The following is a 125,419-nucleotide window of genomic DNA, read 5'->3' on the forward strand; positions in this document are numbered from 1 at the left end:
TCTACCTTTCATTGACCCAAATTTCCCGACCCCTGTATGTATAAGATATTGGCTATTTTTTCTAAAAGTATACTGTCCCTGTAATAATCAAACCAGAAGTTGTATTTCAGTAAATATTATTAAATTTAATTGCCAAACAGTTAATAAACTTCAAAATACTTTGTTTAGTCAATAAAGAAATCTATCAGAATTAAACATAAAAACAGAAATTTAACACTAATGGTTGTATGTTTAAAAGTTGGTGGATATAAATTCACATTCCTATATTTAAGATATTTTTTATGTAGTGAATTGAGTTTGATTGATCTGAGTTAAAATTACTACATTGCACTAATTTTTTTTTGTAAGAAGTGTTAAAACACATTTTAAAAATTAAAGTAAGCTGATTAATATTTTAAAAGTATTTCTGAGTAAGCAAGTTTTTTGCTGTTAAAAATAGTTTCCTTTAAACTAATTAGAAATTTTTTTTTTTTAATTATCTTTTAATGCTCTTATTAAACAAAAGGTCTAAAAATCGCTGTAAGAAACATTTTTCTTTATACACCGACTTAAACTAAAAATAAAATACAAAAATATATAGATGTACATACTTAAAAAAAATCATAACATTTTGTGACCTTTTATAATTCAAAATTTAACTATTACTTAATCTTAACTTCTTTTATAAATGATTTTATTTCGCTTCAAATAAGGTAGAACTCAATGTATTAGTTTTATTAATTTAAATTTATTAATCTTTTATATCAAGATAGTTTAAAAAAAGTGGTAAAATATTATGTACTAAGGTCATTTTTAAATTGAAGCAATTATTAAATAACTATTAAACAATAAGTAATTGCTAGTATGAAATAGATTAATTTCATGATTTTTTTTCATCTATTTATGGGATTGAAAATTTTGTTAAGTTTTATATACTAAATATTTTTTAATAAACACAAATGTTTAAAGTATAGTACTGGTTTATGTTAGGTAAGCCAGTATCTTATTGTCAATAAAAGTATAAATAAATAAGATAACCACTTATTTTAAAAAGCTCTTCAAACATTTCAATTTAAATTTAAGGGAACGTTACGTCAAAATGTTTAAACTATAGTATTTGATGTAATTTATGTTGGTGACATTGAATATTTTTACATGAAAAAGACTTTTTAGATTGAAAATGTATAGAAAAATTCAATTTTTATTATGTATATCAGCTCCTTAAACTTACTCATTCAAAGAAAGCTATCGACTTTAAAACAATTATTTTAGGGAAAAACCTTCTAACTAGATATTAAACTAGATTATTAAAATGGTTTATGTTCAAATACAAACAATTCAAACTTTAAAGAATGAGATCTAATAAATTACCTATTTTATTAGTGTTATGCAGTTTATACAGTATTCTTCTTTTATTATACTGACATATGTTTCTGTGTGTTAAACGAGTCAACACACTTTAACTGAGCTCTGTAAAAAATAAATACTATAAGGAAAGAATAAAAGCTAGAGTAGGTATATAGGTTCTAGAACGTTGCTTCTACTCTTCGTATCAACAAACATCATAAAGAGAATCTCCAGGTATCATGACACATGTATGTATGTACCTACTCTAGCTTCTATTATTTCTTTACAGTATTTATTTTTTTACAGAGCTCAATTGAAGTGTGTTGACTCGTTTAACACACAGAAACATATGTCAGTGTAATAAAAGAAGGATACTGTATAATTTGTTATTATTATATATTCCAGTGAACTTGTTTCGCTAGGATCTTTTGTTATCAAACGATTAAATTTATAATTTGAATAGTTATTATGCAGTTTAGTGATTTGTATTTGTCATTAAAAAACAACTAAGTTTTATTGAAAGTGAAAAAGAATATTTCAAATAGTTAATTATGTTTCTTTAATGATGTTTCTTTTAAATTCATGACTTGCGTAATTTTTAAGTGACTCTCCATACTCCCCATATCTTCCGGTCATCTAAATTATTATTTTAATTTCATGAACTTTAGTTTAGCATAGTTCAATTTATTGTTACAAGCTATCTATTAAACTAAGTTTCGTTACTAATATACAGTTTTTAGGTTAGATAATTAGTACACATAATAAAACTTTTAGGTTTCTTATATTGTGGGAAGCGTATTGTATATTTACTACTATAAACTAACTTATAAAGTTCTAACAAGAAAATTGAGGAATTTTTAACATCAAAGACTTTTTTAGTTTTAACAAAAAGCAACAATAAAAAAAAATCTTTTGGCAACTTCTTAAAAAACAGCTACTTAAGTAACCCAAAAACCTTTTTTTCAAACTTGTGAGATATATATTGTCTGATAACCTTTTTAGATAGTTAAAAAACTAAAGTTTATTATTATTCTTTTATTTGGATTACACTCTTTTTCTTTTTCGGCAATAGTTTAAAAATTTGTATACATTAAGTTTCGTAATAAAATTACTTATAATATTTATATAAAGTTACTATTAAATTTGATTGTAATATATAAAAAGAACTTTATCAAAAGTTATTCTACGATATTAGTTTAAAAATTAAGAAACTTTAGTCTTTATCTTTTTACAACCTTATAACCACAAGTTAAACAAAAATTACTTTGAAACACCATTTGTCTGCTACCCTTTCGCACTGGTTCAGGTCGATAGAGGCAACAAGTAAACCTTCTTTAGTCCGGGAAAGTCCCTTGGTTCGACCTCCATTTGGTGCGGCCACATAAGAGGATCCGTAAAATTCTCCGAAATCTTTGTGCGCCGGTAATCCGTCAGCTGATGTGAATTCATTTTCAAATGATTCCTTTAATATAGTGAATAAGTTAATGTCTGTTTGGTTTTTGTCAAAAATAGTCTTTAAAGAAACAACTTTTACTGTGACTATAATAAAAAAACTAATAGATAAATTCAAATTTCATTTCAATTACATATCAATTACATATTTAGTTTTGTTTAAAGGAATTTTTACAATAGCCGAGAAGCATATATTTAGACTATGAAGAGGTGAGTTAAGACAAGGACAACATTTTTACAAGTCTAAAAGTTTCATTCTATCAGTTTTATTAACTGTTTTTATAAACAACAAACTTTGATTAATGTAAAACCCATTTTTTAATCGATTATGAGGTCATCTATTAGTTAAAATGAGTTATGTAAACAGTCTTATATACTTTGTACTGAAGTTAACAAACTGAAACTAACAAGTTTATTTTCAAACTACTGGAACATAGTTTGCATAAAATAAAAAAATATGATAAAAGAGTTACTTGATAGTCATTTGATTTATAAATTACAAACTACATTCTTGTAAAAACTATTTTAATTCAGAACAGCTTTTTATCAAAGATATTATTGTAACAAAAATTTTGTTACCTTTTGATAAACTAATGATCTATGTAAAACAATGAAATCTCAAAAAAAGTATTTAATTAGTACAGTTAAAAATACAACCAAAAAATCTAAAGTAGTCCAAACTAAGCCTTTATGTAAATAGAAAGTTTTTTATTTCTTATTTTTGTTAGGATCTAGTTAAATTCATAAAAAATCTGTATCGTTTGTTAAAATTAATGTAGTATAAGTTTTTAGACGGTTTGAAATAACAAATAAGTTCGAAACTAGTCTTTTGTATTTTCTACCATTGTTTAATTAATCAATTTAGATTTATCTAGTAGTTGAAGTTAGTTACTGACAGTTCCAACTCTATTTATGCTGCACGTGAAGTAATGGTTAGCAATTGCGGCGCATCTAGCTTCTATTCCCCACATTGGTTCAGACAAGCTTCCCACTGTAGCGGATGGATTGAAAACTATTTCTGCTCCGTTTAATCCATACATTAGCCTGTTTATATTTTGGAGTGTTTATCTAGTTTACTCAACGACATAAAAAAAAAACGCTCAAAATATTTAGTCTTAGGACCTGGTGCACGAAGAACCTTTTGGTTATCGAGTAGCACACCACGGATACTTTTTAACGTCTTGTCCAGGAAGAATAATCATATCTTAAATAAAAAATAAGTGTAAAAACTTAGCTATAAATAATTCGAGATATATTTAGATAACGTTCAGTAAGTTTGTTAACTATAAATACTTTTTTCCAACTAGAAAAGAGCTTTCTAAAAAATTTTTAGTTTTAAATATCATTTTTATAATTGACTAGTAAAAATGTTAATTAATTTAGTTATAAGTTCAAACGTTGAACTTGAAATATATACTAATTTAGTAATATTGGCAACCTTTTATACAACATACTTCCTTAAAAAATGTTAAAGAGTTTGGAACTGGAACTTTTTATTCTTTTAAAACAAATTTATCTTAAGATCCATATATGAAAACTATAAGTTTGATAATGAAAACTTGTTTCTACATAAACTGGTTTTAAGATAAGTAGATAACAGTTGTTTCCTAATTAAAAGAAAAAAGTGTGCCAAGGAAGAAATAGAGAAAAATTATGTGCTCACTAAACTATAAAAAGTATACGTTTTAGAGTATAAGTTTTTGCATTATAGTTAAATTGTGTTTAATCTATTGAGAAGAGTCAGAAAAATAGAGTTAAAATATATATAGAATAGTGTGTGAAAATACTTTAAAAACATTTTTCTTAGTTTTTAAAACTTCTGTGCTTCGTAATATAATTTCTACGCGTTTTCTGTGCAGTGCTCGTGCACATACTTAATATTACTATAAAACTCTGATCTAGAACTGGACCGGTTTTGCTAACTCGTTTTATATTACAAAATATTTCATTTTAGTGTTAAAAAGTCCTTTTAAAGAAGTGGTTTAGTAAAACAACTGACACGTATGAAACTATTCTGCAAAAAATAAAGATAAAATATCTAACACCAGTATATAGTTTATATTTTTTATCTTTCGACTAAAGTTTTTTTTGGTAAAAATCAGTTAGCTTAATTTGCGAAAAGAATAAATTAACTAATTTAAAAATCAGTTGTATTTACAAAGAAACATAAATGTGACAAAACTGTAAGAGTCATAAATTATACAAAAATACTTATTGTTTATGGTCCAACAATAAATTTGTAAAATATTCTATTGTAATATACGGTGTTAAGATTGCTTAATTTATAGAATCTCGATCCAATTTTGTAAGACTTAATGTGTCTAACGAAGTTCTTCTGTTAAACATATTTCTAAATATGTGTTCATATTTGGGCAATTGAGTATAAGTAAATTAAAATTTACATAAATGAAAAAGATATATTTATACTTTATGACTATTTATGATTTTTATTTGCATACCAGATGAAAATTTTTACGAAACCTGCAAAAGCTAGTAGAGAGAAAATCATACGTTTAAGGAATTAAGCTCAATGTATAAATCGAATAACGGCATAAAAACTAAATTCAGTTTTATATCCAGGAACTTGTTTCTTTTATATTAAAAAGTATAGTTTTACGAGTAAATTAAACTAACTATTTATTAATAGTTTTTATAAAAACGTTTTAAAAATATATCCAAAGTTAATCTACGGTCCGCGATGTAATTATCAGTTAAAAACATATCAAAGAAAATAAAAGTTTCAAAGATAAATATTTAAAATAGACTCTTAATATAAAAAAAATACTAGTTATTAGTGCTCAGTTTTTGGTTATTTTAATATATTTTGGTTTAAACTATTATTTTTATATTGATCGCTGTAAATATTATAAATAATTGAGGCCCGCGAGCAACTTTTTCAACGAATATTGACTTTTCAAAACTAAAAAATTATAGTAGTCGGGTTATACTAAACAGTTTTTAGATTTTTGAAAATAATTAAAACTAATTTTCTATGTGTTAAAATTAAGCGGTTTTGTAGAATACTACTATAAATACTTAAATAGTACAATAATTGTACATTTTACAATATAGAGTTCCATTTAAAATATATTGCCAAAAAAAATTATAAACGGGTCGACTTTTATTTTTTTAATTTGTAAAGTTGGAAATTAAATAGATGAGTACGGGAAAATTTGATCTAATCTTAAGATTTTAAATTATAAATCATGAAGTAAAAACCTTTAAAAACTGAAGTTTTCATGTATTTACTATCTCTCCTACAGCTTTTGGTTTAAATATCTTGACTTTATTTTACCTTTAAGAAAATTGATACTTTTTAATATAATTTAACAGCTTAAACATACCAGTTTAAAGGGTGATGCCTTCCATAACAAATGTTCACTCCTATTCTACCGAAAGCAGTTTGAAAAACTCTATGACCTGTGTTTCCTTCCATGTAGTATGTAGACTGTTAATTAAGAACAATATCAATGTATGATATACAAGTCAGTTGTAGAAATTAATGATGTTCAACTATCTGTTGAACTTGTTTTATTTTAATATTATTATTACAGACAAAGTTATAAAACAGATACTTTTATAATAATAAAATTTGAAATTTTGATTAATTTAGTGTTTCAAAGATACAATAAGAATGTTATTTTTGAAAACAAATACTTTAAAACAATCACACTTGTTAATTAATAATGATTAATAACTTGTTGTTTAAGTATAAATATTACAAGATGACTCAAGAAATAAATTCTTAGTCTTTTAAAATCATTGAGAAGGAATTATTACTTCATTAAAGTCGCCTATTCTCGGAATATGGTTCTTTCGCGATTTTCCAAGAACTTGCCCAGTGTTTGAAATTACAACTGCTGTGTTCCACAAAGTTCCACCGTGTTCCTCGTCTCGCTCCAAAATTGGAGAAACTATCACCATATTGTGTTTACGAGCTAACTGAAAAAAAAAGTTTAATGCGATTGTTCTATGTTAGTATTTATGAGTCTTTTTAATAAGTTCTAATTTGATAAGGTTACTGTTACTAATTTCAATTTACATTGATGCAAGCGTTTAAAAACTTGTTTATAACCGAGTAAATTAAATATTTGTTCAAAAATTCTAACCTTCTGACAAAACTTCGTTGTAATTCCATTTTCAGCAGATTCAGCGAAATCACACCATGGGTGTTTTTCTCTTGTACAAAATGCAAACGGCATAGCTTGTTTTTAGAAGATAGTTTTAAATTTTGGAAACATTTAAGAAACAAATGTACTTAACAATAAATTTAAAAAATTTTGATATAAAATTTAAGTTTTTTAAACTAAACTTAAAGTTATTAAGAAATTTCAGTAAACATACTTAAATACAAAAAAATAATGTTTTATACAGTTAATTACGCCTTAAACCAACTTAAATCGATATTAAAAAACAGCTTGTAAATTCATATTTTTAATGTCAATGTTAGTTTTTCTGGTAACTTAGTTTTTTTTATTTACAGTACTTAGTTATACTAGTTTATTACTTGTACAGCTTAAAATGGAATTTCACAGCATATCGTTAAACTAAAATATTTGTACAAAATAGATCTTCAAAAATTTTTTGAATAGAGAATTTTATTAGAAAAAACAGTTAAACAAATTTAGAATCGTGTACAAAATTAAAGTATTTTTTGTTATATAAAAATGTTTAGGTGGTCTGAAAAATAGTTTCTTAATATTTTAGTATGTACTCTATATAAATAAAGGTATTAAATGGTAACAAACACTTTTGTAAAGTTATATCACTATTATTTAATATAAATATAATTCAATTAACTCCATGCTTCTTGAAGACAAATAATGTTTACTCCAGACTCAGCAGCGGTATTAATTATAGTCTCGACTCTGGAGTGGATAGCATTGATCTGCAATATGATTAGTATCATCGTATAGCTAGTTTTTTACACTTTATTTTATTGTTTAACTTTAATATTAAACATAAGGTGAGAGAACGCAAGACTATAAAGATTTTGAGAAAAAAAAAATGTCTGAAAAAAAAAAACTTTTTTTGTACAGCATTTTCTTTTGAATTCACGTATTTCCCTAAACATAAAAATAGACAGTTTATTGAAAATAATTATAATCATATTGAAAAAATATAATTACTTTTATAAATAATAAGCTTTTAATAATATCAATGCTACTGAATAGTCCTACAACTAATTAAATATTATAGTATTAGATCTTTTTTTTTCTATTTTTTTTCATAGGTTACCATTTAATTAATTTAGTTTTTACTTTAAACAACTGATTTTAGTCAAACAGTTATATGCTGTTCTTATCTATAAGTATATTTTTATAAGTACTTAGTACAAGTTTTACACACTGTTTCTTTGCATGGTTATTTCTTACATAAGTTTTTTCACTACGTAGAACGTTTTAGACTTTATGGACAGCGAGACGCCGTTAGTCAGTAATTTGCGTATAAAACATTTACTGTGTGGTTATATATGCATAAGTCTTCTTCTAAAATACTTGTATATTTTTGAAATATCAATGAAATGAAACCTGATCATTAACAGGTGAGGTTGTCGGTAAAACAATTTTGTTTTGTATCAATCCAACTTTAACTCTTCTTTCGTTGTCCTCGCATCCTGGCATGCTCCATGCCTGAATTTCAAAGTTTTGTTGGCCTGAAACTTCTTTAGATTTTTCTGATATTTCAAGCTCCCTTTAAAAGTAATCATAGTACTTTATTTTTTTAGTAAGCATTTGTAAGAGGTGTTTAGTTTTAAAAAGTATAGTTCTAGATTAGAACAAACTAACTAAATAGACTCTCTTATTATAAAAAAAGTCGTTATAAATACCTTCTTATTACAATATTGCATTAAAAAATTGCTTTTACTACTTCAACAATATAAAAATTTATTCAACAGTTATTAGTTTTCATAAAAAAAGTATAGAAAAGTTTGAAAATCATCAGAACTTAAACCACAACAAACTATTTAGAACTTAAGAATTTTACTGAAAACAATTTTTGATCAAGTTTTTACAAGGTTGTTTAGCGTAAGCTTAAATTTTTTAATCATTTAAACATTAATAGTTTAATGCGTTTTTTATAAGTTTTTTAACACCCTATAGTTTACTAAAAGTTTGTACAAATAGTCTATTTAAACTCAGCTATGCTTGAACGTAATTTGTTAAAATTAAAACTGTAGCCTTTTCATATTAAATATCAAAAGTAAAATTAAAAAATTATGTCTAAAAATTTGATTACCGAATAAGCTTAACTGTTTTTGAGCATTTTAAAAGCCTTACTTTCGTGTATACAATCAAATTTTTCAAATTGTAACTATTAGTACGTTTTAATTAGTTTAAGGCACAAGTTGAAGTTTAAGCTATATTAAAAAATGCGTTTAATTTAAACTTTAGATTATCAAATTTAGTACTAGACTGCTTAGAAAAGCTGGGACAATTTTAATTTTTTAGTTATATTTGTATATCAGTTTGATAAATTAGTAGTTTAAAGTTTTATCATTTAAGTTTAGATTTTCTTTAGTATTTAATTTTTTTTTAATAAAAACTGATCAATAAACTTGTAAAAATCTCATGCCACAAAGATTAAGAAGATGTTGAATATTTAAAGTACTACATAAGTTTGTTTTCTACTTTTCTTTACTATTGCTACTACTTAAAACAAAAACTAAACATGTAATTATTACTTTCAGCAACTTTTAGATGTTTAAATAACAATTAGTTTTGAATAACTTTTTTTAAATATTTTTTTTCTGAGCAGATAGTCATCTAATCTTTTTTGTTTGAGCAGAGTTTTAACTTGAGCAAAATATTTAAAACGTAAAAGAGAATGAACCTGCTCTGCTTTCCATATAAAATTCGAAAAACTTCAGCCTTGTGAGGTTCTGGAACAAAATCGTTGATTGAATCTTCAACAGATGTGAACTGTGACGAACAACCTCCACTCATTATTTTTATTTAAATCTTTATCAATAATGAAAATAACGTGTTAAAAAATATTCGTAAACTTTCTTCATGTAAACAAATAAATAAAATTGTATAAAAAAAAAGTTTTAACTTTGATTCCTTGAAATATAGCGACAATTTTAAAATAACGGTTGCAATTTGCTGTATGAGCAATGTTTGCACAACAAAAATAACACCAAAGTTTTGACAGGTGCCATAAGGACTTTGCTGCAATTTGCAATTATAACGTTAAAAACAACAGTGATTTTAAATTTGGTTTAAGTATATTGAGGTTTGAAAAGAAGGGACTATAATTTATAACTTTCTGTATAGAAAATAATAAATAAATAAAAAAGTGACGAAAATTTTGAATTATTTTCACGGGATTAGAAAAACTACCTGAGTGAGAATTATAATTATCTACTTGAGTAGTAATGGTAAAATATATATAGAAGTTTTTAAATAGAGTAAACTGCCAACTAGGTAAGCATTTTTGACACAGTGCAAAAGTGCGTACCCAACCAGCTGTGCGTACCTAGGAAATTTTGGTTTTTAATTACCTACATTAAGCCTATTATGAATATTTTTTAAGCCTTAAAAATAAAAAATTAATATTTTAGCAAAATCTATAATGGAGTATGTAAATATTAACTGCACTGTTTATTGTTTTATTAATCTAGATTTTTTTTAATACTGTTTTTATATTTCTTTTTCAATTGCTTTTTTCATTATTTTAGTTTATCGAAATTTTGTATAGTTTTTAAGTATTTTTATTCCTATATTTCAAACATGGGATATGCAAATTTAGATTTCCCTGTTAGTTATTTTGTTTCGTTATTAAACTGGAATATGTTTGTTTTAAATGTTAACAATTATAAAGTTTATAACTTATTTTCTCTTTAATTTTACTTCAAATTTATATAAAACTAATACAAAATGATGTATTTTAAAATTCAATACTTTTGTATAACTACTTTTAGGGTTTGGTTTAAGTAAAAAAAAAAAAGAATTTTGAACGCAGCGTTTTCTGACTAAAATGTGCGTACAATTACCGGCAGTTCGTACCTAGGAAGTGCGTACCAAGTTCGCAGGTTAGCAGGTTCCGTCAACACTTTTTAGCTATCTATCTCACGCCCTAAGACCGTTGTAATGTAAATTATCTTAAATAAATTAACTGTTAAGGAAAATGAATAGGTCAATAAATGCTACTTTTATTTTATTAAGCATACTTTTTTGTTTAAAATACTAATAAAAGTAACTTTATCGTTTACATGAAATAACATTAAGCAGTCTTACATCAAAACGGTACGCATTAGCTGTTGTATTTTTTTATTATCATTAAAATAACTAAACAAACTAATAAAACATAAGATATATTTACTTATTGATTTAAAAACTATTAAGTAATTAAGTCTATAGTTACTTACTCTAAACTCTAAAGCAACCACACTTAATAAATGTTAAATAAAAAAAAATTCTCTACCTTAATTTATGATTATTTAATTTAATTTAAATAAAACTTTGTACCAATCTGTAACAACAAGTGGTTTTGCAGTTTATGATATTAAAACTTTTAACTATATGTTTAAAAGTTTTTTATCAAATTTTGTTTTCACTCAAAGAAACTTTTAGTTTTTCTTTTACGTTTCTATATCTATAATAATTTTTAATACTGTGTGCCTTTCTAATGTTTTATGGGTAGGAGTCAAATATGCACGAAGGGACACTTTTGCATGAAGGGTCATTTTTGCACGAAGACGCTTTTGCACGGATTGAATTTATTTTTACAAGTTTTTATTAATTTTTTTTTATTTAGTTTTTTATTAATTTAAAGAATTTTTATTTTTTATTTTTACTATCACTGTTACCCCTAACCCTTACCCTCGGTCAGTAATTTTTTTTATTATTTTTTGTTTTAACTAATTTTATTATTACTACTTTTTTTCTATTGTTTTATTGTTTTCATTATTAATTTACTAGTTATTGTTTGTTTTTTATTTTATAATTTTACTATCAATGTTACCCCTAACCCTTACCCTCGGTCGATAACTTTATTTTTCGTTTTTTTAATAACTTACTTTCATTTATTTATTTTTGTTATTTTTTAAATTAAAAATTTTTATCAGTTTTTTTTATCATTATTTTTACTATCACTGTTACCCCTAACCCTTAACCTCGGTCGGTAAATTATTCTTTAAAAAATTTTTTTCTTGTTTTTTTTCTATAATGCTTTTAAACTATTATTTTTTTTTTACTCTCGTGCAAAAATAACCCTTCGTGCGAAAATGTCTTCGTGCAAAAGTGACCCCTCGTGCATAAGTTACCCTTCGTGCATAAGTGTCTTTGTGCATATTTGACCCGTTTTCCTATTTTATAGTCTTTGGATTAAAACTAAAATAAACTTTTTGTTTATATTAGTAATAGTCTCAAAACTTAAATGTTTGATTTTGTTCTAGTTTAAAGAAAATTTCTTCACTCTTAAATATTCTAATTTTTTTATAGTGATTAAAAGTAAATACTCACAATTTTAATTTAGTAATAAGTATTTATGCTTTTTATAGTTCATAATGTGTTTTTTATTAACTAGTGTCCAGTTTTTCGTTATTTTTTAATCTAATTTATTATTTGTTTATATAATAAACCTTATAAACTTAAGTTTAGCCTTAATAAATTCCTTTATATTTAATTTATTATTCAGAAGTAATTTAAATGACGATCGCCGTAGAAAGAAATATTGCTTTGTTGAAATTTTTGATTGATTAAATTTGTATTATGCTCCTTAATAAAAGGTCAAGTTTTAAAAACTAATTGTTTTACTAAACATTGCTATTTCACAACTTTAATTTGATAGCTCTTAAAATTGCTATTTGTTTAGTTGTAAATATATTAAAGCAGTCGTTTTCACGATGTGTACTTGTGCACAGTAGGGTTACATGAAAATTCAAATTCCGACAACTCAAATTCTTAAAAAAAATTATGAGATCATATCTTATAAAGTAGCAACAAAGCACATAAAAAAAATACTGTAAGTACCGTTAAAAAAAAGCGGATGTAACTATAATAATTAAGATTATGATAGCAAATAAAAAACTTAAAAAACATAAATAAAAGAAAAATCTCATATTACTAAAATTTTATACCTTTAAACTTATATCAGCCATATCTCAAAAATTTTTTAAAACTCTTCAAAAAGATAAAAAACCTGTAGGTATCAATTAGACCTACATACGTATTTTATTTATTTAGAAAAATATTATTTAGCTATTAAGAACAAAAATTAAAAACTTGAGTTGTGGTGTACCCGCATAGTAGTGTGCAAAGAAATAATTTTACATAACTTAAATAACTTTTTAACTAGGTTTGTTTAGTCTTTTTGTTAAAATAAGTTGTATTGAAATAAATAAATAGTTTTTATTAGTAGTTATAAATATCTAATATTTATTTTAACAGTTTATTACTAACAAAACAATGTTTCTCTCCTATACTTGCATATAGGAGTGAAACATTGTTTTGTTAGTAATAAACTGTTAAGATAAGTATTAGATAAAAGTCTCCTTAAAGACATTTAAGTCGAGAACTTTAAATTGTTTAATTTAAAACAAGTTACAATATTATTTATAAATTTACTAAATTACTCAAAGCATAAAAACATAGTGTTTATTGTTTTCGTTAGGTTAGTGTGCGTGACCAGAACTTGTTATTCAGTAACTTAGTTTGTACAGTTTTTAAAAGGTTGAAGACCACTGAATATAAAAATTTATCAAAGTTATTAAGAGTTGTAAGTAATTCTTTTTTTTATTAAAGGTTAGCATATATTATTTTAGTTAAAAAACTACTTTAATAACAACATCAATAGTCACAAATCTGCTATCAGCTAAAATCGACTATGCCGTTAGGCTTAAAGTTTTATGATTTACAATATACATACTTTAAAATTATGAAACCTTATTGTATCTATTTTAATAAAGAATTGAAATTATGAATTGCTTTTATTCGTCAACAAATAAATAAGAAAGTTTAAAATCTTTAAATGTACTTTATTTTATCATGATTAATAGCCAACAAAATAAAGTACAAACTCAAAAAGTTCACTTTGTTAGATTTAATACCACAAAATTGTAAACTTCTTTAATTTGTTTTATAGGTATTTACCAAGATATTTTTGTAAATAAATTTGACAGTTAATATTAAATATTTTTTGATTTGTCATCATTGGAAAAGACATCAGACTTATAAAATAAGCATATACAACTACTATCAATTTAGAAAGTATTAATAAAAAATGTTTTAGTAGTTCTTTATTCTAGATGCCTACTGGATTACTAATAAGTTTTGCATTGTGCTAACTTCTAGTTTAAGTAAACTATTTGTAACAGCTTAAAATTGTAATTCCGTGCTTTTAGTGCAGTTGCTAGGATGAAATTGAGTTTAAAGTCTTAAGTTTTCCTTGGTGCAAGGTACAAAAAGCCTGATTATAGTTTATATTTTACTTGATTTAAACAAATTTTTATTATGATTATATAAAAAATATTTTACTAATTTAAAGTTTTGTGAAAATTAATCACCTTATTTAAAAAATAAGTATGATTTTCATTACGTAGCTTATACATAAACAAAATTATAGTTGCAATATTTTTTAAAGTTTAATATTTGTGTTTAACTTTAAAAACAATGGTGCAGTATTGAATAATGTCGGAAGAACATAAAAAAGGACACTTTGGCTAGTTGTATCAACTCAAGCATGCAAAGGTTGCTATAGAGTATTCAAACACTTGATATTTAAAAGTTTTAATATGCTTTTTAATTTAAATTGAACTAAGATGGACGAACGACATTGGTGGTTGGCGAATAAAATTCAAGAAACATTTAGAATAAACAATAATGAAAGGTATTTAATATTTTTTTGGTTCAGATTAAAATTATTATTAATTTGGTTGTTGAAAAGTATCACTTAAAAACAAGTTTTTAAGGTTTAGTACTTTTTAAGAAGTATTTTTTGAACAACCGCTTTTACAAATTAATTTATAAAAAAGATAATTTAAAGTTTAATGTTAAAATAATTTTAGCTTTCGTGTATTGGAAAAGTTGTTTTTGAGGAGTGAAACTTTAAACATTATCAATAACTTTATAACAAGCGAAGTTGAAGAAAAACTTTTTGTTTATGCACTAAAAGACAGTTCAAAGCCATCTTTTGAAATAAGCGATTTAGAAATTACAGAAAACTTACAAGACCTATGTGTAAGTAATTACACTCTTTTTAAGACATATATATTTTAACTACCAAAAATTGTTTTAAAAACACTAATAGACACTAAGTTATGTTTAGTTTACAAAACTTTATCATTTAGATCATTTAAAGTGTTTTTTAAATTCTTTAGTCTAGTTTTGTATGATTTTTTTTAATTATTGTTTTTTAAGTTTTTTGGTGTTAATATATGTATTATTATATTGCTGTTCAAATTTTTTAGGCTTAAGTCATATTATAAGCCTTTATTGTTATAATGTATTTACTACATTGTTTGAAGTTTATTATGTCATCATTTATTATATTTCAAAATTAGTTTACTTGAACTACCAAACAATAAAGTTTTAATTTATATAAATTTGTAAAGATAAAATTTTTAAAATAATATTTAACTTAAAATTTAATAACTTTCTGTTTTAGACCTTTTAATATAAAGGTTCATTGATAGAAGTGTGTTTTTACCAAAAAAAGGTTTTGTTACAACATGAAATTTATTAAACTTAATAGCTTAAACATTAATGCAAGTTCAATAGATTTAAAGCTGAAAATAAAAACCATTATCTTTTTTTACTAAAAATGTTTAACTACTTTAGGGGCTACAACCATTCTAATTTATTGATAACATAAAAACTTTTTAAAATATTTATTGGTTAATTAAATAAGCAGTTCAAAAAAATACTTTAGCGAATACTTACTAACAATTTTTATACTGTGTTCATATAAACTCCAAGAAAAAAACAACTTATATTTTTATTTTTGAAGAACTTTGATTTTGAAAAAATTGTATCTCGATGCTTTTGGCATAAGGAATTAAAAGTTAAAATTACCCAATTGAACATTCACAAGCATGTGTTCTCTAGTGAAATAAAAATCAAAGCTATACAACATTTAGCTGCCTTGTTTACAAATGTAAGTGGTAGTTATAGTATAGAGAGAATTTTTTATAAACTTTAATTTAATGTGCAGATAAATATAGCTACAATTAAATAGTAAACTTAATGTTTTAAGTAATGTCTAATCGGCTATAAACGTAAAATGCTAAGTATAATACTTTAAACACACAAAATACAACAAATTACTGAATACTAATTTACTTTCTTTTTTCTAGACAGTAGTCCCTAAGCTACGAAAAGAAACTGAAGTTTATGGTAGAGCTAAATGTCAAGACAAAAATAGATATCTTGAAAAAACTGGATTAGTTCTTGAAGAAATTTCTAACAATGAAAAAGTAGTAAAACGGGAAAAAGTAGATAGAATTCTTTTTGTTTTATATAGAAATATTTTTCAAAAATGTTGTTTTAAAATTGATGTTTAAAACATAATGTCTGAATAAAATACAACTTTTAAAATGAAATGGTATAAATTTTAGTTAAATGTATTTTAAATAATCTTAGTTTTTGATAATTTATTTAAAAACATAGATTTTAAAATCTCCAAGTGATAGAATATTTGAAGATTTAGAAACTGTTGATAGTCGAAGATCAAAAAATTTATCAACTGAACTTATTAAATACTGTGAAAATTTTGTTGAGGAATGGATACAGAAAATTAATATTAGTATCGAAAAAAGCAAACAAAGTTTGTTAGTAAAAGTTTATTTACTTCTAAAATTTTACATTTAATAAAAAAACTGTTTTTACAAACGAAAAGAAACTTTTTTTTGCGACATTTGTCATTTTTTCTTCAATTAAACTAAAATTAAAAGAAGGAAATAAAATATACCTTTATAAAGTTTAATAAATTTAAAGCTTTTAATGTTTTTTTAGCTAAAATTCATATGAAAACAGGTATAATCTGTGTGTATTTTTGTGAAAGTTTTGAAACTTAATAAAAATTTAAACATGTAGAAAATGCTTGAAAATTAAACCATTTATATGTAAGAATGTTTTATATAACTTTAGAGTAAAGTAATCAAGTATGTTACTACGAAGTAAATATTATAAAATAAAACAAAATATTACAGTCATTACATCAAACAAATATAATTTAGTAGCTTTGAATTTAAATTAATTATAACCCAAATTGATAAAGGTTAAACGATGGAACTTTTACATTTGAGGATGAAGTACAAAAAGTTAGAAAGATAATGTATGACATTGATTCAATCAATAAGCAAATTAATAGCATTAAGTACAAAACAGTCATTAATATTTTAGTAAAGGGTAGATCAAAAAGTTTAAAACAGTGGAAAAACTCCGAATCAAGGTTATTTTGTTTTGTTGGGTCTGATCATTTCGATATCTAAAATTAATTTATTTCATAAATAACCAAAGTATTATTGAAATTGACTTCAAAAAAAGTGCTCAACTTACACAATGTAAAGAGCTAAATATAATAAAACAAATGTTTAAGCACTGCTTTGGTTTATTACCGGTTTCGGTGAGCCTTGGCCGACCTTTTCAAATAATTTCAAAACAGTAAATAACATTTAGACATTGGCAGTAATGTGAATCTGAACTCATTGATGCGTAAAAAATAAATAAACATTAACTATTCAAATTTTAATGAAAAATGCATAATTAGGTGAACTAAATATTGGTATTAATTAATAAATAAAAATAAAAATAAAAGAAATTAAAAAACTAAATGCAGTAATATAAACGAAAACACAACAAATTCTTAACAAAATTCTGAAAAAACTAACGGATGATTAAAATGCTAAAAATATTTAAATTATTAGGTTTTAGACTCATTCCAATAGAATAATAAAAATTTGTTTCTGTGCCTGCAAGAGCTCATTACTTCTGATCTTTTATTAATACAGTTCTTATCTGCTTGTAGGATCTTTAATGCTTCTTTCAAGCACAACCTGCACGCTTCAACAATAGTTGAGCCACCTTCAATTGACACAAAGTGACAATGGCAGCATATGAAAAGCTGAATTTTAATTACTCAACTAAGAACATTCCTTTATGCAATAAGATAGAATACAAAATAAAGTTAATGGAAAAAATTAGAAGTTTCTGTAGACGAATTAGAATCAAACTTTACTTCTGCACCAATGATGAAGATAACACAGACATGATAGAAAATAAAGAGACATATGGTTTCAAATCAAAATTCACACCTAAGCAACCTGAAGAACTCAAGAATTTTGAAAATGAAATGTTCGATCTAATTAATCAAGTTAAATTTAGAAAATCTAAAGACAAATTCCAACAAGAGCTTCAAAAAGACTTAAGACAAATAGGCAAAACCAAAAGCCTAATAGTACCAGCCGACAAGACAAACAACTACTACAAGATTCCTAAATTAGAATACGACAGCCTATTACTAAAATCGATCCGAAAATCATATAAAAAAAGTGACAAAACAATTATGAATGAAATAAATAAAGAAGCCAAAGAAATAGTAACAAATCTAAAACTTGAAAAGAAATTAATAAACCACTTACCTAAGCAACAATGCTATATAACGCTAAAAGACCACAAAAAGGATTTCGCCAGCAATCCCAAAACAAGATTAATAAATCCTAGCTATTCAGACATAGGTCAAATTAGCAAATGTATAATTGACAGAATCAACAATGTATTAAGAAAATCAACCAAATACCTCCAGTGGCGAAGTTCCCAAGAAGTCTTAAACTGGTACAAAAAACTAAAAAAACACAAATACAAGTTCATGAAGTTTGACATTGTGGAGTTTTACCCATCTATATCAGAAAAACTATTAAGTAAAGCCTTAGCTTTTGCAAAAGAAAGTACAAAAGTAAGCGAACAAGAAATTAAGATCATCTTAAACGCATCTAAATCTGTATTACATAATAAAGAAGAAGTATGGGTAAAAAGGAAGAGTAACACAGAAGAGAATGAACTTTTCGACATCACCATGGGAGGTAAGCATGGAGCGGAAATATGCGAACTAGTAGGTCTCTATATACTACATAAACTCAGGAATGCGCTCCCAAACCTAACAACAGGATTGTACCGCGACGATGGCTTAATGGTCATAGAAAAAAACAAAAGTAATGTTGATATAGAGAAAATTAAAAAATCCATGCACAACATATCAAAAGAAATGGGAATAAAGTTAGATATTGAAAATCCTTCACGTAAAATTAACTATCTAGACTTAAGCTTCAATCTATACAACCACACATTCCAACCATATAGAAAAGAAAACAGCAAAATTATATATATTAATTCAAAGTCCAACCACCCTCCAGCAATACTGAAACAAATCCCAAAAATGATAGAAGAAAGACTTTCCAAAAATTCTAGCAATGAAAATCTATTCAATGAAATAAGTAAAGATTACAATGACGCAATAAAGTTAAGTGGCTATAATTACAAAATAAAGTTCAAAGATGAAGATGATGAAAAGAAACAGCCTAGAAAAAGAAAAAGAAAAATAATATGGTTTAATCCACCATACTGCAAATCAATAAAAACAAACATTGGCAAGAAATTTCTCCAAATAATAAACAAATACTTCGGAGTAGACAGTAAATTCAAAAAATACTTGAATAAGAACAACATCAAATTAAGTTACAGCTGTTTGCCAAACATTGAGACAATCATAAAGAATCATAACAAGAAGCTCACAAACTGCAACAAGAATGATGAAGATGAAACATGTAACTGTAGAAACAAAGAGAAATGTCCTTTGAAAGGCGGTAACTGTAGAGCAAAAAATGTCATATACCAGGCCACAGTAAAAACTGACAATGCAACTAAATCATGTATTGGTCTAAGCGCCAACCAATTTAAAAAAAGAGTGGCAACCCACAGAACGACAATAAATAGCAACCCAGAAGATAGAAATTATATTCAATACAAACAAGCAACTGAGCTATCAAAATACATCCACACATTGAAGAACGAAAATAAGAATTATGAATTGACTTGGACAATACTGGAAAAAGAATATGAATCAAGACCGAGAATCGAGACGTGCAGGTTGTGCTTGAAAGAAGCATTAAAGATCCTACAAGCAGATAAGAACTGTATTAATAAAAGATCAGAAGTAATGAGCTCTTGCAGGCACAGAAACAAATTTTTATTATTCTATTGGAATGAGTCTAAAACCTAATAATTTAAATATTTTTAGCATTTTAATCATCCGTTAGTTTTTTCAGAATTTTGTTAAGAACTTGTTGTGTTTTCGTTTATATTACTGCATTTAGTTTTTTAATTTCTTTTATTTTTATTTTTATTTATTAATTAATACCAATATTTAGTTCACCTAATTATGCATTTTTCATTAAAATTTGAATAGTTAATGTTTATTTATTTTTTACGCATCAATGAGTTCAGATTCACATTACTGCCAATGTCTAAATGTTATTTACTGTTTTGAAATTATTTGAAAAGGTCGGCCAAGGCTCACCGAAACCGGTAATAAACCAAAGCAGTGCTTAAACATTTGTTTTATTATAAATAACCAAAGTAGAAGTTTTAATTACGCTAAAATATACTTGTGTAGATTTGGGCTTCTTCTTTTAGAAGTTGTTTTGTTTTAATTCTGCTTTAAGTGTTTAAAAAGTTATTCGTGTTTAAAGGTGTTTCACATTTTCTGTCAAAAATTTGCTTGAAGTTCCCAATAACTTTTGTAAAAAAATGGCTTGTAAGTACTAAAAAAATCAGAGATACTTACATTTCGATATTTCTTTACCTGTTTTTTTTAATATGATATAGTTTTCATCGAAAAAAGTTAAATTAGTTTCTTGAAAATTTAAATTTCTAATTTGTGAACTTTTAACTTTATTTTATAAAAGCATAGAAAACCATTGAGAAATTGCTTTTAAAAACCTTGAAAAAATTTTTGATCCTATAACTTATAATTTATGAAAACAGCTTTAAAGCCTATCTATTATAACAGCTATTAGCAGAGAAAAAAATAGTAATTTTTTTTAAAGCCATTTTGAGTTATATGACCCCCAGAGTACGTTAAAAGTACCTATGAGCTTAAAAAAAACCTTAGAAACCCTAGAAATATTCTAATGTTTTGAGCTTTGAAATACTTATGTTAATTTTTTAATAAAAACTGATCATATAGGATAAATTAGATAAAAATAATAGACATATGTAAGTATTTCGCGTATTTTTGTTTAGTTGTTTCAAGCTTTAACTTTGACGTAAAATTAATAAGTATTTCGATTATTTTTTGAACAGAAGTTTAACAAAAATTAAACGTATATAAACTTATATAACTTCTGAAATACTTTAGCAGAAAAAAAAACAATACTAGTTTTGTAAAGAAAAAAACTCAGTTTTGTTTAACAATGTATAATTCTTAGTTTAATTTTTTAGTTACCAAAAATGCTAATTAACTTTATCAGTGTAGAGTATTACTATGTTTAAAAAATTAAAATAATAATTATATCGTTTTTATAATTAGCATCGTTGTTATGTCACGCAAAACAAAAGACAAGCTTAAATTTATTGAAAATTTGAGCATACCAGTGAAAAGTATTACTGAAGCGAAAAGTCCTGTTCAGTTAGTTAACAATATTTTACCAGAAATTTTCCTTGCTATTAGACGAACTGGATCTGTTTCAAAGTTTTATGCAAAAAATGGTTTTCTTGGTTTAATATGCACAAAGGTAAGATAAATTATTTATATTTATTACGGGAGCCGATCATTTCTTACCCGCGATAATTTCTAACCCGATGATTTCTACCTCGATCATTTCTAACCCGATCATTTCTAATCGATCACTTCTAACCCGATAATTTCTAACCGGATCACTTCTAACCCGATCATTTGTAATCTGATTATTTTTAACCAGATTATATCTAACCTGATTATTTCTAATCCGATCGTATCTAACCTGATCACTTTTAGCCTGATCATTTCTAACCCGATCACTTCTAACCCGATCACTTCTAACCCGATCATTTGTAATCTGATTATTTTTAACCAGATTATATCTAACCTGATCATTTCTAATCCGATCATATCTAACCTGATCAATTCTAACCCGATCATATCTAACCCAATTACTTCTAACCTGATCGTTTCTAACCCGCGATCATTTCTAATCCGATCATATCTAACCCAATCACTTCTAACCTGATCATTACTAACTCAATCTGTAAATGTTTGTTTATTTTTGCATTTTTTTAATCAGGACTAAAATTAAAAACAAACAAACCTTTACAAAATTGTCTTTTATTGAAATTTAAGTTTACTTTGTTTCTAACATAACAAAATCTTTATTTTGTTCTTCTTAAAATGTTCTTTTAATATCAATTTAATTTCAACTTGTTGTAGTTTCAAATGTTTTTTTTTTAATTTGACTTTTTTATTTATATCAATCTGCTGAAACCGAACTTTTGGTAAATTGTATAAGATTATATAAAATTATTGTTAACTTTTATTGCGTTACGCCGTTTCCTTACAGAGCAGTTCATCAGACGCTAAAAAAAGCTGAAAACAAAAGTATACAGAGCGATGAATTGGAAAATAAAAGTACATATAAAATAAAAATAAAGATTAAATTTAAATTTAAAATATGAATTATACTTAATATGTTGTTTACAAAAGTTAAATTAGTTTAAAATGAAATATAGGTAAGTTTAGTTTAATTAATCTATTAACTACAGATTTTATATATTTTAATAATCAATTTACTGAGCATTTTATATATTAAGGTTTAAAAAATGTAAATATTAAGATTTATAGGGGATTTTTAGAAAACAGAAATGGTCTTTTTACGAAAAGGTTGTAAGTCTAAAACAAAATATATACGCAATACAAACATAAATATAATGTAATAATTAAATTAAATAGAATAAAATAAACTAAGTTAATGCAATTAAAAATAAACTAAAAGTTTTCCTTAGGGTAATGAGGGCATTGCGTGACTAGTTCATTTCTCTTATTAAGAATTTTTCTTTGGTTAGCGTTTGCTATATACAGTCTTTCTAGGTTACATTATGAGCACATAAAATTTAATTTGAATCTGCTTTTGGTCTGTCTGAGAATTTTGCATTCAATAGTGTATTTTTCGCCTTTTTCATATAATTTCCACATGTAGTTGGCGAGTTGTGTACAGTTGGTGGGCTTCTTCTTGTTGGGTTTTGGAAATGAAGCTCTATGTTCTTTTAATCTGTAGTTAATAAATTATTTAAAATAAACTTACCTATATTTCATTTAAAACTAATATAACTTTAAAATTTAACTTTTGTAAACAACATATTAAGTATAAAACATATTTTATTTTTAAATTTAATTTTTCTTTTTCTTTTATGTGTACTTTTATTTTCCAATTCATCGCTGTATATAATTTTGTTTTCAGCTTTTTTAGCGTCTGATGCACTGCTATGCAGGGAAACGGCGTAACGCAATAAAAGTTTAACAATAATTTTATATAATCCATATCTCCCCACCAAGGATTGATAACTCTGTCTAGTTCTGCTTTTTACCAAAAAAGAATTATATAAGATTTACTAAACGGAAATCATTCTAGATTAAGGGGAAATTTAAGAATTTTTTTTGACTTAAAACATTAAACAAATAAATTTTCTTTCTTTTTAAAGTATACTTTTTACAGAATTCAATAGCTATATCATACAACTAAAAATTATTTTTATTTTTTTTAAATTCGGGTTTAATTAGTCGGTGCTAGAGCCCATAGAAAAATGGGACATTTAGTTTTTTTTTAGGCTGCATAGCTTGTCTCAAAAAAAAAGAACATTTTATTAACTTTTTGTTCAAAATTTATAGTCTAAATAGTTAGTGTCTTTGTTTTTTATATTAAGTTAATAATTTTTAGGTTGTTGTTCATTTTTGGTTTTTCCAGATTTGGTCTTTAATTAAGGTCTCCTTGCTTAGTTTTTTTAATCTAAATTCACTAACAAACAATTTTATTATTTTAAATCAATAAAAAGTTTTAATTTCTTTTTTTTTAAACATGCTACGCAAACTAATAACTACAAAAAGGGCTATAATTGTTTCTTAGTTTACGTAGCATTAAAAAAATATAAGCATTTAGTATTTTTAAATGTTTAATAAAAATCCATTTCATTCGTTAGTGAATTTAGACTTTCTTAATTTTTTTGACTTAGTAAGAAAACTGTAAATAAAAATAAATAACTGTAAAAACCAAAAATGACCAATACCTCATGAAATATTAAGCTTACATAAAAAAACAAAGACTTTGACTACTAATGTTAATTCACTAAAGCATATTAAAAAGAAAGTTAGTAAAAAAGTAAATTAATATTTTGAGATATGCGACACAGACTAAAAAATCAAAAATGTCCCACTATGGGCTCTAGCACCGTCAAGTCTAACAACGTCAAGTCCGAAGATGATAAAATCTAATCTAGTTAATCTACTTTAAAATTTTAAGTTAAGTTTATATAATGTACAACAATTTCTATCATTTTATTCACTTTTTTCCTTGTTTTAAGTACGACTACGTAACTTATATTGATATACTTTTATTGAAAAAAGTTAAAACAACGTAAGCACAATCAAAAAAAAAAAAGAATAAAAAAACATCTTATAGTTAAAATAAGTATAATTACGAGGAAATGCTTGTAAAATCTCTTAACCATTAGGTAAATTTTATTAGAAATTTATACATCAATTTAAGTACTAATTTAAGTTGTAACTAAAAAATTTTAAATATTATATAAACATAAATGAAAATTTTTAGAGAGATTAACTAAGCGATATTTAAAATCTTCGGATTTGTTATATTAACAAACAAGTCTGTTTAATTGGTATATCTAAAAGTTAAGACATTCCATAAATAAAACAAAAGTATTTAAGTTCGCTTAATGTTTGTTTAGATTTCATTATCTAAAAAAGTCTACAAACTTACAGCATAGCATCTAGAGTCTAGCTAGACTGTAAAATGAAGGTCTTTGTACCTAAATATTACATTTTTAGCAATTTAACTTTCAAAATTTACTTGGTTTAAAAATATATTCAACTTACGTAAATTAAGAAGAAAGTTTAACTTAAACAGTAATAATAGCTTAGTTTAAGAGTTCAACTAAGCATGTTATCGAATCAAAAATTTTTCCACTAACATTAATATTTAATTGCTCTCTAGAACTATCTAATGTTCCTAAACAATGGAAAACATCTTTTATTATTTCTGTGCACAAGAAAGGTAATATACACGATGCGTTAAATTACAGACCAATATCTCTAACAAGTGGCTTTTCAAGAATTTATGAACATATTGTTTCTTTAAAAATTCTCAATCACCCCTTTGATAACAAATTATTAACTAACGAACAGTTTGGTTTTGCCCCAAACCGCTCATCAACCATTCAATTGTTAACATGCTTACATTCTTGGTTAGTTCCTTATCTCAAAAATGAGTTTACTAAAGTAGTTTATACAGATATTCAAAAAGCTTTTGATTCAGTATCACACAAAAGATTATTAAAAATTTTAAATCAGTATGGGCTACATGAAAGCTTAATTGATTGGTTTGATAACTTTTTAAATAATAGATCACAAAGAGTACTCATCAATAATACGCTTTCTGACTCTTTAACAATCTAAAGTGGAGTACCACAAAGTGGTGTAGTTGGTCCTATTCTCTTTTTAATTTATATTAATGATATTTGTTCAAACATTGATATTAAAAGTGAGTTAAGCTTATTTGCAGATGATGCCAAAATCTTTAGTCAGTCAAATACTTCATTACAACTATCTTTAGATAATATTTACATATGGTTAAAAACAAGAAAACTAAACTTAAATCCTAGCAATGTAAAATTCTAACCATTAACAAAAAAAAATCTTCTCCAACTGACCTCTTAATCAATAACATCAAGTTACCAGAAATTAAAGTTTTTAAAGATTTGGGAATTTATATTTCCGAAGATTTAAAATGGAATGAGCATATCAACTATTTATATAAAATTGCAAAAACTACATGTTATCAAATATTAAAAAGTTTTAAAACTAATTCTGCTTTAATTCTGACAAAACTATTTAAAACATACGTTCGCCCTAAACTTGAGTTTAGTACCCAAATTTGGTCACCCCATTTAAAAAAGGATATTAATAAAATTGAATCTGTGCAAAGGAGTTTTACCCGTCATATTTGTAGTCGTTGCAACATATCTTACACATCATATAATGATAGAATGATTAAGTTTGGCTTGAAATTACTGGAATATAGAAGATGGGAATTTGATCTATTAACTCTTTACAAAATTATAAATGGCAAATATATAAGTTTTTTTAACCAGTTTTTTAAGTTTTCCCAAAATAAATATCAACTAAGAGGAAATAATTTGAAAATAAATGTAAACATGATTTTCAAAACAGTCAGTGGCAAGGCGCATTTTTTCACAGAGCAAAAGCTATGTGGAACAGACTACCTCAGGATATAGTATCTTGTGAGGGGGTAGAACAATTTCGTTTAAAGCTAAAAAGATTTGATTTAAATACAATAAATACCAGTAAAATTCACTAATTTTCCACTATAAACAAAAGAAAAAATTTTCGTTTCCCTACGCCTCCCCCCTACAAACTATTAGTTTACTTATTTATTTTGTAATTATAAATTTTGTTTTATAAGCGATGATTTTAGACAAACTTCTTTGTTGTGTGTACTAATTAATATATAAGTTTGAATTTTTTGAATTGAATATTTAATTTAGTTCATTTGTAAATCATATTGTGTTTAACTTTGTGTTTTCATTTAAATTATGTTTATTTTTAAATCAGTATGATATATATATATAATTTATCTTAAAGTTTTGAATATTAGTTTATTTTCTTTTTCTCTTTTTGTGTGTCCTGTTTAAGTGGCTCAGGTTTTGATGCCTGAGTCCAACATTGCACAATATACAATATAATAATAATAATAATAATAACAAAGCAGAGTTAAAAAAAATAACCAAACTGTAAAATCTTATTAAATCAAAAAATAAATTTTAATTTAAGCAGATTGACGTGAAAAAAAAGTCAATAAAAGGAAAGTAAATTGAAACTATAATAAATTAAAAAAAAAAAAAAAGATTATATAATGTTTATTTTAATCAAAACTATATAAACATTAAGTATTGGTTAGAACAAAGAAAACGAAAGAAAGAAATTTTCTAAAAGAAATTTAGAAGTTTTTATTTAATAACAATTTTCTTAAGATAAATTTTTTTTAAAATAAATATTGATACAAATAAACTTAAAAAAACAAATATTTACTGATCAGGTTAGAAAAGATTGGGTTAGAAATGATAGGGTTAGAAGTGATCGAGTTAGAATTGATCGGGTCAGAAGTGATCGGGTTAAACATGGTCGGGTTAGATATGATCGGGTTAGCAATGATCGGTTTAGATATGATTTGGTTAGAAGTGATCAGGTTAGAAATGATAGGGTTAGAAATGATCGGGTTAGAAGTGTTCGGATTAGAAATGTTCGCGGATTTCGAAATAGTAGTAAACCATTTATAACGCTATAACAACTATTTTTATAACATTACAATACATTACTATAATAGAATTATTAAAATGAATATTTAAGTAAGTTCTTTAACTGATTACTATGTTATAAAAGTAAGTATGATTTATACTCAGTGATTAAACTAGTCTTGGACAACTAAGCGGTTAGAAAAATATTCTTAACTGTTTAATGTTTTAGTATATAAAATAATATTTATTTTTGTTAAGTAATTCGCATTTATAGAAAGTATAACTGTTGTAAAATACTTTACAGCTATTAAGATTTTAAACAAGTATATGAATATTTTTTAGATAAGCAACGAACTTTCTATTTTTTGTTGTAAGTACGTAAAAGAATATATTGCTACTGAGGGTAAACAATTTTGGGATCTAATAAAAAACGAAGTGTTTTCATCTGAACCTAATCCTCCAACTCACAATTTCGTTAAAAAAGAATCAAAAAACAAAAAGCTTGTTTGTCATGAGTTAAACAATTTCACTAACAGGTACTTTAAACGTAGTTTCTTTATGATATGAGTGTAGATTACTTAGGTCTGTTCATTGAAAATTATTAACTATAAGTTTAATATACTTTTAACTATTTTTTTTCTAAATTTAGTTAGTTTTTATGTTTAATATTTTGATGTATAAGACAATTTTTTAATTTTATCCTTTTTTTTTATTTGAAAATATTAAAGTTAAACTTATTTGATGTTTACTTGTTGAACAGACTTAAAACTTGCATAATAGTCAAGGAAAGTTTCAATACATATCTGAACGAATTAAGCGAAAATTATTTCAACCAAAATCTTAATTCAAAAACTTCAATGAAATCTACAACAAGCTCATTAAACATCAAAGATGTTAATAATTTCAACGATTTAACTACATACAATCATGATCATAAACTAAAAAACGTAAAAAGTGGTTAGTAATTTCATAAATCTTTAAATAAAAAACAAAATACATATATTAAACTGATTTAAAACAAACTATTTTTAAAATTTACAGTTTTATAAACTGAAGAAAGATAAAGTTTTAATTAAAATGTTTGTATTTCTTTACAGATACCAGGGCTCGTGCGCGTCAGGCTAAATCAGGCTAAGTCAGGCTAAATCAGTTTTTTTGAAAAAAGTTGAAAAACGTCAGGCTAAATCAGTTTTTTTATTTAAAAATTTGATAATCTCAATTTTTCTCAGTTCAAATGCTTGAAATTTTTTTTTTTAATAGTTGAGAAATCTTTTTAAGATCAGGTTGAGATGTAAATTTATTTCTAAATAAATATTTAGTTATTTGTAAAAATAAATGCTTAACACCTTTTGTTGAATCTCTAAAAACAATTTAAGAATCTTCATTATTTTGTTTTGTGTAGATTATATACTCTTAATTATAAAAATTCATAAAAAAATACAGTTTAAACATTACAGTTTAGTTCAACAATTTAGCTGTTTGTTTGAATTTGTTTACATCAGCTATGTATTTCAGAGCTAAGTTGGTTGAACTGTTTTAATTTCTAGTTAAAGGCTTTATACCAAATACTTTTTAGATTAAAACTCTTAGCAGTTTATTCATATATTTTACTGTATGTTTAAAGTTATTAGAGATATTCACAACACTAAAACTTAGCTTAAATATATAAGTACTAAGTTTTGTGGGAGTACAAATTTTAGGTACAATTAATTTTTCTTTACAAGAACAAAATATTACAGGTTTTTTATTAATTTAAGTGTAAGCTTTTTAAATCTGATACGACATCAACAATCACTGTATTTATTTAGAGTTTAGGGTTTATAATTATACATCAATTTTAAGTATTAGTCAAAATACTACAATAAACATTTTTTACTTATTTTAATACTCGTGTAAGCGTTTCATTTTAAATTTTAATAAAATACAACAATGCACGTTGTTTTATTATTAATCTTCTGGTTGTAATGTTTTTACTTAGTGCTTAATTAAATTGAACAATTGTGTTTAGTAATATATATTAAATTTTTAAACTAGTAATAGATTAGATATAACACTTATTTTAAAACTTATCACTAAATTTGTTATCTTAAGGGCATAGGGGGGTCAATCACCTTTTTCACAATTTAGTCTTATTTTATTGAGTTGTAACTAAGCTATGAGTTGCTTTTTGCAGACTATTAAAGCTCAAAATATTTTTGAGATAAAGCTGGTTGAAGTCGGAGACTACAATAGTACTAATTAAGACCCCCCCAATACCAAAAATGACTTCTAAAGGGGATTTTCCTTACTTTGAAAAAATGTCAGGCTAAATTGGTCTCAGTCAGGCTAAATGAAAATGAATTTGCGCACGAACCCTGAGATACTCTAGAAACACCTTTATGTTTTATCTGTTTACTTACAATTAAAGAAATAAATTTAGATTATATATTGTTTCCTCTATTTGTTATGACTGTAAAAAACACAAAATATGAGGATTGTAGATTTTAAAAGTAAAGGCATTAAGCTTTATAGTCGGCGGAAAAGAACTTTTACCGTAGTTGTTAAAAAAGTCTTAGCAGGCCGCGCAAAAAAAAAATGTACTACTAAAAAAAAAAAAAAAAGACCTTTAATAAGCAAATTTTACTGAAGTAATCAATTTATAAACACTAAAGTACCTAAAACTTAATTAAGAGTTTATTTGAAAATAATCGTTTTAAAAAAATACAACCTCATTTGATCTGCACAAGTTGTTTTTGAGCCGAAAAAACGTCGCTGACAATAGATAACTGCTGGAAGGCTAGGTTTGGCTCAGGCCGTATGTTGCCAACTCATATTCTAGAATATGTCTATATGTTTTTTACTTGAACAGTTTATTCTAAAAATATTTTATTTAAAAGTTTAAACTTTCTTTTTACAGTTGAAATAACCGATGGTACAAGCTTATGTGATGATTTTGAAATAGTAAAAAGTTTAGCATTTGTTACTGAAAAGTTTTATCAACTAACAACAATAATATCTTCATTGCGAGAGTATCATTGTTTTGGTAAGAAATCTTACATAAAATACTTTTTTTTTTTACTTATTCTGTATTGAACAATTTTGATTAGCTTTTTAAGTAAAAAAATAAATATTTTGTATACTGTTTTGAAGTATTTTGTAGAGGAGTTTAACTCTATTTATATTAGTATAACATATTGTAAAGAACAAAATTAAAAAAAGTTTAAAATTATGAAAACTTTAAATGCTTTTAGCAAAAAAGTCATTGAGTTTGCCATGCTTATACAAAGATGCGATTCAATACACACCCAAAGAAAGTTTGAATAACTCTCAAAGTTTATCAAGCAGTAAGTTAAGTTTTAAACAGTTGATAATTTAATGAGTAATAAAAGTTTCAAAAACTTTTTAGTTTCGAATGTTTAATCAAAAATACTAAGATTTTTTTCACAAAACTGTAATCTTCAAAAAATAAGTTATACAAACATCATAATATATTTTACCAGTTATAATTAAAAATTATTTAAAAGACTTTTGTTGAAGTATAGAAATAAACCATTTATAAAATGTTGATGTTTTAGTAAGTTCATCGAGAAGTAGTAATGATGATTATGTGACAGATGATGAGTCTGAAAATTATTTCAATGAGGTAATTTTTAAAATTACTCAAAAATTAATACAAAACTTAATTGTTTTTCTTTCAATATTTTGATGTTTAAAATAATTCTTAAAATTTTTTGTGTACCAAGTAATGTTTTAAATTGGAATTAAGTACTTTAAATAATTTTATTTTATAAAACTCTAACTATATTTTTCCTAACAGTTGCAATTTGTTTAATATAAGTTTTTTTAAATTATTATATTTTTTACTAAAACTTTAATTAAACAAAACATAGGAAAAAATTGATTACGGAGATACTAAAACAAGTAAGGTTTTAAGCACTGAAGAAACTATCAACAATAAGACAATCGAGTTTGCCGCAATTTCAGAAGACTTAAGTAATTGTTTTATTTTAGTATTATAATTTAAAAAATACATAACACGTTCTTAAGTTATAAGATCAGTGTAAAGCGTACAATTGTTATTATATTTATTAGGTTTTAAAAAACTACAGAAAAAGTATAAAAAATATGTAGCAAAATGAATTAATTTATTTTTAATAGTTGTGTTAAAAATACGTCTTTTACTACAAACATAACATATTAATAAATCCGAAACTGATCATTTCCCATCAGTTCATTTCCAAACCGAGTCAATTCCTACTATATAATTTACAAACCGTTCTACTTTTAATTAAATCAGTTGTAATCCGGAATATTTTCTACGTAATCCATACAATTCATTTACCTATCAAGATTCATAAAAATTAAGAACAATAGTTAAAATTAGGCATGAAAACAATGCATACAAAATCTAGGTATTCTATATAAAACTAATATTATTAATTTTCTTTAATTTAATTCTTTATACTTCTACTTCCAAGATTTGGTCTTTCATTTTTTTATAATTAATTCGCTATTTTATAAAACATTTTTAACTAAGTAAATTAGTGCTTGTTAAAATATGGCTGGTTTTTTTATTTTTGAACCGTTTTGAAATTTTTGTCTTAGTGCGAGTTAGTAAAAACAACTGTTGTTTACAGCAGCACTTTTAAGATTTATTTTTATAGTTGCCCCTTTTATGAAAATAAAAAAACTATCGTCCTCAAAAATCATCCAAAAAAACCCAAAACATCTTATGTAAGTTTCAACCTTCTTAAAATTTATTTATCAAACTTTTTTTAGTAATTCATTTCAACCCCAAAAATATCTAGCGTAAGTTAGTTGTTGCAGTCTTAATAGTTATAATTTCCCGGTTTACAAATGTTTCCCAAAATGGGAGTGATATTACCTCCTTTGAGGATACACTAGTTTGCTGTATACTAGATGTAGATCAAAAGTTTCATTTAAAGTTTCATAAGAAAACAACGTTTTACAGTGGTATTAGACGAGCACATATACATAAACGATTTTTTTAAATATAAACTTAGAGACAAAACATTATGGTGTATCAAAAACTCACTATACATTTGCTATGTAAACTTATCAATCAACTTTAAAAGTTGGTATAAATCTAAATATACTGAACAAGTAATATTTTTTAAGACATTTGGTATAATACATCGTACTTAACAGAACTAATTTATTTAAAGTCTAACTTTTTATCGAAAGTTGTTTAAAACCGATATATAGTTGTCGGAATTTATTGTTTTGAGTTATAAAGAAATGATTTACCGTTAAAAAAAACAAAATTTTGTTCTTTAAAATATAGTAAAAAAAAAAATTTTTTGCTAATATGGATAACAAGTTCTTTATTTTTTATCTAGAAAGTCTAATCATATTAAATGAAGATGCTGTAACAACTGTCAATGAAATAGTGGAGCAAAACAACTGCGTTTTGTTTAATAAAGCAAAAGAAAACATTTCATTGAAACTTATGCTTGATAAAAGTCTGGATACTAAAAACGAGTTTGAGTTTCTATTTAAACTACAATAGTTTTAATAACTTTAGTTAAAAATAAATACAGAATGGTGATTAGATTACTACATGGATACAAAGCTTCAAAACTTAAAAAACTTTAAAAACACTAAGACTTATTTATTAAAATTAACTAGACTTTAAGTAAAAAAGTAATATTTGAATTAGAAACCATACTAAGATATATTTTGAATTAATACTATCGACTTATTTAATTTAGGTGGAAAGAAAATATAGAGAACCAAAACTGCCTAATAGATGATATGGATAGCAAAACTGTCGAATACTTAAATATTTTAATTAAAGAAAACAAATATCTCAACACCTCTCTAACATTATTAGAAAGGTTTTTGATTCATTTTTATTAAATTTTTAGTATTAAAAAAGAGTTTATAGTTAATCTTATAATTATGCCAGTTTATTATTTAAGTTAGTAAACTTTTAATGATTAAAAGTAAAAATTTGAAAAATATTGATACTTATTTTTTGAAAACCTTAAAAAAAACTAAACGTGCCTTAATTTCTAAAGTTTTGAACCAATTTCAAAACGACAAAAAATTAAAGAAGCGTTATCAAAAATACACTCTACGTTATATAGTCGATATTATGAAGAACTTCTAAAACTACAAAAAGTTAGTAAAATATCAATTAATATTTTTGCAAAATATAAATGCCTTAACAAAAAAAAAATTTTTTTTTATTTTTGTAAATAAAGTCTTTTATTGCACAAAAAAAAAACGTTTGTTCCTCCTCATCTTAAAATGAAATTTTTAGCTTATACATGCGATATTGTGTTTGAATAAAGCATTTTCAATTAGCAGCTTTTTTTTTGCGTAACAGGTGTATGAAGCAAATAAAACAAACACACCTTTATTGCGTGGTTCTTCACCGGTGTGTGGTGCAATAACATGGGCAAAAAACTTATCTCACCGTGTAGAATCACCTATGAAGGTAAATTTTAGATTAAATTAAAGCAATTTTTTAAACTAACTGTTTAAATGGAAACTCTAAGTTTTGGAAAACTTTAATTCAAAAGTCTATCAAAGTAAATTTTTTGGATTTTTAACACTTTTAATTTACTTTATTGATAAAACAATCATATCAGCAAAATTACTTATTTGAAAAAGTAAGACAAATCTTATAAGAAATAAACAGATTTGAGTTTAAAAGAAGTAGATTTAGATAAAAATATCAAAGCAGTTTCAATTTAAGTTAATATTCTAGTACCAAAACCAGTTATGAAATGACTAGTAAAAATTTTAAATCTATTTAATAATTCTAATTATTATCTTAAAAGAAAATTTGGTGGTTTTTTGAAGACAAAGCACTTTTTAAATTCAAAATTTTAGGTTTTCAGAAGTTTAAGCTATTTGCAACATCATAAAAGGCATGTTTCGACTGTAAAACTTTACAACAAACTTATTTCAACATTAATGACATATGAAACTCTAAATCATCAAAATTGGTTGAAGTCAAATGTAAACTCTTATAAACTTCTGAAAGTAAGGAAATTTATATAAAGTTAACAAGCTAAATTTTTTTTTTTTTTTGTATGTCTTAAATACTTTTAATTTTAGCTACCTGTACTAAAAATTGAAGATGGTCTGTTCAAAGTCAATTCGACGAAAAGCTTCCTATGCATACCTAAAGAAACAACTTTACTGATGAGTTTACAGCTTGACGTTTCACCTTCTCTACTACTGACTGCTAATAAAATTAATACTGTTAAAATTTATTACAAAAAGCTTGAAGAAGTGTTGCAAGATTTTTATAAGGTATGTCATAAAAAATTTCACTTCTAGGTCTTTACTTACAATTTTGTTTAACTTTAAAATTTTTTTCAATGTTTGGACCATATAAAAATTTGAAAAATATAAGTTGTTGTCGTTAAGGTGATAAAGTAGGAAAATAGCTAAGTAAATTAATTTTTTTTAAAGGTTTTATGTAAAAATCTATTTTTGTATACAAGTACTTTTTTAATTATTAATCAACTACATAAATACAAAACTTAACTATAACGTTTTACTAAATCAATTAAGAACTTTCTTAGGTATTGTTTAAATGTTTTGAAATTCTACAAAACGCTTAAATGTTTTGGTTTATTGTATAAGTAACCGTATAAAATAGAAATACTTGAATACCAATAGTTTTTAAAAGTACTTACTTAAAAGTAAAATAGATCAAAATTTTAGGTAAAATCCTCTATACCTACAATTCTTTTTAATTTATTTAAACCTCACATAAGAAAAGTGTCAGAAGATATAGAACCGGGTGTTACAACAGTTACATGGGAAAGCATAAACATTGATGCCTATTTACATAGAATTAGGTTAAAACTTTAAAAGATACATAAGAGTAAAAAATTACTTTGCTTTGCTTTCTTTAGTTTGTGTGCAATTTATACTTAAGTCAACATTTTATAATTAATCAACATTTTTATTAACATTTTTGTTAACATTTTTATTAGGTAATTATGCATATTTTGTTACAAATTTATTTATTCATGAATTACTTTTGAAGCACTGTTTCATTCAGTTAATCAATGATATTAAAGAGATCCTCAGTGTCAGTTTGTTAGCAAAAGCTTATAATCTTAGAAATGAGTGATAACTATTTCACTGAGCTTATACCAATATGACATAAATAGTTTTTTAATTGATAAAAGACTTAGTTTTTTACTTTAATACTTCATACATTTATTTTTCTAAAAGCATAGTAAAAGCTATTAAATAAACTAAAGTTTGAGTACTCTTACTTTAAATTTTAGATCATCAGTAGAACGTCTCCGAAATATTCTTGAAAACGTAAACAAGATACTAGAAGAAAAATACTTTACGGCAACTAAAAACATCAAAAATTACATTTTTATTAATACTAAGTTGTTAAAAGAGAAAAAGTGGACATTAGATAACTTCAAAAAGGTTATATGTGTGGTTTTATTATTTAAATTTAACTATCTTATAATTTTTTTTTTTGATGAAATGTGTTTTTGTTTAACAGTTAATAAAAGAAAAACAAATCAAAATTTTTTTTTTAGAAATATTCTAATTTTATTGAAAAAACAATCTTAGTTGAGAATAGTTTTTGTTAAATTATTAAATATCAACAAAAACACAAACAGGTAATAGATGAGTTTATTGAACAGCGTTCCGACTTTTCATTAGTCATTGTAAAACGTGTGTAAAAAATTTAGAAAATAAGATTATGGTAGTATAAAACCTAAACTTAAAAAAAAATTGATGCAAAGAAAACAAAAACAACTATTTTTAATTTCAACTAGGATAAAGACCTAAATTAAACAGCCAAGTATTAAAACAAGTATTCATATAAATTTTAACAACAAACTTGATAATTTTTTTTAATGGATAATCGGCTTTATAAGTTGTTTTTTATAACTAGATTTATATTGTTTAGACGAGATCGCTCCAGTTATGATGGTAACTAATTTTATTAAAAATTTTTACTTGATGTCATTAATTTTTATTTTTGTTTTGTTGCAAACACTACAGTTTCCAATTTAATAAGAAACAGCTGTTATTACCACTAAGATGTTCTTTTAATATTTTGTACTAAACGTTTTTTTAAAGCATTGAACTTACGGACTACGTAAGTTTAGTTTATGTAGTGTTATGTCTTTATTTGTAGTTATTTATTTATCTTTGTTGTTGTATTAATGAATTTATCGTCTAAAACAACTTCTGAGGTTTATCTTCTAAATTATTTTTAAATAATATTTAATCTTTTATTGAAAGTAGCTTTCAACTTGTTTTACTATTTAATTTTCCTTATTACTGTTGGATAATTTTGTTCTTTTTTCTTTTTTATATCACACCACTAATAAGTTTACCTGAATAGTTATTTATTAAAAACAATTCTTTCAGCTTTAATATTTTCTGAATATAAATAATGTTGTTCGATGAGACTATCTTTACTTTGTTTAAAGTTTTTACTAATAATTACCAAAATAGTTATATCGGGTCACATAATTTTTAAGGTTTGTTTTACAAAATTTATTAAGATTTTTTAGAAGCACAATTACAATGAAATAATTATTTTATAAACAATACTGTGTACTAAATACTAACTGAGAATCCATTTTAATACTATTTTTGATAAAAAATTCAGTTTGTTTTGCTAAAACTATTTGTTTTTAAGCTAAGTAATTAGACCAGAGGTTTCTATCGGTGTGCCAAATCCGACTCGAAGGACCCTAAACAAAAAGATTTTTATCTTTCCAAAATTTTAAATTAAAACTTTAAGTTGTGCTAGTTTTATGTTTTTGGAATACGTTGAAAAAACTTCGTAAGGTTAATGTCACTAGAACGTAGGTAATGTTTGAACGCATCTTTGGTGTTTTAGATATCTTCAAAAAACAAAAGAGAATATTTACGTGGTATCCAATTATTAATTTAACCTTTTTTTTTTTAATAAGTTTAAATTTTTTGATTTTATAATTGAAAGTTTAAGTCGCGCTAATTCCACGTTTTAAGAACATTATGACAAAACTTTGTAAGATTATTATTACCAAACATTTTATAGTATTGTAATGATATTAAAATTCCATATTCTTATTTTAAAGCGGATGTTGTAAACTGTTTTACGCATTTTTCGTGACGTTCTTCCAGTATTAAAAACAAACAATTTTTTATTTTAAGGAGTTAATTTCATTTCAGTGCGTATATATTTGCGTTTGTCTTTCAAATACGCGTTAGTTGCATAGTTATTCCGCGGTACGATCAAGTTACGAATAAGTTCAACGTCTTATTCAAGTTTCGAGAATAAAGAAAACGTCTACATCGCGGAGTTGATGTTAGTATTTATATAACTTTACGATTGTTGATACTTTTATAGATTTTATTTGTGTCGTGATTTAATAGTTTCTTTCTGCAGAACTAAGAATTTTTATTGAAAATAAATTAAATTTCATTTGTTCAAAGTGTGTTTTATTCATAATTTAGGAAATAGTTTTGTAACTTATACTGTTAGTATATTATTTACTTCTCGTAAGTATAGCAGTCAGCAGGTTACTGGAGACCACGTAGTTAAAACATCATTAAATAACCCATTTGGTTAAAGTATTATGACTTTAAGTAAACACTAAATTTAGTTATTGGAAATATAAAGAATATGAATCTCTATTAAACTTAGATGTAAAGTAAAAAATAATCAAATCAAATCAGAGATATCTTAAAATATTAAAAGTAAACACAGGATTTGTACCTTGGTTAAATAAGTTTACTAACATCTAAAGATTTATATTTATATATTTAAGTAGTATAAGTTTTGTATTATAGTGATACCAACACCATATTAAAAGTATGCACTGTTTTCATGTTTGTTAATTTTTTAAGCTGTTGTATATACTTTTAAGATATTTTTCTTATATAAGTCTAGTTTGTTGGTTTGTTTACACAAAGTAAATAAATTGATTTTCTTCTATATTTTCCAATGTCCATAACTTTAATATCCAGTATCTGCAACTTATCTCAGCTTTTTCTATATTGAACAGCTTTAAGATTTCTACATTTTTTTTCAGAACGAGTCCTGTTCCGTAAATGTCCCTCATAACGGGTAAAAAAATGCACAATTTAAAAGACAAATTTAGCAGAGAAACTATTAGCTTTAATATAAAAATTCTTTTATAAACTTTCTTTCTTACTACCTATTTTTTGTCAAGGTGAACTTTTACAGTGTTCGCCCCTAGAAAAAAATTCGCCAATAAACTTTCAGACAAATGAGCTTGCTCCTTTTTTTGTACAAAGTTTCATTATTCTAATAGAAAAACTCAGCATACATTTTCTCATTTTTATTTTCATTTATTGATCTTGAAACTAAACTACCTAATCACAAAACTTTTAGCTTTGTTCGCAAAACATGTCCAGACACTTGGGTCATCTCCGTCACTTCTATTCAACGATGGCTTCCTCTCCGTTTCGAAACTAAATAAATAATTATTTTAGTTATTCTTAAAATCCACATTAAAATATACTGCCTTTATTTTGCTAAATCGCATTGAGGTATGAGCTTATTTTTATAGTTGTATAACTTGATTAACCAAAGTTTATATTTAATTTTGACTATGATTACAGAAGAGTCGAAACTTCCTCCAATAAACTCACCTATTATATGTTTGTGTCGTCATTTCCTTCGTCTTTAAAAATTAGAAAAAGTCTCCCGTGTCCAAATTTTTATCTTTTTTCTTTTTTAAAAGACTATTTTTGTATATTTATTTTACAGACAACGTGCAATATGCTTAAAGAAGCAGTTTTTTACATAAATAGAGAGTTGCAAGCAACAGAGAGTGCGGTTTATGATGTTTTTGCCGTGTTAAGAAGCTCACGAATTAATAGTGCCGAACAACTAAGTGACTATTTTTGTTTAAAAAAATTAATATTCTAATGAATAGAATGAAACTGGTTTAAAAATATTATAACAATATTATTGTACGAAATATCATTTCAAATCAAAGCTTAGTAGCACTTTTTTGTTATAGCCATCGAAACAAACTAGTTTTTTTACAGAAAGCTATAAAATGTGTTTTAACAACATGAAAATTTTCTAAAATGAGTATATTAAAAGTTTTGATTACCGATAATAAAAGTGGTCAAAAATTAAAGGCTTACTTATTATCGTAAAGTGTTAATACAAACTAATTGCTTAGTGAAGAATATTTAATTCTTTAACTGCTATAAAATTTCAACCTAAGAAGATTTATTTTATATTTTTAAGTAATACATTAAAAAAATTTAAGTTTAAACATAAATTCAAATGTGATTTCTAGCATCGTCAGAAAAAGTTTACAGACAAGAGAAATTTCAAAATATTTCTTATCACACGAGTGAAGAATACAAAGTAATAGGTTTAATACTCGTTTAATTTCAAAAAAGAACATCTTGTTTTATGAACAATTAAGCATTAAAGAATACATTTAAAGTATTTTTGTTTAAGTTTTAGGTATTGATTTATTAGCATTGACATCCATAAAATAGAAACTTAATTTATAGTTTAATGTAAAAAGGAAACTTTTGTTACATAATTTTTGATAATGTAATTCTTTAAAAAGTGCAGTAAATTTTAACAAAACTTTACAGATTTCTACTGTGAAAAAACAATTGTCGAAATAAAAAGTTGTATTTCATCGAACATTCAGATATACAGACTATTACTTACATCTAAAAGCGAAGAAAATATAGATTTTTCAGTCAAATTAAGGTAAACAAAATTTTAGAAAAATCAAATACTTAAAAACTTCAACTTTTTAAAGTTATACATGCTTTTTAATTTAAAAACTAAACGTAAACAGTTTTTAGACCTTTTTTTTAAAAATAATTCCTATTTTTATTTTTGCATCATTTAAAGTTAAAAACTTTTATTACTTTTATTATTGAAAAACGAAAAGTTAAACTAAGTAAGTTAAGTTATATTTTTAATTAAAAGAGCATTAAGAAATCCATAGATTTATGTATAAAGTAGCAGAACTTTAAAAAAAATTTGTCTTAATACTTTGTACACTTTTATGTTAAACAACAAACTAAGTTTTTTAGCAAAATTTATAAGACGTATGTATACGTATCGTCTAATTGAGTCGTATATGATAGATTCTTTTATAAATCTTGTAACAATGATTCTTTGTAAAAGTATTGCAGAAACAAGTCAATTATTTTTAAATACATTTAGTAGTCTAAATTTTACAATTAGTCAAGTAAAAAGTTTAAAAAATGTAATTAAATAAATAGTAAAGTTTATGACTAAAATTAAATTTAAGTTATTGATAGTCAGTGATTGTTACAGAAATACTTTTGGCTTTGAACGGGCTAATAAAAAGATTTAAAGGTTCATTAACAACCTTGCTGTCCCTGACTAAATAAAATATGTTTATTTACCAAAGACTTAAGTTATAGTTACTTTAAAAACACTTTTCTTCAAAAAATAGTTACACAATATGGATTTTTCTTTTTATGGGTTTTAGATTCTTAAGAAAACTTAAATAAAACCGAATTATTTTCAAAACTTAATTTTAACTACTTGAATATCATAATTAGACTAAATAAAAAAAAATATTAACAAAATTAAAAATGAAATAAGAAAGCTTGTTAAAAGTTTACTACCAACTAAATAAAAAAAAAAAGACATTTATAATTTGATGAAGCCCGTAGGTTCCATCACCCCAAGTATGTATGGTTTGCCAAAAATACATAAGAAAGAAAAACTTTTGAGACTAATTTTGTCCATAGTTAGCTAGCTCTGCTTGGGTGCACGACTATTTAAATTCGGACAGTTCAAACTCTTAAAAAAAATTGAAAGGGTCACAACTAAAAAAGTTATGTATATTTGTCATATATAAAATACATATGTAGGTCCTATAAATATCTACAAGCCATTTTTTCTTTTTGCAAAACATTAAATATTTTTTGACATATGGCTTAAAAAAATTAAAAACATAGTTATTTTTAGTAACTTTATAAGATCTTAAAAAATATTTAAGATTTTGCGAAAAAAGAAAAAAATGACTTGTAGATATTTATAGGACCTACATATGTATTTTTTATATATGACAAATATACATAACATTTCTAGTTGTGACCCTTTCAATTTTTTTAAGAATTTGAATTGTCCGAACCTTTTAAAGTTAGTGGTGTACAGTTTACATTCAACTCACAAATGTATTTCTAACACGATGGAATAGCCATTAGTTCGCCAACTTTGTCTAATTTTTCACGGATTTTATTGAAAGAAAAGTATCTCTTAATACAAGCTGACTTATTTAATCTCTAAAGTTATTCTAAAGAACTAGTAAACAAAACTATTAATTTATACATTAAAAGTCTAAACAAAATAAAACCAACAGAACCTGCAAAATGAGCTGACACTTTGATATTATTTTATGTAATTAAAACTCGAGAATTGTAGAGAAAAAAATCAATCAATTTATTAGTTAATCTTATCACCGCTGATAAAACCTAGAGGCAAAGATTCGTAATCAAAAAAAAAAAAAAAGTATGGTAGTTTACCAATTTAACTACTTCTGTGAAGATAGTTATATCGGAATGACTTCTAGGCATTTTATTAAGAGGTTAAAGGAGCATATTCAATGGGGAATATTTTTGTAAAAAGCGTAATAAAGAAGTTAAATCTAAAAGAATATTGAACGCTATACAACGATCTGCTTTTGCAAAACACCTAGTTAAGAACCTAAATTTTTCTAGTAATTATAAGTTGAAAAGATTAAAAGCTATTGATAAGTGTTATAACATTTTTGATTTAATTAAAATTAAGGCTATATGTACTGTATTAAGAAAACTTAATTTGTTTAAACATAAAACTTTTTATTATACTATTTTTTTTGTTTTTGTAATTTGTTTTATAAACTATTCTAATGTTTTTATACATTTTTAGTTTGATTTTAAATAAAACTACTTATTTACTAGTTATTACTTTTTGCTCATTAATATCACTTTTACCTTATGACTATATAAGTTGTATTGAAAAAAAAACTATTGCTAGGTTAACAACTGACGAGTTAGCACGAAATATATTTTGTTATGAAGATTGAGTTATATTTTTATCTTTGAAATAAGTTACAAAACTACCGTTTTTCATCTAAAATGGTATTGCATATTAAATAAATAAATACTATAGTCAGATATTTACAACTTTTATACTCAAAAATATTTACGCATAAATTAACGCAAAGGGTTATAGCAAAGTCAAACTGCACAATCAAAAACTTTACAAAGTTTTTGATCTGAAAATCTTGTTTTAATAAACTAAAAATAAATATTTCATAACAATCTGCAGTTACGAAACATCTCTTATAACAACTATTCCTAAACTTAAAGAAATTTACATGCAGCTTGAAATTTTTCTACAGAACATTATAAACTGCATAAAAGGTAAGTGAAAGTTAAATTTTATCGTTTACAAGACTTATAACACTGTTATTTTTGAAGATATAAAGTATTGGAAAAATAAAGATGTGGACTTTTTAAAGAAAATAGAAAAAAACAAAGACTTTAAAGACTTTTATGCTTCAGCAAAAAAATCCTTTACAGAGAATATCAAAGGTATTGCATTAAAATTGTTTTTAATGATAGTATTATTTGGAATATTAGTTTTAAACATAAATTATTTTCTAAATACTATATGTTACAAGCAATATAAACAAACAAAAAATATTTTACTGCTTTTGGTTTAGTTGAAACCTTTTCATCAGTTCGATTAAAATTTTAACACAGTTTAATATAAATTTTAGATATTAGTTTGAAATTCAACTTTATATTAAAATTGTTTTTAACTTGGTCGTATAACAAAAAAATATCTTAAAAAAAAGCATTTAATAATAGCTTAAAACGAAACACAATTATAAAATTAATTCTATTTTTAATAAGATAATAAAAACGATGTTACTTACAATTCAAGTTTTGTTGATAAAAAAAGAGTAAACTGTATATGTTTAAACTACACATCTGTATAAATAAACTTAAACAGAACTTGAAGAAAAAAATAGCAAAACTTTAGATTATTTAAACAATATATTTTTCCATTGGAAAGAAAAGCTAAAAAACGATGGTTTTCAAAATATATTGAACAATGAAACTGAACTTAAGTCGAAGCATCAACAAGTTACTAAAGCTTTTATATTTGAAATAAACTAATGAAAAATAGCTAACATATAAAACTTCAAAACAGTTTTACAATAGAAAAAAGTTCTATTTTTTTTATTAATTTTTTATTCAAAAAAATATCTAAAGATTGTTGTATAACAACATAAACTTTTAACTAAAAGCTAATGTTTTTTTTTTAATATTAAATAGTAGTAAAATAATTTTTACCCTGTTTGTATTTGCTGATAAAAAATTGTTTGAGTATTGGTATCTTTACAAATTTCCAAAGTATTTTTACATTAAAAACATATCTTACGTTTTATCTTCTATTAAAAACTAATTGTCTTTAACTTAAAATTCTGTAAAACAAATACAAAAAATACTTAAAATTTTAACTTTTTTTTTTACTGCAGTTGGAACTGATATCAAAAATTAAAGGTACTTTTGTTAACATTAATGAAATAAGTTTTCATTCTGCAACAATAAGTAGTGACATGTCTGCATTGGAAAGTACTATGAAAGCATTTACGTCGAACTGGAAACATTTGTACTCAAAGGTTAATATATAATTATTTATTGTATTTGTTTTAATTATACAAACTAACACCAGGAAAAATTTATGAAAACGCACTTTAAAATACTTTAATCTTTTAAATTATTTTGTATGTTCTGTGATGTAAAAGTAAAACATTACTAAAATTGTTTTATTTTAACAACGATAATCAGGCACTGATAAAGTGTTGAGTTTGTGAGTTTTATATAAGTAAAAATATATCTCTTTCCAAAAAGAAGACTTTAAAGTAATAAATATTTAATGCAAAACTTATTTACATTTTTTTTTGCGTCTGATACATCATCCTTGATCTATATAAAAATTTTAGTAATAAAATATACTATTTAATAATAATTTTTATTACATAAAACTATTATTTGTAAACAACTTTTCTTTTATTATATCTGACTCTATCTTAATATAAGATAATACTATATTATCAAATAGAAAGCAGTACATTTTAGAGTATTTCTTTTACAAACCTTTATAACTTTTTTAGATTATCTAAGGTTATAAGCGTTTTACAACTGCTTGTTTTATTAATACGTTACATTTTATAGTACGGGTGGGCAAAGTTCGTAATCGACGGGCAAAAAAAAAAAAAAAATAAGTCCTTGGCGGGTCGGATAATTTCAATGTGATTTAATCCACGTAGATTACTAAATTACCTTATTTAATTCGACAAAATACTAATTCTATCTGACTTTTGTTTTACAATATCTTGTTTGAAACTCAAAATTTGGTTTAGCGGGTTAGATTTACATACTCGCTTGCCGGATTCAACTTAAATTGTGAAATCATTAGCGTGCAGTATGTTATCCACCCTATTTTATAGTATTATTTTAAACATCAATAGTTTTTATAGATTAACCAACTACTGTTTATTGTAGTTTATTGAACTTTCCAATAAAGCGATTTCCGATATTAAAATAATTTTTATCATACAATAATTTTGTTTATTTTAGGACAAAATAAAGCAAATACAATTAATATATGTGAAGGTTTAATAGCTTCAACACCTATGTATTTGGGTATAATTTAAATTTGTTCGATAATCATTCTTATATATTAAGGGGTTGCTGCATACTTTTATTCCTTAGTTTAATTAAATCCAGCTGTACTATTTATGCCCTTAATTAAATAAGTTTAAAGTTGAATTTGGCTATAATTTTCCTCAGAAGAGTATAAGAAATAAGTCAGAATTAAAACTATTCTATTTAAAAATAAACTTTGTTTAAAGTAAAAACTTAAATTTTTTAAATTTTTTAATTTACAGTACAGACTCGACTGTAATTTTTTATTTTAAAATACCTGTATTTTTTACCTTATCAAACATAATATTAAAACAGAATCTGCGTGAAAATGCAAAACAACAATTAGTCGTTGCAAAAGACTACTGTGACAAACTGAAGTTTCATTTTGATACTCCGGTGAGTTTTAAATGTAAAAATCAGACAAATTTTAACATATGATTCAATTCATTTATTTACCTACTTTTAATACTATTGGTTCTTAAAATAAGTACGATATTTTAGTTTTGTGAATATACTTACTTCGTCTTAGTATTAAGTTATAAGATTTCTGATATGATTAGAAACTTAAAATAACTGTTTTTTCTACAAAACAGTCTAAAATAGCTCATTTAAAATTAATGTATTTTTAATGTACTTAACAGTTTTATTATTTTGTAAAAATAAGATAATGTAATAACCTTTTTTATTGACTTGTCAAATTCACTTTTTAGGTCAAAACTCTTGAAAGTCTAAATGTTGTCGTAAAAATTTTAGATGAAATGCAAAATATGGAAAACAAAATAGATTCTATTTATACTCCAATAGAACTTAGCTATTTTGATTTGTATAAGTATAAATATACAATACCAAAAAATGAGTTTTTTGAGGTTGTTTAAAAAACCTAGTTGTAGATTCTTAAGATACAAAAAATAAAAACGCTTAAAAATAAAAAGTAAAAACAAAAAGTTGTTGTTTGATAAAAGGTAAACGAAAAAGTAGACTTTCAGTAAAAATAAAGTTAAATTCATAAAAATTAATATTTAGATAGATATATTTAATATATTTTTTGTTTTATTTTAGTTTAATAACATATGTGAAACATTATTACGTAATCTTTATAAATTAAAGCTATATTATAAATCGTTTTATCAACTTAAGGTCAAAAGACTCCGTACAAGTTGGGAGGAAACAATAAAACAAGGAGACAGTTTAAGAAAGGTACTAGTGAAAGAAAGAAGAAGTGAATTTGAACAGCAACTAGACAAGCAATTAAAACAGTTTGTTATCAATATAATAAAGTTTCGAAACAATTTTGATGTTATTAGTCCTGATATTAATGATCTTAACGAAGAAGAAGGTTTAAAAGTTTTAAAGACTTTTAAAGAAAAGTAAGTTCTTTTTTATAGACTTATTGAAGCTAGTTTGTATACAGTTTAAGTTATTTTATTAACATTTTTTTTTTAATATAAATATATAAATGTTATGTAATCTTATGATCTTAGTATATGAAAATAAAATGGAAATAAAAGTTAGTTAAAACAGGTTTAGTCTATTGCAATGATATATTTTAAACTTATCTATATTTAAATTAAATTTTACATAGTTCTTTTTTTTTACAAAAACAGATACGAAAAGTATTTGAAAAATAAAGAAATCTTAAACTCTGTTTTACGATTGTTTGGAGTTTCCCCAAAACACTTTTTAGAACTCGATAATATAAAAGAAGAACTTCATGTTTGTAGCCAACTTTTCGACCTTTCTAGTCGGTTTAAAAAGTTTAATACAAGTTTCCGTAATACATTATGGAAAAAATTAGATCTCAGAACTACAAAACATGTAGTAAGTTGTGTTTGTAACTTAAATGTAAATGATCTTTAAGAGACATCTATAGTATACTTTGTAACTTTTGTTTGTTAAATTTAAATATTTATAGATATTCAAATTTTGGAAAGAATGTTCAAACTTACCGAGTCAGTTAAAAGGAAGAGCTGTTTACTTAAACCTAAAAGATTCCATAAAATTTTATCTAGACGTATTTCCTTTGCTTGAAAATCTCTCTGAAAAAGTAAGAGAAATAACATTTGTTTTACGAATATTAATAGGACTTTTTATAATATAATTTTTTTTTCAGAGACAACTTAACGAACAAGTAATTCCTGTTAGTTTTACTTTTTATTTTATGTAAACTAAGACTTTTTAAACGAGTTATAACAACATAGTTGAGTAAATTGTGACCTCTACTATTGTTTTGATTGCCAAGTTTATTTACATTAATTAGACAATCACAAGTTGAGAGTTTTTATTCTACACAGTGTTTCATGCAAACGCAACGATCACAAACTAAAAGATTTATAAAGTAAGACAGACAAAGCTATATATATTACTTAAGTGCTAACAATCAGCACTAAATGTATTCTAATTAAAACTGTCTGTTAAATTAAGAAAAAATGTCAAAATTATTAATGGCAAATTAAATAATTATTGAAGAACTATAATTCAAGTAATAATGGGAGTCAGATAAAAGTTATATATATATAAAACTTATTAGATATGGTATACAAAATAATATTAAAATACAAATAAATAAATAGAAAATACAAATACGACAAAATTTCAAGCAAAAATGCAATAAACTTATAAAACTTACAAAAACGGACATGAAAATGTTATGATTTTAGATAAAGTTTAGCGAAGTGCCTGTATTTACCAATTAACTCAGCTCTGGAGTTGAGGGATGATTTTTTGTCAGAGAGTGCTATTTCCAATCTTTTTACATTGCACATTATTGTGGAATTATAACTCAAAATAAAGTTTATACAACTAAAATGTTCACTATCTATAGTTGAAACTCTGTTTTGTTATACTCCACTACAATTCTTATTATTAATGATGTAAAATGGACTAGGTAATGTTTAAACATTCACCTAAAGATATCCCCATTCATTCAAACAAAAGTTACTTAATAAAATGATGGACATGACAAGTAAATTTATCAATAGGATTAGACGGAAAATGTTCTGGAATAAAAAGAAGCAAAATACGGACTTTGAAAGATCAAGATCGGATAGTATTACAGTTGACCAATTTAGTTACAACAATAACAAAAATATATTTCACTTAAAGAGAAGTGCCCCCATATAAAGTAAAATTGTAGGCTTTAAAAATGATTCATTTTACTTATGAAAAAATCTAAAGTTTAAGAAAAGCAAATCCAAATACCAAAGTGATCTAATGAAATTAATTAACGAAATAAAAGAAAAGAGAAATATCTTAGTCAAAGCTGACAAAACATCTCACATATACAAAGTTGATATCGATCTTTATAACAAAACACAACTGGATAACATAACTTCGAACTACAAACCTTAAATAACATAAACAACGAAGCGGTAGGAATAATTGCAAAGAATAAAATAAAAGGAAAACATAGAAAACTCACTGATAATAACGCATTCATTTCTTTTAAAGACCATAAGGATAACTTTTCATATAATCTAAAATGCATCCTGAATCCATCAAAATCAAGTATTGGAATAATCAGTGAAGATATTTTAGACGAAATAATCCCTAAAGTTAAAGAAAAAACTAAACTACAAAATATCGATAATGTTATAAAGTGGTTTAATAAAATCAACAAAAGTATAGTCTTTAAAAGGTATTTATTAAAGATTGTGGTGACAAAATTTTAAACGTGTTAGTAAAAAGTGTTTGGAAATGAAAAACTTCTACATAAGCAATCATGAAATAATTAAGTCTGTTAATCATTTAAAAGATAAAATAATCAGAACGCCTGAAAACATTCCTTCATATTTTCTTAAACGTACTATTTATTCCCTAATTCTTCCAATTTCACTGATTTTTAATTGTTCACTAGCTACATCCTCTGTACCAAACCAGTGGAAAGTCTCATATGTCATACCAGTGCACAAAAAAGGTAGTAAGTACAACCCTTTAAACTACAGACCCATTTCTTTGACAAGCAGTTTTTGTAGAATTTTCGAACATATAATTTCTCTAAAAATACTTGATCATCTTTTTTTAAATAAGTTAATTTCATATATACAGTTTGGTTTTCTACCTAATCGATCATCTATTTATCAACTGTTGATTTGCTTACACTCATGGTTGGTTTCATTTCTAAGCAATAATAAGAATAAGTCAACTAAAGTTATTTACACAGACATTCAAAAGGCTTTTGACTCTGTATCCCATTTTAAGCTAATAAAGACTTTAACTCTATACAAAATTCATAAAAGTTTAGTTAGCTGGTTCAAAGAGTTTCTTGAAAACAGAACCCAAAAAGTAGTTATTGGTAACACTTTTTCAGAGTCTTTACCTGTTTTCAGTGGAGTGCCTCAAGAAGGGGTTATTGGCCCACTTTTATTTATAATTTATATCAATGATATAGCTTTAGAAGTAGATGTTGATAGCAACATAAATCTCTTTGCAGACGATACAAAAAATTTTAGCCATTCTAACACAATTCTACAAAAATCTTTGGATAAAATTTATCATTGGCTAAAAGAAATAAAACTAGTTTCAAATCCTAGTAAATGTCAGGTTCTAAACATTCAAAAAATACATCTAGGATCACTTCTGAATTTAGAATAAACAACATAAGGTTACCTTCAACTAAAGTGTTTAAAGATCTGGGAATTTTTATTGCTGAAAACCTAAATTGGAACCACCATATCAATTACGTTTATTAAACTGCATCAACTATTTCTTTTCAAGTTTTAAAGAGTTTTAAATCTACAGATATAAACATTCTAAAAAAAATTTATCTCGTTTACATTCGTCCTAAGTTAGAATACAACACACCAATTTGGTCTCCATACTTAAAGAAAGATATTAACTATCTTGAATCCATTCAAAGAAAATATACAAGAATAGTCTTCAACCGTTGCAACATTTCATACACATCTTATTTTGATAGACTCTCAAAACTTGCTATTAAGTCTTTAGAGTATAGAAGGATTGAGTTTGACTTAATTACTTTTTTCAAACTAATTAATAGTGAAACTACAATTAATTTACAGTCTATTTTTGAACCTCATAAATGTACTTATTTACTGAGAGGTAACAACAGAAAATTTCATGCAGACATAATTTCAATAATAATGTTTTGCATAATTCTTTTTTTTTATCGTTCAGTTGAATTATGAAACAAGCTTCCAAACGAATTAGTTTCTTGTAAAAAAGTTGAGCATTTTCGGTTAAGGTTAAAAAAGTTTGATTTAAATAAATATTTTGTCAGCAAAATTCATAAGTTTTTTTTTTTTGTTATTTCTTCATTAACCACTTGTTGTATTTGTCTAATTTGGTTTAACCTATAGCTTTATTTTATTAGCGGCACCTTTCCTCTGTGAATAACAAAACCTGTTCCTTAATACATACTTAATTGGCCTGTTAAAGTGCTTGGGGCCTTGGGTTTTTAAGTTTTGTTTATAGTCAGTGTTCTCAACATTTATCAGCTATTACGAAAGTCCAACAAACGCTGAGTTATCTGAGTATTAAAGATTTGAAAATAAATATGAAGCAGGCTCTCCTAACAAAAATGGAACACGTTGTTCAGATAAAAGCGGTTCTACTTATACAAATAAAAGTGAAACAAGTTGTATGGATAAAAGTTAAACCAGTTACTCAAATGAAGGCTGAACCAGTTGTTCAAATAATGTGAAGCCAGTTGTTCGAATAAAAGTGAAACCAGTTTTGGAGTGAAACCATTTGTTCGGGTAAAGTTGGAGTAGGATATTGTTGTTCTCTTTTCGGAAGCACCGAAATTATAAATTTTGTGTTATAATTTTTGTGTTTTTATGTTAATTTTAAACTTTAATTTGTTAAACTCAGTTTTTTTTCATTTTTAATGTACAATTTTGGTTTATTTTTGTCTTTTTGTTGTATGTCTTTCTGTATAAGTGGCCTAGGTTTTGATGCCTGGGTCCTTCGTATGACAATAAACTTACAATAATAATAACATTTTAGACGAAATAATCCCTAAAGTTAAAGAAAAAACTAAACTACAAAATATCTATAATCTTATAAAGTGGTTTAATAAAATCAACAACAAAAGTAGTTACACGTTTATAAAATTTGATATAGAGGAGTTCTATCCTAGTATTTCAAAAAACCTGTTACTAATTGTTACTAATTTGAATTTGCAAAGAAATACACGAAAATAACTAGCTCAGACATAGAAATTATACTGCACTCTTGTAAGACAGTTCTTATACATGACAACGAAGTTTGGATCAAAAAGAATGCAAAAGAAGACCTATTCGACGTACCGATGGGAAGTTATCATGGCGCTGAAGTTCGCGAGTTAATCGATTTGTTCCTATTGAAAAATCTTAACCGATTTTTATCTAATTAAAAATTTGGGTTATACTGCAATTATGGACTTTTGATTATTATAAAACGTTCAAAAATAATCATAGAAAAGACAAGAAAGGATATTAAAGTAGTTTTCTCTGAACAAAATTTAAGAATTAAGATCGAATTAGACAGCAGCAAGATAGACTTCTTGGATGTATCACTTGATCTACAGAATTATATATATCATCCCCACAGAAAATCCAACGCGAAAGAAAAATACATAAATATAAACTCTAACCATCCACCAATCGTCAAAAGAGAACTACCTAATATGATACAAAATAGATTATCACCGGTGTCACAAAACAAAACTATATTTAACAAGTACACAGAACCGTACGAGGAAGCGTTAAAAAGCAGTGGCTTTAATAATGTTTTAGAAAACTCAAACCAAAAAGGTGGCATGGCCGGTAGAAAAAGAAAAGAAGAAAAAAAAAGTATTATACTACAACCCCCCATTTAGCTCAACATTAAAAATCAAATTATGAAAAGAATTTTTAAATTAGTAGACAAACACTTTCTTAAAAACGGACCTCTTAATAAAATTCTGAACAGAAACACAAATAAGTTACTCATGTATGCCCAACGTAGAATCCGAAATTACCAAATCAAATCTCAAAATCGTAGAGGAGAGTAAAACCCAGAAGAAAAATAAAACAACTTGCAATTGTAGAATTAGAACCTCATGCCCAGTGGAAGGCAAATTCCTTTTCCAGAGGTGTTATATACAAAGCTACTATCACATATAATAACAAAGAACAGCATCATATTGGATCCACCGCAAGAAACTTTGAAACAAGATACAATGAACATATGCATAGCTTCAGAAACAAAATTCTGAGAAAATCGACGAAACTGAGTTCAGACATTCAGGCCGCCAAGTTCAACAAAGAATTGGTGAAGAAAAACGTTAAATAGAAGATAATGCATAAGATTAATCAACGCAAACCGAGGAAAATTTGCTCTCTGTGCAATGTAGAAAGATTGGAAATAGCATTCGCTGACAAAAAATCATTCCTCAACTCCAAAGCTGAGTTAATTGGTAAATGCAGGCACTTCGCTAGATTTTATTTAAAATCATAACATTATCATGTCCGTATTTGCAAGTTTTATAAGTTTATTGCATTTGTGTTTGTACTTTTATGGTATTTGTATTTTTCCTTTATTTATTCATTTTTATTATTATTTTGTATACCATATCTAATTGTTTTTATTTTATTTATAACTTTTATCTAATTCCCATTATTACTTGAATGATAGCTCTTTAATAATTATTTAATTGGCCATTAAACATTTTGGAATTTTTGTTAGTTTAACAGACTCATTTAAATTAATCAGTTTTAATTAGAATACAATTAGTGCTGATTGTTAGCACTTAATCGTAGTATATATGACTTTGTCTGTCTTACTTTATAAAATTTTTTTAATTGTGATCATTACGTTTGCATGAAACACTGTGTAGAATAAAAACTCTCAACTTGTAAATGTCTAATTAATATTTATTTGTCCCTTTTCAGTTGAGCTCTTTATTGTGGAATTATAACTCACCATAAAGTTAATACAAGTTTATTTAATATACTTCCTTTCATTACACTATTAAATTCTATAACGTTTTAGAAAATAGTTTTAAAAAACTTAAAATGATGGGAGATCAAAAGGAAATAAGTTTGTTTGAATGTAATTGCATCAATGACTTAAAGCAGTGTTTTTAAAAGTACGCATGTGTACCAAGTATTTACACATAAATTAATTCACTGTTCAGATATATTGATAATCAGAGAAAAAAAAATTAAGTTAAGAAAAAAATCTCATTTTATTTTATTTAATCAACGTGTTTTTGGTATTTCTACTTAACTGAAATTATGTATTACTGAATAAAGTACAAAAACAGACTTAAAAATAGTGAATTTTCTAAAAAAAGTTATTACTCAATTAGACTAGTTTGTATAAGAAAATTTCAAAGTGATATATTGTACACAGCTTCAAAAACTTTTAGAGCCACTAACTTAAAGTACTTGATTTATTAATACTGACGGCATGTATCTAAAAATAACTTTATAACACAGTTTTACAGAGTCTAAAAAAAATAAGTACTTTAAAAACCGAAATTTTTAGTTTTTGATGTGATTTTTAACTGAAACACAAACATAAACTATGTATCATAACATTATTATACCAATGAGATCAAACTACTAAAAAATATTGATGCATATACTGTTTAATAAATAAAATATAGTTATATAAAATTTGTTATAGAATTTTATTTTTTCTTGAAAAATATGTATACAAAATACAGCTAAAAATACTTTTAAACTGTTACGATTATAAATGAATTATTCTAGCTAAACAAAAATCTAGCCGAATAACGTCACATATGTTATTTATTAGTTATCAAACAATATACATATATGTACTAATTTGTTTTGTTTAGTACACTGTGCTTTTTATTGTTGATATACAGTTTTTTTAGTTTGTGTTTTTAGTTTCAAAACAAACAGTTACATTTAATCTCTTCTATAAATTATGTTCTTTTAAGTACTTATGTTTTCAAACTTCGTATAAATAAGCTTTAAAAAAAAGCACAACGAAGAACCGTAAGTTTACACAAACTAGGTTTTTTTTTAAATTTAGTTGTAGTTTCTTTTTTTATTTATAAGGTTTAATAATGCTACTTATTAACTATTTTCAAACAAAATTTTAGAAAATTCGCAGTCGTCATTGGCTGTTGATTATGGAAATAACCAAACACAAGTTTCAATTAGAAGCTGATTATTTCAAAATCGGCGATCTATTAACTTCTGGATTACTACAGTGAGTTGATGGAAATATTAAAAGTATGCATTTATTGAAATATAAATCTTACAGACATGAAGCTTCTATTCAAAAAATTTATCAAGTAGCATCAAAAGAACTAGAACTTGAGATAAAAATAAAATTAATTGAAGAAAGGTGGGGAGAGAGTATTTTAAAAACTGAATTGTACGAAAACAGTTATTTTATACAACAAAAAAGCTGTAATTTTATATTAGAAAAACTCGAAGAGGACCTTACTACACTTGCAACTTTATTAACTTCCAAATATATAGGTTGGATATAAAAACCTTTTGAAAGTTTGTATAAGAAAGGTGTATCAATTAAATTGGTAAAACCAAAGTTTTTAACTAAAAAGTAAATGTTAAAGTACAACTTTAATTGCTAGTCCTACTAACATTAAAAATTAGTATGATTTTTAAGATATATAAGTTAACTGAAAATCATCTTTTAAAAAAACATAAATTATATACATATGAAAAATTAATTCTGTTTCTCATGCTAGTCAAGGTTTCTTTTATAATTTAATATTTACTTCAATTTATATATCTAAGATAAAAATTTAGTCTTAATTTAGAGAGAGAACTAAATTTCCCTTATCTTTGTAGTTCGGTTCCATGTTCGGCTACAACCAGATGAAACTACGTATTTTATCAATCTAGTTTTAATGCCTATTTTTAACAAAACTTTTTTCCTACATACATTTTTTAATTTTAAAATTTAGATACACAAATGAAAAGTTTCATACGATTTTGAGTTTCCTGAACTTAAATTTTAATGTAACTACTTATTCATACGTTCATGACATACCCAACATTTTTCTTTCAGAGTGCTAGCTAGCTCAATCTTAAGTTTTAAAAATAACTTTATCTACACCAAAACTGATACATTCATTATATGATACTCCCATTACGCTGACAAATATACTTACTTCTTTTCCAATAATATATGAATGCGTTAATTAAAAAAAAATAATTGACGTTTTCTGCTGTTGGCGTACATAAATTAATTGTTATTCTGAAAAAAAAAAAAAATTTAATTTAGAACAAACTAGTCTTGATTTTTTTTTTAGAAAATAAGAAAAGTGTAATTAAAATCGTAAATTGTTTAATTGTAACTATTTTGTAATACAATAAATACTGTATCGAAAGTATTAAGAAGTTTAAGAACAGTTTTAACAATTTTAATATTTTTGACATAGTTTCACTTTAAGAAATTAGTACTCTTACTAACTAACGTTGCAGTTTAATCTTAGTATATGAAAGATAACAAATATTGATCTCATTTGAAAAAGCCTAGAAATAAGAAAGATTTAAAACAGCAATAGTTAGAATTGTTGCGTTTAGCTGAATAAACATTTTCTTTATAATTTAAAACAAAATTGTAACCTAAGCTGAAAAAAAATACAGTCAAATTTGTTTTCTCTTATACAATTATTACTAACTTAAATTAGTTAAAAGACTTAAAACAACCTTTAGTGCTAAATGATACAAATAAACATGATAAACTTATAAATTTTATGTATCTTATTTAATAGTTTCTAAAAATGGGGTTAATTTTTTTGTAAATCTCAATTCTTTAAGTTATTGTAGACATTAGTATTCACAAAATAATTATTTCATTTTGTTATTTAGAATTTAGTTAGTACGTTGTGACAGTTAAAATATAAAAACAGTTTTTAGCTATACCTAAAGTAAAATCTGATATGTAATTTTCGAAAAAAACTAAGTATATAAAAAATCATACATTTTTAAACAATTTAGTAAAAAAATAGCTCCACAAAAAAGTAGGAAAATTATAACTAGTAGAATAAAAAAAAAAGAAGCTTTGTTTTCAAATAAATTGTGTTCTGTATACAACTTCATTGTCAAACTACTATATTTTCTTATAAAAAATGTTCAAATATAAACAGGTTCTATAAAGTCAGAAGGCTCATCTTTGTCAAAAAAGTTAAAAAAATGTCACTGTGTACTTGGACAATGGCTAAATGTGCAAGGCATGCTTTTAAATATTTTGTCAGTTTTTGAAGACTTTGAGCTACAAGAAACATTAAATCAGGTTTTAATTCGGATATATAAAACGCTGCAATTATTTAAATTTAAATAACCTAGATTCTTGCATTTATTAAAAAATAAATATTTTACATCATAATTTTTTTGTTTATTTTTGTTTTCAAAACTCAAAAATAATAATAAATTAGGAGAAAATAAGTTTCAATATTGTTCTTTCTGACTATCAAAAACTGATGACTTCTGCAAGTGTTGGAAAAAATGTTCTTCAGTGTTGCTATGAAGGTTTAAATATTTAAAAATTATAAGTTTTTCATTTTAATAGTGATTAGTAATAACTTGCACGATTTGTTTGTAAACTTTTTAAAACATACAATTTACCTGTAACATTTGTCTAAACTTAGTTATACTAAATATTAAACGAAACATTTTATATTTTCAAGTAAAACTAATTAACTTGATATAACTAATTAAATCTTACGTAAGAGGTTTTATTTTATTTAAAAAATACCTGGGTTCTAATGCGGACAAAACTAGGCTGCATAATGTTACGTTGTTGTTGATATTTATGTGGCTTAGTATCAAAAATAGTTAAAATTTTGTCAAGAAGTATATTAAAGTTCAGCAAAAAAAAAACTAATTGATTTTAGTAGTATTAAGCTCGAACTTTCAGGATTAAACATTTTCTTTTACATTCATTACACAAATTTGTATTTAAATTATTTATTAGCTCAAAAATTAAAAACAAAACATCTTTATAAGATATTGTACTGTATACTTATAAAGTTTATTTTTGAATATATTTTATCTACGTTTTATATTTTAATTTCAAATCTAAAAATTTTTCAAACAAATAAAAGTTTGATAAACTCAAATCAATAGATGCTGTTTTAACAACATTGCTACTAAGTCAGGTGAATCGTAAACTACAAGAAAGTACAAATTTAATTAAAAAGTGTCTTGATCTTAAAAGAAAACAATTTTTTCGATTGTATTTTGTTGACGATTCTTCATTACTTTCTCTTCTTTCGCAATCTAAAGATTATAAGCTGGCTTTTAAAAAAATACGGTTAGTTGTTTTATTTAGATAAAAGTGTCAAAGGTTTTTGTGTATAATATAAGATACCGATTGTTTAGCAAACAGTTTGTTATATAATACAGTATTTTGCATTAGTCGTGTAATACAGTGATCTATTAACCTCAGTGAAGGATTATAAAATATAATTCAGTATGTTTAAATATATAAAATATATAAAAATATATAAAACAGTATGTTTGTTCAACAAAGTCTACTAGAATACAAAATGTTTTTATTCGAAAACTTTTGTTTTGAAAAAAAAAATAACTTTCTTATATTAACTTTATAAGTAGAACATGCTACTTTAAAAAATAAGTTCCATAGAATGATTTGTCATCATTTTAGTGCTAATATTATATTTTCTAAAACTTATTCTTGTTATTTTAACTACTTAGAAAAATAGTTTGTAAATGTTTTTAAAAGTTTTATTGTACGTTGAAAGTGATATTAAAATAATTTGACAAAAATAAACAATATGTTTCGGCTGTATTCTAGTTGAATGTTTTTATCATTCTTTTCTTGTTTGATATTTTTTGAATACTTTAACCCAAAATTTTTAAAAAGAAATAATTTAATTAACTACTTTTAATTGTACATAATGAAATAGAGATTTATTGATTGAAAATTTTTATTACTTGAAATTTATAAAAGGAAAGTATTTTTAAAAATAAGCAAAGTATTCTTATTATAAATGAATAGCAAAATTGTATTTGACTTTTTAGTTGCTATTTTACTTCAAAAATTTAAATTTGAAGGTATTTTATGTTTTCTGACGATAAAATATACTCGAAAACACTAAAAAAAGATTTAATAAGCATCAAAACTTAGTCATTTATTTTATAGTAAGAATCTTTTAATTATTTATTTGTTCAGATAAAAGGTTAAGAGATCACAAAACTTGTTGAAAGTATTTTTGACAGATTTTAGAACAACTATTTTTTATGTTATTGTTTTTATAAATTAATTTTTTCATAGATTTAATTAAACTTTGTTACATTTACAAACTACACAACCTCTGTGAATTATAAACTTTTGCAGCTTTACATTAGTTACTTTTAAGTAGCTGTTAATTTAGAAAAGTTTATACCAAATGAATATGTTTTATTTTTTAAGTAAAAAACTTACTACAATCAAAGTGTAACGATAATAACTTATAAGTGTTTATTAAATATTAGCGAAATATTTTCTACATTAAAAAGGAACACTTATAGCAGTTCATCGCTTTAAAACTTACTAATCTTTAAAAGCCTAAAAACCAGTTACGACAGTTTTGAAAAAAAAAAGTGTTATAAATCAATTTTAGTGATAAATTTTAATTTTTATTTTCATTAAACAAAAAAAACAGTCATCTTTTTCCATGTGTCAAAGAGCTAAAAGCAGATTATGATTCAAACACAACTAAATTCAGAAGATATGACACCAAAATAAAGTATTCGTCAACAGTCAACATTTCTAGAAGAAAAAATAATACTAAAGTAATTGTTTTAATCTTTTTAATATCTAAGGTTGTACACATTCAACTATTTTATGTTTAGAACTCAGTTGGGTCTGAAACTGAAGAAGAGCCAACATTAATAAGTGGAATATTGAGCATTGATGGAGAGTCATTAGTTCTAAATAAACACGTGAGAATTTTTTTTCTTATAAAGTACAAACATGATATAATATGTTTAACTATATTTAGAATTAATAACAATTTTAAGGTTGAAGTAAACAAACCAGTTCAGGAATGGCTATCCGATTTAAAAGAAACTCTTTGCTCAACACTAAAATCTACTACAGAAAAAGGTTTAGCTGAAATAGAAAATGGTGCTAAAGTCGAAGATTTAGTTACAAGGTTTCTTAAACTAATTTGTTTAGTAAAAACAAAGTACAACTTTTTTTGTTTAAGAGTTTGCAACGTAGCTTTTTTATAATAGTTTGAAATAAATTTTGTCAGTAAAGTTCTTTTCAACTAGTAACGTACCTATAAATTTAAACGTAAAAATGTACTTGATTTATACAACATACTACTTTTATTTATCATATGATTAGTATATAGTACTTTGTGAAGTTTTTCAATTTTTGTAAGCTTCATGAAACTATACTACTGTTGAATTAAAAGAGTATAAATGAGCTGTTGTTTTTACAAGGATCCTTCTAAAGTACTAGGATTATTTATTTAGTTAGAAATGACAAAAACGATAAATATACAGATACCCGGGACAAATTTCACGCATATTGTTACGGTTTATTTGGACAAAAAAAATAGAAAAAGCAATACATAACATCAAGAGCGAAAAAACGGCATTACAACTTGAATTGAAAAAGTTTAACTTAAGTATTTCAAGGTACAAAGTTTTAATATAATATGGTATTTTATTAGTTATTTAATACCATCTTACTTTGTTAAAAAGAGTTAAATATTTTTAATAATATATTTTACATGTTCTAGCCTAACTACAATTAATTTAGAACAATTATAATACAATAAGTACATTTGATTTTATTTTAATGTTGTTGTAGCGCTGAAACAAAAACAAGTTATGTTGTAAATTGTAGAACTAAGGAATACTTTATATAACTTTTTTAAATTTATATTTTTTTACTTATAAAAAATAAGTATTTAATGCTAACTTGTTATTTAACTAAGTTTTATCAAATTAAAAATATTGTAACTATGTGCTTTTACTCATAAATATGTGCTACAAAGCGTTATAACTAAGAGCTTTCTCGTTTTCTTGATATAAATCCGGTTGTAAAATATAGAGTTTTTCAGAAAAGTATTAGTTATGTTTTGAAAATAAAAAGGTTTCAGTCTATGGTGAATAAGACTTTGAAAACTGTTTCTGACAAGAATCTTGCTGATGTTCATTTACAAAGAATTGAACAATTAATTTCTTACTCAATTCCGCTTCGTGATACCATTGAAGTTCTTTCAACAAAAAAAATTAAAGAAACAAGTACAAAGCTTTATTCTTGATAAAAAACTACTATTCTAAAAACTAATATTTTGTTCAGCTACCACAACTTTCCGTATTAAGTAATCTCAAATAATTAACGTCTTTTGCATTGTTGTATGATTTATGGTTTGTTAAGGACCGCTTACAATAAAGTTTTTGGTTTTTTGTTTTTACCTTTGCATTTAGAAACATAGAAAAAAGCGCAGTTTATATTTATAAAATAAATTTTAATGTAGTTATAATCTTTAAACTAACTTTACTTTTCTAAAAAATATTTTAGTTTTAAAAGTTGAAGTTAACAAATATCGTATTTAGATAAGCAGTTTTTAATTGTCACAGGTGGTTGTCAACTAAAGTATCAGTGTTTTAAGTATTTTTTATAACGCTTTTTAAATTCCGTATACACTGTTTATCAAAATGAAAAATTATCATAAAAAACTATAAGTAATATACGTGATTTCTTTTACAAAGAATTTATAACAAAATGTTAACAAATTAAGAAAAAATTACTAAACAAATCAAATAATAACTGAAAAATAAAAGTGTAAACTTGAAATTTTAAAAACAATAAATTAACTTATTTAAAACAGTTAAAAAATTTATATATATATACACAATATTGAAGCTATTTACTTAATATTTAACAACATAAACAATATTTAGTCGCGCATAGTTAGGTTTAAAAATGAAAATTACTCTGATTAAAACAATACTGATTAGAGTAGCTTAAAAAAGGTTAGTGTAAATAAATGAAAAAAACCTTAACTGTAGTGTATATAATGAAACATGAATAAATACTTCAGGCTGTTTATTCAATCATTTGAGATAATGTTAATAAAATCAATTTACTTAACAGCATTTACTTTCATCATTAGTTTTTATCTTCTTGTTTTTTTTTCTGTGGTTTAAAGTAGAACTGAGCTTTAAATTTTCCAAGCACTACTTTTTGTAAAAAAAAATTATACAACAAGTATTTAAGGTGATTTTGACTGGAAAAGACAAATAAGATTGTACGCAAACAAGTCTGTTTCAGTATCAATACTTGATCATAACTACAACTATGGATACGAATTTCATGGGACAGTTAATAAATTCGTTATTAGTCCGATAACCGAAAAGGCAATCTATATAATGAGCAGTGCAATAACAAACTACAAAGTTATTTGTTGATTTTATTTACTAACTCAAAAAATAACCTTTAGTAGAAACTTTTTTTTTTGTTTTAGTATATAGCAAAACTTTTACCTATATGAACTTTTTCCAGGGTTGTGCTCTTTCAGGATCAACTCAAAGTGGCAAAGCTGAAACAGTTAAAGGTTTCGCATCCATTTTAGGAAAGTATTTGTATACACTTAACGGTGGAAAAAGTTTTGATCAGTGTGCTCTTGTTAACGCACTAAAGGTAGAATAACATCATTACTAATATACAGCATTTACTACATTAGTTTAAGTTTTTATTCTCAAAACAATAGTATAATATTTTAGTCCTGATTTAGTAAGAATATATATAAAAATTTAAACAACTAAAATATAGTTTTTATCCATATACTTTGTAGTTATATTGAACTGTAGTATCGTTTGTAAATTCTAAGTTAGTATATTTCAATGTTTCTCAAAATGCGCATCTGTGCATAGTAGTGTGCACATAAAATACTTTTTGTCCACTGATGTTTTGATGAAAAAACAGTTTTACAGTAATTGAGTAAAATACTCTAATTTTTTTTCAAAGCTAAATATAGATAATTGTTAATCAATTTCAGTGTAACATTTACAAAAAAAAAATAAAAGGTTAGTTTTAGTATTAGATAGTGTAAACTAAATTTTTAGACATGTTTAAAACAGTTATTTCGTTAATTTACTGTGAAAAACTTTTAAAAGCTTTTAGAGTCGAAGATATAATGTACAATCGTTATACTTATAAGTCTTTTGCATGTAATTTGACCATACACTAAAGTTTAATTAAGTATATATCAGGTTTTGTTTAAAGCTTAAATATATGTATTACTCCGTTTTAAAAACCTTTTAAGTTTCTATTGGAGTTTAGGATTTTTTTCTCTAATAATTTTTTTTTTTTTTTTTTTGTAATGTAATTACTTTAGAATTTATTTAATTTATATATATATATTAATTTTATGCAACTTTTAATACTTTTTTATGTATTAATATTTCATAGGATAAAATAGTTTTGTCATGTAACGCAGAGAATTTTGTTTTATAACTTGTGTTATATGGAGCTTTATTTGTTATTTTACTACATAAATTACATAAGTTTAAAAAGCAAAACATTTAAAAAAGGTATATATTTTTTTTTAAATTGTATCATTATACTAAATTATGACAGGGGATAATATATGAAAGCTGTTGGATTCTTTTTAATAAAATAAACCGGCTATCAACAGAATCAATAGGTATTATCAGCCAATTTTCTTCCATTGTGAATTTTTCTTTAAAAAATCAAGTAAGAATATTTAAAAAGCTGTAAAGTTAGTGTTTGCCAATTTTCACTTACTATAATTTTAGAAAAGGAGTTCCATCATACCTTGCATTGATCAAAGCTCTCCAGTTTCTATTAACAAAAGAATTGCATTTTTTTTGACATTTGACGAATCAAATAACTTTAGAGAACTTCCATCTAATATAAAGTAATTGAAATTTATCTGATATTATTTTTTGTATGTTTTAACACTACTTAAAGAAATAAAAGGTTTAAAACGGTAACATTTGGTATACTTTAAAATTAACTGTAAAAATCAAAGCTATTTTACAATAATTAAGGAATTAAAATATCTCAAGGTTACATTACCGAACTTTGCGACATTCAAAACCAGACATAGATACAATATTAAGAGTTAAACTTGCATCTGTTGGATTTAAAGCTACAAAAAATCTTTGTCAAAGAATAGAAAATGTCATCGAAATGTCTCGTAATCAAATAAGAAGTTCTGATTGTCTAGTTTCAATAAACTTAAACACTTGTTTGACTTCAATTAAGCATGCTTCAGAAATGAAGTATAAGGTATTGTTTTAAACTATACTATAAGTATAAAAGGTGTATAAAGTTTTTCTTAAGAAATTTTTAACATAATAAAATAGTTTAACACTTTCTTTATTTACTATAAATTAAAAAATCAAAGCCTGTATGAAATAATATTAAAGTTTTTTGACTAACAAATTTAGCTAAAAACTTTTCTTCAAAAAATTATAAAAAAAGTTTCCAAATTTTTATACCTGATTTATTTAAATAAGCTTTATTGAACTTTTACTACATTTAGCACGTCTAATATGATTGTAGAATTTAACTAATAGTTGTTTTTATTAAAAAACTAAACAAAAATGTTATTGCTGTTGTTTTTATTTCATACTAGAAGATCCTAAGAAGAACAGACTCCGGAACTACAGAGTCACAAAAAAGTAAAACTTATCATCCTATTTTATCGAATGATATAAGGTTATACTTTCTATATAATGCATTGAAGTACTTTATGAATTTTAACTAAGCATATAATTTAAATATTTCGAAAATAATTGAAAATTTAACCATTTGCCTTAAATATATATAAAATCTAAAAAAGAAATTATTTATTTAGGTCAGGTACTTTAACAACACCAACACTAAGCCAATCGACAATAGGGGGTATAAAAAAAGAAAGTATATCATTAATGAGTGCTCAATCCAATTTAGACAATTCATATATTGCACAAGTTGGAAAAACCTTATTTATTTTTAATTATTACTTTGGGGCTTGAATTTCATGTAAATTTGTTTTAACGAAATCGTTGAAAAATGTTGATTTTCATGACATAAAAAAAGCTTTAAATTAAATATGTGTTTAATATCTTATTATATTTGAAGATTGTATTTAAAGTTTTAAGTAGAAGAACTAACAAATAACTAGATATAATCAAGGTTAGTATAAAAATGTTATAGAATGTCTTATTATTTCTTAATAACAGTTTCAATAGTTAAAAATATAACATGTACTCAAAAACTATTTACGCTTCATTTTTTTTTACAAAACAATTAAACAAAAATATACATAATATTTTAAAAAATAAATTTGTATTTTTTAAAAACCAATTATAAAAGTACTTATTTATTAAGTACTTTCTGCAACTAAAATTAAAAAAACTAGGTGATATGAAACGTAAAATTAAATAATATTCATCACTTTAAAAGTTAACTAAGCATTGTTTTTTATAGATGTAAATGTTTTTACTGAAAGTTTATAAAAATACATTTTTTGATTGCTTTGCTTAATATGTTTTGTTATGGAATTACTTATTTAATTCGAAAAATATACAAGGGCCTTTTCATACATTAATTTTTTTTACGGACTCTGTAATAATTACAATGAACTATTACACTATTAAGGTAAAATTAAGTTATTTATTTAAAAAAGCTAGAAAAACTTACTAGACAAAAAGTATATGAAATAATAGTAGTTTTTGGTTTAATTTTCAAAATATGATTCGATAAGTTCATAGTTATTCAGAAACAGACTTTCATTTTTAAATCGAAAGCTATAAAAAGTTTTGTGATTAATAACAACAACTTTTTTCCCACATTGTTTAAACATTTGTCTTTGAAATCCATTCTTAAATAGTGTAGCTTTTTGTAAAATATATTGTAGGCAACTTTTGAAGGAATGCTTAAATTGTATTTTATTTGTGATAAAAAAGATACTATTTGTTTTAAAAGCAGTTAGTTTTAATTGATTTTATGTATAATTATATACATTTCTTTAAAAATGTTTATTTTTAGAGTCTAATTGAATGTGTAAGTCCTTCGTTGCCGACTGAAAGTCTCAATACTTTTCTCAACATTGTTAAAGATACGTTTTTGAACACAAATGAACAGACTGTGGAATTATCGAAATATACAAACAGTTCATTTAAAAGAAATCATGACTTAACATCTTTAATAAGTAAGGTAACAAATGCAATATTTTCAATTAAATATAACAAAGAAGACCATTCTTAAAAGTTCCAAAAAAAATTTATCTCTAAAAAATATTAAACTACAACAAGAATCTAATTATCCTGTTTCAGCAGTATCAAACTAAGATTGAAAAACTAAACGGTTTATTTAAAGTAAACATTTTTGAATAATTACAATTGTTCTTAATTTTTTATAGGCTATGCAACAGGAAAATTTAACCTTAAGTGAAGCGTTTTTGTTGAAAGCTAATCAACTAAGTAGTCTGGTTGAGTTGCATAATGCTGTGCTAGTTTACGGCTTGCCTGGTACTGGAAAAAGTTCGGTTGTTTCATTTACAATGAAAGCATTGTCAAGTTTGTTTATATTCTAAAAAAATTATTCATGAAATACTTTCAAATAATGTCATTATAATACATTTGTTATTTTAACTAAACTTCTTTTATAGTTTTAGTTTTCTGAGACTTTACTAAGTGTAAAATGAATTAATAGATTATTTTTTATAGTATCGTTAATATATCGTTATTAAAATATTTATCTTAGATAGTAATTTTGTTTGATAAAATTACTACAAAAAAAAAACTGTGGTTTTTTTCTAGTTTTATTTTTACATAGTATTTTTTTAAATAAAGTAGTAATTCAATAATTACAACAAAAAATGAGCTACCAACTTTAAAGTGGGAAAAAATTCAAATAACAAGCTGATAAAGTATAATCCTTCATCTTGTGAAAATTTGGAAAAAATTTATGGAAGTTTTAGCCAAACAAATATATGGAAAGATGGTTTGATTACTAAAGCTATAAGAAAATTTGAAAAAGTATGAATTATTTTGTTGATAAATACTTGTTATAAAAATTTATCACCATACAAAAACATTCTTTTTCATTTGTTTTGTATCTGTTAGTAATAAAGAAAAAGACACAATTAGAATAAAACTAAAAACTACCAAAAATGTAATATACTCTCTGACATAAACAACAGACCGATCAAAAAACATGGATTAATCTTGATGGTGTTCTAGATACAGAATGGACAAGTTACTTTAGCTACAACAGTACAAACTCAAAGCTTGCTTTAAATCTAGATTCTGGAGAAAATCTTTATATTAATAGTAATACTAAAATCATATTTGAAACTTGTGATATTAGTTCAGCGGACCCTTCTTTAATTTATAAATTGGTTAGTAAAACAATAAACTATTAAAAAAGTAACAGAGCTAAAGGTAAAATACTATATTTAAGTAAAAGAGCTAAAATATTTTATTATGAGCAAAAATTTTATACTATTTTCCTTATTTATTTAGTTATTATCGTTCAGTTCGACCAGAAATCTAAATAGTTTAAATTTAAAAAAAGTAACTTTCTTACAACTCATTTCTGTTTTGATTTTTGTTTATAGAGTTAACTTATTTTAGTATTAATATTAACACTTATAGATTTTTATACAACCAGGGTATACTGTATATTGGTGGTAGAGCTGTTAATTGGAACTGCATAACTGCATCATGGCTTGAAAAACAAACGATAAAATATAAAAAAGTTCTTGTAAATTGCTTCGACGTAATTTTTAACAAACTTCTGAACCATATAAAAAAAGTTAAACGGTTCGCTCAAATTTTAACACACATATTTTTTAAACTCGAGTAATTTTAAGTATTAAAATTTTAATTTAGTTATAATCATCATTATTATTTTGAAAAGAAAGTTCACAACTTATTTTTAAGTTAAAAGCGTATAGATAATATACAGCATTTTGTTTTATCTTATTAGTAAGATTGTTGTAAACTGTAAAAAAATTAATTTTATGCTTTGTTTTATCACTTATGATATTCAAAAAGTATTTTTATTTCATTAAAGCTAGCACTGTAGTACTTTAAGAGTTTATATGTTTAAACAAGTTACAAATGTGTTTAGTAAATATACGGTTTGAATGTTTAGCTTACGAGTACCGTTAAATGAAGTTTGTGTTGCTCAAAACATGCTGTCTATCCTTACTGCTGTTTTAGACGATACTAAACAGCTAGAAGGAGATTCACATATAAAAAAAGCATTTTTGTTTTCTTGTATCTGGTCAATTGGAAGCCTCTTTCTCCAGAAGGATCAGCTAGTTTTTGAAAAATTCTTAAAATCACTCACAGTTGAGTTAGTACATATTATATAATTTACTACTGATTTTGACTTAAGCTAACTTTGATTTCATAAAGTTTAAAGTAGCTTCTAGATAATTTTTCATTTATAAATAAGCATTGAAAGGTACAAACTGTTAAAATGTTTGTAGCTTACCTGATTTTGACCAAAGTGCTTCAATATTTGAGTATTTCGTAGATGAATCAGGTGATTGGGAATTATTTAAATCTAGAATACCAACGGTCACCTATGTAGATGAATGTTTAGTAAATAACAGGCATGGAGAGGTTAGTTCACCTTAATGAGCTGCAACAGTTTTTATTTTTTACTAACAAAATGTTGATTCGTTCGTATGTTTTGTTTTTAGGTACTAGTTGACACAGTTGATACTGTAAGATGCAAATATTTGATGAAGCTGTATCAACAAAGCAACCAACATATGTTACTTTTAGGTGAAAATGGGGTTGGAAAGAGCTTAATACTTAATAATGTTATCGACTCATTAGGTAAAAAGTGTTTTTTTTTATAACTTTGCATTTGTAAATAGAAAAGTATCATTTGCTAAATAAGTTAAAAACAAGTTAAAACACAATAGAAAAAACTGTATTATTTCAATTGTAATAAATTAAACAAAATTAGTGTTAAAGTTAAAATATACTAATAGTTAAAGTAAAGTAAAAATATTTAAAGAAAGTTATCAGCTGCAATATAAGATTAAATCATACCTAAAAAAAATTTTTATAAAACATGTATTAGATAATTTGAATCTAGATTTGAATTATGCTATGACCGAATATATAATAAAATGTCTTTTTTGTTAAAACTATAAGTAAATTAAATGTAAGACTTAATAAAAACAAATTAAAACAATTTATAGTTTTTTCAGACTCACAAACTTCTTATTTGTATTCTAAATTAGTTTAATTTACCGTTTTATTCAATTTAAAACGAAGAAAACTTTGACAAGTGAACGTTAAAACCACTACGATGCTATTTTTTAACAACTACCTTTTCTTAAAAAAGATCATTTTTTTTCATAGTTCGTTCATGAAACTTTTTCAGCAAAAAAAATATCAATTTTAACACAAAATGATTAATGCTTAGACGTAAACTTAAAAGACTAATACAAAATATTTTCTAGCCATGTATATTTTTAGTTTATTTTAATAAAGTTCTATCTTAACTTTCAAAATTTATTTAACCTCTAGAAATAAAATTTACAATTTTCAACTTACTTACTTCTACGCATAAATATTTTATAAAACAGTTTTTATTGGTTTTGTTTCTTATTTATTCAAAAACTTTGAATTTTTTATCACCTTAACAACTAAAAATACAAATAAACTATCTTTATAATACTAAAGAAAATAAAAACATAAATCATACAAAATGTTTAAAATAAAAAAAATTAAATTAAAACATTGCTTTGATCTTTAAGTTTTGTTTTTCTAAGCTTTGCGAAAATTTATTACATATTTTCAAAATTAAGTCTCAGCTTTTCAAAGATAGCATGTTTTTAGATAATAGGATTTATTAACCGCATATCATTAATTTAATTAGTTCAATTAATTAGATTTAAAATCGTTTATTAGATCTATTGGTACTTAACAATAGTTTTTAATGTGCAAAAGTTTTTTGAAAGTTCCTATCAACTACAAAACCGATTATCAAAAATTACAACTTTCAGACAAGCGGAGGTTTGACAGTAAACGAGTAGTTTTCAGTATGTCGACAAAGTCAAAAAGCTTTCACAAGTTTCTTTTGGAGAATACAATTCATCGTCAAGGTTTTGTATATGGAGCTGAAAAAAACAAAATTTTGCAGGTTATCTTTCTTAGTTATAGAATCTATATTCTAAAATAAAAGTATTGCATACAAAAACCAAAACTAAGAATTCAGAAATAAAATAATTTCTAGTAAATGTTTTATTCTAGCTGGATATAGTTCTTGTTTTTAAACTGATTTGTAATTACTGTGACAGTACATGTTTTGAAATGTTTTAGTTCTCAATGATATTTTTTGGGATAACAGTGAAACATTTTTCATTAATGTAGCGTGAGTATGTTTATTGAAGTATGTAAAAATTACTACAATTATACTGTAGTAAGAAATCAAGTATAACACATAATTTTAAAAATTATAAATAATAGTTATTAAAAATGCTATACCAAATAGCTGTCTACAGTTATCAGTTCTATAAATAAGATTAAAGTTTAACCAGTTCTTTTTATTTTTTTTATAGAGTAGTAATTAGTAATAACAAGTATTATATTTCAAACATTTTATATAATCTTCTGATATCTCTGGAATTTTATTTAAAAACAATCATAAAAAAAAGGTAAAGTATACTAGCATCAACAAAAACTGTTGAAAACTTTAGTATAATAGTTATTTTTGTTATCTTTTAATTGGTCATTAAACGTTTTACTATGTTAATAAAATTAATTATAATCCTTGAAACGTATCGTACAAGAAAACTTAGACAAAAAATAGTAAATGTAGAAGTAGAAAAAGTAAATCACTTAGAAAAATTTTAACTAAACAAAAAAATTCTAACTTTTAACTAAATTACAAAGTTAAAAAAACCATTGAAAAATAATATCTTTATAGAATAAATAAAATGACTCAAATTCTTGCTTTTCCAATATATTTCATCATTTTTTGTCAGGGAAAGTACAATTGAAACAATAAAAAAAAAAACACAAACAATACATATTACAAAAGTATACTAATTATAAATAAATAAATTAACTAATTAAGAAAATTGATGAAATATATTGGAAATGAAATAATTTGAGTCATTTTATTTATTCAGTAAAGTTGAAAATAAGTGTGATGTTTAAATATTTAATATTTTTATAGCTTGTTATAGAAGATATTAACTTACCATCCAATCAGAATAAAAAATCTTTATCAAATACTTTTGAGTTAGTCCGTTCAATATTAGACAAACAATCTATATATGACGACAACCGAAATTTTGAAGAGCACAAAATTGACGAATTGCAGGTAAATTTACTTAGTTGCATTTTCTCAATATAAACAGCATTTATTTATTTTTTATTTTTTTGAAGATAATATCAACAATTAGCACTGATGAACACTCAAATTTTAAAATGATAGATAATAGATTATTGCGTCATTTTGGATTGATAGCGATTGATCAACCGTCAGATGATGTTATTTATAGTGTAGTGCATACTCTTCTTAAAATAAACACTTTTGGTCGACCGTTTTCAGTTGAGCTTCACGAAAGCTTAGTAAAATTTCTTACTGATGTTTTTCGAGTCGTGAAAAATAACCTAAAGCGTTGGTAAGTGATACTTTTGTTTTTTGAAAACAACGTTTAAACGAGTAAATTAATTATAGCAAAATGCCTGGACGTGAGTTTTATAATTTTTCAATTGGTTCTTTGGTAACTTGTTTACGTCACCTCTGTTCTCTCAACAACCAACAACTCGAATCTGATGTGACCTATATAAATATAATAAAAGAGAGAGTAAACTGTGTTTTTTCTGGTGTCATATCACGTGTTTCAGATGAAAACTTTTTCAAAGAAAACATCCGTGAAATTTCAAATTGTTGTTTTACTCACTTGTCAAAAGAACATTCTAGCATTGAATCACAAACTTGCTTACAAACTTCCTTAGGTAAACTAGTTATCTATAAGCAATAACTTTAAGTACTTATCAGAAGAAAGAACTCTTTATTAAAAAATAAGTAGCAAAATATTTGAATATTTATGTAAAGTATGTAACTCGAGTACTTTAACAATTTTGCAGCTGAACAAGGAAAAGTTTTCTTAAGTAGTAAAACTCAGAAACTTCTCCTGAAAAATGACGACTATATTATTTTAAAAGTTAGTAAAATTTGTTCAACAAACCATCATAAATATTTTTTTATAACTAATAGTATACTAAAAACAATTTAAACAGCAAGCTGTAGATGAGTTTCAAAAAAACACTCAAAACAAGTCTTTCTACCAAGATATTACTTTCAGCAGTGATATAGTCAAGCATATTTCAAAAATTGTTCGAATGCTTTCATTTGGTTCTGGGTTACTTTTTTTTTTTGCATATTTTTTTAAATAATAATGTTATGTAAATCTTTAAACAACTTTTTTATTACATCAAAGTGTTTAATATTTCTAACATATATTTATATATATATTTATATATGTGTGTGTGTAATAGGCAGGTTTAGTTTAGTTATGCTACTTTTAAGTTTATGACTTTACTTCTTTTTGTATGTAATTGAAACTAATTAATAGTTTTTTACTTTACAACAGCGCGTTTATGTGAATACAAAAGTATGTTAATTTAAAGTTTTAGGTATATCAATTAGAAAATGTTTTAACTCATAAAAATTTGTTTTTCAGAAATTTACTTGTAGTTGGAAAAATGGGATCAAACTTAAAAGTATTAAATGAAATAGCCTTAAATTTGTGTCAAAAAATACAAATACACCAAATTGATTCATCACAAAATCATTTGTTTATTGAAAGCTTAAAAGTAGCTTTGAAAAAATCTGGTATAGAAAATAAAAAAATTGCCATAATGCTGGGTGCTAGGTGCGTTTCTTAAACAATGAACCTTTTCTCTTTAAAATACGTCGCGATTCGATTTTTTTTGATATAAATTAAATTTGAATTTAAATGCAACTAATTTACAAAAACTTAATAACTGAATGCTTATAATGAAATTTAATCTTATTCTAGAGATCTTAATAACGACAATCGTTTTGATATTGTCAATAGCATTCTTGAAAGCGGTGATTACTTAAACTTGTTTTCTCCTGAAGAACTTAAAGAAATGATGCAGGTATTATAACATTCAAGCTCTTCTGATTTTTTTTGTTTTAGTTTTAAGTATGTAAACTATGCAATGATGTTATTTTTTACTTTGCAACTAAGTACTATAAACTTTTTTTTTTGACAGCATATCTTTAAAATATAGATATATTTAGCTACTTACTTAGTTCAAAGTAGTAATATGATATATTGGAGATCATGTCACTTTTGCACGGCATATTTTTACACAGACCATAATTTTTTCTCAATGTTTTTTTACAGACTTAATTGTTATTTTTAGATACAAATATAAGAAAAGTAATTATTTATAATAATTTATAATTAATATTAAGTTTAGTTCTAATTACGTATATATTAATAAATTTAAGACGTGTTAGAACTAAAAAATTACGAATCGAATTGTTTGTCTTGACAATGTGGCAACTGTTTATGAGTTTATTAATACTGTTTATGGTATTTAAAAAATATTTAATAGTTTAAAATAACAATCTATTTTCAAATTTAATTATATGAAAATAGAATATATAAGTTATAAGTTAATATTTTAATTGACGACTTATCAAAAGTGTCTGAAACTTGCCCAACATTTCTAGTTTGCAACTTAATGCGAATGCACTTAAAACTGTAATTAGAACTTGATGATGGTGTAAAAAAAATTATTTTGTTTAAGTTTTACAATTAAAAAATCTAAACAACTGATAATTATATTTAATGAACTTTTTGTTCACTGATAAAGAAAAAATAATAATTTCAGGGGTTACTTATCAAGTTGAAGCGCAAATTTATAAGTATGTCATCTCAACTAGATACTACCAGCTTTTTTAGATCAAACGTCTTAAAAAACTTGCGACTGATCATTTCTCTTCCACCTCAGCATCGGCTACTAGCTGATTCATTTGAAAAATTTCCTGCAATAATGTCTAAGTGTCAGGTTTCTAAACTAATTGATAAATGAACGGCTTTCTTTAAACTAATTTTTAACAATATAGATTTGAATTAGTTTTTCGAAGGCTTATTTTTACTTTCTCAACCTTTAACTAGATACTGTGGTTGAAAAGTTGGCAACAAGAAGTTCTTATCAAAAAAGCAGAATTTTTTATAAACGAAAAGAAAGTGGCAACTGATATTCTTCACAAAACTAGAGAATCAGTAGCAATGGCTCTAGCTAATATTCATAGGTAATAGAAATTTACATGCTTTTTATTTAAATTTTAGCACAAATTTTAAGCCATAAAAAAACATTTAAAGCAGTTTAAAGCATTTAAAGCAGTTATAAAAACTAATCAAATAAGTGACAAAGTTTTTCACTTAAATTTACCTTTCTTTAAAATCTGTAAACATTTTACACAAAACTAAATATAAAGTTTATAATAGTATCAGCACAATTTTATATACTAAATATTTTCTTTATAAAATGTTTATACAGTTAGTAGATTGAAAATAACTTATAAGGTATTACAAAGTTAAAGGTAAAAACTTAACATTTTAATCGTTAATATAACAAATCAAATTCGTTTAACTTATTATTTTTTTTTTGTTTTACGTTTTAAAACTAAAGTTTATAAAAAATAATAACTAATGTTCATTTTTAAGCTTGACATTAAAAGAATTCAATCAGTTGAATTCTTCAGGCCCTGTATCTCATACAGTTGTCATTGATGACTTTACATCAAATAAACAAGTTGAAGTTCAAAACTTACCATTCTCTAATCAAATTTTACAAGAAAGAATGAAACTTTTATACAGGTAACAATATAAGAAGAAAAAATTTTTTGTTACTTTTAAAAATTATAGTTTTAAGTTATATTCTTTTTATTGTAAATCTAAAACCATTTTATGTTGTATTTTTCCATAGCTTGTCAAAATTTTGACACTTAAGTAAATAATTGAAAATATTTTCAATAGATTTCATATACACAAAACTTACATTTTTTGCGTTTTTTAATAGGAATTGTTTGGAATAAGTTTAGGCTAGATTACGTCTCTAAAAAATTGATTAAGTTTGCTAAACTTGCACGTTTGACAGCGTTTTTATCCAAAAATTGCAAAAATGTTACGTTTTTATATTTGAGTACATCTTTTTTTTGTTTTACTTTGAATAATATAAAAATTATTACTAACTATAAGTACAACCACTTTAAGAAACTTTTAGCAGCAAAAAAAATTAATCAGATTTTTTAATGCAAAATTTCTAGTTTAAGAAATACCAGTTTTTTAATCTATACTTAGAATACATTGAAATTCTTAGAAATATGATAAACATTGCTTAAGTTGTTAATAATAGTTAGAATAAATAGTTGTTTAAAAAAAAATGTTTTTATAGGTAGATTTTTTTTTAAATAACGTATTCGAAAACCCTATTTAAACAAGCAACTCTAAAATTTTGCATAAAATTGCATAAATGTAGTTTTCTATAGTTTAGTCGTCATTCTAATTTACTGCTTTGATAAATATGCATGTAAAATACTCAAAGCTTTAATCTTTTAATTTTGAAAACTGATTTAGTTTATTTTTTTGTAACTTATAAGCATCTAAAATTTACTAAAGTATTTCGTCTTTATCTTACTTTTTAATCTTGAAAAGTACTCTTTTTTTATCAGGAACTCTGAAAAAAAATCTACTAAAGAGCTATTCTGTGGACCAAGCTTTTTTTTGCGACTAATGAACTGCTTTAATGAAATATACAGTGAAAAAAGCAAACAGCTTCATGATACAGCAATTAAAATAAGAGAAACAATTAAAAGTTTTGAAAATTTTGAAAACGAAGTTAATAGAAAAAAAGAAGAGTTAAAGGTTTATTTTGAAACTATTATAAGTCTTTTTTGTAACAATAAATTTTAAATTGTAAGGTTTTAAATAGTTTTATTTTTATTCAATATTTAAAAATGACCAATCAAAATAAAAAATACTAGAAATTTGAAACAATAAAATGCAAAAATATTTAGTCTTTATAAAAGTTATGAAAAAACATATATTTTTAAAAATAGTGATTTACACATATATGTAAGGTTTATATATTTTTGAACTGTTTACGATTAAAAAAAAGAACATGAGAAAAAAAAAAAATGAAGTGTAAAAAAATTGTATGTAAAGTAAAAAAAGTATTTTTATTATTCAAATAAACAAAGTGCGACAATTTTTTTAAATTATAACTATACAGTTGAAATACTTTACAATAACTAATTTTAGTCATCAGAACATTTATATTATTATTAAAAGTATTAATTGTTGTTTATCATTATTTTCATTGTTTAAGAAAACATCTTGGTTATTTTTAAATATTAATATAGATTTTATCAGCGACCTTTGAAAAAGCTTCTGTACACGTTGAAGAAAACTACAGAAACCTTACTGTTGAAAGTTCAAAACTCGAAAAGCTAAACTCTTTAAAGTCAAATAGTACTTTAAAAGAAAAAAACACTTTAAATACTCTTTTAAAGGTTACACTGAATGGCAAAAATTTGTTTTAAAGTATTTGAATAAATTTAGAATTTTAATTCCTATCATTAAAAAAACCACATTAATAAAATACCTATTGAAATTCGAACAGATAAATGCAAAAGACATCACTTTATAATATTTTTATAAACTATTTTATGCAATAGCCTCCTACTTTTAAAAACATTCTAAAAAATTCTGTTTGAATTCCTATAGTCAATTCTATCTGATAATTTTTAAATAAATTTTGCTATAACTCTATAAATCTATATATTTCTTTAATAATGATGTTAAATGATATATTTCATTATACGAACAAATAATTTTAAATCTACTGTGAAATCTTGCTGAATTTTGAATTAAACTAATTTTGATACTAGTTACATTCTTTTTAAGTGAAAAAGTGTAACTTTCTTTTATGTTGAATAAATACTTCAACATTCAAGTAATTAATTCATCAGGTCAAAGAAACTTACGAGGACAGTGATTTTGATGACCTTGATGAATTATTAAAAAAAAGCCGGGATAGTTATGACATCAGATTTGATAGAATGAAATGTGATCAAGACAACCACAAAAAAGTAAAAATAGACGAGGAGATGAGATCAGCAAAACTAATGGTTGACGATGCCAGGTAGGTAACCAGTAGTATAAAAAATTGTAATAAAGCACTAAATTTTATTTTTTTAATAAACTAAAAGTGTAAAGTTCCACTTTCTTTATTTAATAAAACTTGATCAGTAGCTTGACTCAGTTACTTTAAATTACAGGCTCAGTTTACTGAAAACAAAAAATCAAGTGGAGTATTGGATGCAAAAAGTTGACAGAAATTGCATTGAAAGACTGAAAGCATTTAACAAGCCTCCTTTACTAGTTGCACAAGTAAACAGTTGTTTTATTTTTACTATTTTCTTTAGAAAAAATATTTTGTAGAAAAGAAACATTAATGTCTTTGATTAATGTTTTAATAAATATTTAAATATCAAGCTTAAAATATTTAGGAAAAAAACGTTTTTTCAGAAGTTTTTTTTTAACTATTTTTTTTTTGTATACACTATTTTTGTAGTTGTAGTTTGATTTACTACATTTAATATATAGAATTACCCTTAAAGCTGTTCGTATTTTTATTCAAATTTTTAAACTTAAATAAAGTATTTTGATAAAACTAAAGTTATACAATATTTATTTAAAATGTTTTTTTTATGAATCTAGTGTATAACATTTACACTTAGAATCTTGTTTTAAATATTTGGGTAAAGTATGACCATAATTGAAATGTATCAATAAATTAAAGGTTTTAGAAATGGTGATGGTTTTACTTAATTCAAAACCATGGATTAAAAAAAACGAAGAAACTAGAACACAATCCTCTGATGGAGAAGTTAAACTCCGTACAATGTCTAACCGTTCCTCTGTCACAACTAACAGTTTAAATAAAAGGAAATCTGTAACTGCTGAACGTAAGACAAGAACAACTAAGTTTGAACAAACTTTGAACCACACTAAAAGTATATTTACTAACAGTGCATTTACTTTAATTTCTCATTATAAAATTTATTAAGGTCAAAATTTTTTTCAAATTATGTTTAACAGATAAAAAGCAACTAGTTGACTTAGATAAATGGAAAAGTATTCAGAATTTTATGAACGATACTACCCGATTTGTAGAGCTAATACACAGGTTTGAATCATGTTTCTTTTTGATAATTATACAATCACTTACTTCAGAAACAGCTTTTGTTATCATAGCATTTTTTTTTACTTTATTTTAGCATTAGGAAAAATAAGTCGTTTTAGTAAAGTTTGTCATACACTTTTTCTTTTTAAATACTTTTCAATCCTTAAAGCATCGAATGGGAAAGAGGTTTAAAAGAAAAGCACTTAGTTGAAATCGAGCAATACCTTCACAAGGGAGGTGACGATGAAAAAGGTGTGACTGGGGAAGGATCTCTACTTTGTAAAGACGGTACTAAACATATTAGGGCGAAAAAGAGACAAACAAATAGTTCAAGTAGTTTTTGAAATATATAAGTTTGTAGATTTAATTTTATTTTACTTTTTAAAGTTTTACTTATGCTATTTTTAATCATTTTACAAACTTATCCTTTTTTTTTTTTGATATCTTTTGAAAACATTCGCATTCTGTTAAGTATACGGTAAATAGTTGGTCAAAAACCTTGAAAACACTTTGAAATTGTTAACATTAGTTACTTTTTGCTATTAGTCTAATATATTTTATTCAGACGAATTGAGTTAGTTTAAAACGTTAAATTAATTAAAGCGATAATTAATACAAGCAAACGTACTAATAACCACAACGTTCCAATGATTGCCTGTATTTTTGAATATTTAGTTCTTTAGTTTTTTGCTTTGTTAAAGTTTTTTTCTTAATATACTTAATATTGTAGTTTCTAACTCAATTTTTTCATTTTTGAGTCATTCTAAAACTCTTTTCATTTTCCATACTTTTAAGATTGTTTCAGCTTAACGAACTATGTTTTTTTGCTTAAGTTAAAGGCACAAATGGTTTTTGAATCTGTAGATATTATTCAATTACAGAGTATAGAGGCATTACAATAGCAGCAGCAAAGTACAGTAGCGAAGATGCTGCAGTTCTTGTTGAATTTACTGTATCAATAATCGAGTATTCTAGGAGATGTGCTCCTTTATCTACTGCAGTTAAAAAACTAGATATTCTTGAGCATGAACTAGAAGTAATGAACCAGCAAGAAGCTGTAAAGAAAAAGGTTGTTAAGTGGCTTTACTGTATTTATTTTTTTAGATAACGTTTACGAAAATTTAATAATTCTTTTACTTTTTGCATTTTGTTAAGCGAACAAAATCTTTTTTTAAGATGAGAATTTTATTTAAATTTTGAAAAAAAAAATTAGTTTATGACTAAAAACAATCAAAAATTTAGCTTGAAAATGACAATTTGGCACAATGTAAAGAACGTACTACAATAACAGAGGAAACAAACAAGTTTGGTTTAATAAAAGAGATCAGTGAAAGTAGTGTTCAAGATATTCAGTCTAATGTTAAAACTTTACAAGAAAGGTAAAAAGCATTGCAATATGTAACATTTTTTAAACTAACACATTAAATAAACCAGGTACGAAAAGTCTATTGATGTCAAACACAGAATAAAGTTAAAGTCTGACTTCTTAAAATCAACTATTTCTTCTGCTAATACGCTTATAGAAAAGTAAGATGTAGAATAAAACACTAGAAAACTAGTAGCTTAAAACTTAAAGACAAATATTTAAGTTAGCGTATAAAAAAAACTTTAAGAAACTTTATTTAAAAAAAAACACTTTTTATTCTTCAATGTTAATTTTTGTTATATAAGTAAAAAGTGGTTGTGACAACTTTTTTCATAAATTATGTTACATTAAATAATTATGTAATTTTTTTTATATAATTCTCGTTTTAAATATTTTTTTTTACAAAAAAATCTACAAAGTTATAAGTACTCGTTACATTGCCTAAAGTACTTTCAAAAAAATTCGTCTTCAGTAAGCAATTATGTTAGAACTGCTATATAATTCTGAAGCGTTGAGATTTTTATTTTAATTTTAAACAAAACTATTGAAGATTTATTTGTATAAAAACTAAATCAAGAATTAATTTTACTCTTTATCAACTAAGTTTACCCTTTTATTTGTGTTTTTTTAAAGTTTAAAGTAATATTCAAAGGTTTAAAAAAATACTTATGATTTTTAGTTCCAAAGCATTACAAACTAAATTGAAGAAAGCTTACACAGAGTCTATAACAAAAGAAGAACTAGTAACAAACTGCATATTAGCATCATGTTATATTGTATATTGTAGTCAGATGACTATAGATGAAAGGAGAAGAATGATAAAATTTTACACAAGAGTTTGCAAGCATTACGACTTGTCTTTACCTGACAAACTCATTTTCAAAAATCTCAAGTAAGTTACTGTATTTAAATCGTTTGAACAATCGTTTTTCAAAGCATCTTTAAACACTTCCGGTTATTTTTATTAGGTTTTTACGTCTGAGAAAAGCAGTCTAATAATATAATAACTAATTTAGCCATATGATATAAACTGTGTTGTATTGGTAGTGAAAACTTTCTGTGCTTTGTTTACGGCTAATTTTACTTCTTTTTTAGACTATCAGATTTTTTTGAGGCAGAAAAAAAAGTTCATGACAATGATGATAACAGTTGTTTGGTGAATGTTCATTATGATCCTGTCTGGCCATTAGTATGCGACCCGCATGGAGGGTTTTGTGAATGGTTTGCTTCCGAAAACAAGAATGCACAAGTTATACTATACCAAGTTTGTCTAGTCTTTGGTTAAAAAAATTTTCTAAATGTTTTTTATACTTTTATTTATTTTCAACAAAAACAAAACAAAATATATAAATTAATGAACAACTCAAATTTCAGTTTTCAATATATTTGAAAAAATTTTGTCATGGAAAAAACAACTGAATCGATAAAAGATAAAACAAAAAATACATGTATATTACAAAAACTAAACCAGTTAATTTATTAAATACAAGTTTGATTAACAAAAATAAAATTCAAATTAACCAAAAACTATTTTTATTAAATTGAGCTATAGTGTAACCAGATTTTGTCTTTTTACATAGTTTAGCTTTATCTAAATTTATTGAAAATCTATGAGTCTGATTAGTTAACTAAAATAAATAAAGTATAACTGAAAGGTTTTTCGTGTACCAGGTTCTAGGACCAAATTTTTAAAAGTATTTTTTTATCGTTCAATAAACAATACTAGTTCTAAAACATTTGAGCATTGTCTTAAATTTTTAAACCTATAATTTTTTTTTTCTATAAACAGGATTATTCACTAGGTGTTCAGTTATAGACGATCTTATACTATTTCTTTCTATATTTGTCTTTTCTATCATTAATGTACGAGATTTATTTTAACACATGAAATTTGATTCTTGTTTTTAGATGTCTGGAAGTTTGCCCATTGTAGCTACTTTCGCAGTAGCATTCAAATGTTTAGACAACAAAACTTTATTCTTCTATTGTCATATGGTCTTTTACCGTTTGATTAAGTTTTGGTTTGGAGATGAAAATAACTCTGGGATTTTATGAAAAATTTGTTCTGCTTGTGACTTTTTTAGCTTCACTTGAATTAAACGACTGTGACTTTAATAATATATTCATTAGCGTTTTAGCATACCCATTTATTTTGAGAATTTACTTTAAACTACTTAACTCATCAATTAAAAAGTCTGCTGAGAAGATTTTTTTGCCCTTCTATATAAAGTTCTAATCAGACAAAATTTTCTATGTTTACTGCAAAAAAATTGAAAGTTTAAGTAAAAACCGTGAAAATAACTTTCTGTAGATTTTGGGTGTGAGTTTTCAGTCTGTCTTTTTTATGTTATCTTCAAAAGACACAACGCACAATAACAATTTTAGTATAACTTTTACTTGTTTGTGAAAGAGATAAAATATAAATTAGAAGTTTTATTTATGTCATTTTTTATTACCTGATAAGATTTTAAGCTACTTAAAAGATTGTTTATTGATTTAATTAAACGGTTTAACCTATACAATCATATTTAAAACAATTTTTAAATTAAAAATTATTACCAGTTGAGCTGAAGTTTTAGTAAAAATAATTCTAATACTTTACTCTGTCTAGATAAAAAGATAGTGTCAATTACTTTTTCTAACAAAAAAAAATTAAATACTAATACTACTTTTGAATTACAAAGGATTTGAAAAACCAACTTAAAACATGTCTCAGTGAAGGAAAAACTTTATTAATTAGTTATTGTGATGTAAATAAATTGTCTGAAGATGAAAAAATAATCGATGTACTACGTTCCTCAAACAAGTTTTTTAATAAGACTTCAAACAAAAATTTTAAAAACAAGGTACATAAAAAAGTTGATTTTTCTAATAAATGAAAATGTTTTACTTTTATAATTTTTTTAAGTTCTTTAAACAGTTTGAGAGTTTTTTTATAGCTTTAATGCAAATTTTCATGTTGATATAATAGTCGAGAAAAAAGTAAACTATGTTTTGCTTCTTTGTCAATAAAACTAATTTTGTTTAATTGAGTTTGACCATAGTTGCTTTTTTTTTAATTATATAACTTCGTTTATGCTCTTCAGATTGGTAAGTTTAAAGTAGAATGTAGCAACAGCTTCAAACTTGTAATTCACACTACTGAGAGTCCACAATATATTCCAATTGAATTAAGCTCAAAAACTCGTGTCATAAATTATCAGTACTCAAGTGAAGTAGTTCAAAACCATCTGTTGTCAAGGTTTAAAGAATATAACTGATAGCTCTTTTTTTTTTAATAAAAAAATATGTTTATTTTATTACCCTTTCTTATCATTTTGTTTTCATACTCATAGTATACTTTTTGAAATTCTTAAACACTAAATATTTTTACGAATGTTTAAAAATTGGTCAAAGTCTTAAAATATATGATCGTTCTTTTTAAAAAATTAGTCTAATTATATTTTTAGTATAACAGTTTTTCAATAAATTGCTTGACAAAATAGGTTTCTTGTGGTAAAAAAACAAAAGCTTTATTCCGAGATTGAATCGATGAAAGAAAAAATAGTTAAAAAGAAAATTCTACTCAAATTGACTGAGAATAAAATTATCAATGTACTCTATAATAGTAAGAATGTGCTAGAAAATTTTAAACTAATAGTTAGTACCAGCGACATGCTGGCAAACTACAACGTACAAGATTTGAGGTAAAATTACTTTTATTTTAAATACTTTTACTTATATTATAAAAAAAAATTAAATTGTTTATACTGCTAAAGATTTTAATTTCAATAGAATAATTTTTGCCGGTCATCAGAAAATATTTTTTTATTCAAATAAGACACATGTTTTTTAACTTACAACTATTAATAAACAGACTGTAATTTATTTTGATCGTCTTTATTATCAACCAAAAAGAAATTAACAAATTTTTACGTATTAATTAAGAAAGTCAACTTTATTAAAGATAATTTGCTCTATTTTAGATTACTAACTTTTAAAATCAGTCATTTTTACTTTTAGTACTTTATTTAAATTTAATCAAACATCTTTCATAAAAAAACGTTTTAATAGATTAGTTTGAAGAGTCTAAATAAATAGAAAACTGTACTTAAAAGTCAACGTTTTAGAGTGCATAGAATAAATTTTGCTAATAATTATTTTTTCAGTCAAACAAGACTTTTATCTGATTATGATCTACTGCTTAGAAACAAAGAAAGTTTTAAAGAAATTCCAGAATACGGTGCTCTTTTATTTAAAGTAGCACAAACAATGACATGTTTACAAACATATTACATAGTTGATTGGACAATTTTCTTATCGTAAGTGTAAAAAAACGTTTATACATGTTTTGTGTTTTACTCTAACATTAGTAATTTAATAGAATACTTTCCCTTAAGGTTTAACTATAAAAATTGTTATATAAGTTAAAAATAACATTGAGATTAAAAATATGTTTTTAGAAGGTTCCAGTTTTATCTTAAAATAATGGTATTTTTGTGTGAATTCAACATAAAATTGTAAATTATTTTTTAACTATACAATAATTTTAAATTATGACATTTCAAACCGCGACAATTCACATTCTTATTTAAAAAAATAAGGAGCCATGTCTGAAAAAGTAAATAAGAATTTTAAAAGTATTAGTTTAAATTTTGTTTACCTGATGGTCATATAAATAAAACTATGATGAAAATTTATAAACTACTTAAAGAAAAAAATATTATTTTCTAAGAATATTAAACTTCAGTAAATTTTATAATTTATTTTTACATGTCTCAAAAAACAATTTAGGTTTTTATTTAATATAACATATTCTTGAAAGTTTAATAAAGAAGAGTATGGTGGTAAAAAAACTTTAAAAAGTATATTTTTAAAGAATTAGTTCACAGTAATCTAGAATTAGTAGAATTTGAATTGTCAAAATTTCAATAATTATTCGCTACTATTTCTCTAAAAACTATTAAAACTTTGTCGTAAGTTTGAAAAATTGCAAGCAGTTGTACCTCCTTAGTGTCTTAACATAGTTGTTTAGTAAATTTCCACTGTATAATAAAACTACTTGTTAAAACTAACAAGTTTAAAAAAAAATAGATTATACGACTGTTGTATTGAGAAATCAGAGTCATCAGCTCAAAAAAATGTTTGTAATGAAATGGTTTACTACATCTATAACCAAATAAGTCAAAGTTTACAAGAAAAGGATCAGATTTTATTTGCATTAGAGCTAGCCCTAGAAATGGAATCGAAAAACGGCTAGTTTTTAATTTCTGTCAGAGATTATTCTTCGACTGATAACGTAAACTTTTAATTCTACGCTTTAGTATGAATTCTTTTTGCAAAGTTTATAATCACAAACAACATATTTTCTTATTTAATTAAAAAATTGCAGACAATATCCAGTTTGGGGAAAAAGAATTTTTAGTTTCATCAGATTATTGTTTATCAATAATTCAAGCAAAAAACTCTAGCCTTGATCTTTCCCGAATGAAAGTTTCAAAACCATTCGACTGGATGAGTGATGATCAACATAAAAACTTACGAGTTAGGGCATTTACTAATCCTAAGCTTTCTTAAAATTCATTTAACTTTTCATAAAGATATTAGCTAAAAAACAGACTTGTACAACTGATAACTTATTTAACAGTTATCAATTTTTACTAAAATTGTTTTATACATCACAGACTCTAGGAACATGTTTTAGTTGGTTTAAAAGTGCTTTTGATAAAATGAGTAGCAAAGAAGCACAATGGAGGAATTTGTGTGAAGGAGACAAGAAAGTCGAAATACCTGATGGTGCCAGTTTTACTCCTATTCAAGTTCTCCTCGTTATGAGGTTTTTGCAATAAAACTAAAGATGAAAGTCTTATAAAATTAAACTAACATAATTAAAAATAAAAGAACTCACTTATATATCAACTATTATTAGTTATTCTAAAACTGATATTGTTATAATTCAGTAAAAACTGTCAGCTATTGTTTTACTTTTTTTTAGTTATAACGACCAATACTTGGAATTTCTAATGATATCTATTTTTGTTTAAAATATTAAAATATTTTGCATTTATTTTTCTTGCAAGATTAATTAATCTTTACTAATTTCTTGTTAATGTGCTGCTATAAGTGAATTTTTCAAACGCCTATATCGTTAGAACATTTACATCATTCTAAAACTTGTTATTCTTAAAATAAACTTATAAAAAAGTATTAAAGCTAAGTACTAAATGATCAAATTTACTCTTTTAAATTTATTTTACTTGTTAAAGCTGTTTTAAAGTTTAAGCGTAGTCGGACTAGTCATTTTCATTAATTTTTTTTATGTGCATTGATGTTAATGATGCATGATGCAGTTTTTTTTTTCTAGAAGACTTTTTAATATAAATTTTATTTGTCTATAAAAACTAATGTTGTAAGCTATTTAATCACTTTACATTATTGACCTCTTTGTAAAAATAAAGTTAATTTAATTTAAAAAAGTTTAAACATCAAATATTGTATAAAGTTTTGTATAAATTTGAAAACGTATATTTCTTTACTTGCCTCACAAGTGTCCACTTGCCTCACAAGTGTCACAAGTGTCCTCACAAGCGTTTTGAAAAAGTTTTCAATTTACGTAAAAACTTAAATTAGGTTAAAAAAAGCCTGTTTTTATATTTTAGATATCTGTATAGTTTTCTAAACAACTTATACAAAAATATTTTATGTATTTAGTTTATCTTATGCTGAAGAAACTCAGAAGTAGTAAGAAATTAAATAAATACTTTTACTCTAAAACAGATGTCAGCAGACTTTTATAAATAACGAACGTGGTTTACTAAGAAAGTCTTTCGCGGGCAAGTCTTGTTAGAAAAAAGTCTTTTAGGGCCGTCGTAAAATTTTCAAATCTTAACCTATGAATTATTAGTAGTTTAAATGAAAATTTTTATAAAATGATCATTAAACTACCCATTTTTTGATCTAATTAAATTAAGATCAAGTTTGTTAAAAATTAGGATCAATTAAAAATCATGACTTCAAAATCTTTATATTACTTGTTCAACTTTTGAGTCGATGTTTTTATCTATTTAGAGCTTGACTGTATGCTCTTCATTTTTACTTTAGAAGGCTCATTTAAAAATAAAGGAAGTTAAGAAAATGAGCATAAATCCGAATTTAAAGAAGGTGTTTTAGGAATGTTATTTTATTATAGGTGTTTAAGGAACAATAATTTTTAGTAAAAAACGTAGTTTTTAATTATAAAAACAATAAAAGTAAATAATTAATTTTATTTCATGCTTCTTACTGTCTTAAATTTGATACTTCTTTACGTTTTAATAAAATATATAAAAAAGCTAACAAGCTCGTTTTATTTAATGTTATCAATGCTTATTTTTTTGCTTTTTTTTTTGTTCAGAGACGGGGTCATTATTTTTACCTCATTCGAAACTTTTAAAAAAATTTGCTTAATTTGCATGTCGTTTTTAATCTAATAATACGTTAAAACCAAAAACTTTTGCTTACTATCCTTAGTTTGCCGACTTCTGCTCTACAAAAACATTTTTGTATAAATTTAATATAAATATTACCATATTTATAAAAAAAACAGATCAATACGTCCAGATGATTTGCATCATTTAATTTCACAGTTTGTTTCAAAAGTTCTTGGGAAAAAGTATGACAATCAAAATAGTATTAACGCTTTTCCAACAATCAATGAAAGATCTTTGAAAGAAAATACAATAGCTAGAACTATCCTTTACTTTACTGACGGTTGGTTTACTATACACTTTTAGACTTTTAAGTAAAGTAGTGAGCTATGAAAAAACTACGAGTTTTAAATTCAATAAAATAGAGTAATTTTAGAATTGAAAACCTCTATAATATGAAAGGGCTTGAAGAAGTTTAAAATATTAAACTTTAGAAAAATTAATGAACAATTATTTATAGTGTGCTTTAGATAAAAAAGTACTTTAATTAAATTGTCTTTCCAGATGATAGTCGGATTTTGGAAGTTTTGTCGGAATTTAAAGAAAAAACTTTAACAAAGTCCATATTTATAATTGAAATAAACGGAAATAAGGAAGAGTATAATATACAGAAACAAATATTGCAAAATAAAATTAAAGAGGTTGACTTGTATAGTGATATATTTTTTTATGTAAAAACAAAACGTGCTTATTAATTTTTCTTGTATACAGCAGTGCATTGCATACTATTAACTATATAAGAACTTAGACCATTTGAAAATAAATGTTCTTACTTTTAAGTATTTATTTGTTTTTTTTTTGTTTTGTTTTTTTGTTTTTGAATTTCAACTTGTCTGTTATATCGTTAATGTAATTACTGAAAATACTTTTTGGTAAATTTATTTACTACACAGTATTTAAACTTTTTTTTTTTAATTTTTGTTTAATATTTGTTGGTAAAAACCTTATGATTAATTCTGTAGTGTTAGAATTATAACAAAAAATCTAAACCAAGTAAGCTGACTATAAAAAAGCATAAAAGTTAATAAAAAAAAAATTAATGACGAACTTGAGAAGTAGTAATTATGAAACTGAACTTTAAAAACAATCAATTATAGTAGTTTAATTTGTTCTAATCTAATGAAAATACTTTTTTTAAACCATTTTTAGGTTGACTGCGTTTGTATCCGTAATGCACATTTAAACGAAAAAGTTTTTCAAATGATTATGAAATTTATCAGTGAAGTGAAAAAGAAATCTTTTGGTATATTTTATGTTTTTGCAACCTATAAAGTTAATAATACATATCATGAAAATCCATTAGAAATGTTTAACAAGTTTTCAAAGGTGTGCTTAAACACTCCAAGGGTTAGTAGCAAACATTTCTTAAAATCATTACTACTAGTTTTTTAGCAATTTTTAAGGTAGTTTTTAGCTTTTGTTTTTATCATACTATCTAACGTAAATTATTTTTTCTTTATGATTTTTTTACTAATTTGGTCAAAGTTCTTTCAAAATCGTTTTTAATGTAGTTTAGTATTTTAATAATCATTTAAGACGAGAACAGTTTACTTAAAAAGTTGGTTTAAACTTTTTTCATTGAAACATAGTCTTTTAATTTTACGATTATATGATCATAGATTTATAAACTTGCAGATGTTCAAGCAAACACTTTTAAATGCTTTTAAATCAAATATATTTAAAAGTGTATTTGAAAGCTTACCATCGACAAAGCGACCTGACTGGATTAATGTAATTAGTTGTATTTCAATTTTACATGCTTCAATATTACAAAGATGTAAGTTAACCCATGGATTTATAGAAGGTGGCTTTCTAGAAAAAAACATTACCTACGAAGACTTGGAAGTTTACACAAATTTTATTTTCAGAAACACTAACCTTAAAGAAAATTTACCAAAAAAAAACTAAGAACAACTTTACTTCTTAAGCACTAAACTTACAAATATTTTAATTCACTACAAAAAGATTTTATTAAACCATTAAAAATATATTAAACTATTAGTAAATATTAAGTATGCATAAACAACAAAACTTGTAGCAAGCTATGGAACTTGCAAGAAAGAATTTACCATCGTCCAGCAGTACCGTTAAAAATTTTAAATGGCCTGAATTAAGGTAGAATATTTCTAATTAAACTTGATAAAATTAAAAGCTAACTCTGTATTTAGTAATAATAACTTATGAAACTAGACTATTTTTAATTAATTTTAAAATTATAACAATCTAATGACAAGTTTTGTATTTGAAAATTTTATTTTACTCTATTAAATCTTTATTAAAGTATTTTTATTTAGACACAAAATCGTAAATGATGTCTACGGGAAACAATTTTTAAATGTATTGGATGAAAGTAGTTTAAAATCACTCACTGATAAATACTTGTGCCAAAACCCGTCAAAAAAAGAAAACGACATTTTTAAAAGTAGGTTGATCTTTATTGTTATAAAATTTTTGACTGACATCAATTAACTTCGAACAGCTAAAAGCATTTTCTCACCAAAGTTTGCACAATTTACAAAAATAAGTTATATGTTACAAGAGATACAAAACATTCCAAAATATCTTTTGGAAAAGTCAGAAATTTGCGGGCTACATAGTTCAGACGATGATAAAATTTTATCGAACTTTTACACAACATCAAGGTGATATATTTATAAAATAATTTGTAAATAAAAATTGTTTTAAATAACAACACCACTTATATAAAGGTTCAAAAGCATTCTAGAACACACCTCAGAAACAATAACACCTCAGAAAAATCTAAGTTTTAAATCTACTACTTCTGTTTTTTCGGGCACACTTCAAAGGTTATAAAAATTTCTCTTGTTTTATGTATATAGGTAAAACCTAACTTAGTAAATTTTTTTTAAACTATCAAATTTAATACTTTAACTTTTTAACTATAACTATAAGGGTTTTAAAGTACACACTAAAGAATAAACCAACAAATACATTTTCCAACAACAAAAAAAATTATAGTACCATTTTCTAAATGACTTAAAGTAAATAAAATATTATCATAAGAATATATAAGTCTAAACTTCTAGAGATGGATTGTCTTTGTACTTAGCTTCAGAGCTTGATGCAAATAAAACTGCTAACTTGCTTGATACCTGCAGTTTTTGTCTAAGTAAGACACCTCAACCCTGGTCATTAGTAAGTGTTTTTTATAAAGTTTAAATCAATTTCTAATTCTTATATCGCATTTTCTATGTTTCAGGAAGCTGTGAATGAAAAAATAAACAGAAGTAAAGGAAATAATAACGAGTTTTCAGACTGGTTGCAACTAGAAATTATTTTTTTTACTGAACTATTGGTTGAAATTAAAAGGTGATTACTTTTTTTCTTTTATATAAAAATTACCATTAAGTACAATTTTTATACTGATGACTATATAAAACAAGAGCCATTCATTAGTTCGCATTAAAAAATATTTTAAAGTAGGGCGATTTACATTTTCAAATATGAAATGCATCAGTGTTTCACCATACTTTTCTTAAAAACAGTAAACCAATATTTTGTCATATTGTTGTTTTTTAATGAATTACAACTTAGTCTGAGAAATTTTTAAAAACTCAGATACTAAACAAACTGAATACGCTATTTAATTTAATAAATCATAGTTATTTTTGAAATAGTTAGTGATTTGTCATCATAAGAGTTTTATGTAGTTTTTATTTCAATTAAGCCCAAACTCAAACATATTCCAAAAATAGTTTTTTTTTTTTTTTTGTTTATAAAACTTATATAACTTTTGTTCTTCTAATGTTTTTTAATTTTTTCTTTTGTTAATTTAAATATATAGATATAAAGAAGTTTAATTCGTTTGATTTGTAAATATTTTATCAGCTGTCTTCGTATTTGAGTTTAATTATAAGTCTTATTATGTAGTTAACTCTTTGTGCAATAATTTCATCAATCTAATAAATATTCAAGCAATTTGTACAAAGCACTTTTTGTTCATTTAAGTACAGTAATAAATAATCATACTGTCTATAAACAATCATACGTGGTGAAATCATAAATAATCATACGTGGTGAAATCATAAATAATCATACGATATCATAAATCATAAATAATTATACGTGGTGTACGACTCGATAACCGAAAGGTCCTTTGACAAAAATTTTCGAGCGCATTTTTTTATCATTCTATAAACAATATGTCTTAAAACTTTATAAAGTTTCAACCTTTTTTTTTAAATTTTTTACTATTTAAAGTATAAAATATTAAATTCTAAATAAAATTAAATTGCGTTTATAAAATTAAATAAGTTTTTATAAATATTCTAATACAATAGTTAGTTAATTTGTATATTAATAAACGAAACGTAAATACCGCTTGTAATTTATACCAACAGGTCTACTACTTGTATATTTCGTACAATATCTTCTCTCGAAAGTTACGGAAATCAGCTTCAGTACTGTGATGTCGTAACAGCATTAGAGCTAAATAATAGCAGAATTCCAAGAGTATGGTTAGAGAAAGCTGGAATTAACAATTACCCATCAATAAGTTTAAGCGAGTGGGTTCATGAAATTGGAAACCGTTATCAACACTTCGAACGCATGATAAACTTGGTTATTTCATTTAATCTTAAAATATATTTTTTTGAGTAATGAAAAAACTGAAGTAAGAATAAAGTAAATTTAAATAATTTCTAGGGTAAAGAGAGAATCGCTTCGTACTGGCTTGGTTGCTATAGGTACCCAGCTACACTAATAAGTATAATGAAACAAGACACAATGAGAAAATTAGCAGTTAAGTTAGGACATGTTTGCCCAATAGAAAAACTACACTTAAAAACTGAAATCACACAAAGAGACAAAGATCATGTCAGTAAAATTAAAGTACTTATTACTAAAGCTTATTTTTTATTATAGTAACAAGTTATAACAATGTTTTAAAATAAAACATTATTTCAGTGATTTAAACTGTTTATCATAAGTTAACATAAAAAAATTAAATTTTAAAACTAGCTTTTAACAAGTTTATTTCATTAAAAATTTAGTTTTGAAAAACATAAGTTATTTTTTGTTTTGTAAAAAAGTATTTTAATCAGCTGTCTTTACTTGTTATATTTAAAACATATTTTTAAATTAACTTCTTTTCATTAAGTGTAAAACTTAATAAATTACTATGTATCTAAAACTTTTTTAAACAGATTTTTATCTGCTTAGTCTTCAAACAAGCACAATCTATACTTTAAAAACTAGTAAAAATAATATACTTAAACTCATACAAAACTGTAGAAAACTTTTAACTATACTGTATACTTAGCTTTCAAATGTAATGTTTCAAATATTTTTAATTTATAAATAATTTTAGCTACGAGACCCACCTTCAGAAGGGTTTTTTATTTGGGGAGTCTACATACAAGGTTGTTGTTGGGAAAGGTCAATTAATGAAGTTTCAGACCAACAATCAAAACTTGTTAATGGTACTCTGCCTTCAACACAAATAATTCACTTAACTTTTAGTGCTAAGAATAAGTAAGTTACACATTGGTGTAAATTTAATTCTTTAAGAACGCATTCCGACAATACAAACTAGTAGCGATATTTTGACTATGTTCAGAAAGGTTGAAACATCATCGTCACCAGGGGTGTCGCGTGGGGTGTTGCACTGCCGCAATTGCACCACCTTAAAATTTTGTAAGAAAAAATTAAGTATCTGTAACGTTTTCGTTATTTTTTAGAACAAAATCTCTTATTAAACTCCAATCTAAAAAACGACTATTTTGCTCACTTCACTACCGCAAACTCTTAGCTGACTGCCGCAAATGAACTCAAAACAGCAAAATTTCTTAAAGAAATATTGCAAAATCAATATCTTGCGGTAAGTAAGCTAAGTTGAAAATTCCCTGAAACAGCAGGTTTAAGTATCATTCCACAAGTTATTTTAAACAAAAAATGAAAACAAACCTAAGCAGAGCACAGGCAATTCAAGCAACTCGAGAAGAGATAACTCGAGAAGAAGCAACTCGAGAATAGGCAAATCGTGAAGAAGCAACTCGAGCAGAAGCAACTCGAGAAGAGGCAACTCGAGCAGAAGCAACTCGAGCAGAGGAAACTCGAGCAGAGACAACTCAAGTAGGGGCAAATCGATCACCATCAACTCGGATATTTTTTTTGCACCACCTAAGAAAAATACCACGCGACGCCACTGATCGCCACTATAAAATAAACAAGAGATAGCACCGTACGACCATCAACAGCAATCCAAAAGACATTCTTAGACCCGTATTTGTCATAATTGATAAACATCAGACAGAAATATTCACGGTGAATTATTCTACTAGTTAATCTAACCTGATTATGTACATTATGTAGCGTATGTTTGTGCGTACAGTAAAAAAAAATTGTCAGTTTAAACTTGAGTTGAATTTACGCACGGTTGATAAGTAACCTAGTAACAGTATTTTGGCTATATTCAGCAAAGCTATGATGCTTACGTATTAAAAGAAACACTGAATTCAAACTGAAATTTACTATGTATTAGACGTTGAATTGCAGATGATTTAGTTACCTCATTTTTTGACTGTACTTACAAACGATTGCTTGACTGCTGTTGGTAACATGAGAATTTAAATTCCGACAACTCAAATGATTTAAAGGTCTACAATTAAGAAAAGCAGTACATATTTGAATAAAATAAAACAGCGGTTGTAGGACTAATTAAGAAGTTTACGATAGTTTCAAATAAGAATTATATCATATATAGAAAACTTAAAAAAATAATATCATTAAAACTTAACTAAGCCGTACCTAAAAAAAAGTTATAATTTTTCTGAAATAAAAAACTGTTTGTAGGTAATTATTAGAACTATTACCGCTTTGTTTATCCTTTCAAATAAATATTACTTAAATAGTTGTTGCCCTTTAAACATTTTTACAACAACTTTAATTGTCCGAATTTGAATGGTCGTGCACCCGATTGCTGTGTACTTAATAACTTTTAGTTAGAATGACACAGCGGACATATTCATCGTGAATATGTCTGCCTAATGAGGACAAAACTAGTATGTAGAATATCGCGTGAATTGTTAATAATGATCATGCAATGCAATCTTGTTCTTAACATAAAATAAGATAAGCTTTTCTAATTTTTTATATATTTAAAAAACCTTTTTTTTTTTACAAAAGTTGCAATACAAACTTACTCTTTCAAAGTTTTCATCTACAAAATATAGTTTTTCCATGTAGAGCTCTTTAGTTATAATTAAATTCTACAAATTTGTAGCAAAAATATATTAAGACATTATTAAAGAATCTTTTTTTTTTAATACAATTTTGTATTTTTCTCCTTAGATAAGTTTAGAATTCTACTTATTGTTCTCAAAATAAACGATAAACATAAAAAAAATTTAATAGGTACTTTTAAACAATTTTTTTATACTCATAAAACCGTTGTTTAACACTTAAAACAAATATAACACTAATTTAGTTTAAACTTTTTAACTTTGTTTATAAATAATTTAAACAATTAAAAACAGATCAACATCAGAACAACAATCCTGCCCTGTATTTAAAAGTATCAATCAACTCGAAAAAGTCATTTTTTATTTGAGTATACCACGGTCCGAACATCTAAATTTTAGTTTAAGAGGAGTAAAAGCAACACTTTTACCTTACTAGAGTTTACTTAATACAGTTACAAAGATGTTTTTAAATGTGATTACGTTTATTCTATAAATCTGTTATTGCATGATTAGTCTACATAATTAGAAATAAGCGCAAATTTTTGTAACGTTTTAAATTTTACTGACTTATACTCACAGTCAGTTACATACATTACAATGTATTAACTAATCTTGTTGACCTACTAAAAATTGATAATATTGTTTTATTTTAACAGCGAAGACTTTAAAATGCTTTTTCATACTCATATTGTTTTCTAATATGTTAAATCTCTTATTAAACAGATTTGTGTATTAATAAACTCAAACATATATCTGATGCTGATTGAAAATTCAAATTATTTACACAATCTATTTTAAACGAATTTGTATACAAATGTTCAACAAAGATCAAACTACAAATTATATTTATTAAAAATGTTGAAAAAATATTATTTTTTGTTACATAAACACGTCAAGGAAGAGCTTTAAATTTTGTAATTAATATTTTCTGCTAAAAACAAAATTAAGACCAATAGCTAAAAAAAAACTAGCTTCTTGTTTTTTCAAATAGTCTTATTGTTTCTAAAACATTTGTAGATATGCTATATTTGTTATCTTTTTAACTATTTTCAAAACTTTTAAATCTTTTATGTCACATAAAATAAAATAGACTAGGTTAAATATATTAATATACGGACAATATACATTGATAATATATTATTGTTATCTTTTTTATGAAATTTAGTGGTTTGTAGAACTTGGCTAAAACAAAGCTGACAGAAAATTTAATTTAAATACGAAAATACAAGTTAACGAATAATAAAATTTTGAATTTCTTAGATTACAACTTTCACTACAAAACGGACTTCAAAAAACTAAAAAACTGTTTAAAGAAAACGATAAAATTACAGGTTGATAAAAACTTAAGTACATTGTTAACCAAAAATTAGTTAATATAAAAAAAAATAAGTTTTTACTATAATTTATAGTTATATAAATAGCTATATTTTTACTTTGGTCTTATTTAAAAAATTTTGCTTTTCAAAATAAAACTATTAGATAGTAGTTTAAACAATAAGATGCTTATTACTTATAACGTTTTAATTACTTGACATGGATAATTGAATCAAATTAAATACTAAAATAGTTTTAATAAGTAGTTAAGTATCTTTTTTCGATTTTGATAATTTTATGTATTAATAAAGGTAGTAGCCAGGTAATACAATAATAATCACAAAAAAGTACTAAAAAACAGCACAAAAAGTTTAAAAAATAGAACAGTAGTATATTCATTGAAATATATTATAAGAATTATTAAAAATGTTACGAGATAATTTCATTGTTTCAAAATCGTTTTTTAAGTGCTATTACAATAAAGAGTCTTTTAAGAATGCATGAGGTAGACAAAATAGTGTAAGTTACATTGCGACTATTCAAACCATGACAGTTTTAAATTCTGACAATAAAATTATTACAGAAATATTTGTGGCGCCAAATCAGAATAAAAAAAACTTATAACAAAATAATTCTATAAATTTACTAGCATGTACAATATTATTAGGATGGTGGTAGTATGTTGCCACAAACAGTTATATACTGTTTAAATATCTTACCAAAGAGACGAGTCAAATATTCACGAAGGGTCAGATAAGCACAATAGCACACTTTTGCACAAAGAAACTTTTGCAAAAAAAGACACTTTGGCACGATAATTAAAAAAGTTAAATTAAAAGAAAATGATAATAATTAAAATAAAATTATTATCAAAAAAAAATTAAAGTGGTAATAAATTACGGACCAAGGGTAAGGAGTAACAGTTATACTAAAAAATAAAAAAAGCAATAAAATGAATAGTTTAAAAAAAAATTACTGACAAAGTTTAATGGTTAGGGTTAACTGTTATACTTAAAAAAAAAGAAAATTATAATTGATAAAAGTAAAATAAAAAGTTACCGACCAAGGGTTAGGGGTAACAGTGATAGTAAAAAAAAAATAATAATAAAAGTATCTCTAGTGCAAAAGTGTCTGTTTGTGCATATTTGACACCTACCCCGCTCAAAGACATAACTTAAGTAACTATTTAGTTTTTATTTTATATACTAAAAGACTTCGAGCGTAAAAATAAATTAATAATTAATAAAATAGATAACTCACAAAAACTTAGAATCATCAGAGAGTTTAAAGTTTTAAAATTTGAATGGCTAAATTATAAATATTCTAGCTAACATTAATGTCGAAGGTGTTTATATAAGCACAATTAAAAAACTCTAGACAAAAAAGTACTTATTGTTATTACTGTTATTATCAAGCTTCAGAGGAATTTTGCAGACTTTGTACAGTTTTTTAGGTTTGCATTAGCATTTTTTAATAAATAAAGCCTAATGTTGTTTTTAGTATTTTACAAACGGTTCAATAAGTTACGTTTGTAGCTTTTAGTTGTACAAGTTTTTACATAACAAACAGCAATCATGAACTAACTAAGTTTTTTTATGCCTACAACTATGTAAGCTTTTATATATATATATTTTTTTTCATTAATATTTTTGTGTGTCTATTTATGAGGATAATAATATTGAAAATTAGGAGTGCTGCATTACAATATTTTAGCCTTCTTTAGGTATTATAAACTGTCCTCTTAATATGTTTGATCAAAAAGTTTATAATGTGTTTCTGATTTTGTTTCAAAAGAATTAAAAAAGATAAAATCATTAAGTTTTTTTTGTTTGTTTTCTAAACTTTACTTACTTCCAAAGACAAATTTTAGCTAAAATAACTCTTATCAAGTGTATATTGATACGAGCTTATGTTATAATTAAAAACCGTTTTATAAATGGAATATTTACACCGGGGTTTCCTACAGTATTCTATACGGCTCCTTAGGGACTATCGTACCAAGTAGGGGGCGAAAATCTGAAAAGGGGGGACATGAGTGGTAAACCGATTTAAAGGGGGTTTTAGGTACACATTTATAGATACTGTTAACTTACACTATGTATTTAAGGGTTTGTATTGAAGAGAAAAATAAATATAAGGCACAAATTATGTGTGATTGGAAACTTACACAAGATATTTTGGGTTTGTAATGACCTAGGGCGGTCATTTTTCAATTTTGTAAAAAAGGAAGCTTATATAAATGAGTTTGGGAAACCCTGATTTAAAAAATTCTTCTTAAATTTTTCAGTAGTTATTTCAGAAGGCATAGTCGCGTGTAACCGCTGTTAAGATCTAACCAAGCGGAGTTAAGTACGAAGTACTGAAGCGACCGTTTGTGGGTAAAGTTGAAAAGATTAACAGCGGTTTCACGCGACTCCGCATGCCTAATTAGTTCTAATTAGGACGAAACTGGTCGTAGGTTATCTCGGATGCTGTTGATCTTGCGGTAAATTTCATTAGTTATTATTATAAGTTATTTCAGTAAAAATTTTGCGTACTTTCTTAAAGTAGTTCGATTTCTTATTGAAAGATTAACTTTTCAAACGCGTTTTTATGTAGAAAAACTATTTTTTTAAAAGTAAACTTTACTTTAATTTAGTTTTAAAAATAAACTAAAAACCCGTAAAGTTATCACCAAAATTCTTAAATAAAATTAAAATACTTGATAATATTTAGTAGGACTTATTTCTTTTTTTTAGGTTCGAACCAAATCCACTATTTTGATTAATGCCTATATTGCCTGAGCTCATCCTACATTTTAGCATAGTAAATACTATTAAATAAACTAAATGTATTAAATGTATAGTGGTTGGCTAAAAATATAGTTATATGATTTTTAGAAGTCTAACTAAATTAAATTTAAAAATTAACTATAAAAGTAAAACGTTTCATGTTTATTAAACATTTTATTAAGTAGAAAATCGAAGGTTGCAGATTTTTTTTGTTCACTGTTTAGTTAGTAAATTCTAGAATAAAACTATGTTTAGCCCAATTCGTCCGTAAACAATAAACTTATTTAAAATCAATTATACATACAATATTAGCAAAGGCATGACTTTAACTTGAAGGAAAATCACTGAAATAAAAAGACTTCTGTATTCTGTAAGTATAATACCATTGCAATTAAAACTCTAAATATAAAATAAGTTTTTAATTATTGACAAAAAATACGCCTAAGGACCTAATGTACAAGAAACCTTTCGGTTATCTAGTCATACACCAGAACAGTTTAATGTCATGCCCAGGACAGTTGATTAAGTTTTTTTTAATCAATACTTGCACAATAAATACTTCTAATTTAGGTAATGATTTAAAAAAACTAACTTAATAAATATGGTTTGCTTAAAACTTGTTTTTAAATAATTAATCAATTTAAAATTTGTTTTTAGATAACTAATTTAAATTCAAATCTTAATTTTTTGACCACAACTATAATATAAATTAAAGTAGCTGAAATTTTTTTTTGTATACAGGCTATTAACCCTTGATTTTTGGAAAAATCTGGAATTAGGAAATTTAGGCCAAATGAACTGTAAACTGATAAATAACAAAAAAATATTTTCTAAAAGTTTTACGCATAAAGTAATGAAATTTAAAAGATAAGAATTAATATTGTATACCATTATAAATTAAATAAAATTAAATATTTTTTTTATAAAACACATGTAGCATTGAAGTATCCAGGGTTGCAATTTTACCTGGAAACCTGGATTTTGAGAAATTTTGAAAATAATTGGAAAAACTGTAATTTTGAACAAAAATCACTACAAGAACCAGGAAAATACTGGAATTTTAACAATTTTCTCATGTTCAGTGATAAAATTTTGATTTGACTCAAAAAATCTATCATACAAATATAAAAGTTTTGTCATCATCAAATTTTTTTGTATTAATAAACATATTTAAAGTAACTTTAACAGCATCTTTCTAATGTTTTTATACTTTTTAACACAGTTTCTTACCTTAAACTTAACTTGAAACTAAAAATAGACCCAAAAATGTGTTCTTTTAAAAACCTGGTAGAAATTTTGAAAGTTGGAAAATTTTTTGAAAAAATGAGTGGCAATCCTAAGTATCTTTTCAGTAATTTTATATTATTACAGTTATTTTTTTTCTACCTTGAAATATACATTAAACATACAATATGTAAGTTTTTAGATCTTGCATAAATATAAAATACTTAAAAATTCGGATAAAAAATTGCAAAATTATAGTTTTAATTATAAGAATTTAGTATTTCAGATATACTGCCAACTTCATAATAAATAATGAATAGTGCAATTACATTTACTTAGCCCATGATTGAGTCATAAATGTTAAAAATTGAGAAAGTTCTAAATAACAAGTAAGCAAGAGTACAATTGTATAACCCTAAACTAGCTATTTTGAATAAAAAGCGTTATCAAAGTTTCAGGGCTTCCAAAAAACCTAGAAAAACCTGAAATTTGACAATTTAGGCTGAAAAAACTTTGAATTTGAGAAATTTTGAAAAAAAAAATTGGAAAAACTGGAATTTTTAACAATTTTAACATGTTAAATAGTAAAATTTCAGTTTTACACAAAAAATCTATCCAATAGTTGATTTTTTTGTCATCATCAATTTTTTTAAATTAAAACACACATATAAAGTAGCTTAACAGTATCTTTTCAATACCTGTATACTGTTTAACAGTTTCTTACCTAAACTTAGCTTTAAAATGAAAATAGACCCTAAATGTGTACTGTTAAAAACCTGGAGGAAATTTCAAAAACCTCAAGAAAATTTTCCAAAAAAGTTTGGCAACCCTGAAGTTTTCATAAATCTTTATTTATTTTAAATTAGGTAATAACTATATATACTTAGTAAATTTTTAATGTACAGGGAAATACAAAATAGATTTAAAACTTTTGTGGGTTAAATATACATAAATACAGGGTTTCCAAAAAACCTGGAATTTGAAAATTTAGTCTAAAAAACCTGGAATTTTGAACAAATTTTACATGTTAAGTAGTAAAATTTTAATTTGACACAAAAAATCTACCAAACAAATAAAAACTTTTGTTATTATCAAATTCTATTTATTTATTAATTACAGGGTTGCTAAAATTTTAGATACCTGGAAAAACCTGGAATTTTAAACAAAAATCACTAAAAACCTGGAGTTATAAATAATTTTTACATGAGAAGTAGAAAAAAATTTGATTTGACACTATAAATCTTACGTATATATAATTTTTTATGTCTTAATCAAAATTTTTTTAATAAAAACACATTTGAAGTAGCTTTAAAACATCTTTTCAATGTTTTTATGCTATTTAACACAGTTTTTTACCTTAAACTTAACTTTAAACTTAAAAAAGAAACAAAAATGAGTACTTTTAATAATTTGGAGGAACTTCTGAAAACCTGGAAAGAATTTGTCAAAAACATTTGGCAACCCTGTTATTAAAAAAAACATTTGTAATAGCTTTACAGTATCTTTTTATTGTTGTTATACCACTCAGCACAGTTTTCACCCTTAAGCTTCTTTCTACTAAAAATAGACTCAAAAACACCTACTTTTTAAAACCTGGAAGAAATTCAGAAAACCTGTAAAAAATTTCTCAAAAAAAATTGGCAACCCTGATAAATATATACATACATAAATTTCAAAAAATACTCAAGACTACTAATATCTATCAACAAATATGTTTTGTTTTTACAGTGAAAGTTTTTATTTCAGAGTATTATTTTGGTTGAATAGTCATTTGTAAACTTTATTCGCTTTAAACATGTTTATATTAGGCTTAAGTTAGGTAATTTAAAACAAAAATATCCTAGGTATTCACTTGTGCTGGGTTTAAAGTGCTTATCTAGTTGGCAGGTTACTGTACTTAAATGTATTGACATACAAATCGGAATATAGTTAAGTTGAAACACCCTCATGATAACTAAAGATAGTTTGAAGTTTTTGAAAAACTCTAAATAAATCAGGCTGATTAGAAATTTTTTGAAAATCTCTGGCCATTTTTTTTAGATCTTGTATGAGATTTAGTTAAAGAATTTTCAGTATTTTTTGATTTTCTTATTATATTAAAGAACTTACTTTGACCGAATCTTAAAAAAAATGTATTAAAAGTTTTGTTACTAGCAGCAATTTTTAAACAAAACTTCAATTTTTACAAAGGATATTTTTATTTTTTTTACAATTTTTCTTCTATACCATGGCTAAAAAGAAATCTATTATTATTAGTTTATAATGATATTTATTTCACTGCTACTATGAATGTCATTTCAACTTATGGACATTTTAATATAACTTTTTACTAAAATTGAATATTTAGTTTGTTCAATACTGGTTTAAAATAACAGTACCTTTAATATATGTTTTAATTCTTTTTAACTTAAAAATTTAAAAGTATTATTATTTCAAAACTGGTTCAGAGTGGAAACTAGTTTAGGGTACTTTCAAATTAAAAGTTTATAGTAAATTTATTAATTTTCAAAATGTAATTTAAAGCAGCTGCATTAGAATACTTATCAACTCAAAAATTAAGTAAAATATATTGTACTTACCTAATTTTTTTTAAAGGCAGCTATTTTTTTGGTAAAAGTTGAAATGACATCAATAATAGCAGTTAGGTAGACATAAATTACATACGAAAACTATTGGTATTTACCTAGAATGATGTTGCACAAATATCAAGCTGAAATTATATAGTGTTTGATGTCTTTTTTATATAGAATTTGATGATAGTGTTAGGCTAAATTCAATATTTTTAAAATTATGTTATATTTTTAATATTGTAATTTGCTTTATATTAAACAATTGAAAGTTCTTAACTTTAGTAGCTTAAGGAGATAAGTTTTATTTTATTTTCACAGTTTTTAAAATAAACAAAACAATGTTTCACTCTTATATTATTATAATAAGAGATCATCAGTTTCTTAAATATTATAAAAAGAAATTTAACAAATAAATGAATGGTATATATAGAAAAATAATAAGCAAAACAAAATGAAAAAATCTTAAGTATTTAAAACTTATGGTTTAATCAACTTATGTTTCTAAAATTTGTTGCATTAATTTTTACTGTCAAGTATGAAATGTTAGTGCTAAAATAGGTTATATAAAAACAATGCTTTATAATACTAAACTTAAGTAGGAATTTATTACTTATATTATCTTTTGTAGGACTTTATAGACACTAAAGATTTAAAAAAATAAAAATTATTAATTAAATAAAATTAGTAATACACGAAACTCACATGGAAGCTAGTTGCAAAAATAAAAATTATTACTGAAGATTAATAGCCACATTAAATATCAGGATGAACTCATGCTAGTTTTTAGTTTTTGAATAACTAGGTCTAGTTTGAACTTTTATTTTCAACCTCAGGCCAACTGAGGTTAGTTTTAATTTTTTTTTGAAAAACTTAAGCTGGTTGAATATTTTTTCTAAGTCTCAGACTAGTTTTTTCTGACTAAGTCTTTTTTTTCATTAAGTATATATGTCATTATTTAAGTTTGTAAACCATTTTCAAAGTATATAATTTAAGCTTTCAAATAAGAGCAAATTAAAACCATAGAAATCCCTTTATGGCTTTAACTATTTATTTACTGTCAAATTTTTAAATTTTACATTGTTAATTTTATTATTAATTTCTATCTTTGGGCTGGCTCAATTTTTTACTACATCTAAAATATTTTCCGCAAACTCAGACTATTCTGAATTTTTGAAAATTGCAGGCCAACTCAGCTGGTTTATTTTTTTAGGAACTTCGGCTGGTTTTATAGTCAATGAAAAAATCAACTTTTTTTAGATTAAAGATAGTTTTTAATGAGTTTGAGTTGATTAAGACTTGAATATTTTATCTATAGTCAACTTATGTATAACTATTTATCTTTTTTTATCAACAGTAAATTTTGAAGGTTTTTTTAAATATTTTAAGAAAAACCCTGTTTTTTAGCTACACATTGTCATTTAAATTTTTTTTTATTATGTTTTTTTTACACTTTTCTGTAGTCTTAATAACAATTTCAGGGTTGCCACACACTCAGGTCACTCAGGCTAGTTTAAAGTATTTGAAATACTTAAATTACGTCAAACTAAATTTACTCAACTCTTAGTAAATTTTGATCACACAGCAGGGTTGCAAAAAAACCTGGAATCATGTAAAAAACCAGAATTTGACAATTTAGACTAAAAAAACTTAAAAACATGGAATTCAAGAAAGTTTGAAAAAAACATGGAATTTGAACAAAATCACTAAATAACCTGGAATTTTTAACAAAAGCAACTATAAACCTGGCAAAACTTGAATTTTTAAACAATTTTTACAAGTTAAGAGTAAAATATTTTAGTTCAACTCAATCAAAAAGTCTACTATATAGATAAAAACTTTTATTGAAAAACACATTTAAAGTAGCTTTACAGTATCTTTTCAATGTTGTTTATACTACTCAGCACAGTTTTTAACCTTTAAACTAAAAATAGGCTCAAAAACACCTACTTTTAAAAAGTTGGAAGAAATTTCTCAAAAAGTTTTACTTTACCTTGAATCCTTGAAAAACCTGGAATTTGGGAAATTTTGAAAAAAACATGGAATTTTAACAATTTTCACATGTTCAGTAGTAAATTTTTGATTTGACTCAAAAAATTTATCATATAAATAAAAAAAATTTAGTCATCATCAAATTTTTTTTATTAAAGAACATACTCAAAGTAGCTTTACAGTATCTTTTTAATGTTTTTTTTACTATTTAACACAGTTTCTTACCTTTTTGTACTTAAACGTGGAAAAAATTTGGAAAACCTGGATAAATTTTTGAAAGTACGAGTGGCAACCCTAAACCCTGCTTAGGCTTTTTCTTTAAGTTAATATAAGTAAAAATGTATGCAGAAGGCTTATCTACATCAGTAAACTCTATAAATAACAATTTTGCAAAAAAAAAACCTATTATAAATATTATTGAAAAAGTCATTGTGAAATAGTGTTTTTGTTGTTTTAGTTTTTGTCTCCCATAAGGAACCTATTGTAGTCTCTGACTTTGATGGGCTATGACTCAATTTGTTCTATTTATTGAGTTTTAAAAATTTGCTAAAATCAACTTGTAGCTTGGTCAAAACTCAATAAAACAAAGCTAAATTATGAAAAGGGTGATTAACCCCTCCTATGCCCTTAAATCATTCAAGTTGGTTACAAAAGAGTAGTCACACATTCTGGCTATTTCAACTTTTTTTAAACTTGGGATATTTTTTTATTAAGCTTGGGGTTGCCACACACTTAAGGATATTTTGAAACTTTTGAAAATCTCTTGTTAAACTGAGGATATTTTGACTTAATTTACTCAGGATAGTTTTTTTTATAAAAAAACTCTGGATAGTTTCTAAAAATTCTCAAGCCAGTTTTTTATAGATTTTGAATGAGATTAAGTTTCCAAATTTTGTTATTTTATAACTAAGTTTGTTGAAATACTTTTTTTGACTAAAAAAGTGGCAACCCTGTAAGACTTATACTGAGTTTGAATTAATTTAGTTTAATTTCTTTTATATATAGTTTAAGGATTAAAAAAATGTAGAAAGCAACTTAAAGCCTAGTTAAAACTCTACAGATTAGGACCAAATTATAAAAATGTGATTTACCTGCATTTATGCCTTTATGCCTTTATTATCCATTTATGTTTTGCACTTAATGGTTATACGACCCACATTGGCAAACACTTTTATAGATATCAAACTTTCTCTTATAACAATGGTATAATTAGGTATTCAAGTTTATTTAACAGTTGTTCTATATTTTACTCAAGCCACTTAAAGTTTTCTAATAAAATCAGACTAGTTTGATGTTACCTCAAATTGTAACAAACCTTATACAATAGTCACTTTAAATTGTCTTCATGACAATTTATTAATAATTATTAAAAAACTTTAAAGGGGCTCAACTCAAAAAGTTTTAAACATTTTTTTAGTTAAAAAATGGGTTGTAAGTCTAATTTTGAAAATTATCATTAAAACAAAATTAAGAATTTTCAAAATTACTAAAATTAATATATTTTTAAACAAATAACAGGGTTGCCACTTTACCTGGAAACCTTGAAAAACCTGGAATTTGACAATTTTTGCAAAAATAACCTGGAAAAACCTGGAATTTTGATCAAAAAACCTGGAGAAACCTGGAATTTAAAACAATTTTAACATTTTCAGTACTATAATTTCAATTTGACATAAAAAATCTATCATATAAATAAGATTTTTTTTGTCATCATCAAAAATTTTTTTTTATTAAAAAACAATTTTAAAGTAACTTTACAGCATCTTTTAAATGTTTTTGTGCTATTTAACACAGTTTCTTTTATAGAAATTAACTTAAAAACTAAAAATAGACCCAAAAATGTTTACTTTTAAAAACCTGGAAGAAATTTTGAAAACCTGGAAAAAATTTAGAAAAAACAAGTGGCAACCCTGAAATAAAAACAAATTGTACAGTAATCTTCCTTTATTCCACCAACGTATGTTTCTGTGTGTTAACAAATCAACACACTTCAACTGGATTCTGTAAAAAATAATTACTGTAATGAAAGAATAGAAGCATACAGGGACATGGCTTGGTACGTTTTTGCAAATTTACAGAAACGTATACTTATGTGCAAAAAACTTGCTTTTATTTCAGCTTGAAAAGACTCTTGCTTTCTTAGATCTTAGTATTCATTTATGCTTAGTTATGCACTCCTGAGAGATAATATTGACATATATGTACTCTTTAGCATTTTTAGTGTCATAAAAAATTGAATGAATTGAATACATCCAAATTATATCATTTAGCGTGTTAAAGCTTTGTTCTGTCAAAAAGCTACAATGCAAAATTAAACCTATTGGAAGCTGTAGCTTTCAAAAATCAAAATAATACAGTTATATGTTACAAAAATTTGCATTACTTGTTGTTACTATTGACTACGTTAAATGTTTGATTTTATACGTTTAAATGTTTGAATGAAAACAATATTAATGTTTTTGAGTTAAATTGTGATTTTTTTTATTGAATGTTTTCAGGGTTTACACAAATGACATAAAGAGTCATATGGGGTGTGGAGCAAAATAAATTGCCTTGTATACAGTTATAACTCGTACTTCAACATTTAATTTTTGATGTATTAACATAACTGCATATTTTCAGATTAAATTCAATAATATTAGAGGTAGTTTAAATTGCTGTGTTCCCGCTAGGACGTGTTATTTCAGATGTTTTAGTTTTTGCAGATTCGTAACATTTTTGAGCTAGCTACATCCCTGGAAGCATAGAATAAAGTGGATGTATACATGTTTACATTAAGATAATTAATTTCAACAGATAGTAGTTAATATTAGGTAAAATACTTTATATTAAGTCCAACTGTTATAAAACTATATAATATCTGTAATTATTAAGTCTAAAATAAGTAAAGTAAACTAAAATACACAACAAATCATAATATAAAGAAAGCACTCACTAAAATACTCCACTAGGATCTTTTATTTGCAAACGATTAAACCTATATTTTGAACAGTATTTTTTTAAACTAATTTTAGCTGTTTAGTTATATTTATGCAAAAATATGATAAGTATTTGTAAGTAGTAATTAGAGGGACAACCAAAATTTATTTTTGCAAAATATGTAGTGTTTTTTGAGTTGAAGCCTGTTATATTTTTTAAGAATTTGAGTTTTATAAATTTGATATTATTGTAATGAGTTGGCAGTAAAACAATAATTTTTGAAAAGACATCATCAGTTGCTCTGAGACTTGAACATATAAAAATAAGAACTTGAAACAGTGAAAAATTATTTAAAAAATAAATTTTGAACTTTGTTAAATATTAAATTTTAATGAATCTATATTTTTTTTGTTGAAAGCATAAGATTTATTATCTTTTCTAGTTGTATATTTTTTAGTGTACAATGTTCGTGTCATATATGTTCCAATTATATTTTGTTAGATCATTTGAGAGAAGATAGTTTGATTGTTAAAATGAAAAAGTTAAATCCTAGAAAATGAAAAAGTTATTATCTATGCTTTAAATTTAATAAGCTCTGCTTTCTTTCTTAAATAATTTCAAACAATGAATCCCAAAAACATTATGTTAATATATGATTGGAATTTAAAAAAGCATCTTATAATTTGTCATAACTAAAAAAAGCTTCATCAAAAAAAAAGACTGTCTAGGTTAGGGTGGACCACATGTTGAAAATATAGTCCTTGGACATAGAGCATTTCAATTTCATTTAGTTCAAAAAAATTAATTAACTATCCAATTCATTTTGAAAAATACTAATTATATGTGACTTTTTTTACTACATATAGTGCAGGTCTTAAATTTTCTCTAAATTGTACCTTAAGATTTTATCTTGCTCTTCATTTTAGTTTTGAATTATCTAAAAATAAGTTTCAAAACTTGGTTTAGCAGAAAAAATTTGCATGCTCACCGGCCGCAGTTTTTTCATTTGTGGGTGGTTTTCCAATTTAGTTTTGTAAACATTGGCAGGCAAGTTATATTCACTCAAAGGGCTAGATCTTGCCCGAGTCCTGTATGCTGCCAACTCTTAATCTAATATTGAGTTATAAAACTTTTTGCAGTCCAATACAGTCCAGTACAGCAGTTTTAAACATAAACTGAATAAAAACATTTTTTTGAAGTTACTCCATGTTACCATGTTAAATGCTCACCTAAATAGTTCTAGCGTTATTGATCAATTTTTTATTTCTCTAAATTTAGTCTGAACAATTATAATTCTTATTTAACAATAACTCTAAGTGAATTAAAAAATTACAATTCAAAAAAAAACAGCAAGTAAAATGTACAGTAAAATAACAAAATAAAATACATCAATTAAAAATTATAAGCATTATTTTATGGTGTCATCTTTCAAACCTACTTCAAAGCACATCTTAAACCAAGAATTTAACAATGCTTTTCACCCATCAAACAAAAAAAACATAGTTTATATGCGAAATGTTTTTTGTTAAACAATCAATAACTTTTAAAATAGTGATTAAAGCATCCTCTGCAGCCTTAGTTTTCATATAAAAAATTAAATAGACAAGGTGTTTTAAAGTTAGTCAATAGATTTGTTTCCACACACTCAAGATATTATGAAGTGATTTTTTTAATTTAAGCTGACTTTGGATAGTTTTTTTCAAGTTTCAGGATAGTTTTTTATACATTCTGAATGAGATTTAGCTGCATTATTTGTTATTTTATAATTAATTTTGTTGATGAACTTGATTTTATTAGTTTAAAAAAATCAAAATAACAAATTATAAGAACTTCAAAAACTCAGGATCACTCATGATCATTTAAAGGTCACTCAGGATAGTTTTTTTACTAAAAGAGTTGCAACACTACAGTAGTTGGTCACTTAAAATGTTAAGAAAAGTAAAATATTAGTTTCAGCTAATATCAGTCATAAGGAGTGCGGAGAAACTTCTTAAAATAAAGCTTTAGCTTTCATAAAAAGAATATTGTATTAATTGTTTTGTAATAAAAATTTAAAATAAAACTTGACATCAATACTATTTGTGTCATAAAACCTTATGTATTGTAAAAATAGTTATTGAAGTTTAAAGCTTGAGACACATATCAAATTTATCTATAATATTTCTCATTTTTAGTAGTGTTGATAATTACATAAAAATGTCATCTGAAGAAGATTATTATGAAGTACTTGGAATAAGCAAGACAGCAACAGATGCAGAAATAAAAAAAGCATATAGAAAATTAGCCTTGAAGTGGCATCCTGATAAAAACAAAGAAGAAGGTGCTGAAGAAAAATTTAAGAAAATAAGTGAAGCTTTCCAGGTGTTGTCTGACAAAGAAAAACGTAGTACATATGATAGATTTGGTAAAGAAGGTCTAAATGGTAATGGTCCCTCAACTGGCGGGTTTAGTTCAGGTGGAATGCCAGATTTTGGTGGGTTTACTTTTATGGACCCAGAAGATATTTTCAAAAGCTTTTTTGGTGATGATTTTGACATATTTAGTGGTACTAGGAGGAGCTCTCAAAGTAGGCACAGGCAAAATGCAGGTGGTTTTGGATCATTTGGTTTTGGTAGTGACCCCTTTGGTGGTTTCATGTCTTCACCCTTTGATATGGGAGGTATGGGTGGATTTTCATCGTTTTCATCGTTTGGTGGTGGAATGGGGGGTGGAAGTTTTAAGTCTGTAAGTACAAGTACTAAAACTGTAAATGGACAAACAGTTGAAACTAAGAAGACTGTTGAAAATGGAAAAGAAACTGTAGTAGAAAAGCGTAATGGCCAAGTAACCAAAGTTTTAGTGAATGGTGTACCAGATGAGGAAGCTCTTGCAATAGAAATGAGTAAATCTTCTGGTCGCTCAATGCAACTGAATTACGACGATGATATGAACAGAGCTATTAACAACAGTTTGAATGATCAAAGGAGGGGACATTATAGGACCCAACGCAACAAACCATACTAAAAAAACTTACCATGACGTATTCCACAAAAAAATTGTTCTCTACTAAGTTTGTGTTGTAACGCTTAATTTTATATAGCATAATGCTTCAATTTACTACAATTTTTTAAACAAGTTTACTGAATTTTTGAAGGCTCCATTGTCTGTTTTCTGCCCATTCCAATTATTTTCTTTATTTCGATTCCATTTATGTGTTACTTTTATTTTGTTTTCAATGCAAACTGAATTTTCAATCCCTATTGAGAAACTTGTTATTGTTAGTATTATAATTTTATAACTATATAATAAAAGCTTATGTTAAGAAAATATAAAGTATTGGTTATATTTAGTGTTTTCTACTATTTCCTTTTTAAATGTTAATAGAAAATAAAGATTTATGTTCAATATCTTGTTCTTATACTCTCTAATGAAATTTCATATTAGTTGTACAGAGATGCTTACAATAATTAAAGCAACTATAGTTAAATAAGCAGTTTCTTAAATATGTAAAATTAAATTAATTAAATAAAATTTAATATGTTGAAAAATTTACTGTTATAGTTATAGATTAAGCTTATACACCATTTTTTTTGTTAATTGTTTTATAGAAAAAAAACTAAACTAAACTGCAAAAATTTTTACAAACACAAGACCTTGAAAGTTATCTAAACGCTACGGTGTAAAATATTTCTCCTTCAAATTATGGAGTGTTTTTAAATTAGATTTATTTAACCTTAGATATCATAAATAAAGCAAAGTTAAAACATTTTAAATAAAGATAATCGAATTTAGGTTTTTAACAATATGTTTTACACAAATTTTTTTAGCTGTTCATAAACATTTGCGCTTGTGAAACTTGAAATGCGTTTGTTTAACAATTACTTGATTCTAAATACAATTTTTTAAGCTAAAATAGATAAGGTGCGAATAAATATTTGGTTTGTACACATCTTTTTAAACAGTTAAGACTTAAATAAAACTAATGGACTCTATGCAAGTAGTTGACGACGTCTCACAACTTAGAAATGTAAGTAGTTTTGATATATACAGTTTTCAGTATTAGTTTCTATTTTAGTAATTAAAACTTGAAAAGTGTCCAAACAATTTATGATTAAGTTATTTAAGTTTTGTTTTAAACAAATTTTTTAGTTAAACCTTAGATATTTTGAAACACGTATTACAGTTATCTTGCAGTTATAGTCAACAACTGTTTTTAATGGGAAAAATTAAACAAAGAATATAAACAATAAGTAAATCAAAGCTTGCCCATATCCCTATATTATATCTAAGAAGGAGATGAAACTGTTTGTTCACTAACAAGTTCAAAAATAAATTATATTATCAAATTTCTGTAGAATTAGTTGAAATTACAACTAAGTGTATACAATCAAGCATATATTTTTAAACACTAAACTATAGTTTTATACAAACATACAACAACGGTTAATGTTTAATGAGTTAAGTTATTAACTATTCTAATCCACATGATGAAATATACCATAGTCTGATATATTGCAACTACCTAAAACAAAGTTGATATTTAATGTTTTTTCTTGTGTCTCCTCTTTAAATTGAATCTTAGGAATAGAATTCACTAACCATGAGATACTGGTTTAGTTTGCACAATTAGCTTGTTGTTTGAGGCTAATGGTAACCTATTTGTAAGACCTCTTTCAGCACTGCTTGCAGGCATAATAAAAACATTGTGTTCCCTTTTCTCTAAACAGAAGATTCATTATATAAAAAAACAGACACTTTCAATTGGTTATTTCTGAAAATATTCAATCATATTATATATATGGTATGGTATGTAGTAATAGTTTAATGAATTAAGAATTGATAATTATTTGTTTAAATAAACATAATTTTTTATTAAGTAACTAGGTAAAAACTTACACAAATTTGCTTCAAAATTAGGCATCTCACAGTTCTTAAGCTAAGTTTTATTTAAGATAAAAGTTACATAAATCAATAAATAAAGATTGTAGTAGGTAATGGGGGGAAAAGTGGTTACATACAATGTTTTTATTTTTATAGTAAAATTTCAGTACGTTTACATTGAAAAAGTGTAGGTTTAATGAAATCAGGTATAGAAGATAACTAGATTTGAAATAGTTAATTTTGCCCTGTCACTGGCTAGTGAATTTTGTTAAAACATACAATTAAAAGTAAATATCAAATATATATATATACCAAAGTATAAATTGATTACAAACAAATAACCAATAAAATAATGAGCTGATTGATAACTTTATTAATTATTTTGGTATCAATTGATTTTCAAGTGTGGTTGATCTATGTTTTGAAAATATTGATAGAAAATTATTTAAAACTGTTTTTTTTTCTAACAGTGTATCTTTAATACTTAAAACAAAAATTGGGCAAGTAATAAGTTAATTTACAGTTTTAATAAATAGTTATTAGTGATGATATTTTTTTATTATTTACGCTAAATTTATTAATTAATTATAGAGTTTATAAGTCATAAGGGATATATGCAACTTTTAAGAAAATTAACTAAGGGCATTAAAATTAAAGCGAATAACTAACTACAGCTTTTTTTTACATAGTTTTAAAGAAATTTTCAAAAAAACGTTTGAAATACAGTCAGTTTTGTGTTAACTATCATGGGACAAGGACCAATTACCCTATATATATTTTTCAAATTTAGTCTTATCTTTTACATAATTAGATAAGCTATTTGTTACTTTTTAGCACTTGTTAATTTCAAAGTAACTTTTGAGATATAAGCGATCAAAGTTTAAAGTATTTCTTCAATAGGTTCTTTATGGGAGGCGCAAACTAAAAGGGCAAAAATAGACTATTTCACTAAGAGTTTATCTCCTCCTTCAGTTTTTAAGCAATTGCTTTAATCTTTAGATAAATATATTGATCAATAGAATAATCTTTATTAAATTTTAAACAACTTTTAGGAAACAATTTTTTTAATTTTTGTAAAAAAAAGTTTTTATTAAAAAAAAAAATTTGGTCATAAAAAATTTTTGACTTTTTTTTCAAAAATCCGCTTGATACAAGTTGCTTGTAACATTGAAAACTGCATTCCCTGAAAATTTGAATTAAATTGCTAAAAAATGAAGGAGGAGATAGATTTTTAGTAAATTTTTCAAAATTCTTAGAAATTTGGCCTCAAAAATTTTTGATTGCATACTGTTGTATCGGAATTATTTTACAAAACTTAATATATCTCAAAAGTTAAAAGATATTTTTCTGTTCTATAAAAAATGTTTTATAGTATATATTCTAAGCTTTTAAATAAGTGCTAATGTTAATTTTTGTAGAAATAAATGTTTGACACCCCAATGCCCTTAAACACTCCTTTATTCAAAAATTTGAGAATAAACTAAAAACTCGAAGAAGATGAATTAAGTTATGAAAAAATGCATAACTCCTTTTTTAGTGTAAATCTACTATATAGAACCTATTTCATTAATTAAATTTGACTCCCTAAATTTCAACAACAATAATGTATTAGCTTTAAGTAAAAGCTAAAATAAACTTTTATAATATAGCTAAAAAATCAGCTAATAAAGGCCAGATGGGAAATCAAATAAAAATAGACATTGATATTTTGAACATGATTGTGTTTAGCTTGTTTAAGGTTTTTATTTAAATTCTATAAATTTCTGCTTTTTTAGCTAACATCATCTTATAAGTTTAATTTTAAGAAAAAAAAAATCAACATTTTCCATTGAACAACCTTTAAATTTAATTCAATTACTAGTTTGTAGTTAAATCAGTATTACAATTACAACATTTTAAGTGACAATTCATTCTTTTTGATTTTTTATAAGACACCTGTTTTAAACAGTTAAAATTCTTGAAAATTTTTTCAACACTTTTTATTCATTATGTCTTGAAATAGTCCTAGTACTTATTATTTTATTTTCTACATAAAAAGTAGATATCAACAAAGTAAGGTATTTATCTTAAAACGAATTAAAAGTTTCTTAAACGTACAATTATAAGCAAGGTATTTATCTTAAAACGAATTTAAAGTTTCTTAAACGTACAATTATAAGCAAATAATATGAAAATCTGTTTCATTCTACTTATAAATGTGTAATATGTGATTTCAAATTGTAGTTAAATTTTTAAGTAACTTAATTTTATTTCAGAGTTATTTTTAGAGTATAGTTTTATAGAACTGTTACTTTAATAATCATTGCTCAAAATTGCTTATCAAGTTATTTAAAATGTATTAGTATCATATCTAACTCGGTAATTTCATACTTAATCATTCTAAGTTTAGTCATTTTCAATATTTTAACTTTGGCCTTTATAGCTTCTAACTTACCATTTCACACATACTTATCAAGACTGACCATATCAAACTCATAAAATAAATATTGAACTTCACCACATGATCAACACCATACAAGACAACCTACCACCGGTTTCGTCCTTATTAGGACTATCCAGGTAGGTATAGTCGCAAGAAACCGCTAATGAGATCTCACCAAGCGGGCTTAAGTTCAAAGTACTGAAACGACCATTTGTGGTTAAAATATACACAGCCAATTCATTCACAGCTTATTGTGAGATTAAAGTATGCTCGTTTGATCAGTTTTAATCAGTATTTTTATGGCCATCATTAACAAAGTTGAGATGCTTCGCGCCACCGAAAATATTAAGTATTAAGCTTCACCACACGATCAACAACAACAGCATCCAAAACAACCTACGACCGGTTTCTTATCAAAACTCGAAGTTTATTTTCAAGTTATATTTTACTTTATGATAGTTTAGTTTGTGAATATTTTTTTTATAGTTTTATTTGAAAAAATATAAATTTTTATATTGCTCACTAAAACAATATAAGGCAATGATATACTTTAACAAATAAACAGCATGTTGCTCGAAAAAACTCATTCTACTTTATAAAAGTATTAAAATTGATAAAATATTTTTTAATAATAATTATTGAAGTAAAAAACTAAAACATTTGCTATCAAAAAATATTTGAAAATTTAACTCGAAAAATGTTAGAGAAATATTATTTTTTTTAAATCAGTTATTTAATAAAAATGAAAACTAACAATTTGACAAAAAAAAAGTTTTGTTCGTTTTTTAATTTTTAAAATATACTATAATTAATTAACTAGATTATATTTATATTATTTTAAGTTTCTATATTTATTTGTTTGTCATTATAGTTGAGAAGAATTTAAATAAATTAAGAGTTTGAAATCATTCAAATTGGAAAGTGATATTTTAGTACAATTATGTTTGAAATGATCGCAGGTTAGTAATGACTGACTCCACTAAGTTTAAAAATAGATGTTGAAAATTTTAACAGTATAAATAATTTGTTGAACATAAAACTAGATAAATATTTTTTAATGTAAGTTATTTTTTATACTAAATAATTTTAATTTCCAGCAGGGACAGTATGTCGAAAATTGTATTAATTTGTTTTTGTATGATAAATCTAAGCTAATTTTATTTTTACTTTTAAATTTATTTTATCACTTCAAAAAATTCAATTAACTTTGTTTTATATTTTTTATTCATAAAAGTAGATGTTTTTCGTGGAAACTATAGGTATCTTATGGGAACATAAAAGTTAAACTTACTAAAACTTCTAAGTCTTTATAAACATGTTTTAAGTATAAAAATTATGTTAAATCTAAGATGTTTTTGATAAGTTCAACAACTATCTTCTTAATACAAATTTATACGACCAAGATATTTCAAATAATCAGTAACATAATTGATATAAGCATCAATGTTTCTAGTACATACTCATTTTTCAATTATACATTTTATTTCCTTGTTATCTTTAGTTAAAACTGTCTAACCTATCCAAAAAAGTATATAAATAAAATTTCTTTACAAACGAGTTTTTTCAATAAATATTTTTGTAAGAGTTGTTGACAAGTTAAAAGTTTTTTTCTGTTTGAATTTTTCTGTTCTTTTTTTATACTTAAAGGTTTATCCCAAACAGAGCCATAGACAAAGTAAATAAATCTGTTCAGTTCTAAGGTAATAAAGCATCAAAAACAAAGTTTCAAATACATCATTGTAGGTTATAAAAATTACAAGCATGACTATATTGTTATAGACATAAAATATCATGTACTTTAAAGTTTAATTTTTTTAGCAAAATTGAACATGTCCATAGATGAATACATAATTTAAACACTTGATTTCAGGTCCGGGACTTTCTTACAATGTACAACAAAATTACTGAGCACTGCTTCCAAAAGTGCGCCACAAACTTAAGAAAGAGCAAAGTAGATGACAATGAAGTAAGTTTTCTTTTTTTTTTTTGATTAGTTGTTAATTTATTTAGGCTTTAAAAACAAAAAAGTATTTATAAAGCAGTAAATAGGCCTAAATAAATATTTTAGTTTAGTTGAGCGCTTTTGCCTTTGTATCATTAAAGTTTTTCAAAAAAAAATTAACGGTAAAATCAAAAAGTATCAGTTTTTTAACTTATAACTGTTTAAAAGTGTATTGCACAACAAGATAAGTTAAACTATACCCATGAGTTAAAAACAATGTTTAAGTATTGTACTTAAAATTAAAATTTTATAAGCAATAAAAATATCTTACTATAAGTTGTGCACTTCAAATTAAAGCGGTAGCATAATAAGACATTTGTCCGGGAATTTACAAGTAAAGTCAGATTATTTTAAATTAAGCTAAACTGACGATTTATTAAAAAAATATGATGAAAATATTTTAATTATTTTTATTCATTTTTAAAATATTTTTTATTGTGTGCTTTATTTGATATATAGTTCATGCAAAGTTTCTGTAAAATTTTTATATATTAATACTAGTCTTTGTCAACAAACAAAGACACAGCAAGACATTAGTAGTTGAAATTTTTATTAACAAAATTATAAGTATTCATAAGGAACACGTTTTTAAGGTTGCAATTAATGTTTAAGTAGTGTCATATTGCGTTTTTTTAATACATTAAATTGTTTTATAAATCCTAGAAAATTGTTTGTTGTTTTCAAACTACATAAAAAAGTATTTACAGTTTGTTAGGAATACAAGTTTTCAACAAAACTGATGATTTTTAGTTGTCGTTGATAATAGTTTTTGATATAATAGAAAATTTTATGAAAATAGATTTGTAGATTATACTTATTACAAAGCTAATTTTTTAAAAATTATTAAGTTATATATATATCTTCAATCTACCTACATTTTTGATTTTATGTTTGTTTTTTATGTAAAATTTAAATTAATATTTTTTGTATAATGTTAAAAAACAAACTTGATTATAAAACATTTTAATAAAACAATAATGGTTAGTCTGAAAGTAAAGAAAAAAATAATATTTATAACAACAACGGATAACTTAAATTTATTAAAAAATTTTTTTAATATTTTTGATAAACATATTTTGCCAATTTCATAAATATATTAGTTGTTATTATAAGTATACTTTATAAAAAAAGTTATTCAGTAGTTGTTGTTTAGTAGTTAGCTTTTTGTAAACCTCTTGTTTATTTTAAGTAATTACTTTTTTTAATTTGAAAGCTGTATTTTTAATAAACTATTTGCTCATATTTAGTTTGACAAGATTTTTTTTTTAGTTTGCATTTATTACAAAAATCAAACATTTATACAGAAGTCTTGTTTGCGAGGTTGCACTGATTTGTACGTGAAGACGAACCAGAGGTTGACGCAGCAGTTTATGACGCACACACCCGACATGGTGAAGCGAAGAACGGAGGAAATGAAGCAGTACGAGCAGAAACAACAAGCTTCTCCCACTATAATTGAACAGGTTGATGACAATTCACAATCCCACTCTAATTCAGAATGAAATCGGTGAAACATCAGTTTTAATAGTGAAGTCAGCTATTAGTGAAGTTTTAATGAATTGATGGTTGAAATATTGATATGCTGTATAAAAATAGATAAATTTTAAAAACTTACATTGAGTTAGACTAAGTATGTTTTATAACAATTTAGGCAATTTATTATATAATTAATTGTTGTACTAAAAACATATTAAAAAAGTGGTAAGTTTAAAAGAAATATATTAAGTTTTAATCTTTTTTTTTTTTAATTGTTTTATGGTTGTACTTATATTTTCTTGCAATAAATTCATTTTCAAATGTTATTATTAATTTAAACATGTTTTTTCTAGTTTTTTTAGTTTTTATTATAGTTTTTAATGTAATAAGTATTTAATGCTTTTCTTAATTAAGTTTTTTATCTTTGTACTGTCTTTGTAAAAACAATTATTGTATTTATATAACATAAGCTGGATTAAATTAAGATTAAGTAATAAACGTTTTCAATAAGTCATTTGTACCTATTTTACTATTGAATTATTTTAAGAGCTTAGTTTTTAGTAGAATTAATGTTACTAGTACTGATATACCTAAACTAATCACATATTTATGTTAGGAAAGGTTTAACTAACCTAGTCTAGGTTCTTTGTCAATCTCTTCTACCGTAAAAATGTATTGTTACATAAATTATAAACTCAGATAGTTATCGATTATGTTGGAATTTTTAAACTTATCTCAAGTTCATACTTTGATTTTTAAAAAGTATATAGCACTATAATTTTGTCTATTATGCAATAATGACGTCACAATACATATATACTGCAAGCAGCATGTTCTATCAGTACACTAGTTTCGCAATACGCTGGTAGTTTTATTTTATTACTTTGATTTGTTAAAGTAAAAAATTTTGTATGTTTTTATATAATTCGAACTAAAGGTTTGTCATAGTTGCATAGAATTGATCGTAAAGTATCTTAAAATTCGTTTTTAGCTTGTAAAATTTAATAGGTTTTGTTATTGCTGACACAAAATAGTTTTTTTCTTAAGTCAGTATGTTTTACTCTGTTGTAATATGTTTTAAATTTTTTTAGGGGAGACTTTTCATTTTGTGCATAAATTTCGATATTAAATTTGATGCCTTAACACAATTGTGAACAATAATTTTAAAATTTCATTATAGTTTCTCAACTTCAGTTGATTACCTTATATTATTAGAAACTCAAAGTTCTTTAGTAAATTTAAAGTTGCATGTGCTAAAAATATTTTTTCTTCTAGTGCTTTTTTTAATATTTGTAAGATATTTAGTAGTTAGTAAAAGTTTAATATTTCTAAATAATTCTTATTATAACTTAAAAAAATGTTTTATTTATTGTTGAAACCGAAAAAGTATAATATATTTCTTACGAAAGTGAGATGTTTACAATATTAATGAGAGATATTTAATATTAAATTTTGAAAAATCCTAGAATTTTTAACATGTTCAGTAGTAAAATTTCGATTTGACTCTAAAAATCTATCATATAGTAAAAAAACTTTGTCATCATCAACAATTTTTGTTATTAAAACACACATTTAAAGTAGCTTCACAGTATCTTTTCAATGTTATTATACTGTTTAACATAGGTTCTTGCCTTAAGATTAACTTTAAACAAAAAATAGACCAAAGTATGTGTACTTTTGAAACCTGGAAGAAATTTGGAAAAATTTTGGAAAAAACGAGTGACAACCCTGTGTATTGCATCAAACGGATTTTGTGTTGGTGGTATGAAATTATAAAAATACGTTTTTTTGCTGAGCTAGTGAACAAAAACTATGCTTCTTCATTTTTGTAAAACTAATTACAATTTTTTAATAAAAAGATATGTAATTCTATGTTTAAAACTGTGTTAAATATTGTTTATTAAACAGTTGAATTCAAGCTTACTTTGTTTTAAAATGGTGTATAACTTCATTTCATATAGGTTTAAAGTACGGTCCACGAGCATGTTTTCAGCCACAATTGATCATTTTATAATTATCTAAGCTCTAAAAAATATGTTCTTTTGTATGACTGTTTATTCTTCTGACAAACTTATGGCGTAATGTATTTTAATTACTAGATAACCTAAAAAGTTGCTTTGTTTATATAGATACTAGTAACATTCTGTGAATAACAAAATTTAACTGACTTATTGTTTAAAATCAATGTGAATATGCTGAACTTTTTCTTAAGGAGTCACGGGCGTTAAAGGTTGGCTAAACTCACTAAATTATTTTTTACTAGTTTCAAATGCTTCATCGTCAATTTTGTCGTACTTAGTGCACATATTGTCATTATTCTACACACGAACTGATTATTTAAAAAATTAGGCAACCTTGTTTTACAAGTAAAACAAATAAATAATCAGAAAATATGATGCTGACTACTATTAGCGAAGCGAAATGAAGTTCTTAAATTTTCAAGTATAAGGATGCTGGTTCAAAATCATAATTACTGATTGTAAACACATTTGTTAGATACTCTAAAAATTTATTAAACAGCCTTCGTAAAAGATTAAGCCTCTAAAATAGCTTTATATTTCATATTATTGTGTGAAAATCCCTATTTCACTAAATCTTTTTTTTTACTTATTGTCGAAACCTCTTTAAATCGAGAAATATGATTCTCTGTCATATAAAATTTTCAAAGTGAATTCGCCTAAATTATCTCCAAAATCAAATGGTTTCTAAATCCAAGAAAGCTTACTACTGTTAAATTATTTTTACTAAACAAAATTGACCCTGAAGCTTATTAACCGTAGTTTTGATAGATGCTTTTTGTTTAGATAGGTTTTTCTTAGTTATTCTGACCCTTGCTGAATTTTTTTTTCTGGTTCTTTTACTTTAAAAGATTCCAAGTTGTTAGTTTAGAACTATTACTCAATACTACTATAATATAACGTTTTTAAAATTAACTTTTACTTAAGTTTTTTTTTTTTTATATAGAAAATAAACATCTACCACATAGACTTGAAAATCTGTTTAACAACCAATATAAAGAACTTAATTTATTTTTTAAACTTAATAATAGTTCTGTAAAGCCTTTAATAATGGCCATACAATATAACTTTAATTTATTTACTAAGTTTCCTAAATTATTATTTAAATAAGCTCTTTACATTCTAGTAAACTGAGCAATCTTTTTTAGTTAAGACAAATAACTATACTACTAAGTTTTCTAAAAACTATAACTTTTTGTTCTTTGTGCAAAAATTAGATTCAAGTTAATTTTTTTTAATTTTTACTAATTTTTGTTTAATCGTCTGTACAAGCACTTAGTTTAATAATTGCTTAATTATTACTCACGTTAATAACTTGCTTTGAATATCACGTAATTAAGATATAAAAAATAAAATTATTTTTAATACTTTTTTACTACATATATGTTTCTCTAGATAAGGGATCGTCAGTTTTTTATAAATTAAAGTCATTAGGCTAGCAATTTAAAAGTATAGTTACTTAAACTTTGAGAAATATTGAGCATACAATAAAAGTATATATATAATTTAGATTTAGTTTTATTTAAAAATAGTAACGTTTCGATACTACCTTATAAAAGTTGTACGAAATCACGCTTTGAAATAGTACAAAAGACTTGCTTTATAAAAACACCTAGTATAACAGTAAGTAAAAAATTCTGCTTATTAACTTCCATTATTGTTTTTTCAAATAAAAGTATACAAGACCATATTTGTTAAAACAAATTGCTTTAAGTATTCGAGCGTGAAAACAACGTAGTCAAAAGTTTATAAGCCTCAGTACTAAATTGGAAAAACAACCATTAGCATTTTGACAACTCTGTCTGAGACAACCCCCGACCGGTTTCATCCTTATCAGGACTCATCACACAGGAGAGTCGAGAGAAACCGCTGTTGAAATCTAACCAAACGGGCTAAAAAGCATAAGCACTTAAGCAACTGTTTGTGGGTAAAGTCGAAAGTATACATGCTAAGTTTTACTAAAACAGTTATAAATCTATATATTTTAAAAGATAAGAGCAATTTAAATAATAATAACAATTGAATCTTTATCTAGCCTAACATTAGATAAATATATACTTTAGTTTTGCCGAAACAATTACAATTAAATGTCCTGGGCATGATGTTAAACTGTTCTGGTGTATGACTCGATAACCGAAAGGTTTTTTGTACACCAGGTCCTCTGACCAAACCTTTTAAGCGTATTTTTTGTCGTTCAACAAACAATAACCTAGCTAAAATTAAACATTTAGACTTTATTTAAAGTAATCTATGAAATATCTTCTTACATTTAAACTATTCTGATCAAGTTTAGTTGATGTTTATCTACTTAAATACGATTTCATAAAAAAAAGTTAATAATCAAGCTTTATTTACTAACATTTTATAGAAAATTAAAATATGACAGCATGCTAAGTTTTGTTTATTAAATAGAATTAAAACTTAATACAAAAATAAGCGAGTATAATCAGCTACATATAATACAAAACACAGTTATTTTTTGACTGTTTTAAGAATTTGTAATAATAATGACAAACGCTGTTGTAGTTTTAAAACGTTGTACAGATTTTGTTTCACAATAAAAAGTTTGAAAAAGTTTACTTTAAGAAAATCTTCAAGTTATTTTCTCCTAGAAAATTAAATGAAATAATTTCTAATTTTATTTTAATATATAAGTGACTTGTGACAAGTCAAAATGTACAAAAATTATCAAAAATGTTTTTTAAATCGTTTTGATGTGACTTATGAAAGCAAAATTTTATAGTGTACGCATATTGTAAAGCCAAAAAGTGACCTAATGTTTAAAATTAAACAAACAAATATCAATAATCACACTTCTAAAAATTTAAATAATCATTAATTTATAATTTTTGTCCATTTATTAAAATAATTGTTTTTTAAACATTTTAAATTAGTAAAAAATATTTATTTTGCTTATAGTTTCAACAAATCTGTTTTCCAAAATAAATAAAACTTTCTGTGCTAAACTAAAAACTGTTGTTGTTTATTGAACGAAAAAAAGCGCTCAAAAGTTTGGTCTAAGGACCCGGTGTACGAAAAAGCCTTTTGGTTATCGAGTCATACACAAGGATACAGTTTAATGTCATATCCAGGACAGTAATATTATAAAAGATTAAGGTAGTATTTAACTGATTTTTTTACCGCAGGAATAAAGTATCAAAACATAAAATAACTAAGCTATACAAAAAGTTTTGAATTTTTAAACCCAAAATTTTTAATTAGTACATGAATTTCAATATAAAAAACACAAATATACAAAACATTAACAGTAACTCTTAAAAAATTGAAAATTTAATATTTAATAGTTTAAATGAAACTTTTTTAACAGTGAAAGAGACACTTAAGTTTGCGGCTAAAACGAGTACAGTAATAAGTTTACATCATTTTTTACATATATACATTTTCAATTTTAATAACATGTTTTAATAGTTCCTGTAAACTAAATCAAAGCTGTGTAGGTAGATAAAACTAAGGATACAACCAAACCGAATAATTTGTTACATTAAAATAATTTTTTTGATCTACAGTTTTAGTTTATTTAAGCTTTTACAATTAAATTAATATTATAGTAAAGCTTTTAAAAGGTTAATTAAGTAAGGTGTGGGGGAGAGGTAAATGCTTAAAATATTAATGTTCGTTAAAAGTTATTTAAAAGGTAGAAGCCAATCTACTGGTTTAAAAATACTGTTGTTTCTGAGCATGATAATTTAAATGTTGGAATACTTCAGGGTTTTTTTTTTCGGGTTGGTTGTTGTTTCTTGTAGGAGTATGTATATAAATGATATAAAACAAAGTGAGAAAAAAAGAAAAACATTTTCAACAAAGTTATTTGTTTATTATTCATAAAAATTTGTATGTCTACAAAATACCAGTACCAATAGAAATAAAAGTTGTGACCATAAGAATGCTATTATAAATATGGAGTTTAAGAAAATAGGTAAATACAGGGTTTGCACATACTTTGGATACTCAGGATAACTCAGAATATTTTGAAGTTTTGAAAATGTCAGAATGACTCTGGACAGCTCACTCAGGTCTATTTTAATTTTTTTTTTTCTCAGGAAAGTTTTTTTTTTTGATGAAAAACTCTTGATTGTTTTAGGTTTTCTTAATAATCTCATAACTGATTTTTTTGGTTTTGAATTAAATTTGGTAGATTTAGTTTCAATGTTTAATTAATTTATAAAAAAAAGTGTTTAAGAAATTGATTTTAATCATTTGTAAGAAGCTTTTTTAAATTTTAAAAAACTCAGGATCACTCATGTCAGATCTTTTGACTCAAAAGAGTGCCAATCCTATGAATAGCTGTGTGAAAATAGATTACAGTAACCTCTCGCTTATTTACACACATTGTGTCCACGGAAAAAGTAAAGATATGAGAGATTGTAAAGATACGAGAGGTACCAAATATACTTACTATAACGGTTGTTTTTTGTTAATGCCTCTATTTAAAAGCATACTGGGGAATTTTCTACTTATAACAATTTGTTTACTTTGTTTATATATACAAAAACAAAAGATAAAACTATACATGTATTAAAAAAAACGAATTTAAGTTTATATAAAATAATAATACTTGTAGAAAAATTTTACTAATTTTAATAATAAGTAGATTTTATCTTTATTTATATGTGACTTATTTGATACTTAACATTTACATTGTGTTCTAGTTAGCAAATTTAATTTATAATTAAGCATTTGTTTTCAATTAAGAAATGGTGAGGTGTCTATATTAAAATTTGTTTCTATAGCCTTTTATAAAAATATGCATTTGGTTTTGTGTGAGATTTCTACTTTTTTACAAAAATATATAAAATATAAGAAAATGTCGGAGTAACTGGTGCTGGTGAGCATTACGAAAAATATTGAAAGCAAAGTGCTAAAAATTTCAATGCTTGCTGTGTTACAAAAGATAAACTTAAACTAAAAAAAGCGTCAAATGAAAATTAATGATATTTTTACTAAAAAAAAACAATTGAGATTTGTGTTAAGTGTAAGCTCTATATTTATCACTGCTACTTTTTGCTAGGAAGTTTTAGAAGATTTATTATTTAGATGTTTATTCATATATAGGGCAAGAGTGCTGATTTATTTATTTGTGTTTTAAATTTTAATTATACCTTTATTATTTAACACAGTCATGTTTCTTTTAAAATTTTAACTTAATCCCTTATTGTCAACAAAATTTCTTATATACTAATAACTATATGTTTTTCAATTAGTCAAGGAACATAAGTTTACAAAGTCTAAATATATAGAGAGGTTAGCTAGCATTTAAAAACATACTTTTAATTAAAAATATACAATATACCTAGTTTGTGCAATATCAAAAAAAAAATATTTTTTTAGTTTTTAAAATTATAAAATGCGTAACGTCGTAACGTCACGAGTGCATAAAGATGTGAGAGTTTACTGTACTTAAGAGTTGTTTAAAAACAATTTTTTTGCTGTTTAATAGAACTGCAAAAAAGAATGAGCTCAGATTTTAAGGTAACTGGTTTTGTGATTGAGCTGAGTGAAAATGTGGTAGTTACCTAGGATAATATTATACCAATGTCAAGCTGAAATTATATTATATCCAATGTCTTTTTTAGCCATAATTTTAGACTAAAAAATTATTTTATAAATATAAAATGAATCAAACTTATTTATCATTAACTAATTAAACATAAATATTTAATCACTTTTATTTTACAATAGAAAGCGATTATATCAATACAATTTTTTAACTATTCAAAATATAAATTTAATCGTTTGATAACAAAAGATCCTAGCGCAACAAGTTCACTGGAAAATATGATAATAACAAATTATACAGTATCCTTCTTTTATTACACTAACATATGTTTCTGTGTGTTAAACGAGTCAACACACTTCAACTGAGCTATGAAAATGAAAGTTATGAGTACTTCCTTCATTTTCATACCTCAATTGAAGTGTGTTGACTCGTTTAACACACAGCAGGGACTATTCTTTAGTGTAATAATAATTGATATAGTCCTAAAACTTATGAAAACAATACTGGAAGGATACTGTATAGTTTGTTATTATTTCAATAATTTATATCAATTTCAAAATTGTAAAATAAAATTAATTAAATGTTTTAGTATTTAATAATTATATTTAATTCTTAATCTCACTAAGTATTTATGTAGCTTCTTTAAAACAAATTATAATTTTAGATTAAACATATTAGGCTTAAAACATTGACTTTTGGCATAAAATCATGGTTAAAAAAGACATTGGATATAATATAATTTCAGCTTGACATTGGTACAACATCATCCTAGGTAATTACCACATTTTCACTCAGCTCAATCACAAAACCAGTTACCTTAAAATCTGAGCTCATTCTTTTTTGCAATTCTATTAAAGAGCAAAAATTTTGTTTTTAAATAACTTTTAAGCAATCTTTTTTCACACAGCTATTCTTAGGGTTGACACTCTTTGAATCAAAAGATCTGACATTAGTGATCCTGAGTTTTTCAAAAATTAAAAAAGCATTTTTCAACACTATACAATTAATAGAAATCAAGTTGTTCAACAATTTTTTTTATAAATAGTTAAAACATTGAAACTGAATCAACCAAATTTAATTCAATATCCAATAAAAATCAGTTCTTAGATTATTTAGAAAACTTGAAACAATCCAGAGTTATCATTAAAAAAAAAACAAAATA

The 125,419-nt window shown here is 24.6% G+C and overlaps 5 protein-coding genes and 2 long non-coding RNA genes across 7 annotated transcripts; 6 read left to right on the top strand and 1 right to left on the bottom strand.

The window, feature by feature from the left end:
- Nucleotides 1-1,785: 1,785 nt before the first annotated feature.
- On the bottom strand, nucleotides 1,786-9,751 carry LOC145833741 (beta-ureidopropionase-like). Its single transcript, XM_082940900.1, has 9 exons — nucleotides 9,613-9,751; nucleotides 8,310-8,472; nucleotides 7,579-7,666; nucleotides 6,888-6,982; nucleotides 6,559-6,720; nucleotides 6,123-6,226; nucleotides 3,675-3,822; nucleotides 2,591-2,788; nucleotides 1,786-1,962 (listed from the first exon to the last, which is right to left on the bottom strand). The coding sequence occupies exons 1-9, from the start codon at nucleotides 9,723-9,725 to the stop codon at nucleotides 1,876-1,878; spliced, it is 1,158 nt and encodes a 385-aa protein (XP_082797026.1). The 5' UTR covers nucleotides 9,726-9,751; the 3' UTR covers nucleotides 1,786-1,875.
- Nucleotides 9,752-14,825: 5,074 nt separating this feature from the next.
- On the top strand, nucleotides 14,826-16,501 carry LOC145834745 (uncharacterized). Its single transcript, XR_014369790.1, has 4 exons — nucleotides 14,826-14,960; nucleotides 15,730-15,876; nucleotides 16,076-16,213; nucleotides 16,389-16,501. It is a non-coding gene; the product is annotated as an uncharacterized LOC145834745 (long non-coding RNA).
- Nucleotides 16,502-17,035: 534 nt separating this feature from the next.
- On the top strand, nucleotides 17,036-27,759 carry LOC145834746 (uncharacterized). Its single transcript, XR_014369791.1, has 3 exons — nucleotides 17,036-17,172; nucleotides 21,307-21,511; nucleotides 27,639-27,759. It is a non-coding gene; the product is annotated as an uncharacterized LOC145834746 (long non-coding RNA).
- A 4-nt stretch (nucleotides 27,760-27,763) lies between these two features.
- Nucleotides 27,764-40,003, top strand: LOC145833383 (uncharacterized). Its single transcript, XM_082940562.1, has 17 exons — nucleotides 27,764-27,832; nucleotides 28,057-28,253; nucleotides 30,193-30,318; nucleotides 30,527-30,619; nucleotides 30,851-30,918; nucleotides 31,166-31,268; nucleotides 32,636-32,777; nucleotides 33,008-33,133; nucleotides 33,317-33,419; nucleotides 33,628-33,738; nucleotides 34,137-34,289; nucleotides 34,365-34,562; nucleotides 34,980-35,116; nucleotides 35,555-35,708; nucleotides 39,025-39,151; nucleotides 39,569-39,646; nucleotides 39,879-40,003. Exons 2-17 carry the CDS (start codon nucleotides 28,154-28,156, stop codon nucleotides 40,001-40,003), a joined length of 1,944 nt encoding a protein of 647 aa, XP_082796688.1. The 5' UTR covers nucleotides 27,764-27,832; nucleotides 28,057-28,153.
- A 6,173-nt stretch (nucleotides 40,004-46,176) lies between these two features.
- On the top strand, nucleotides 46,177-93,822 carry LOC145833384 (dynein axonemal heavy chain 8-like). Its single transcript, XM_082940563.1, has 73 exons — nucleotides 46,177-46,345; nucleotides 46,583-46,796; nucleotides 46,891-47,022; nucleotides 47,089-47,115; nucleotides 54,034-54,143; nucleotides 54,198-54,418; nucleotides 56,056-56,201; nucleotides 56,344-56,437; nucleotides 57,035-57,221; nucleotides 58,576-58,705; nucleotides 58,766-58,855; nucleotides 58,934-59,067; nucleotides 59,426-59,539; nucleotides 60,021-60,172; nucleotides 61,152-61,330; nucleotides 61,437-61,574; nucleotides 62,514-62,630; nucleotides 62,693-62,814; nucleotides 62,966-63,188; nucleotides 63,538-63,620; nucleotides 63,760-63,874; nucleotides 64,935-65,102; nucleotides 65,308-65,464; nucleotides 65,787-65,926; nucleotides 66,091-66,288; nucleotides 66,561-66,712; nucleotides 67,047-67,250; nucleotides 67,387-67,522; nucleotides 67,603-67,741; nucleotides 68,923-69,059; nucleotides 70,098-70,244; nucleotides 70,310-70,548; nucleotides 70,605-70,885; nucleotides 71,018-71,094; nucleotides 71,171-71,292; nucleotides 71,614-71,805; nucleotides 71,953-72,055; nucleotides 72,800-72,976; nucleotides 73,087-73,223; nucleotides 73,639-73,791; nucleotides 74,646-74,838; nucleotides 75,336-75,485; nucleotides 75,945-76,117; nucleotides 76,254-76,365; nucleotides 76,778-76,943; nucleotides 77,077-77,164; nucleotides 77,331-77,494; nucleotides 78,043-78,230; nucleotides 78,404-78,540; nucleotides 78,596-78,688; nucleotides 79,207-79,419; nucleotides 79,623-79,791; nucleotides 81,212-81,373; nucleotides 81,614-81,768; nucleotides 82,013-82,213; nucleotides 82,676-82,828; nucleotides 83,601-83,761; nucleotides 83,899-84,050; nucleotides 84,191-84,342; nucleotides 86,092-86,255; nucleotides 86,477-86,613; nucleotides 87,122-87,319; nucleotides 87,608-87,817; nucleotides 88,011-88,087; nucleotides 88,267-88,394; nucleotides 88,452-88,614; nucleotides 88,681-88,779; nucleotides 89,020-89,128; nucleotides 89,193-89,302; nucleotides 90,334-90,553; nucleotides 90,638-90,808; nucleotides 91,302-91,465; nucleotides 93,469-93,822. The coding sequence occupies exons 5-73, from the start codon at nucleotides 54,064-54,066 to the stop codon at nucleotides 93,608-93,610; spliced, it is 10,458 nt and encodes a 3,485-aa protein (XP_082796689.1). The 5' UTR covers nucleotides 46,177-46,345; nucleotides 46,583-46,796; nucleotides 46,891-47,022; nucleotides 47,089-47,115; nucleotides 54,034-54,063; the 3' UTR covers nucleotides 93,611-93,822.
- A 14,317-nt stretch (nucleotides 93,823-108,139) lies between these two features.
- LOC145834004 (dnaJ homolog subfamily B member 6-like) lies at nucleotides 108,140-109,902 on the top strand. Its single transcript, XM_082941305.1, has one exon. It carries the CDS (start codon nucleotides 108,158-108,160, stop codon nucleotides 108,962-108,964), a length of 807 nt encoding a protein of 268 aa, XP_082797431.1. The 5' UTR covers nucleotides 108,140-108,157; the 3' UTR covers nucleotides 108,965-109,902.
- LOC145834006 (mitochondrial import inner membrane translocase subunit Tim9-like) lies at nucleotides 109,847-117,706 on the top strand. The gene is made up of 3 exons (XM_082941306.1): nucleotides 109,847-109,967; nucleotides 115,114-115,209; nucleotides 116,550-117,706. The coding sequence occupies exons 1-3, from the start codon at nucleotides 109,923-109,925 to the stop codon at nucleotides 116,745-116,747; spliced, it is 339 nt and encodes a 112-aa protein (XP_082797432.1). The 5' UTR covers nucleotides 109,847-109,922; the 3' UTR covers nucleotides 116,748-117,706.
- The last annotated feature ends 7,713 nt before the right edge of the window (nucleotides 117,707-125,419 follow it).

Source organism: Thalia democratica, chromosome 4 (genome assembly GCF_965202585.1).
Source record: "Thalia democratica chromosome 4, ktThaDemo2.hap1.1, whole genome shotgun sequence".
In the NCBI taxonomy this organism is placed as follows: domain Eukaryota; kingdom Metazoa; phylum Chordata; class Thaliacea; order Salpida; family Salpidae; genus Thalia; species Thalia democratica.

Coding starts and splice junctions, on each gene's coding strand:
- LOC145833741 (XM_082940900.1), bottom strand. CDS start 9,725: ATGAGTGGAGGTTGTTCGTCACAGTTCACATCTGTTGAAGATTCAATC. Junction 6,983..7,578: donor TTGTCTTCAAGAAGCATGGA/GTTAATTGAATT, acceptor TCTAAAAACAAG/CTATGCCGTTTGCATTTTGT. Junction 6,721..6,887: donor CAACGAAGTTTTGTCAGAAG/GTTAGAATTTTT, acceptor TTTTTTTTTCAG/TTAGCTCGTAAACACAATAT.
- LOC145833383 (XM_082940562.1), top strand. CDS start 28,154: ATGAAATCTACAACAAGCTCATTAAACATCAAAGATGTTAATAATTTC. Junction 34,563..34,979: donor TGTTGCAAGATTTTTATAAG/GTATGTCATAAA, acceptor TCAAAATTTTAG/GTAAAATCCTCTATACCTAC. Junction 39,152..39,568: donor TAATAGTGCCGAACAACTAA/GTGACTATTTTT, acceptor TGTGATTTCTAG/CATCGTCAGAAAAAGTTTAC.
- LOC145833384 (XM_082940563.1), top strand. CDS start 54,064: ATGGAAATAACCAAACACAAGTTTCAATTAGAAGCTGATTATTTCAAA. Junction 75,486..75,944: donor CTTTAAATACTCTTTTAAAG/GTTACACTGAAT, acceptor TTAATTCATCAG/GTCAAAGAAACTTACGAGGA. Junction 87,818..88,010: donor TTACCTACGAAGACTTGGAA/GTTTACACAAAT, acceptor CAAAACTTGTAG/CAAGCTATGGAACTTGCAAG.
- LOC145834004 (XM_082941305.1), top strand. CDS start 108,158: ATGTCATCTGAAGAAGATTATTATGAAGTACTTGGAATAAGCAAGACA.
- LOC145834006 (XM_082941306.1), top strand. CDS start 109,923: ATGGACTCTATGCAAGTAGTTGACGACGTCTCACAACTTAGAAAT. Junction 109,968..115,113: donor ACGTCTCACAACTTAGAAAT/GTAAGTAGTTTT, acceptor ACTTGATTTCAG/GTCCGGGACTTTCTTACAAT. Junction 115,210..116,549: donor GCAAAGTAGATGACAATGAA/GTAAGTTTTCTT, acceptor ACATTTATACAG/AAGTCTTGTTTGCGAGGTTG.